Source organism: Arachis hypogaea, chromosome 3, assembly GCF_003086295.3.
Source record: "Arachis hypogaea cultivar Tifrunner chromosome 3, arahy.Tifrunner.gnm2.J5K5, whole genome shotgun sequence".
NCBI lineage: Eukaryota > Viridiplantae > Streptophyta > Magnoliopsida > Fabales > Fabaceae > Arachis > Arachis hypogaea.
The window spans coordinates 128939504-129083682 of NC_092038.1; the positions used below are offsets into that span (position 1 = coordinate 128939504).

At 32.4% G+C, this 144179-nt stretch overlaps 11 protein-coding genes, 2 long non-coding RNA genes, 1 other non-coding gene and 1 pseudogene across 23 annotated transcripts; 8 read left to right on the forward strand and 7 right to left on the reverse strand.

Annotated features, from left to right (window-relative positions):
• Positions 1-7481: 7481 nt before the first annotated feature.
• Positions 7482-11631, reverse strand: LOC112791538 (glutamate receptor 2.7-like). Its single transcript, XM_025834406.3, has 5 exons — positions 10901-11631; positions 9402-10702; positions 8811-9117; positions 8305-8702; positions 7482-8219 (listed from the first exon to the last, which is right to left on the reverse strand). Exons 1-5 carry the CDS (start codon positions 11178-11180, stop codon positions 7764-7766), a joined length of 2742 nt encoding a protein of 913 aa, XP_025690191.1. The 5' UTR covers positions 11181-11631; the 3' UTR covers positions 7482-7763.
• A 2301-nt stretch (positions 11632-13932) lies between these two features.
• TRNAI-UAU (transfer RNA isoleucine (anticodon UAU)) lies at positions 13933-14006 on the forward strand. The gene has a single exon. It is a non-coding gene; the product is annotated as a tRNA-Ile (tRNA).
• Positions 14007-14386: 380 nt separating this feature from the next.
• LOC112791539 (protein IQ-DOMAIN 9) lies at positions 14387-16715 on the forward strand. The gene is made up of 6 exons (XM_025834407.3): positions 14387-14614; positions 14744-14896; positions 15191-15349; positions 15534-15761; positions 15980-16093; positions 16189-16715. The coding sequence occupies exons 2-6, from the start codon at positions 14822-14824 to the stop codon at positions 16495-16497; spliced, it is 885 nt and encodes a 294-aa protein (XP_025690192.1). The 5' UTR covers positions 14387-14614; positions 14744-14821; the 3' UTR covers positions 16498-16715.
• A 237-nt stretch (positions 16716-16952) lies between these two features.
• Positions 16953-19299, forward strand: LOC112791540 (nudix hydrolase 15, mitochondrial). 2 transcript variants are annotated; one of them, XM_025834409.3, is made up of 5 exons: positions 16953-17539; positions 17771-17913; positions 18532-18651; positions 18734-18928; positions 19021-19299. In XM_025834409.3, exons 1-5 carry the CDS (start codon positions 17149-17151, stop codon positions 19024-19026), a joined length of 855 nt encoding a protein of 284 aa, XP_025690194.1. In that variant the 5' UTR covers positions 16953-17148; the 3' UTR covers positions 19027-19299. The 2 variants fall into 2 exon arrangements, with proteins under 2 accessions (XP_025690194.1, XP_025690193.1); XM_025834408.3 differs by having other exon boundaries at positions 18734-19299.
• A 1878-nt stretch (positions 19300-21177) lies between these two features.
• On the reverse strand, positions 21178-24165 carry LOC112791541 (magnesium-chelatase subunit ChlI, chloroplastic). Of its 5 annotated transcripts, none has more exons than XM_072233516.1 (5): positions 23903-24060; positions 23680-23766; positions 23410-23528; positions 22781-22890; positions 21178-22404 (listed from the first exon to the last, which is right to left on the reverse strand). In XM_072233516.1, exons 3-5 carry the CDS (start codon positions 23504-23506, stop codon positions 21352-21354), a joined length of 1260 nt encoding a protein of 419 aa, XP_072089617.1. In that variant the 5' UTR covers positions 23507-23528; positions 23680-23766; positions 23903-24060; the 3' UTR covers positions 21178-21351. The 5 variants fall into 5 exon arrangements, with proteins under 5 accessions (XP_072089617.1, XP_025690195.1, XP_072089616.1 ...); XM_025834410.3 differs by having other exon boundaries at positions 23644-23766; positions 23903-24003; XM_072233515.1 differs by having other exon boundaries at positions 23637-23766; positions 23903-23993.
• Positions 24166-24607: 442 nt separating this feature from the next.
• LOC112791543 (dolichol-phosphate mannosyltransferase subunit 1) lies at positions 24608-27633 on the reverse strand. Its single transcript, XM_025834415.3, has 9 exons — positions 27498-27633; positions 27014-27166; positions 26659-26758; positions 26532-26565; positions 26389-26465; positions 26161-26186; positions 25896-26060; positions 25685-25799; positions 24608-25080 (listed from the first exon to the last, which is right to left on the reverse strand). The coding sequence occupies exons 2-9, from the start codon at positions 27121-27123 to the stop codon at positions 24976-24978; spliced, it is 732 nt and encodes a 243-aa protein (XP_025690200.1). The 5' UTR covers positions 27124-27166; positions 27498-27633; the 3' UTR covers positions 24608-24975.
• Positions 27634-34382: 6749 nt separating this feature from the next.
• LOC140183598 (uncharacterized) lies at positions 34383-35252 on the forward strand. The gene has a single exon (XM_072232057.1). The coding sequence runs from the start codon at positions 34383-34385 to the stop codon at positions 35250-35252; it is 870 nt and encodes a 289-aa protein (XP_072088158.1).
• Positions 35253-46420: 11168 nt separating this feature from the next.
• On the reverse strand, positions 46421-49210 carry LOC112791544 (uncharacterized). Of its 3 annotated transcripts, none has more exons than XR_011880353.1 (4): positions 48057-49210; positions 47596-47970; positions 46984-47501; positions 46421-46827 (listed from the first exon to the last, which is right to left on the reverse strand). It is a non-coding gene; the product is annotated as an uncharacterized lncRNA (long non-coding RNA). The 3 variants fall into 3 exon arrangements; XR_011880354.1 differs by having other exon boundaries at positions 47596-47961; positions 48057-49022; XR_003197233.3 differs by having other exon boundaries at positions 47596-48060.
• A 741-nt stretch (positions 49211-49951) lies between these two features.
• Positions 49952-56931, forward strand: LOC112791545 (uncharacterized protein At4g18490). Its single transcript, XM_025834417.2, has 15 exons — positions 49952-50147; positions 51128-51209; positions 51727-51853; positions 52108-52293; positions 52426-53199; positions 53369-53557; positions 53646-53762; positions 53876-54010; positions 54539-54733; positions 54818-54998; positions 55397-55458; positions 55566-55602; positions 55756-55917; positions 56375-56485; positions 56579-56931. The coding sequence occupies exons 2-15, from the start codon at positions 51149-51151 to the stop codon at positions 56633-56635; spliced, it is 2394 nt and encodes a 797-aa protein (XP_025690202.1). The 5' UTR covers positions 49952-50147; positions 51128-51148; the 3' UTR covers positions 56636-56931.
• A 2472-nt stretch (positions 56932-59403) lies between these two features.
• Positions 59404-62181, reverse strand: LOC112791546 (uncharacterized). Its single transcript, XR_003197234.3, has 2 exons — positions 61312-62181; positions 59404-59810 (listed from the first exon to the last, which is right to left on the reverse strand). It is a non-coding gene; the product is annotated as an uncharacterized lncRNA (long non-coding RNA).
• Positions 62182-94749: 32568 nt separating this feature from the next.
• Positions 94750-98650, reverse strand: LOC112791547 (GDSL esterase/lipase At5g45920). Of its 2 annotated transcripts, none has more exons than XM_025834419.3 (5): positions 98218-98650; positions 97790-98026; positions 96005-96072; positions 95741-95905; positions 94750-95144 (listed from the first exon to the last, which is right to left on the reverse strand). In XM_025834419.3, exons 1-5 carry the CDS (start codon positions 98314-98316, stop codon positions 94988-94990), a joined length of 726 nt encoding a protein of 241 aa, XP_025690204.1. In that variant the 5' UTR covers positions 98317-98650; the 3' UTR covers positions 94750-94987. The 2 variants fall into 2 exon arrangements, with proteins under 2 accessions (XP_025690204.1, XP_025690203.1); XM_025834418.3 differs by having other exon boundaries at positions 97790-98104; positions 98218-98452.
• Positions 98651-100142: 1492 nt separating this feature from the next.
• On the reverse strand, positions 100143-100929 carry LOC112782452 (tubulin alpha-3 chain-like; annotated as a pseudogene).
• Positions 100930-112633: 11704 nt separating this feature from the next.
• LOC112791548 (protein INCREASED PETAL GROWTH ANISOTROPY 1) lies at positions 112634-116189 on the forward strand. 2 transcript variants are annotated; one of them, XM_025834420.3, is made up of 6 exons: positions 112634-114531; positions 114808-114939; positions 115021-115202; positions 115284-115395; positions 115669-115815; positions 115924-116189. In XM_025834420.3, exons 1-6 carry the CDS (start codon positions 113269-113271, stop codon positions 116047-116049), a joined length of 1962 nt encoding a protein of 653 aa, XP_025690205.1. In that variant the 5' UTR covers positions 112634-113268; the 3' UTR covers positions 116050-116189. The 2 variants fall into 2 exon arrangements, with proteins under 2 accessions (XP_025690205.1, XP_025690206.1); XM_025834421.3 differs by having other exon boundaries at positions 115681-115815.
• A 1643-nt stretch (positions 116190-117832) lies between these two features.
• On the forward strand, positions 117833-119901 carry LOC112791549 (uncharacterized). The gene is made up of 4 exons (XM_025834422.2): positions 117833-118317; positions 118431-118507; positions 119278-119389; positions 119653-119901. Exons 1-4 carry the CDS (start codon positions 118028-118030, stop codon positions 119780-119782), a joined length of 609 nt encoding a protein of 202 aa, XP_025690207.1. The 5' UTR covers positions 117833-118027; the 3' UTR covers positions 119783-119901.
• A 105-nt stretch (positions 119902-120006) lies between these two features.
• Positions 120007-121316, forward strand: LOC112791551 (uncharacterized). The gene is made up of 5 exons (XM_025834423.2): positions 120007-120333; positions 120478-120554; positions 120686-120797; positions 120868-121012; positions 121097-121316. The coding sequence occupies exons 1-4, from the start codon at positions 120266-120268 to the stop codon at positions 120983-120985; spliced, it is 375 nt and encodes a 124-aa protein (XP_025690208.1). The 5' UTR covers positions 120007-120265; the 3' UTR covers positions 120986-121012; positions 121097-121316.
• The last annotated feature ends 22863 nt before the right edge of the window (positions 121317-144179 follow it).

Here is a 144179-nt window from a genome sequence, read left to right on the forward strand (position 1 = left end):
ATCTTTTAGGAAAAGATATTATTTTTATTTTTAGATAATTAGATTTTAAATTAATTAGGATTAGTTATAAAAAGGGGAGACTTCTCTTCTATTAGGTACATTACATTGGAGGGATTCCATTAGGGAATTCTATACAAATTTACATTCTATATTTCATGAGCAACTAAACCTCCATTGTTAAGGTTAGGAGCTCTGTCTATTTGTATGGATTGATTTTATTACTTTTTCTATTTCAATTTATGTTTTGGATTTATATTTAAGAATTGTTTTCGTTCTTTATCTTATGAATTTGGGTGGAACGGAAGTATGACCCTCTTTCTATTTGAGTTCTTGTATAACTTGGAAAAGCTCTATACTTGAACAACAGCTTGAAAACATATTCTCCTGAATTCTAATTATCTGGATTTAACGGGATACGTGACATATAATCCTTTTATTATTTGGGTAATTAGAGTTTTTGTGGCATGTAAACTGGAATTTGATCATGTACCCTTTAATTGGAATTAATTGACCAAGGAATTGGCTGTTAATGAATTTTAGAGGAGACTAGGAAGGTATAAGGAATTAGGGTCTAGTCACATATATTTTGCCATAAATTAAATCCTACATAATTAAAATAGTTAGTAAGAAAAGTTAATCCGGAAAAATAGATAACTCTGAAGCCTTAACTGTTTATCCATATTTTATTCCCAATTTATTTAATTATCTATACTTTTGATATTTTGAATTCGAACTTAAACCTTTTGAACATCTCAAAATCAATTTCTGCTTGCCTAACTAAGCCAATCAATCAATCATTGTTGCTTGATCCATCAATCCTCGTAGGATCGACCCTTACTCACGTAAGGTATTACTTGGTACGACCCGGTGCACTTGCCGGTTAGTAAGTGTGGGTTATAAATTCCGCACCAGTCCGCGTTGGTTATGCGTGGGGATGGTTGTGTTTTGCGATGGCTTGATTTGTGAAGAGATTTGACTCAGCTAACTATTGCCCGGTCAAAAAGTTGGGTCTGCAAACACCTTTCTTGGAGTATGAAGACGGTCAGCTCCATCCTGGCAGGATGCATCACATGCATTTAGAATTGCACCAGTCAGCCAAACATAAGTTTCATGTGCAATAGTGTGCCAAAGAATTTCGGCACACCGAATCCGTGCCCATTTTAGATGGACTATAAGGGCTTGTTTGGGAAGTTTTAAAAGTAACTTTTTCGAGTTTTTGATTTATGAAAAGTAGTAGTATTAATGTCTGGTATAATTTTCAAAACTAAATTGCAGCTTTTTAAAAAGTTATTTATGAGTTTATAGAGAAGTTAAAAAAATGACTTTTCTCATAATACTATTTTTTTATCACATTTCTATAAAATAAGTATTTTTAGAACTAAAAATTTAAATACAAAATAATTTATTTATAAACTACTTTTAATATAACTATTTATTATTTAAGCTATTTTTTCAAAAGTAATTTAATTAAATTATTTATCTAAACTGGACCTAAATTTATAACACATACAGCTACAAGAAAATGAATATCTTCATTTTAAAAATGCTATTTGTACGTTAGAAATTAACCATTAAATCAAATATTATATAGTTGTATCTAAATAACTGATTTTTTATTTATACGTGTCATGATTTCATTTATCAGTACAATACAAGTTACAACTTGGGTATTGATATGCAAGTAAGTTAACATAATTAAATAAAGAAAAAAAATTTAAGAATTAGTATAATTTATTATTTTTTGCTAGTAATTTTAGTTATCAATCTAATTTATTTAGTTTAATAATTTAACAATATACTTTTTGATGGTTTCAGTGGCTAAAAGAAGGGGGATTGAATCTTAGCCTCTTTTTCACTTCAGAATACTTGCTAGTCTTTGAAACAATTTTTGGAGATTTTTTTTATTTTTGTCTCGTCTCTAGCCACAAGACTTTTTCTTTTTGTCTCGTCACTTGACACGAGATATTTTGCAGTTTTATCTCTTGTGCAGCAGAAATAGAAAATGGAGTAGAAGAGAAAGAAAATTATACCCAGACATATCCTGGTTCGGCTGCTAAGTGCAGTGCAGCCTACATCCAGTCTCCATCACAAGGATGATAGAATTTCACTATAATCATTCTTGATTACAAGCACTAATTCTCCTTAGGAACTACCCTTCCTATCTGGGACAAGTCCAGAATTCTACACCTAATCCTGAACTTGACTCGGTCACTGCCAAGCTTTCAACTGTAAAGTGCTAACCCAACTTACAAGGGGATTCCCACATAATCATGAAACACAACACAGATGTACAAAGGACATCTATGGCTTTTTCTTTTAATTTTGCACTCTGTGCCTTTTTTCGCTCTATGACTTTTTCATACAAACCTCACAGTTTGTCTTTTTTCATGAGACTCAAGACAGACAAAATTAAACAGAAAAATACAAAACAGAATACATTGAAGGAGAAGAAACTCTACTAGCTTCGGTAGATATGAGAACACTGTACCTTGCACTCTCACTCCTTTCTCCTTGAATCAAACTCTGACTGTTCACCCTTACTTATAGGGAGAAGCCTTCAAGGTTGAAACTAAACAAACCAAGTTAATATCCTTCTTCAAAACAGAACCGGTTCGGCCAGAGAGAGAGAAGAGATAACCCATGCAAAACCCAACATGCAATTATCTCTAGTCCTTCCTTGGTCACCAATCTTCATCAATCCAAGCCATTCATCTTTTCTTGTTCTCCAAGATGAACTCCTGGCCCTTGATGCTTTATGATGATGATAGCTTCATCTGCTCCTATCTCTGCCTCTTCCATCACGTAGCCACTGTAGCTACCTCCTGTGGTGGTTGAGCAAGATCAGAGACAAGCCATCCCTCCAAGGATCTTCTTATCTGACCGAGATCTTCTCTACCATTTTTGGTATGGAGAAGTCAAGATCTCTTCACAAAATTTTACCACAAATGAATGATAATCTTAGCCACAGCATACTTTTAGTTTTCTTTTTCTTGCCATCGTTTTGATAGTCTTGTGGCGTGCTTCTTCTTCTCTATGGTAGCTTGCTATAGCTTCCATGGTTGTTGAGTGATATGACCGAAAAAGAAGAGAGGAAAGATGAGAGAGAAGATAGTATTGGAAGAAAAAGCTATTAAATGAGATTAAACAAATTAATTGAAAAGAAATTGCTTTTACTTCCCTGAGTAGCATGTAGCATTAATGCTATCAATCATGTCAATGACAATCTCTCTCATAGTTCCCATGCATTTATTAACTTCACTTTAATGAGATTTGAATTCCATCACATGGTGAAGCATGAGATCCGTTGGAGACATAAAGTAATAAAAACATTTGCTTTTCTTTTCAATTGGTTTCGGATCATGCATGAGAGATAATTTGGGCTTATGGTAATGTTTGAATTCTGGTCCAAATAATCACAAATTGCTTCAGCCACTTGATATAGAAAACTTTCAACAAGGCTGAATGTTTATAAGCACATTGGACCTGCAATAGTGATTTGGACTGGCCCAAATAATCACAGTGATTTTAATTAGTTTGTATCAGTGTTGAATTACAATCAAATTGGGCTTACAACAATTTTTCTTTTTCGTTCGACCCAAACAAAAATAAAACCTACATAGCAAAAATTATTTTAATTAACATATATTAATCAAAATTAAATTAATAATTTTGCTGTTAATAATATTTCATCATCATCAATTTAAAATAGAATTTTCTAAACTCATCACTTTTAAATATTATTAATTAATTACTACCAAAAAAAATAAATTTATTAGTTCTCTAACATTTTTCTCGTACGAATACATTTTCACCAAAATATAGGAACTAAAACCCTCAAAGCCTCTTACTTATGAGGTTTAATTAGATGTTTGAATTATCATGAAGCAAAGGTTTCTTTTTTAAAAAATTTTACCTTTTCATAACAAATGCTAATGCTTTGTGAAAAAAAAAGTGCAGCATTTTTTAAAATTTAATTTATTATTAAAAATAAAAAATAAAAACAAAAATTAAATATTCTAAATTTTAAATTTTAAACCTAAACAATTAATATAAAATACAACAAATAAAAAATTAAATTTTATTTAATTAACAACAACAACAACAAAGCCTTATCCCACTAAGTGGGGTCGGCTACATGAATCAAACGACGCCATTGTGCTCTGTCATGTATCATGTCTACAGAGAGACCGTTTACATGTAGATCTCGTTTGACCACCTCATGGATGGTCTTCTTAGGTCTTCCTCTGCCTTTCGCCCTTTGTCCATCTTCCATCTCATCCACCCTCCTGACTGGATGTTCTATCGGTCTTCTTCTCACATGTCCAAACCACCTGAGACGCGATTCAACCATCTTTTCCACAATGGGTGCTACTCCAACTCTCTCCCTTATATCTTCATTCCTTATTTTATCCAATCGCGTGTGACCACTCATCCATCTCAACATCTTCATCTCTGCCACACTCAGCTTATGTTCGTGCTCTCCTTTAGCCGCCCAACACTCCGTACCATACAGCATAGCCGGTCTTATAGCGGTGCGATAGAATTTACCTTTAAGTTTTAAAGGCACTTTTTTGTCGCATATAAAACCAGATGCACTCCGCCATTTTGACCAACCTGCTTGGATCCTATGATTTACATCATGTTCAATCTCTCCATTATCCTGTATGATGCACCCAAGATACTTAAAACTTTTAACTTTTCGTAAGGTGTTCTCTCCAATTTTCACCTCTATATTGGAGTTTTCCCTTCTTAGACTGAACTTACATTCCATATATTCCGTCTTGCTACGGCTTATGCACAGACCATACACTTCTAGAGCTTCTCTCCATAACTCCAACTTCTTATTTAGGTCTTCCCTTGACTCTCCCATAAGGACGATATCATCGGCAAAAAGCATGCACCATGGCACAGGCTCTTGGATGTGCTCTGTGAGTACTTCCAAGACTAATGTGAAAAGGTATGGACTTAAGGATGATCCCTGGTGTAATCCTATACCAATAGGGAATTCCTCTGTCACACCACCTTGAGTCTTCACACTAGTTGTGGCCCCATCATACATGTCTTTAATTGCCCGAATATATGTGATCCTTACTCTCCTCTTTTCTAAAACCTTCCATAAGACCTCTCTTGGTACCCTATCATACGCTTTTTCCAAATCAATAAACACCATGTGTAGATCCCTTTTATTACTACGATACCTCTCCATCATCCTTCTTAATAGGTATATCGCTTCAGTGGTAGATCTGCCTGGCATAAATCCAAATTGGTTCTCTGTTACTTGTGTCTCTTTTCTCAACCTCCGTTCTATCACCCTTTCCCATAACTTCATAGTATGACTCATAAGCTTAATCCCTCTATAATTTCCGCAACTTTGTATATCCCCCTTATTCTTGTAGATAGGTACCAAGGTGCTCTTTCTCCACTCATCAGGCATCTTCTTTGACCTTAAAATCTCATTAAAAAGCTTGGTTAACCAGTTGATGCCTTTTCCTCCAAGACCCTTCCAAACCTCAATCGGGATATTATCAGGTCCTACTGCCCTGCCATTTTTCATCTGCTTTAGAGCCTCTTTTACCTCGAAGTCTCGAATCCTTCGATAGTAGTCCAAGTTTTGATCTTCTTCCCTTGTGCATAATCGACCAAGGCTCGGAAGAGTCTTCTGTCCCTCATTAAATAACTCGTAGAAGTAGCTCTTCCACCTTTCATTAATCTTCTCCTCTTGAGCCAACACCTCTCCATCCTTATCCTTTATGCACTTAACCTGATCCAAATCTCTCGTTCTTCTTTCCCGGCTCTTTGCAATTCTATATATACCTTTTTCTCCTTCTTTCGTGTCCAAAGACTGGTAGAGACCCTCATATGCTCTTGTTCTTGCTTCACTTACAGCCACTTTTGTCTCTTTCTTAGCCGCCTTATATTTTTCCCAGTTATCTGCATTGCGGCATAAAGACCACTCTTTAAAGCATTCTCTTTTTATCTTTATCTTTTCTTGTATACTCGCATTCCACCACCAGGACTCCTTGTCTCTTGGTCCTATTCCTTTAGATTCACCAAAACTTTCTTTTGCTGTTCTTCTAATAACTTCTGCCATCTCCCTCCACATCTCTTCCGCGCTTCCATTCCCATCCCACCTTGCCTCTTCTCCTACCCGTCTTAGGAAGCTTCTTTGTTCCTCACCTTTCATCCGCCACCACCTCGTCCTTGGGTTTTTCGTATGATGTCTTTTCCTCAACTTTTGCTCAACGCGAAAATCCATGACGAGCACCCTATGTTGTGTTGTTAAACTCTCTCCCGGGATAATTTTACAGTTAATGCAAAATTTCCGGTCGACTCTCCTCAACAAGAAGAAGTCGATTTGAGAGCTTGTCATGCCACTCTTATAGGTTATAAGATGTTCGTCTCTCTTTTTAAAACATGTATTTGCGATGAGAAGATCAAAAGTTGAGGAAAAGTCCAAAATAGTTTTACCCTCGGCATTGATCACCCCGAAACCATGGCCTCCGTGAATACTCCCATATCCAGTCACTTCTCTCCCAACATGGCCATTTAAATCTCCTCCTAAGAAAATCTTATCTCCCAAAGATATGCCTTGAACTAAACTCTCTAGATCCTCCCAAAACCTTATCTTGTGTTGTTCGTCCGAACCCACTTGCGGTGCATAGGCGCTAATCACATGAAAAGCACCTCCCTCCACCACAAGTTTGATAGAGATGATCCGATCTCCCACCCTCTTGACATCAACTACGTCCTTCTTCCACTGCTTATCCACAATTATTCCAACTCCATTCCTATTCTTCACCTTTCCTGTATACCAAAGTTTGAAACCAGAGGAATCCAACTCCCTAGCCTTTGCACCAACCCATTTCGTTTCTTGTAGGCACATAATGTTAATCTTCCTCCTTGTCATGGTATCCACCACCTCTATGGACTTTCCTGTTAGAGTGCCTATGTTCCATGTCCCAAATCTCAACCTTTTGTCGCTTCGACCTTTACCTTTTCCTTTGTGAACTAGCTTATTTACCCTCGTCCGTTCACGAAAACGCGAGAACCCTTGCTCATTTAACACTACATCCGGGCACCGATGCAGCGGCTCTTGCTTTGACACCGTACTCGAGCCATACGGCGCGTTACTTCCGGGTAACGACCTAGCTTTAGCGCAATAATGTCTTTGATTCATGTCATGAGGGGTTCGGCTATATTTTTACGTTGGTTGCCGAAGACCTAACACAACTCTCCTCCTTTATCCGGACTTGGGACCGGCTATGTACCGCAAGTGTAACATAGGCGGAGTTATTTTATTTAATTAACAAAAAATATAATATTTATTATTTAAGAGTATTTGAGAACGAGACTGTTTTTGTTAATGTGTTATAACTCAAATGATATAGTCTTTTTATACTCATCGTAGATTCGAATCTCCCTATTTTTTATTTAAAAAAAAAAAAAAGAGAACGAGGCTGTTTTCCGTTGAGGAGTGTCAATAACGCAAATTAAAGTGTTTATAATAAATCAAATGGCATCAAGATATTACCCCTTGCCCTCTCAGCTAAGTTACAAGTTACAGATTGATACCTACGGGAGGATCTCTTTTCAGTTCATTATGGTAAAGAAGGGGTTTCTACTTTCTACTGCTTTGAACCAAGTTTCAAGGTCATCTCTTCAAATTCCTCTATCATTGTAGATACACATTGTGTCAGCCTAACTTCATTCATAAGATACTCTAATATATATTTTTACATTTATCTACCATTGTACATATCAGGTTAGATGAGAAGATTAGGGTTAGTTGTATTGTATCTTGCATTCGTGATTCCATGATCGGGAGTTGTCATTGGTGTGTGTGATGGAGAGGAAGAAACCGTTATGATTTCTTGTAACTCAGAACTGTCAGTGTCAGTTACATCCTCACGTGCCTCATTTTCTTCGCTTTGTTTCTTGCTTTTACAAATCTGCTTAGCTAATGTAACCGCTCTTTTCCAAGGTGATGAATGCATGGTAGAAAGTAGGAAACATATGGTGGAAGTTGCACCAGAAATCACATACAGAATCCAGAAACTCCCAAGCTTCAAACTTTCTGTGTTGTTTGTGGTGACATTGCTAGCGCACTCTCCCATGGGGCTCAGCCATTTCTCTTCTAAGCTCTTTATTTCTCCCTGTTCTAAGAGCTGCAATATCGCTTTAGAAACATCTCTGGTCACCGGGGAGCCTTTCTGGAACATCTGTATCACAAAAGATTTGAATTTGATTCTATAGGTTATGGACAATACAAGTTGAACATTGAGGGAGAATTGTAGTGTGACTTACAAATCCAAGTCCTCCAAATCTGATGGCAGGGGTGGAGCCAGAGAAGCCCTTGCAGTATTTACTCATGTATACTTTTTCGTAAGGGAGTTCAAGAAAAGCAGCTGCTATGGTGCCGTTTTTGAATACATCAACATAGCTGTATTCACTGCTAACATTTATGATGTTTTCTACCTTGAACCTCTCTACTCTCTCAAGGTATGTCCTAACAAAAGAATCTCCATCACAACCAATCTTCATGTTGTTCTTCTTCAGCCACTCGATGTCTGTGACATTCGGTTGCAGTTGTTGAACTGTGAGCATCGATGAAAGACTTGCAGTGTAGCTCGAGTTAAGGATCAGAACTAGAAACAGCCAAGATACCATCACAACACGGCTTAAGTTGCTAGACAAGTTCTCCTCTGCATCATGTTACAATTAGGATTGGTTTACTCTAATGAGCATGGGTAAATATGATTGATCAATTCTGTTATTTTATTGAGGTATGTGAATGAATAATTGATACTTACTATGAGCAAAGAATAGGGAGGAGAAGGTAAACCAAAGTGCAGTGCTAAGTTGGCTCTTCCAGTTGCCATGAAACTCAGGATTCGATTCTCGCTCCAGGTACCACACTACCAACATTGTGTAGAACAAGATAGCAGCAGTTACCACCCACATTTGCCAGGTGAAAGGCTTCATGAACATCCATGCTGATTCATCTGACTTTGATGGAACTACCATTGACAATCCTGATTCTGCATATGGCACAGTGAAATCTACATATGGCATTCTGTCTGCTAGTAAGGTTATGTCCCCAACAACAGCCTCATAAGTCTTCCATGATTTCAATTCACATCACAGCCAGAAAGAAAAGATCTATGTCAGTAATGAAATTTAAACTTCAACTCTGCATATATCGAGTCAGTCAAGGTTTTGTGTCTTTTCAAATTATAACAAAACTTGGTAATATTAGGCTTTTGTTCCTTTTAATACAAAAAAACTTCTGAAAATGCACAAGAAATATGGACATATTATATGAACATTAGTGTGGACCTTTTTCAAATGCAGAACACCTTCAAATTCAAGCGAACATAAAAGCATCATGGATATGTTCTTACCTTGTTATAGACAAGTTGGACCAGGTCAGGATAGGTTCCATTGATGGGATAGTACTCATATGGCAAATCATAACCCAATAGTTCTAACACCTTATCAAAAATTTCAATGCAGAATCCACTATATATATTTGGCTTTCCATTCTCACCATAATCGACCTTGACAAACTTGGAAAATGAAGTTCTTCCTGGCACTGCAATTTTCATTGGATTTTCCTTAGTAGGCAGATTCCACCCTTTTGGAACTCTCGACAATTTCCCTGGCCAAATTACCACTCCACTTAAACCCTCTGTGTTCCTAGAAGTATCATTTCCACCTTCTCCTAATCTACTGGTAAATCCATGTTCTAGACTCCAAAAATCTAGTTCCCTATAACTCCTCCCACCAATATTAACAATCCTTAAGGTAGGGTTCTGCATGAGCTGCAATTCTTGAAATTGAATTTCTCCACTTAAACCAAGGAATTTGCTAGACAATATTCCTCTTAGTAAAGTCTTCCCACTACTGCTGCTACTACTATTGTGACTGGCTATTCTGTCGACTGCTTTTGCAACAATTTTAATGCTGTCATATGCTTGCAGACCGTAGAATCCTGGGTTGCGGTTATCTTCCTCGGTATACTTGGAGTGAAATGTTCTCCGGAACTGAGCTTCAAAATCTTTATACTCTGTGCTATTTTCAGAGTAGTAGTTCTTGATCCCTATAGCCCCTTCCATATAGGAAATAGCAGACTTATTGACAGAATCCAATAGATTAGTTATACTCTCTGGAATTATCCAGACTGATTCTCTATCCACAAGACCCATTTGTGAAGCTTCTCTGAACAAATGAATCACCATATCTAATGATGATTGAAGAACAATGAACACCCGAGATTGCGTATTTTCAATTAGCTTTAGCAGCTCGTTGCGAAGAAATTCAGCAGGATCAGGCAGATAAGAAGGTGATGGAAGTGCTAAGCGATACTCAATCATTGAACCTACATCTTGGAGTGCCTCAGATAGCATACCTACCATACCATTATCTCCACCGTAGCCATCATCTTCATAAATGGCTACTACTCTTTGCCAGCCATAAGCATAAACTATATCTGCTATGCATTTTGAATATGCAGTGCCCTTGTTATCTAGCCTCACCAAAAAAGGCCATCGATTTGCCATCAAGGGTGAGCTAACAGTAGGTGCTGCCAAGGATATGACAGGAACTTGAGCCTGGCTTCCTAGTTCAGCTACCAAAGCTGCTTCTGTCCATGTTTGCATTCCCACAATCACTTCCACGTTCTGATTTTTAATCATATCTTCAGCTGCAAGAAATCAACATAGGGTTATGCACATTAATAAAGATATTTATGTTAGCTAAACAAAAGGAATATCAAACCTATTCTTTTTTCTTAGGCTCTGTTTGGTAATGAAACAGAAACAGAAACAAGCAAAATGTGTCTGTCTTTGAATCAAGATTTCTCTATTTTTTATTTTTCTGTTTGGTACTTCTAAGTACTAACCAATGGAAGTGGCTTTTAAGGGATTCATGGTGGGGTTCTGAAAATGAAGAGCCAGTTTGTAGGTCTTTGAAGTGTTATTGTAACTTTGAGCTGCAATGTCCATGGCTACTAGCTGTTCTTTCCCAATACGCGAGTTAACATCGATGATTGCGCCTATAGATATGACTTTGTTGTCTCCATTAGCAGTAGCCTCAACTTGGAGAAGAAAGGAGATGAATAAATAGAAGTAGAGACAACAACTTCTTGCAGGTGCTTGAGAAAGATTTGAATGGAAATTCATTCTTGTGCTTCAGTGCTTGTGAATGATGCATAAGTACACGGCATATGCTATATAAAAGATAGATAGGAAATGAAAAAGAAACGATTGGATACCAATGATTCTGAAGGGTCCATGGAGAGATTTTGGACTTGGTCAAATATGGTGTATTTAATAAGAATGGTTACAAGACTTAAGAAAGAAATACAGGTATGAGAATTGAGAAGTGGGCTTAACTGCAGGTAGGAAGCACAAAAGGTCGGTTAAGGATTCCAGAGTGTTGAAAGTTTCAATCAACCAGATCTTGAAGTTCAACCCAAATGATAGAGAATTTATGCTTCATACATTTACATTATTATATATATATATCAGAGACTTTTATATGTCTGTATTTAACAAGTGGGCTTAAAGTTTTGTTTCCTATATATAATATAAGATGGATATTAAGAACTAATATGTTTCAGTATTTTTAGCTATTGATTTTAAGTTTTAGCTATGTATATATATTTTACAATTAAAATCAATAGTTAAAAATACTAAAACACTTTAATCCCTGCCATTCTTAAAATGTTTCTTATAGTATAATAAACGAAATTTAAATTAGTCTGATACTTGGTTTTTGAGTAGATAGAAGTATTGAACTTTCCTTAGTTTGGTTTTCTGCTCTGTGTTTATTTAGTTTCTTGGTTTTGGAACTTTGCAAGCTATACTTGCTGCAGTAACTCTTGAGTTTTTTCATTGATTAAAATAAATAAATAATAATAAAGAACTCATTTTCATTATTAATACAGGAGAAGATAAAATAAAAGAGTTTTAAACCTTTTTCTTATTTTGCGTTGAGTTAGCAAGTAAGCTGTTGAAACAAGGTTTTTATGTAAGACTAATTCACGTATTGAAACTAAGTTACTAGTAATATAATAAGTGAATAAATTAAGAAACTACCGTAATATGAATTGAATTGAAGAACATAGAAATTGGAAGGTGAGTGGAAATTGTTGATTGAAATTTTTAGCACTTCAACATAACATCTGCACTTTCTAAGAAAAAACACGCATGACTTATGAGACATCCACATACCTCACATATTGAAAGGCCAAACAATTATTTTCACTATGAAAAGCCTAGTCTTGTCTTGTTTATGTGTTTGTTTCAGTTTTACATCCGGTTTCTATATATAAATATAAATGATTCATCAATTCTAAAACTTTAAATTTAACTCAAATTTATGATATATCATTTACCAAAAATATCAATTTCATTTTTTATATAGCCAATTTCAATCAATCTTTTTTTAATGACCTTTTTTACTCATTCTCTTTACAACTACATTTATCGAGATCTAAATCTGATTTCAATTTCAAACACATTTACTTATCTCTCTAATGACTTTCAATAAAACCATAATATTGACCTTTGGATATTTTATTTTATTTTCAAATATTTTTATTGAAGCTTCAAATATTCTTCTGGTATGTAATTTTGGATGTTCATTTTAAATATTGTTATAAATAAAACTTAAAAAAATTGGCTGATTGACTAATAAATAATTGGTTCCCAAGTTGGATCTGAATGGAATAACTTATTGATATTTGTTTTTTCTTAATAAGAAATTGTTACTTTTGTTTCACAATAATTTCCTCTAATAAAATATTTAAAAATATTATTTGTATATTAAAATCAACTATCACGTATTTGTGCATAAATATATGTATTATTTCTCATTTTCATAATTTTATATTCTAATATGTATTTTATTCCAATAACTGATTTTGGTATAAAATTCAAACAGTAAAAAACACGCTTAACAGATAATCTCCTCTGATATACTAATTAAAAGTTTAAAACAATATCCAAATTGTATACTATATTATATATGCTATGGCCTATAAAAGTCTCCGTATATTGGTATGTATTTTGATTTTTGACTCATTCTAACAATTTTTACTTTAACATACATAATAATATAATATTCAAGTCAAGAAGGAAAATGCCATACTAATTTCCTCCCCTCCACGCTTCTAAGTTTTGCCACATTTTTTCTATATAGTAGAGGCGGTTTTGAATGAATTTAAACGCAGAAGAATAATAACAAGCAAAATAATTAAAGGTCAAATGTTAAGGTAACATAGTTGCAATATTGATACTTGATAGCATGCTGAATCAGTTACTTAGGAGTTATAGTTACCATAGACTTAGTTAATCCCTTTATTATGTAAATGAGCAACGTAGGATTTGGTTTAACTTTTAATTTAAAGCCTCACATTTTTTTCTCTATCTATTATGAGAAGAGAAGGCTGAAAATACTTATTTGTTGTTCCAACATCACCAATCAATAACTATGTATAGAAGGTGACACTCAACAACCTCAAGGCAAATTTCCAAAACACTTCAAAAATTTTCCATCGAAAACCAATGTTTCTACTTTACGAACGGAAAACCAACAAAGTTGTTAGTTGATGTGTTTTCTGCTCAGTTTCTAAGTCTATGTTTTGGGTGGATTAGGGAGCAAGCTGATGAAAGTGATCGATGTGTGTGCTTAAATCAGATTATCAAAATTAAATACTATATTGTCTTGACAATCAAATTTATTTTTCGAAAATATTCTCTATATGTTAGTGTATACAGGTTTATAAAAGATACACACACATAATTACATGAAAGTATATATATACTTGTAGGAAAAAAATCAGTAGCATATAAAAAGAGAGATCATTTTGCAAAGGAAGTTTATTTTTAATCATTTGAAATATAGAAAGTAATATTATTATACACATATGGTCCCGTAGCTCAGTTGGTTAGAACGTTGGTCTTATGAGCCGAAGGTCGCGAGTTCGAGCCTCGCCGGGACCATTAGCTTTTTTAAGCTTGGAAGATGCTATCTATTTATCTGCATTAGGACATGATCTATCACCATAGAAACAGTTAATTGCTCCAATAGATGAATACAAGAAAGCAAACAAGATATCATTCACAAAAAAGCAACCCCCGTGAGAGGTTCACTATCAAGTATCAAGGTATTTTGTTATCACAGTTTGTTGTGCAGTGCTTGTCGCTGTAACTTTGCATTCACCAAAACTTTCCAACCAACAGTGTCACACTGTCACATAACAACGTTACGTTATTCTCTTGTCTCTCAGTCTCTGAGACTAAACATGCACACCAATGGCCATCTCTTTTCTCTTGTGGGCCTTATGTTCTGCATAAATGGCTGGTTGATTCTTTGATTGAGAGAGAGAGAGTGTGCGTGTGTGCTTGTGTATGTACTGTTTGTTCTCTCTCCTTTTTGTTTGGTTTAGTTTGTATCTTTTTCTCCTTCCACATCATAATGTCAACAAATCAATGGTGGTGTAGGGGTCATGGCATCTCATATTCTACACCCACTCACCTTTTACTTCTGACCCTTCATCTCTATTTCTCTTTTCTCTTTTGAGCTTTCCTTGGATACTTCCCATTTCTTGGTAAGTCATTCTCAAGCAGATTCATCTTTGTTGGATCAACATGTATTTGGTTTCATACTTCCATTAATAAGTTCTTAATATGTATTTTTATCTTTGATCAGCAGTTTTTGTTGTTCTGTATGTTACCAGGGTTATGTCCATAGTTTCAACTAAAATTACTACCAGGGTTATGTCCATTTGAAAGAAGTTACTTACTTCACATCAAGCATGGGTTCAGGCCATTGGTTTAAGACAATCATTCGATTAAGAAAATCAAAACAAAGCAGATCAAAGAAATCAAAGGTACAGCACACTTTGTGTCAATTTTACCTTCATTAATAACTCATCTTAGTCCAGGATTTCATTGCATGAGAGTCAAAATGATTATGTAAAACTATGTAGTACCACTATGTAGAGAGATTTGAAGTTCATGTATGTCTTACTACCAACAAGGCCGATACAAATGAAGTTTTAACTTGATTAGCATCAAGTCCTTAATTACAGTGATATGAAATCTACTTCATATGAGGGTTGTTCACTTTTAAGTTCTAACAAGAAAGTTTCTATTTCCATATATCTGCTAATAATTTGATATAGGGATCTTTAGCTTCATTGAAGATAAACAATAATACAGAAAGAGAGTCTAGTGGTTCAGCAAATGGAACTAGTACTGCAAGTGAAAATCTTGTGTCCTCTGGGGTACCACTTGAAACTATTGCTGCAACAAGAATACAGATGGCATTCCGGGCATACAAGGTATGTCAAAAATTCAGAGTAACGATTTGAGATCATTGATTTAGCACCTCCCTGCCAAGCATGCTTCCCATTTCATATTTTGTTGTTCAACTCTGGATAATATGCTTGACATTTATTTACAGATCCTTCTTAAAGCCTTCTACTTTTTTTTTCGTTTTACCAAGACGACATTCGAATTCTACAGGCTAGAAAATCTTTAGGCCGATTAAAAGGATTGGCAAAACTAAAGATTCTGACAGAAGGTTACTCTGTTAGAAAACAAGCTACTACAGCCATAAATTATCTTCATTCATGGAGTAAGATACAGACAGATATTAGAGCTCGCCGAATCTGTATGGTGACAGAAGACAGGATCAGGCGGAAGAAACTGGATTCACAGCTAAAGCTTGAAGCAAAGCTCCATGATCTGGAGGTAACCTTCCCATACATTGTGGTATGCTAGCTTGTAAAGCTAGAAAGTTTTCATAAAGGAACATTTTCTCTTTTTAAAACTAATGCTTCTTTACAGTAACACTTTACAATGTGATATTACCTAGTGAAAATCTTGTTAATGTATTAATTTTATTAAAGTCAATAGATAGATGAACTTATTTGAACTCCTCTTTAGATACTCTCTTCTCTGATTCATAGGTGGATTGGTGTGGAGGCCCTGAAACCATGGAGGAAATCGTTGCAAGGCTACATCAGAGAGAAGAAGCAGCAGTTAAGAGGGAAAGAGCCATGGCTTATGCCTTTTCTCATCAGGTAGGTTAACACCTTAGAACACGAGTCTCATCTGAAGTGCATGATCTTGTTTATTTCCCCTGACACAACTGAAAGCCAATTATATATACACACAGTGGAGGGCCAACTGCAGTCAGAGTCAAGGGCTAGGCAGTTATGAACTTGGCAAAGCTAATTGGGGTTGGAGCTGGAAGGAGTGCTGGATTGCGGCTCGCCCGTGGGAAAGCCGCATCCCCAACCTAACCGTGAGTCCCAAGAAAGCTCAAAATAAGTACTCAAGCCAAGGTCGGAAGGATAAGAACACATTGACACCAAATGTAAAAGGCACTCCTCCTTCTTTAGGTAGTGCAAAAGGGTCTACAAAAGCTAGGAGATTATCTTACCCAACCACACAGAAAATGGTGGTGCATGAAGGAAAGCAATGAAATCTCATGTGGCTGGCACTCATAATATGCAGTTTTCATTTAATTCAAGCCTATTGTGTAACACTCTTTTTTTCCTTGTGTTTTTATGTTACCTTTCAGTGTTCCAAATTGATCAAATATTCACAAAATTAGAGAACCAACAGACTTGTCTTTCTAAAAAGAGTAGACATTCAAACTGTAATATCAAGCTTATTATATGGACTAATTTCCCTTAGCAACTGGGCCCCTGGTTTTCATATTATATGGCAATAATTACTTGGATTTATATGCTTTCCACCAAACATGCATTGACCACCCAACCACCTAAAAGGCCAAAAATGAGATGGCATTACTTATTGTCTTATTTTTTATTTTAATAATTTAGTTCCCATAAATTTTAACTTCCAAATTAATTCTTAATTTTTTAGACAAATCATTCCTCGCATTATATATATATTTTTTCTGAGTGTGAGGCTAATCATAATAGATTCTTCTGCCAATTCTGTTATCACTGAAGAAGAAATGGTAAACTCAACCACCATAACAATTAACATACTAATGTTCCATATCTTCAAAAATGTATCAACATAAAAGTGGGGAAAAAAGTCAAAAACCATAATTATTTGATATAGCATGTAATATAGTATAGGCAATATAGCAGCTAGCGCACACATGGTTTCCATTCTGAGAGCGTTATTATCAACGCCGTTATTATTACCCAGAGCATCTCTCTCCAAATTCATGGATTCTTCTTCTTCTTCCTGTTCTTCCAACTTCCACGAAGGAGGATCCCAGAAGCTTCGGGCTTTGGCGCAGCAGCTCCGATTCTACAAGCCACCGCCTTTTTCGGAGGAGGTTGACGAACAAAGCAATGAAGAAGAGTGTGGGAGCGGTAAGGTTGTTTCCCAAGTGGGATTTCCTGAATCGGCCACACCAGTGGCTCAGAACCCTGAAAAGTTCAGACCAAAGAGGGCTGCTGTTTTGATCTGCCTCTTTGAAGGGGATGCCGGTGATCTTAGGGTTATACTCACTAAGCGCTCTTTTAAGCTCTCCTCTCACTCCGGTAGGTCCTGTATTTTTTGGGAGTGTTGTTTGTTTGCAGATCAATTGTTTGAGAAATTGTCTCAAAGAGATTAATTTTGAATTTTTGTTATGGTGATCATATGATATGGTAGCATCATGTGTAGATATGTAATACAATATTGAATTGGATAATTGTGTATCAAAATTAAATCTTCGTGTAAATTCAGCATAATTGGTTTTGCAATTAAGGTTCTGTTAATTAAGTGTTCAGGTGAAGTGGCTTTGCCCGGTGGGAAAGCAGAGGAAGGGGATAAGGATGATGGGGACACTGCAAAGAGAGAGGCAAAGGAGGAAATTGGGTTGGACCCTGAACTTGTCAATGTTGTTACTGTTCTTGAACCATTCTTGTCTAAGGTGTGTGTTCTATTTTATTTGATACTTGGATAATTTGATAGACAGATCCCTGGCTTGCTTGTGTTTTTAAAGCAAAACTGTGTATTCTCCAGTTGTGAGTGATTAGGATTTTAGCTGTAGAATTTGGACACTTTTAAGAGAATGTTGATTTTTCGTTTCCACATGTCACTGATTGGTGAAACTCAGGGTTCTTGATTTATTTTGATTATGCAACTACATGATTTCCAGTAAAATAGTAATTGTTAATTAATGTTGATGTGATTATTGTCTTATACACTAATTGCTTCATAAGATATTGATGTCTGTGTAACTCTAATGAGTGGTCGATGGGTTGATAATGAGATACATCCCCATTGTTATGATTGAGGGGTTATGATTCAGTTCCAATTCACTCGTTATTTCTGGAAATAGAAATCTATAAATGATATGCTAGAGGATCCTCATTTCTATGCATATTTCATTTCACTAGTTAGTATAGTCACCCGCTGTTATTTAATCTGTAACAACTGATGTTAGATGATTTGGACTCCTTTTAGTTAGGCTAAATCTCATCTTCTTCAGATTATAAGTGTTTGATAGGAAATTTACCAGCAGCTCCCTATCATGCTTCTTTTGTAGCACCTCCTCAGAGTGGTTCCAGTCATTGGCATACTTCATGACAAGAAAGCATTCAAACCGGTTCTAAATCCTGCAGAAGTGGACGCAGTATTTGATGCACCTCTGGAGATGTTTCTGAAGGTGCGGTCTAGTTTCTTTCTCTGTGTCTTCTAAATTATTGACATTTATTTTACAGGTTTTCTGATGATGTTGCTTGAATCAGGATGAAAATCGGAATCAGGAGGAGAGGGAGTGGATGGGAGAGAAGTATTTGATACATTACTTCGACTATGAAACTGAGCATACAAACTACCTCATATGGGGTTTAACTGCTGGTATATTGATTAGGGCTGCGTCAGTTGTGTACAAACGGGAACCAGCTTTCATGGAGCAGAATCCTAAATTCAAAGTTCCAAAGGTTTTAACTAAGGATACTGTAATGCGTTGAGTTCAATATTTACTGTAACTTGTCATTAATATTTGTTCGTCCTACAATAATATTTTACACAGCTATAAATTTCTTGAGTCAAAGGAAGCTTTTTTATATTTACTGAAAGAAAGGAAAAGGGTATGATGAAGTTGAGGGTTTCGAGACCACTTAAGAAGGCGCGGATATCAACGAATCCTAGAAGCATTTCCTGAATATTGTTCTTTTTCCTCAGGTACCATGGTCAGTTTGTTTTGTCATCTCCAGGATTCATGGTAGTCTTACTCATGTGTTGTGTGTCTGATACTCTGATCCAGTGCCTGATTACACCATTGATAAAGATAGTAACATTTATGGGTCTAGATGTTTGGTTTTTTTTTTTTTTTTTCTGTTGAAATTGAATTTATAGGTTATAATATAATTAGGCTTAATTGTCACTTGTTATGTAAGAAAGAGCCGCATGCCATGTACCATCCTACACTGACTACGTAATGCTGGGTTAAGGTTGGAGGGCGTATAGTAGTTATTTTATGACTTTTGAGTTGAACTTTATATGTTCAACACTAAAAGTTTGTGACGACCCACTGTAAATCGTGGTAAATGCCAGATGAGTACTGGCTGATAAATGCATCGTGCAACAGAACAAGGAAAACTACCGAATAATATAGATAGAGATTATGGTGTGTGGACAATTCATTGAGTTATAAAGGTTAGAAGATGATATTTACATTTTAGCAGGAGTACTGCAAAGCACTCAACCCCCACACCCAAAACAACCCCCCCCCCCCTTTTTTTTTTTTCTCTTCTGCCGCCAAAAAAATGAAATCTATAAAACAAGGAAGCACACTCCTTTTATTGATGTAAAGTCCAAACTGAAAACACAAAAGGCCTAGGTATTAGAATTGAGATTAAGTGGACTTAATTCAACCACAAAAATTAACTCATGAAATGAGAGATGTCTTAAATGTATAAACTCTCTACGAATGAGATAATATTCAGTTTGTTCTCTAAAATTTGAAGGCAGGATTAAATTGACTCCTAAAATGTCAATTGATCCAAATCGGATTTTAATATTTGTAATTATAATTCACATTAGTCCCTAAGTTCATATTCGTATGAGGCATTGCTATTTTGGCATGTTAACTTATTAGATTCGATAAAACAAAACGTCATTTTATATTGATGCTCAATCTTTAAAAAAATGATGTCATTTTACAACGACGGAGGTTAAAACGATGTCATTTCGTTGAAGATAAAATGCCAATATAAAACGATGTCATTTTGTACTAAATTAGCATACCATTAATGGAGATAAGCATAGTGATTAATATAAATTTGAGGGTCTAATTTAGATTAATTTAAATTTTAAAATTCAATTTGGGTATTAACTCCTCTAATGACTTTATCTTTAAAGTTTTGTTTGTTTCTAGAATAATTAGACATTAAAATTAAAATTTCACTTTTAGGATACAGTTTCAATCTCCTCAGGAACTAAAGTTTATGGAGATAGATACTAAAATTTTTTATAATATTCTTTTTCCTCTTCCTTTTCAAATTTCAATTTTAAGTTTTTAACCCTCGGTGATTGATGAGAGGCTGATGACTGAGAACCAAAATTATAAGAAGAGAGGAGGGGGAAGGCACAGCACTGGCGGGTTGAATGCCTTCGTCGCCATCAACGCAAAAAGGAAGAGGAATTATGAACGAGAGAGAGGAGAATGCTGGTATAGAGAGAGGGAGAGAGAAAGAGACCGACCGTGCCGGCGAGCAGGGGAGAAGAGGAAGAAGGCGACGACGGCCCAGGAGGACGCCACCATTGCCATCGCTCAAATAGAGAGAGCTAGCCGAAGAAAACAAATAAAAAAGGAGCATTTTGAATACAAATTGAAGGAGCTTAAAAAAATGCACAAATCGAAGAGGAAGCAAAAGAAATTGATGTTTCTGAAGGGGTTGTAAAAAGCAAATGTGCAAAATATGACGAGCCTCTAGCTATTGCCGCCCGAGATTGGAGATCTTTGCAAGTTTATCAGGCTTCAAGACTCCCAAGTGGAATAATCATTGTCGAGAACGGGGAAAGGGAAAATGGATTAGGGTTTATTTTGTTTTTTTCCAATTAGGTATTTAAGTAATTTTATTTGTAGCAATCTTTATATTTATATCTTAAACTAAATAGGATACTAAAACATAAGATAATCCTGTACACCTTAAATCAAACACAATCCTAAAACAAAATTTAGTTATGTCTCTCAATCACAATTCTCCTTCTAAACGCAGAGATGTTGAACTTGTAATACCAGAATTTGTTTATACATGAATGTCCCAGGACAACAGATGAAAATGTAAATAGTAAGGTGATAATAATATCTTTAGTGAATACTATATGGCATATAATGTTTATATGTTATATTCCACAATCAGCTAAATACCTCGTAAAATTTCTCAATAACAAGTAAACCTGAGTCTATCGATTCCAAGGGATCCTTTCTAAGCCTGTGCCTCAAGCAGTTAGGGATGACAGTAGCAATATCCTCTGCGCTTACTTTGTCTCTTCCCTTCAAAGCAGCAAGAGCTTTTGCAGCCCTATTGGTTACTATGTCTCCTCTTAATCCATCCACATTCAAGTCAGCACAAACCTTGGAGATCTTCACCTTGAGATCCTGATCAATTTGAACAGATGGGAGGGCACTCCTTGCTGAGGCAATTTGTTGCTGGAGCTTATCTTGCTCAGCTTTGTAGGAATCTCGGAACTCCTTTGGATTCTTGTCGAATCTAGCCCTCTCCTCCACAATCTTCACTCTTAGCTCCGCGTCCCTCACAGTCCCAACTTGAGCATGCATTCCAAACCTGTCCAGCAGTTGAGGCCGGAGCTCACCTTCTTCCGGGTTGCCTGAACCAATGAGTATGAACCGAGCTGGATGTGAGATTGAAATTCCCTCTCTCTCCACTGTGTTCCAACCTGATGCGGCGGAATCCAATAAGACATCCACCAAGTGATCATCCAAAAGGTTAACTTCATCAACATATAGTATTCCCCTGTTGGCTTTAGCGAGCAGGCCAGGCTCAAATGCCTTCACACCCTCAGTTAGTGCTTTCTCAATGTCAATTGTCCCACACACTCTATCTTCTGTAGCACCCAATGGCAAATCAACCATGTTAATTTTGGTGTACACAACCTCGAGTTGCTCTCCTTTCAGCACCCGCTCTCTCACTTCAATGCCCATGAATTCCGGATCTTGAGGATCTGAATTGTATGGGTCACCAGCAACAACCTTGATCTCAGGAAGCAAATCAACCAGTGACCTAACTGTTGTGGATTTCCCAGTTCCCCTATCCCCCATGATCATCACACCACCAATCTTGGGATCGATCACATTTAGGAGAAGGCAAAGCTTCATCTCATCCTGTCCAACTATAGCAGAAAATGGGTACACCGGCCTCTGGCTCTCTTTAGAAGCAATTTTCTGAGCCTGAATATGATAAGATCAGAGAGTTGGAAAGCACATACAGATAAAAAAAATTAAGAACTACAAAGACCAGATTCCTTGTTTGTAATGGACTTTCAAATATATATCAAGTGTAGCCTTTACAGGAACAACAATGGGAAGCTATGGTATTATACACTATGGTATAAAAATTTAAAAAGGAAAGGATTTATACACTTTGGTATTATACACATAAGCTTCGTATCAAGTGTTATATACATATTAAGTTCGATCAATGCTTCCCCTGACTATGAATCCAAAGCCGAAAACCAGTAGTTTTAAGATTTTACAAACATTTTACTTTCCATGTATGAACAATGGAAGAAAATCTGTCATAAAAACTGGAATATCCCTTATGTACCTGTTCTACAGAGTTAACTTCAGTGGCAACACTGGCAACTGAGAATTGAGGCCTTCCCTTTATGCCATGAAATCCAATTCGTCCGTAAAACTTGCGCCCAAATACCTGCCCTGCAAAGCCAAAACCCATCCAATATCAATAACTAGTTATACAGTACCTGCAAGTGCAACAAGCACCCACCTTCCATTTCCATGTAGAAACTCCCCAAGCTGATAAAAGTTAAGAGATTTGGCACAAAAGAACAGATATGAAATGGGTTTTCCTATTAGGCTATAAACACCCAAAATAATGGGAGGACAAAAAAAAACAGAAAAACTCTTGGGGCCAACAATTTTTAATATTTTTGGCCATCCATTAACCAGCATAAATACTAAATTGTATTTAACAAATAAATTTTACTAATTTATGTATGCAAACCCTGAAAAATGTGAGTGCAAACTATATTGATTCATGTGTACAAAACTCTAATAAATATAAGTGAAAACATTATACTTCTTGTGTGCAAAACACCTGTAAATATGGGTGCAAATTATTGCTGGCCTTGGCCAAAAATGATAATATTTGCTGGCCATGTAAATTGGGATATGATATAGGTTACAAATAGTGAAGTGTCTGTTAATGAATTGTACCTGTGGTTAGAGAGAGAGCGTGGACAGAAGGGGAAGATTGGCATCTGGAACGAGAAGGAAAGAGTGCAATTGAGGAAGTGCCGAGCATGGACGCCATATTCAGTTAGTATGCAGTAGCTCTACATGGTTAAGGTTAACCAAAAAACCAAACCTGATTTCAGTTAACTAGAAATTTGATTTAGGTTAGTAAATAAAACTGGTTTTAAATGAGAAAACCGGTTATTAACCAATTACATAAGTAACAATCCAATTACGAAGTCAGCTATACACTTGAATGAGTGTGTGATGAGCACTGAAATCAGCAAAGACTTGAATCCGAACAGAGGCTGAAGAAGAAGGAATATGTTGAGCACTTCACTGAACGCGCCAAAACAAAATCAATCTCATTATCACATTCTTATTGTTATTGTAATAATTGTTAAAATCATATTAATCACAATTATTTATTGTCAAAGCATTAAAAAGAAGGGTGACTGGCGGAGTGAAGATGTACCCGAAGGAGAGAGAGGAAGCGGAAGAAATGGCGGAGCAGAAGCAGATGCGAATGGCGGAGAAGCACAGGCAAAGACAGAGCACCACCGACCACTAACGTAGTAAACACCACGGGGAACGTGAGGGGAAGGAGCTGAAGCAGCAGTGGCGGCGAGCACAGGAGGAGCGGAGGCCGGAGAGTGTCTCTGATGAAAAGTGCAAACAGGTTTGAGGGTGAGGCTACCTGAGGATAAGAAAGTGGATGATTTCGCATTTGCAATATTCGGGTCACATCTCCTTTTTCCTTTTTTATTTCAAATTTTTTTTTATAAATTTTCTCATTTGTTATTTTTTGTTTTTTAACCAACATGTATTATTTTCTCTTCTGGTCACTCGTTTAAGCAAGCATAAGAAATTTGAATTTCTATTTTATATATACCAACTCATTAATCAGTAATAAGCTCTCAAATAAAGGTTAGATTCATGATGAATTAGTATTTAATCTATAAGACTAGAAGATACCATAAACAAAAAATAAAAAAATAAGCGCAACTAATTTAAATTTAGTTAGTGATTAGCTCACTATGGTTTAAGTAAATGTCTAATATTTAAATTTTATCTTGTCCATATAACAAGTAATTAGACAGCGATAAACTATTAAACAGAATTTTAATTTGCAATGAATTAATCTTTATCGTGCTAAATTAAAGAATACCATAGAAAAAAATACACAAATCGTGATGAAGAATAAAATTTTAATAAAAATAGTATACAGATGGCTTAAATATTACCACATGGTAAATTAATTCTTTTAAGCCCGATCTGCGCTAATAGTGAGTGTGAACATTTCAAGAAAAGCTCAGTGTCATAACTTCAGCAAAAACCGAACAAGATGGTTAAAAACTTAAAATCACAAATTCCACAAAAAAATTGTATACACACGGAACCATACAAATGCTTCCTACTAAATTAGAGAAACAAATGATAACATTCTACCAAGAAGCTTATGTCATTATTTGTAAATAAATAACCCCCCCCCCCCCCCCAAAAAAAAAAAAACATACATAAAAAATGACACATGGAGGATTTATCTTTTTATGTTGTCACCAAAAGATATGCTAGGCCTTTCAGGTATTCAACAATCTCCGATCCACCAAGTTTTGAACTTCCAAATACTCTATCAACAAATGTGATTGGAACCTGTATGTATGCGAAACTAAAGTCAGCTCCAAAGTGAATTATGAACTCTTAGTCACCCAGTCCTCACTCAAGTTGCCATCATGAGAGATGTTTCATACGTAGATTCAAATGTGAAATTTTGTAGCATCATTGTTTTATCTAATCATTAAGTGCTTACTTCGCTGTATTAAACTACCGGTCATGTTTATGCCTAGTGGCAAGCAAATAATATAACTCACAAAAAGAGAAAGATCAATAGAAAAGAATAGAGCCAAGCCTGAGAAGAATTCCAATGTCCAGCCAATTCAGTGCTATTAGAAAATGTTTCTTTTGTGATTTGTTTATGTGTTCAACATCGTTCCAAATCTCATGGATACCTACTGAAGACCAAGGCCTATCTACTTTTGTATGTTAAGGTAAATTTCACAAGGTGACCGTCAAAGGCACAACTACAGTGGGAACTAGCACCGACATTGCACTAATTGTCTCAAAATAAAGCACACACTTGTATGTTGTATACAAATGATCAACGCTAATACACATCTAAATCAAGAGCTATGAACTAATGAAAGTCAACAAAACAACCAGGTTAACCTATATTATAAACATCATTATGTAAATGTACCTCTTCAATATGGTATCCTTTTCTGGATGCTCTTACTATCATCTCCATTTGAAAGACATATCCCTTACTAACACAGCAACTAATGATGTCTTCAAGAACAGACTTCCTATAAAGTCTACAAAGAACAAGAATAAATTTATTTCAAATCATGGAAACAAGGGAGAAACTTACTCTCAACAATGTATTTATTACAAATTATCAAGATCAATACCTAAATGATCCTGTCAAATCTGAGACACCGGGCCATAAAAAAGTTTGAGCAAGAACATTTGCTCCCCTGCTTGTTAGTTTGCGCATAAGATTCCATCCGTGCACACCACCACCTTTAACATAACGAGTACCAGTAACTATATCTGCTCTAGTTTCCATCTGCTTGCTGAAAAACATGAGAGATCAATAGTAACAGGTACTCATATAAAGATGGCATAGGCAGTTCAAAAGAGAGCAAGAAATGAATTATTGAAAGCTTCTCTTACCTAATGAATCTTGGCAAATATTTTGGCTGCAGAAGAACTAAACAGATCAGATAAAGAAACATAAAAAAAAAAAAAAAGAAGAGGTTAACACATTTCTCATACTAATAATTGTCTAAACTAGAATGAAGTTCACCTAATTATTCTCTCTTATTTTTCAGTATTTATTTCCAAATTTAATCACTATTAATAACCACAATCTGTCATTTACATGTATACAGCAAAACTTACATGGTGTGACAGATCAGCATCCATGATGACAACAAAATTTCCAGATGCATGCTTCATGCCATGAATATAAGCAGTTCCTGCACATGAATTGTATCAAAGGCCAATACAATCAAGATCATTTAGCAAAAGTATCAGGTACATACCTAAACCCAGCTTCTTAGGTCTCGGTCTTAAAAGCTGGAACCAAAGAAATAAGCTCGATTATCCTAAATGATAAAAACAAAGGAGGGAAAATCAAAGATAACTAGTTGTTTAACTCGTAGAGCTTACAATTCGATCTTCTCCATAAACTTTCTGCAGTTGTATTACTATATCTTGGGTACCATCAGGACTCCCATCATCCACAACGATAACTTCAAAATCAACATCCCTAAATTGGGCAACGAAAAGGAGTGTCCATAAAGATAGATAAACACGGTATCAATATGGTATATAAGATGGTTTTCTGAAATTTTCACATGAAACACAAATGCATAACAAAATGACTACTCTTTGTCAACCTTCTCCACAAAGGAGCAAGCTCAAAATACAAAATTGGTGATGCAAATTATAAATTTATACCCATAGGAATACGGTAAACTGAAGAAGCGGATTGCAAGAGCCATGAAGAGAATGGAAAACTTACTTAAGATGCTTGAAGATGAGGTAGACTATGAGACCAATGTTGAGCCGTTCATTGTACGTAGGAACAATTATACTGTACTTGTTTGCTTGATTCTTATTCAGTCCATCCATTCTCTAACGGAGACCAAAGCCACCCAATGCTGAGTTTGTCAATCTGATGAGTTATCATAGATTAAAAGGAAAACATACAATAAAACAACAATTCATTAAGGAAAGTAAAACGGTTAAGCAGAAAAATCAGCATTCAAATATTAAAATCTCAAAAGATCAGTAAGGAGACAGAATCATGACAACCAGTGGCTTCTCGAATTCAACCTAGCAACTGGAGGATATGCAAAATCACTTGTGGATCATCAAGGTGCAAAATTTGTCAGAAGGGGAAAGCTATTTTCTCGGTGACGAAAAAGCCTTGACGTGAATCAATAGATTCCATTGGGCAAATTCTATCGCAAGATTGAAGAAAATTAAGGGAGAGATGAACTAACCTTAGGATCCAAGCAGCGGCACCTAATTCAGCTGCGGGTTCCCTCCCTGGCTCCTATTAATAATATTAATAACTCGAGAAATACTAGGATGGCAATATAATCCGAACCCGCGGGTATTCACTTCGTCTTATTAGTTTGAAACGGGTAATATCCATCCGTATTCAGGTGAATTTTAGCGGAGTGGATTTTTGGGACGGGCGGGATGGGATCGGGTCTAGGTAATATTCGCTTCTACCTGTCCTGCTATATATATAATAGATATAATTTTAATATATAATATGTATCATATATATAAAATAATTAGTAAATGAATAATAATATTATATTATACTTAAATTTTTATTTTAATTTATGTTATGTATGTAATGATGATTATATAAATTTTAAAATTTAATTTTATTTATTGGATTTTAATAATTATAGAGATGGGTAGGGCGGAGCGAGGCGGGGTACCCGCAAGGGCGGGTTAGGGTTCAACGTTTTACTATCCGCGAGAAGAAGTGGGGCGGGTTTTATGCGGGTTGTTGTACGGCGGGACAGGGTCAGGTAGAGCGAAAACCTGCCCCTACCCGCCCCGTTGCCACCCCTAAATTTATGTTATGTATGTAATGATGGTTATATAAATTTTGAAATTTAATTTTATTTATTAGATTTTAATAATTATAGAGGCAGGATGGATTCAACGTTTTACTATCCGCAGGAAGAAGTAAGGCGGATTTTATGCAGGTTGTTGTACGGCGGAGCGGAGTCGGGTATAGTAAAAATCTGCCCCATTGCCACCCCTAAGAAATACTCAGATATCCATATAATTTATTGTTTTTTATTATTTAATTATTTATCTAATTTTTTTAATTTAATATGTATTTTAATTTATACTCAAAGTTTCTATGGTCTTATACACTTTATTTGGATGAAAGATAGAAAATGAGAGGAAAGAAAATAGAAGGAAAGAAAATGGAAGGAAAAGTTAATTTTTTTTTTATATTGTTTGGATGAAGAGAAAATGAATGGAAAGAAAATATGAAGAAATTTTTTTTAGTTTGAATAGAAGAAAAAGTAAAGAAAGAGAAAATCATAACCAAGTGAATTTATATTAATATCCTTTCCTATATTATATATAAATAATAATATACCAATGTATTTTTATCATTATTTATATGAAGGATAAATTTATACTTTTACTATTGTTTATACTTTTTTCTCACTTTTCATCTCATGACCCAGAAGAAAAATTTTGAATGGCTTCCGTACCATTTTTTTGTTTTCCTCCCAATTTTCTATGCTGATTCAAACAGAGGAAAAGTTAATTTTCCATCTATTTTTTATCTTTACATTTTCTTTTCATTCAATTTTCTTTAAACCAAACAATGCGTTAGTATTTTTCTTAATAACTCTCTATTTTAATACAAAATAAATATTATTAATTTAAGAGTAAAAAATAGGACAAATTACATGTATAAACCAAAGAGAAGAAAAAATTACGTATATCACCCAAATAAAAAATCGTTAAATGTATGTCCTTAGAGGACATTTTTATGTAAATCCAATCAGACAAACTTGATTTAGCATAGTTATATTTAAATCAAAATAGAGAAATTCGATTTAGTAAAATCATGTAAATCGAAATAACCTCCTTCGATTTATCCATGCAGGGCTATGTTTCCATGTAAATCGAATTTGTCTCATTCGATTTATGTATGGTTGGAATATTTTCAAGTAAATCGAAGTAACTTAATTCAATTCACCTCCTTCTAGACTAATGTGAATAAATCGAATTAGGGGAGACAGCTTTACTAAATTTCAACAACATATATAAATGGATGCTGGGTAATTCGATTTAGTAGGGTACAAATGTGTATAAATAACTGTGAAATGTGAATTCTCCATCATAGTGAGCCCCACAATGACTAGTGATGAGAGTTTACCCCATCCCTTCAGGAAATAAAAGGTAGCTACATCCACCAGACTAACTTGCCTATTACTAATATATATGCAAATTAAAATACATATTAATATCTTTCAGTAAATAATTACTTTAATTTAATTTATTTTAATTTTAATTATAAGCTCACTCATTTTTAAATTAATTATATTTTTATTTAACAGTAATTATAAACTCATTTATTATTTTTTTTCATAATTATATAATATCTATTAATATTATTTTTCAATAAATACTTATAGTATATAATAGTATAATAGATATAAATTAATTAATAAATTATTAAAATTCGAAAATAATACTTATTTTAATATAAAAACAAAATAAAAATATTTATGATAGAGTAAAATTAACAAAATACTTATTGTTTCTGTTCCATATTGTTTAGAATAACTAGATATTTTTAAAATATTAGTAAAAATATGTATTTTAAATTTTTAATTCTAAATTTTTTACTATATTTTGTTTTTTATTTACATAGGACCGGGTTAATCGGTTCAACCAGTGACCTACCGGTTGAACCAGTGTCTTAGTGACCCAATAGTCTGACCGGTTCGATCAATGGTTCGGTCCTGATAAAAATGCTATAAAGGTTCGATTAAGAAAAAAACGCGTTCCGGAATTAAGTTTACTGATAAGAATCCGCTTAGTATTTTCATGAAACCTTCGACGAGTTTCACCGAGTTTCAGGATACTATAATCCGAAAACTGGGGCTGCAAGGCGTGAAACGGGTGGAGAAGTTATTCTACAGAATTTCGATATCCATTTTGCGGGATGATGTGAAGTGTGATTTATTCGTCATAAGCAGCGATGAAGATTTGAAAGTTCTATTTCATTGTCGTCGGCAATTTCCGGAGGTGAGGACCCCTGAGCTATTGGCCAAACTTGTGGATGTGGACTCTAGTTCAAGATGTTCTAATCAAAATTCTTTGCCTTCAACCACGGCAGACGGCTCGAGTTTGAGGCCTGTTGGTGCATCTTCATCTCTGTCTGTGATTGAGCCTGAGGCAGTTTTGGTGGCCTCCCGTCTTTCGATGCTGATCTAAATCACACTTATGGCGGAGAAAGGGTTAACACTAGACCCATAGCTGATGTTGCGATTGCGATGGCCGACATTGATGATGTGGTCACAAAATCTCGACAGGGTGGAGCACCAAATGGCGTGGAAGATATATTTCAGGATGAGGATGATGATGATATGGAGCCTGCCACGATTAATTATAAAAATTAAGTACTAAACGGTTTAACATCACTAACAATCATCTAACACACTACCAACTCTAAATCGATATTCTAACTACTACTTTAAGCTTAGACATTCTAATAATTCTTATAATCAATTTCTAAGTGACTCAATATCACTAGCAACAATTTAATTCTTAAATTTTAAAAAAATTACTAATCTCGTCATGCACGCTACCAACAATATGCGCGACTCCATTCAACCGATAGATTTGATTTGGGTCATCTTCCATTTGTACACTATCAAACTTGAAGAGTAGGGTCACTTTCTTTGGATTTTTTTAGAGTTGGTGGGATATGGAGGTGTAACGTAGTTCGAATGAAACGAATTCAAACTCTATATATAACTAGAATAATGGTAAATCGAATTAGGCATTATAGATTTATGATCGACCAACCATCTGTGTAAATCGATCTGTCCTTATTCGATTTACGTTGAAATAAAAAATCATGTGCTAATTTGATGTAGCCTGTTTCGATTTAGCTTGTATCTGAAAACTATGTGCTAATTCCAAATGACCTGTTTCGATTTACTATTATGTGACACCCAAACCATGTGCTCCCCTAGTAATTCGACAAAGGCGGTTTTGATTTATATCCATAACACTAAATCGAGATGCTCAAATTTGATTTACTATTAGTTATTGTAAATCGAATATACCTCATTCGATTTATATAAATACACTGTTTAGGAACATGCACGTAATGTAATCTCATTTGAGTGATATATGTAATTTTGTTTACCTTTTGTTTATGCACGTAATTTGCCCTTAAAAAATATGTATCTATCTGTTAATAACTTAATATCTTCTTCCTTTTTTTCATTTAAAAAACAAAAGTTTCAGTACCTTTTAAATTTGTTTATTTCTAAAAATAAAAAAATTTTTTGGTCAAGAAATGTTATTTTTATTATTGGTAGGAAAAAGGGTAAAAAATATTATTATTATTATTATTTTGGTCGTGACATTTTTTTTTGATAAACGTGATATTATTATTTTAAAAAATGAGAAAATGAATATGATATTGGGCTTAAATTTCACGCCAACATATTAGTTACCACTGGGCTTTAAGTCAGATGCTTCACGTCCGAAAAAAGTTGGACGCCGACATACATACCAAGGTTTATGCCCAACTCCATTTGGGAAACAAGTTTTTGCTCTCCACAACCTCAGACATTATTTGAGGGTTCTTGACCACTTTAACACTATAGGGCAACCACCGTCCGATGAGAGGAGGCTACGTGAGGGGGGTGTCTCCCGATCCCATGACCCTAGGAAGAAACCAAAAGGAGAAGAGGATTGTAGGTCTGGGAAGAAGGTCAAGAAAACTGGGGAAACGAGAGAGTTCTCAGGAGAAGTTGGTCTTCAACCAAGGCATGAAGACTGGATGGAGGAAAATGAAGCTGGTATGGAGATGGATGCTAATGATGTGATAGTGGAGGCAAGTCAGGTCAAGATACTAAAGCAGAGTGGTATGGAAGGGGCGAAGAAGTCCTTTGCAAGTATAGTGAAGATTGGAAAGAATGACCCAGCAGCAATGGAAGTGCAGCTACCTAGAGAGGAAAATGCCTCTATTTCAATGGAAGAGGAAGAGGAAAGTGATGATGATGAGGAGATCGTGCTGCAGAAACTCCCGAATGGGCTCTACAATCTAGTCATAAGAGAGAGCATCAAAAGGAAGATACGAAAAGAATGGTGGAAGTCCCTCATTGTGAAGCTTTTGGGAAGGAAAATTTCTCTCATGCGATGAAGAGAAGATTAGAGATTTTATGGGATAAAAGAGGTAGCATTGAGGTTATTGATCTAGGGTGTGAGTTCTTTCTTGTCAGATTTTTTAACTCAAAGAATTTGGACTTTGCCCTTACGGAAGGTCCATGGAAAATTCTAGATCATTATCTCTCCGTAAGACTTTGGAAACCAGACTTTGATCCGACCACGACAACTATTGATACTGTAGCAGCCTGGGTGAAGCTTCCAGGGCTTGCTATCGAGTACTATAATAGAACCATTCTGAGAAAGATTGGTAATATTATTGGACGAACCCTGAAGATAGATTCCAACACAGCAGAAGTTTCAAGGGGAAAATTCGCAAGACTCTGTGTGGAGGTGGCTTTGATTAAACCATTGGTGGCTCAATATCAGATTAATGGAGTGAACCATTCCATAGAGTATGAGGGGTTGCATCAAGTATGTTTCTCATGTGGAAGAGTGGGGCATGAAAAAGAGAGTTGCCCTGTGAAGGAGAGAAATCAGGTTCAGAACCACCAGCTGAATGGTGCCCCTTTGGTACCACAGCAGGAGGAAGAAGATAGGGGCATTCCGGTCCAACAAAATTCAAACAAGGATAAGGAGGTCATGAAGGAAAAAGGAGAAGAGTATCGTCCGTAGATGCTAGTCCAATGACAGACACGTTGAAGAAAAGGGGTTAAAACAGGCGAAGGTACAAGTAGTGGTACAATTGGTAGAGCGAAAGCACAGGTGAATGGGACAAATTCTAGATTTGCTGTACTGCAGATAGAGGAATTGGAGAATGAGAATGTTTCTCAAATGATGGATAAGAATCTTAATAGCGAGGAAGACCTAAGAAGAAAACTGCTAAATGACAAAAAAGGAAAATCATCGATGCAGCAGATCCACAAAGGTAAAGACTCTCGACCTAATCCTGGCCCAATATCTGCTACCCAACCCTCTAGATCTTCTTCTGATCATAACAATGACCAAACCAGCAAACAGCCCAAGACCTTGTCTAAAAGCCCAACTCAGCCTACTCAGGTCCATAACCCATTAACCCCTGTAGAACCTACCCCTTCCCAACCTGTTCTAGCCCATTTTGATGAAAATTGGACTAACAAAAAACCTGAAAGTCCCCCTCTCTCATGGTATTTAGGAAACTCCTTTGGAATCCCATGACCCCAATGAACCCCCTGACCCTGGTCAACTTTATTTTGAATCTCTAGACTCCACTTTGATATCTGAAGTGATGAAAGAAATTAAAGATAAAGAAGAAGATGTCGTTGAAGTCCAAATGATGGAAGAACCTCCTATCATGGGAGAGGAGATGCAATGTAACCAGCTAGGCTTTGTTAGGGTCTGGCTTTGTGTTTTCGATTCACTTTTTGTGGTTTTTCCTAATGTCAATTCTAGCATGGAATGTATGAGGGATAGTGAACCAGGCGTCAATTCATACCCTCAAGAAAATACGTAGACAGAATAACCCAACTATCACTATGATTTTTGAACCTAGATGCAGTGGCGATAGGGCTACTCAAGTTGTTAAGTCGCTGGGATTTAGGTATAGCTACAGAGAAGAAGCCTCCGGCTACAGCGGAGGGATCTGGATATTATGGAATAATGATTCTCTGAATATTAGAATCAAGAAATCTCATTACCAGTTTGTTCATATGGCTATCGCGATAAATGACGGCAGGATTTGGGATCTCTCTGCTATTTATGCCTGTCCCTAGGAAGCAACGAGAAGAAAACTCTAGAAAAAACTTAAAATCATTTCTAGAAGTATAAATAATCTATGGTTGCTTGCTGGAGATTTCAACGAAATTGCACATGAGCAAAAAAAGAAATGAGGGGCCTCAGTAGACTCTCATGCTTGCAGACGATTCCAAAATTGGATTAACGAGTGTAAGTTATTAGATCTGGGGTATGTTGGTACTCATTTTACTTGGAAAGGAGGCCAAAGGGATGGGATGGATAGAGTTTTCAAGAGGTTAGACCGAGCTTTAGCTAATGCAGAATGGAGAAGGGAGTTCGGAGACGCAAGGGTGGAGGTGTTGCCAAGAGTAAATTATGATCATCATCCTCTTATGATCATTCTTAATCCGGAGCGAATGGATACAAGGGATAAGCCTTTCAGGTATGAAATTATGTGGAAAACACACCCTGAGTTTAATACCTTCCTTCTTTCATCCTGGAAAGGGGATCAAACTCTCCCTATTGCCTTATGCTCAATGACGACAAGTTTAAAAGAGTGGAATAAGCAAGTGTTCGGGAATTTGTTTAAAAAGAAAAGGAGAATTCTAAATAGAATCGTTGGTATCCAAAAGGTCCCATCTTATGGTGAAAATCCTTTTTTAGAGGATCTGGAAGAAAATCGGGCTAAGAAATTGGAAAGTATTCTGGATCAAGAAGAGTTGATGTGGTTGCAAAAATCCAAACAACAGTGGATAGTAGATGGAGACAGAAATACACATTACTACCATACCAAGACAGCGACTAGGAGAAGGAAGAATCGTATAGTGAAATTGAGAAAGGATAATGGCGCTTGGTGCGAGGACCCGGAGGAAATAAAAATGTTAGCTATGGAGTTCTATAGGAACCTTTACATAGAAAAAAACAATGAGAACCTCCTCTTGAAGACGTCTCTTACCTACCCTCAGATGGATGAGCAACATAAGTTAGCTCTTATTGATACTCCCTCCTGTTTGGACATCTATAAAGCAGTAGCTAGCATAGGATCTCTGAAGGCTCCTAGAGAAGATGGATTCCCAGCCATATTTTTTAAGGAAAATTGGCAAGTGGTGAAAGACTCCTTTACTAGGTTTGTTATAAGCCTATAGAATCAACCTAGTGAAATCAAAAGGATAAATCAAATGCTGCTCTCCCTTATCCCTAAAAATGACTACCCTGAGTTTATTTCACAGTTTTGACCCATTGATCTTTGTAATGTGGTCTACAAAATAATCACAAAAATTGTGGTGTCTAAACTTAAGCCTATGCTAGCTAACCAAATTTCACCAAACCAGTCAAATTTTGTGCCTGGCAAAATTATTCATGATAATGTCATTATAGCTAAAGAGCTCAGTCACAACATAAGAAGAATGAGAGGAAAAAGAAAATCCATGGCAATAAAAATTAATTTCGAAAAAGCGTACTATAGACTACGATGGAGCTTCATCGAAAAATGCCTTGAAGAATTTAGGTTAAGTGAGCATTTCAAGAATTCAATTATGGCATGCATTACAACTGTCACCTACAAACTCTTATGGAATGGCTGCAAAATAGATCAGTTCACACCTACCAGGGGGATCAGACAGGGGGACCTAATGTCACCTTACCTTTTTGATGGTTTCAGTGGCTAAGAGAATGGGGGTTGAATCTTAGCCCCTTTTTGCTTGATTACACTTTCTGATCTTGGAGGAGACTTTTTTGTTTTTGTCTCGTCCCTAGCCACGAGACTTTTTACTTTTGTCTCGTCACTTGGCACGAGATATTTTTGGTTTCAGCTCCTGTGCAGTAGAAACAGAAATGGAGTAGTAGAGAAAGAAGATTACACCCAGATATATCCTGGTTTAGCTGCTAAGTGCAATGCAGCCTACATCCAGTCTCCATCACAACTATGATGGAATTTCACTATAATCAATCTGATTATAAACTGTAAAGTGCTAACCCAACTTACAAGGAAATTCTCACAAAATCATGAAATACAACATAGATGAACAAAGGAATTCTAAGGACATCTATGGTTTTTTCTTTTAATTTTGCACTCTCTGCCTTTTTTTGCTCTATGGCTTTTTCATACAAACCTCACGTTTGCCTTTTTCCATGAGACTCGAGACATGACAAAATTAAACAGAAAAATACTAAACAGAATACATTGAAGGAGAAGAAAATCTGTAAGCTTAGGTAGCCATGAGAATCCTGTGCCTTGCACTCTCACTGCTTACTTCTAATTCCTTCAAAACAGATCCGGTTCAGCCACACAGAAAGAAGAGATAACTCATGCAAAATTCAACATGCAAATACCTCTAGTTCTTCTTTGGTCATCACTCTTCATCAATCCGAGCGCTCCATCCTTGGCTTGCTCTCCAAGATGGATTTCTGGCCCTTGATGCTTCATGATGATGATGGCTTCATCTGCTCCAATCTCTGTCTCTTCCATCACTTCGCCACTCTAGCTACTTCCTGTGGTGGTTGAGCAGAATCAGAGACAAGCCATGCCTCCAAAGATCTCTTCTTTGCTGGCCGAATCTCCTACTTTCTTTTTGGGTATGAGGAGCTCGAGATTACCTCACCAAATCTTACCATTTTTGGTGAAAATCTCAGCCACAACATACTTTTATTTTGTTATGTTTTCTTGCCATCATTATGATGGTCTTGAGACGTTCTCCATCTCCTTTTCGGTGAGTAGGTGTGGCTTCCATGGCTTCCATTGTTTTCTGGTTAATGACCGAAAAAGAGAGAGAGAGAGATGAGAGAGAAGAAAGGGCTAGAACAAAAGCAACTAAATGAATCATATTAATTGAAGTGAGATTGCTTTTACTTCCCTTGTAGAATAGCGTGAAGCAATGATGCCTTCAATCAAATCAATGTCAAATTCTCTCTCATGTTTCCAATGCATGTAATAACTTCATTTTAACAAAATTTGAATTCCACTAGAAGTGGATTCCGTTGGAAGCTAGAAGCAATACATTTGCTTTCTCTTCAACTTGGTTTCGGACCAAGTTTGGAAACATTCATCAAAAATTAAGATTGGGCTAGGTAGCAACATCTTTTAATCTGGTCGAATAATAACATTTGCTTTCCTGATGAAATTTTGGATCATGCATTGAGCAAGTAGGAAAGCATATTCAACTTGGGCTTATAATAATAATGGATCAATTTGGCCCAAATAATAAAACTTTTTCAGCCAACATTCATATAACAGGAATTACATAGGGCTGAATTTTAATTTATTGGGCTTGAGATCTCTCTTTTTATTTCGGCCCAAATAAAACCTGCAACACAAAATTATTAATTAATATATGTTAAATGAGAATCAAATTAATAATTTTGTAATTAACTATTTTAATAATGTTGTCATCATAAATATTAATTTAGAGTTTTCCAAATTCATCAATCTCCCCCTTGATGACAAACATTATTAAAAATTGAAATGGAAAGAAGTTAAAGGTTAGAGTATAGGATACTCCCTTTGAATGTTTCAAATTTCTCCCCCTTTCAAATTGTCACAAGGCTCCCCCTTAATATATGTCATTTTTACCAAGGGAAGCTTTATACCTGTAACAATTTAATCAAGCTTCAAGTAACAATGTTATTTAGCATATTCATTCCATGATGCTAAATGCTTGATTTATGAGTAGATTTGAATGATATACAAAATTTATTTGCTATCACAAATTTAATTTTCTGCTCAAACATACCATAATCAATCAAAATCTGTTTTTGGTAAAAATCTTGCTTTTCAAAAATATTTTTCAATAAATCAGAGCAATCTTGGTAGGAAAAATATTTTTCAATCATGATTTAATCTTTCCAAACACAGCAACTTTCATCATTAAGAACTGCCAAAAATAAATCCGTAAATCATTTTACCAAGGTAAGTAGTAAACACATTTTACCAAGATAAACATCAAATAATGGCAGCAATCAAGATAAACCGAATACATTCTCAATCAACATAAGCTAAATGCATTGTTTAATCATCAATAGAGGTGATCATGAATTTTCACAAAATGAAAATTTCATCCCCTATTCCAGTTTCAAATTTTTTTAACCTTATTCTCCCTCTTTTGTCATCAAAGGGGCACCTGCAATCAAAATTTTGTCATAGGAAACAAGATATGAAAGATATAACCAAACAAAATAGAGTATCACAGAGTATCTCAGAGTTATAGCAGTATCTTAACACAAAATAGAGAAACAGATTGAGCCTATTTAAGCCAATATCCTAAACTTAAACAGAAATTTAATCATCAGATAAATGCAGATCAGATTCTCCTGCATCTTCTTCATCATCAAGTCCCAAATCCTTCTCCAAGTTTTCCAGCATTAGACCCACTCTATCTTTGCATCTCATCCATGCTCTTTCAGATTCATATGCGAGTTTACGGGCAGCCTTATGAGATTGTATCATGACTTCTGACATATTTAAAAATTCTGTGAGAATTTCTTTGATAGACTTGGTAGTCTTGGAGGACTCAGGTCTGTCCTCAAACTCACTTTCTGAAGCCATGAATTTCTTGCTTTTGGGTCCTTTAACTGCTCCTCCTCCTTTAACCATTGAAACTTTGTTCTCTACAGCCTCATTCAAAATGTCAACTTTAAAGAATTTAAAGATACTCGTTAAGAACATATCATAGGGCAGATTTGCCTTTTTGGTGCTCCTGACCGAGTCCCACATATGGCGGATCATAATATAACCAAAAGAAATGGGAGTAGATATAACAAGAGCAAATAAGATGAGGGAGTCAGAATATGTTACTCTATTGTGAGACCCGCTTTGAGGAGTCAAGATGTGGGTGATGATCCTGTGAAGTAATGAGTTGGTGGAACCTAGGGCCTTGTGAGTAAGAACATTTCCATCCAAGCCTGAGAGATGCTCACATATGTGTTGAAGAACAACCTTATGGGTGACGCTGACTTGTGTGTCCCATCTGTCGGCTATGTATGCTCTCGCCCCTTCATCTTTGTATCCCAAGATAGTTCCAATGGTGGCAGTGTCAAGAGTGATGTGAACTCTTTTCACATATGAATGGAGGGTGCCATCAATAAGTCTCATGTTGGCGTAGAACTCACGAACCAGACCTGGATAAACTGGCTTCTGGATGTGAAGCAGAGGAATCCATTGAAGCAGTTCGAAGAGAGGAGAGAGATTTATTCCCTTTTTGGCAAGAATCTCAAGATTGACAAGGTAAGTCAGACAGAGATGACGCTTTTGCAAAACTTCTTTGTGGAATTCATAAGAAGTGCAAGAGTTGAATCTGGCAGGGTCATAATGGGAGTGAGTTTTGGCAAATTTATTATTAAACTCCAAAGATTCCAGATTTGCCAGTTCCATGGTGTTGTGTAGAACGAATTCTTTTGATTTCTGAGCACTCTTCCCAGGTGTGGCTTTCTTCGGTGATGGTGGTGGTGATGCAATGGGTGAGGTGCGAGATGATTCTTCCTCAACACTTGGCTCCTTGTTTTTGCCTGGGCCTGAGCTTTTGTGGGCAATTACTTTCTTTCTCATGGTGGCCGTATGTTTGGATGGTGGTGAGGGAGAAGATGAAGATGTAGAATGAATATGGATATGAGTGTGGGTCTGTGGAGAGGGGGTCTTTTGAGAAAGGCGAATGCGTTCACTCTTCCTAGAAACCATTTTTTTTTCATGATGAAGAGAAGATATGGAGTTGGAAGAAGAAGAGATGGCCGAAGAGTGTGGAGAGTGGAGAGAAGTTAGAGGTGCATTAAATGTTGATTGGAAGAGGAAGTTAATGATCATCATGGCGCGGTTATTAACCAAGGGATTTTCAGGAGTTTGAATAAGTAGTTTCCTAGAATCAAGGGATTAGATGGAGAGAGGGATTTGATTTGACAATAACCACTTCCAATAGGATTTGATATGACAACAAAAAGATTTTGATCATCATAAAATGAGAGATCAATCAAAAGGTCAAGGTGGGGTCAAAGAGATTTTGTGGGGCCCATGAGAGATAAATTCTGCGCAGCCTCCCCCTTAATTACAGCTTTTCCAACATGCTTGTATTTTTATCTCGTCCATTCCTACGAGACAAAACTGAGCAGAGTTAGAATTTCACAGATTTTCAACAGAACTTAAATCAAACATTCCCAAGCTTTTTCTTAGAGAACATAATCTGTCTTCACAGAGGGGTTTTGTAAAAATGTCAGCAAGTTGATCTTCAGATTTTACAAATTAAATATCAATAGTACCCTTTTGCACATGTTCTCTAATAAAATGATATTTGATCTCAATGTGCTTTGTTCTTGAGTGCAAAACAGGATTTTTTGAAATATTTATTGCACTCATGTTATCACAAAACAATGGTATACTATTGATCTTTAATTTGTAATCTTCCAACTGTGTTTTTAACCAAATTAATTGTGAACAACAGGCAGATGCGAATATATATTCAGCTTCAGCTGTGGATAGAGCAACTGTGGCTTGTTTCTTGCTTAACCACATGTTAAGTGAGCTTCCAAGGAAGCAACACATGCCGGAGGTGCTTCTTCTATCCACTCTATCTCCCGCATAATCTGCATCACAAAACCCTACTGCACAAAAATCATCAGATTTTGGATACCATAAGCCATAATCACAAGTTCCCTTAATGTATCTAATGATGCGCTTAACAGCTGAAAGATGAGATTCTTTTGGGTGAGATTGAAATCTTGAACATACACCCACACTTTGAACAATATCCGGTCTAGAGGAGGTAAGATACATTAATGAACCAATCATTCCCCTATACCGTGTTTCATCCACATCTTTGCCATCATCATCTTTTTCAAGTTTATTGTTTGGATGCATTGGTGTTCCCATTGGTTTAGAATTTTCTAGGCCAAACTTTTTGATAAGTTCTTTTGCATACTTTCCTTGGTGAATAAAAGTACCACTAGGAGTTTGTTTAATTTGGAGGCCAAGAAAGAAGGTTAGCTCTCCCATTAAACTCATTTCAAACTCACTAGTCATGAGTTTTCCAAACTCTTCACACAAGGACTCATTGGCCGATCCAAACACAATATCATCCACATAAACTTGAACTAAAAGTATATCATCATTAGATGCTTTAATGAATAAAGTTGTGTCTGTGGTACCCCTTGATTTTCCAATAGGAAGACACTAAGCCTTTCATACCAAGCTCTTAGAGCTTGTCTAAGACCATAAAGAGCCTTAGTTAGTTTGAAAACATGATTTGGAAAATCTTTATGTTCAAAACCGGGGGGTTGTGCCACATACACTTCTTTATCAATAAAGCCATTAAGGAAAGCACATTTAACATCCATTTGAAACATTTTGAAACCCTTATGGGTAGTATAGGCAAGAAGCAATCTAATTGCTTCCATTCTAGCTACCGAAGCAAAAGACTCATCAAAATCTATTCCCTCTTCTTGATCGTAACCTTGGGCCACTAATCTAGCCTTGTTACGAACAACTTGTCCATCCTCACCAAGTTTATTTTTAAACACCCACTTAGTACCCGTAACTTTCTTACCATCCGATGAGGTACTAATGTCCAAAACTCATTCTTGTCGAATTGAGCAAGCTCCTCTTCCATAGCCTTGACCCATGATGGGTCTTCAAGAGCTTCTTTCACATTATTGGGCTCCATTTGTGACAAAAATGCAAAGTTGCTTGGTTCGGATTGTCTTTTGGTTGAGGATCTTGTTGTCACTCCTTGGGAGGGATCACCAATGATGAAGTCATGAGGATAACCCCTCATAGACTTTCATTCTCTAGGCTTTCTTTGTGGTGTTGAGCTTTGATGAGTTTCTGTTAGTCTCACTGTTTCAGTTTCTCGTGCTGGCTCAGGAGACAAAGTGGAAATGTCTCCTCCAATCTGACGAGACAATGCTGGACTGGCAGATTCTTCAATTTGGGCAGACTTGGGATTTTCTTTGCTTGTTCCAGCTCCTTCACAATCTGAATCAATATCTATCACAGTACTGGGAATTAAGTTAGAATCACAAAAAGTAACATGTATGGATTCCTCTATGGTTCTATGTTTTTTAAGGTAAATCCTATAGGCCTTGCTAGTGGTGGAGTATCCAACAAACATTCCTTCATAAGATTTTGGATCAAACTTACCAAGATTTTCTTTGTTGTTAAGCACAAAACATTTGCATCCAAAAACATGAAAGTACTTAAGATTTGGAGGGGTTCCTTTCCATAGCTCATAAGGAGTTCTTTTCAACCCTTTTCTAATTATTGTCCTATTCAAAATATAACATGTTGTATTTACAACTTCAGCCCATAGAAATTTTGGAACCTCATTCTCACATAACATAGCCCTAGTCATTTCTTGAAGGCTTCTATTCCTTCTTTCAACAACCCCATTTTGTTGAGGTGTTCTAGGGCATGAAAAATTATGAGAAATTCCAAAGTCATCATAGAATTTTTTAAAGTCTTGGTTTTCAAATTCTTTTTCGTGATCACTTCTCAAATGAGCTACTTTTAAATCTTTTTCATTTTGAATTTTCTTGCAAAGGGTTGAGAAAGCATGGCAAGCATCATTTTTATGAGCAAGAAAAAGTACCCAACCAAATCTAGAATAATAATCTACCACTACCAAACCATAGTGTTTACCTCCTAGACTTTATGTTCTAGTTGGACCAAAAAGATCAATGTGTAACATCTCTAATGACCTTTTGGTTGAGATTCCATCTTTTGGTTTAAAAGAAGATTTGACTTGTTTGCCTAATTGACAAGCATCACAAGTAAGATCCTTATCAAATTTAATTTTAGGAATTCCTCTAACCAGATTTTTCTTCACTAGCTTAGAAATTTGGTACATGCTAGCATGACCCAACTTTCTATGCCATAGCCATTTTTCAGATTCAAGAGATGTAAAACATGTTACATTTTGTTCTTTCAAGTCCTCAAGAGTTAATCCATACACATTGTTGCATCTCTTAGCTTCAAAAAGAATATCCCCAGTTTTTTCACAAACAACTAAGCACACAAATTTTCTAAAAATTACTTCAAATCCTAAATCACACAATTGACTTACACTAAGTAAATTATGTTTCAAACCATTGACAAGAAGAACATCATTTATACAAGATGAAAAGTTTTTACCAACTTTTTCAACGGCCACTATCTTTCCTTTTCCATCATAACCGAAAGTGACAAGTCCTCCATCATATTCATCAAGCTTTATGAAGAAGGTTGTCTTTCCGGTCATATGCCTAGAGCATCCACTGTCCATGTACCACATATTTTCCTTCCTTTTGGATGCTAGGCATACCTACAAAATAAGCTCAAGTGACCTTAGGTATCCAAATCTTCTTGGATCCTTTCACGTTAAACCATCTCCTATGTTCCAAATCATTGTAATAAAAAACAACTTTGTGAACTTTATCACCAATCATTCTTTCACCAAAGAAACACTGAATAGGAAATGATCGCTTCGGTTGCATAACCTACAAAACCTTGGAGTTGCTGTTTTGTTAAAGTAGGTGGGATCTTGAAACCTTGTGTCATTGGATGAAGAAGCTTTATCTTTAAAAGAAGGTTTCCTATCAGATTTATAAAACCCCAAACCAGCTTTATCAAAGAGTGGTTTTTGACTAGACAGAATTTGATTTAGATTTTCAGAACTTTGAGTAAATTTGGCTAAGTCATTTTCAAGACTTTTAACCTTTTTCAGCAACTCTTCATTTTCCTTAAAACAGTTTACATATGCAACTACCGAGTGATCACTTTCACAACTTCTAAGTTGAGCTTTCAACTGCTTATTTTATTCCACAAGATCACAAGCAGTTTCGGCCTCCCTTAGCTTATCTTTGAGGAAATTATTTTCAGCTTTAAGAATGAAAATTTGTTGTTCAAGATCTTGATTATCAGTCAGAAAACATCTTATTTTTTTAGAAAGGTGATCTATCATAAGATGAAGGTCTTCAGTGTCTGGGTTTTGAAAAAATACCTGATCTACATGATTTGCCATGAGACAAGGCTGTGACTTGGTCTCAGATTCTTCATCACTTTCTGAGTCATTTTCCAAGTCTTCCCATGATGCCATCAGACCCTTCTTCTTCTTTCCCCCTTTTTGCTTCTCCTCTTTCCTTAACTTAGGACAATCAGATTTGAAGTGTCCCATTTCCTTGCAGTTGTAACAAGTTACTTTGCTAAGGTCTTTCTTCATTTTTCTTGAACTGCTGCCTTTGCCTTTGAACTTCACAATTTTCCTGAATTTTTTGGCAAACAACACAAATTCATTTTCAGAGGAGTTATCACTGGATTCATCATCCAGGAGGTTAGTTACAGAAGAAAAGGCAATTCCTTTCTTTTTTGACTCTCTTTTTAAATAAGTGTTTTCAAAAGCAAGAAGGTTTCCTCTCAAATCATCAAGTGTCATGGAATCAAGGTTACTGCTCTCAGAAATAATTAAAGCTTTTGTTTCCCACTCTTTAGTGAGACATCTCAGCACTCTTCTCACAAGCACAGAATCGGAATATGTTATTCCCATAGCATCCAAGCCAACAGTGATGGTGTTGAACCGTTTGAACAGTTCATCAATGGATTCTCCTTTCTTCATTGTAAACATTTCATACTCCCTGTTTAACATGTCTATCCGAGTCTTCTTTACAATGGTGGTTCCTTCATGAGTGATTTGCAATTTATCCCAGATTTCCTTTGTCGTTGTGCATCATGATACCCGTCGGTACTCCTCAAAGCTGATAGCACAGTTGAGTAGATTAACAGCCTTGGCATTTAACTCTATTTTCTTTCTGTCTTCTTCGGTCCAGCTTGCTTCAGGCTTAAGAGTGACTACTCCTTCAGCACTTGTGTTGATTGGAAATTGAGGACCCTCCAGGATAATCTTCCATAGTCTGTAGTCTACTGCTTGCACAAAGATCTTCATTCTCTCCTTCCAATAGGTGTAGTTTTTCCCATTGAAAAGAGGCGGTCTGTTGCTTGACTGTCCTTCTGTAAGGTTATAGGACACCAGATTTGAGCCACTGCTTTCTGCCATGAGGATCTTTTCTCCAAGCTGCAAAGCTTGATCTCTTTGAGACCAAGCTCTGATACCAATTGATGGTTTTAGTGGCTAAGAGAAGGGGGGGTTGAATCTTAGCCCCTTTTTGCTTGATTACACTTTCTGATCTTGGAGGAGACTTTTCTGTTTTTGTCTCGTCCCTAGCCACGAGACTTTTTACTTTTGTCTCGTCACTTGGCACGAGATATTTTTGGTTTTAGCTCCTGTTCAGTAGAAACAGAAATGGAGTAGTAGAGAAAGAATATTACACCCAGATATATCCTGGTTCAGCTGCTAAGTACAATGCAGCCTACATCCAGTCTCCATCACAACTATGATGGAATTTCACTATAATCAATCTGATTACAAACTGTAAAGTGCTAACCCAACTTACAAGGGGATTCCCACAGAATCATGAAACACAACATAGATGAACAAAGGAATTCTAAGGACATCTATGACTTTTTCTTTTAATTTTGCACTTTTTTACCTTTTTCCGCTCTATGGCTTTTCCATACAAACCTCAATGTTTGCCTTTTTCCATGAGACTCAAGACATGACAAAATTAAACAGAAAAATACTAAACAGAATACATTGAAGGAGAAGAAAATCTGTAAGCTTAGGTAGCTATGAGAATCCTGTGCCTTGCACTCTCACTGCTTACTTCTAATTCCTTCAAAACAGATCCGGTTCAGCCACACAGAGAGAAGAGATAACTCATGCAAAATCCAACATGCAAATACCTCTAGTTCTTCTTTGGTAATCACTCTTCATCAATCCGAGCGCTCCATCCTTGGCTTGCTCTCCAAGATGGATTTCTGGCCCTTGATGCTTCATGATGATGATGGCTTCATCTGCTCCAATCTCTGTCTCTTCCATCACTTCGCCACTCTAGCTACTTCCTGTGGTGGTTGAGCAGAATCAGAGACAAGCCATGCCTCCAAAGATCTCTTCTTTGCTGGCCGAATCTCCTACTTTCTTTTTGGGTATGAGGAGCTCGAGATTACCTCACCAAATCTTACCATTTTTGGTGAAAATCTCAACCACAACATACTTTTATTTTGTTATGTTTTCTTGCCATCATCGTGATGGTCTTGAGACGTTCTCCATCTCCTTTTCGGTGAATAGGTGTGGCTTCCATGGCTTCCATTGTTTTCTGGTTAATGACCGAAAGAGAGAGAGAGAGAGATGAGAGAGAAGAAAGGGCTAGAACAAAAGCAACTAAATGAATCATATTAATTGAAATGAGATTGCTTTTACTTCCCTTGTAGAATAGCGTGAAGCAATGATGCCTTCAATCAAATCAATGTCAAATTCTCTCTCATGTTTCCAATGCATGTAATAACTTCATTTTAACAAAATTTGAATTCCACTAGAAGTGGATTCCGTTGGAAGCTAGAAGCAATACATTTGCTTTCTCTTCAACTTGGTTTCGGACCAAGTTTGGAAACATTCATCAAAAATTAAGATTGGGCTAGGTAGCAACATCTTTTAATCTGGCCCAATAATAACATTTGCTTTTCTGATAAAATTTTGGATCATGCATTGAGCAAGTAGGAAAGCATATTCAACTTGGGCTTATAATAATAATGAATCAATTTGGCCCAAATAATAAAACTTTTTCAGCCAACATTCATATAACAGGAATTACATAGGGCTGAATTTTAATTTATTGGGCTTGAGATCTCTCTTTTTATTTCGGCCCAAATAAAACCTGCAACACAAAATTATTAATTAATATATGTTAAATGAGAATCAAATTAATAATTTTGTAATTAACTATTTTTATAATGTTTAGTCATCATAAATATTAATTTAGAGTTTTCCAAACTCATCACTATTTGTCATTGCAATGGAGAAATTTTCTCACCTTATTAAAGGAGAAGTTATTGCTAGGAATTGGATACCCTTAAGGGCAGGGAAGGATAGGCCCTCTATCTCCTATCTGCTCTTTGCAGATGATGTGCTTCTATTTGTTGAGGCATCCAAGAATCAATTGAACAAATTCTTTCACACCTTAGAGCAGTTCTGCCAGGCCTCAGAGTTAAAGGTTAATGCAGCGAAGACCTCAGTGATTTTTTCAAAGAATGTTCAGCAAAGCCTGAGGAAAAACATTGCAAGAATAAGTGGTTTTAAAGACATGCCCAGTCTCGAAAAATACTTAGGGGCAATGATAACCAATGGGAAGATAAAGAAAGAGAACTTCAAGGGAGCAATAGAAAGATTGAAAAATAAATTGAGTGGTTGGAAGGCAAATTGTCTTATCTTTGTAGGAAGAGTAACTTTGGCTCAATCTGTTATCTCACCCTCCTTAAATTATTGTATGATGCACTACCAGCTCCCCAAAGGTGTGTGTCGTGAGGTGGAAAAGATGCAGAGACAGTTCATCTGGGGAGAAAAACAAGGAGAACGTAAACACCATAATATAGGGTAGAGCACTTTATGTAAACCAAAAAAGTTAGGAGGATTGGGGTTTCGTAACCTGATTTTGATGAACGAAGACTTCATAGGCAAGATTTGGTGGAGACTAATCACAGAGAAGGATATATTATGGCTAAAGCTCTCTATGAAAAATATGGTAGGGGACACAATTTCATCCATTCAGTTGAATGCAAATCGATGGACTCGGGGTTCTGGAAAAGCCTCTCGAAATGCTGGAGTTTTTTTCACCCAAAATATTTCCTTTTCGATTGGGGATGGAGTGAAGATCAAATTGTGGAGAGATGAGTGGGTGGAAGGAGAGAGGGAATTGGAACAGAAAGCCTTGATCGCAATCCCTTCGCACATGAGAAATCTCACAATAGCAGAAGCTACCATGCAAGACCAGGATTGGGACTGGGTTCTTCTTCTAAAATTCCTTCCAGAGGATATTGTCAGAAAAATTAGAGCAGTACATCCCCATATGCGTGAATTAGGAGAGGATAAAATCATATGGAAACTAACCAACAGTGGAGAGTATTCAGTCGCAAGTGGTTACTATAAGCTAGCCAACATCAATGAACCCCAGGATGCGGTGTGGGCCATTATATGGGGATGAAAGGGTCCTCAGAAAATCAAGTGCTTCATGTGGATGGCAGTGCACAAGAAGTTGATGACAGTGCAAAGAAGGTCTAGAATTTTTTGGGCATCTCCTTACTGTCATAGATGCTACGGGATTGAGGAAACTCAAATTCACATTTTAAGAGATTGCCCCTCAGCTTCTAGAGTATGGTCTTCGATCATCCACCCTTCCTATCTCCAGGAATTTTTTAGAGCTCCCTTCGAGGTCTGGATCAGATGGAACATAACCTCTGAAATCGGCCGCAATAACCAAACTTCTTGGATAACCAAGTTCATAATCACTTGTTGATGGTTATGGAGATGGAGAAATCATAAAATTTTTAATAGTCGTCCCAACACACCCAATTCACCTTGGCCGGTTATTTGAATCCTAGATCAAGTTGATAGAAGAATCCTTTAAAAGAAGAAATTTGATGAGACTGGTCCCTAAGGTGACGAATGTGAGCATAGGATGGGAACCTCCTGATGCTGGTTGGCTTAAGATCAATACAGATGAGTCCTCTATCGGAAACCTGGGTCTAGCATCTTGTGGTGGGGTAATTAGAAATGAATTAGGTCGTTGGGTGGCTGGTTTTTGTGCAAACTTAGGAAATTATACAGCTTTTCAGGCGGAATTATCGGTGGTGCTCCATGGGCTTCAAACTATTTGGGAGTTAGGCTGCAGGAGAGTTATATTGGAGTCTGATTCAAAGGCAGTAATTGATAGTATTGGGAGGAAAAATGAAAAGTCTTCTCATTTCAACAGTCTCATAAGGAATATTAAGTTTTGGCTAAGCAAAGATTGGCAAGTGAGAATCCTACACGTTTTCAGGGAAGGAAACAAGGCAGCTGATTGGTTAGCCAGGAAAGATCTGGAGCAGGAGATGGGATATCACTTTATAGATCTGTCCTAAACTAGTTTAAGAATTATCTTGGATGATGATTGTAGAGGGGTTTTAGTTCCCCGTTCTATTAGAACTCTGTAGTTCTCTCTCCATAGGCTTTTTCAGCCCGGTTCTCTAACAAAAAAAAAGTTGAATGCCGACATTGTATACGTTAGGCTTAAAAAATAGGCTACCTAAAATGTTTATAAGGGCTCACATTATTCACTGTTCCAGTCATCTATTGGACTTCCACCTCCCAACAATGAAAAACCCCATCTATTTTGTTTCTTGTTGTTGGAAGTCTCCGACAGCCGGCTCCGCAGCCATGAACGCCGTCGTCGCACCCGTGAACGCCGTTGCTTTCCAAAATGCTAGCTTTTCATGTTCTCCAAGGAAAAGCTTTCTGGATTCGTGCTGACACCATTTTTCATTACGTGAGATTTCAATAAATAACATATTAAATAGTATGTGTGACTTTCTTTTACATTTATCTTTGTTTATATTAAAATAAAATGTTTAAAAATTTTAGAAATTAAAATAAAATGTTTAAAATGTTAGAGATTAAATTAAAATTTGATCTAAATATTAAAAATTAAAATAATAGTTTATCTTAATCATTTAGACAAATAAAATTTGATACTAGTTTATAATTTTAGATAGAAATTCAAGTACAATCAACTTCATATGAAATTAATAACTAAGAGCTACTAGATAAAAATTTAAAATTTAATTAAATCAATCAAATTATTTAACCATTTTTAACTATCAACTTTACAAAAAAAATAAAATTAATTACACGAGTTTTTACCACAATTTTATATATGTCATTTATTTTACCTCTTTTTCTCCCGCCTTCCCGTAGCAAAGACTTAGAAGCCGTTCATATTTAATGCTAATTCGAATGAACAGTTCAGTTTCCATGTTTTTCCTCTTCGGTCTTCACTCTTAACACTGTGAAGCTTCCCGTGTGGCCGCGTTCATTTTCTTTCGATCAAAACGCTACATTTTCTCGCATCTCTATTCTCATCACAGTAACCGAACGAATTCTCTCTTGCTGTCGATCGTCACTCTCACTCTGTTACGCAAATTGCAAATCTCTGCTTTCTCACAGGTTTCGTATCTTAACGCTTCCGTTTCCGCTTTGTCACCTAGCTTTCCTCGATCTGTCAATAACGCATATATTTTCTGCTGTGAATTGATCTCTTCGATTCTCACAAATTTCGTGTTTTCTGTTTACAATTTTCATAAATTTTGTTAGTTTTGGTGTCCGTGGAGTTATGCCAATGCCGGTAGATTCACTAGTCACAACTTCACTTGCGCTTGATTTATTGCTATTGCTAGTTCCTTTCTCTTTTTGACGAATTTTGAATTCCTTTGGTTATTTTCACTGCCTAATCAATTTGACTTTTAGTCAGAATTTTCATGGATCGCCAACGTTAATTGATTTCTCAATGTATTATTATATTTTATGCAATAGTTTATGGTATAATGGTATTTCACTACAGGATGCTAAGGAAGTGGTTTTTGGACTTTTTTGACGCCATTTACCACTTCCCTGTTAGCTTTCCATAGTACGATATCTGTAGTTAGCTTGTTCATAATATGCTTTTGACTACGACTAGGATACTTTGCAGTAATGTGAAAACTGTAAATATGAAACTATTTTCTCTATAATGTCAACTCTCAATTGTTATATCTTGTTATGTCTAATTTGGGAGGATTAACCAAAAGAGTGATGGACATCGTTCAAAGATGGTTCATATGGTGAAATGGTCAACTTTATTTTCTTTGTTTAATTCATCCTAAGTCCGTAGGATATCCTAATTTGCTGTTCTCTCTGGCCTATTATTCACTGTTAGTTGTTGGTAATGATTTGTATTTGCTTGACGAATAGCTAGTTTGTTATTCTTTGTTTTCATCATTGGAGGGCTGAAGCACTTGGTTTATTATTGGCCAGATATTTCCACCTGGATGTTTTCATTTATTTTTACATTCTTCCCATGTGAAGCATCTATGATAGCTAACGGCTTGCAGTCTGTCTTAAGGTTGTTGGATTTGACAAACACTTTTGTTACCTTTTTTGTTATTCAGAATTTTTGCCAGCCTCAAGCAATGGCAGAACAGAACAAGGAATCATCATCTGCAGATTCAAAAGATAAAGGTTCATTGCTAGGTAATATAAGTGAACTCTTCCTAGTATTTTTATATGGAAATTGAAACAATATTAGAATAAGAGGATGAAATAAATGATCTAGGAATTAATTACATTTACTTGTCATATTTACTAGTAAACTCTGTTTAAAATTAGTGTGTTTGTTGATAGTTCATAAAATTTAAGGAAGCATATCAATTCAATGAACTCAATTCTTCTAAGTATTTTTCTATTTCAAATTAAGAAAAAATATATCAGGTTTCTGCATACAAAATAGTACTGCAACAGATATCACCATTGCATTTGATCAGTTGCCAAGGATATGAAGTGAACATGGGTAGAATATACAAAGCAAGATAGAGTTCATCAGATTCAATAATAGTTCTGATGTATAGGACTTAAGTTCTTCACTGTTTCCATACGCAGCTTTTTGCACTTCATTAAGGATCTAACCTATTATATTATCAATGCAAGATTCTTAGAGATATTATGTTACATGAGTTTTCTTTTATCATTATACATTTTTCATTTCCGACAGATGATGACATTGGAAAGGAATTTCTTAGTTCATGGAAAACCATGTCAATGGCAGATGATGATACAATGGATTTTGGCTTTGACTCTATTCCTAAAGGGAAGAAAAAGACATTTGACTTTGAGAAACTGTGAGTCTTCTTGAATTTTAGAGTTTGATTTTGGCAAAGGGAACTATGAAGTCAAAGGATGCTGTTATTGGTTTCATTCTGAAACATCCTTCATTTTAAATGTTCCAGTTGACTGATAAGATGTTACACTTATACTAGAGAAAGGGTTATATGATACATTAAATTTTTTTATTTCACTAAAGGCAGGATATACATATATGCAACTGTGAATTAGTAGCACCTATTTATTTCTAAGAAATACTCTCTTGCTGTAGGGACATGAATTTTAATTTGGACGGTGATTTCGAAAACATATCATCATTTAAGATGGACATGTCTGACCTTGATTTTGCATGCACACCCAAAAAGTCTTCCCAGTCTAAGGACAAAAAAGGAGAATCTTCTGGTGGTGGAAAAGCAGGAAAACAAGATGCATTTAATTTCAGCTTTGATTTTAATGAGTAAGTAGCAAGGTACTCAAGACAATAATCATCTAATGTGGAACAATGTTATTGTTGGCTTCAGCTATGGTAGTGTGAGTGTTTTGAAGGTTCAAATGTATTATCATATTTACACGTCTTCTATTGACATAGGTTGGATAACTTCAATCTTGATCCAAGCTTAATAAAAAGAGATGCTTCTTCCAACAAGAACCTTAGGGAAAAAGTAGTTACAGCAGAAGAAAGTGACAATGCAGGTGCTAAAATGCCTAAAGCTAGCAATGATGAAAATGCTCATGCATCTACTGATAGCATGGCTATAAAACCACAGGCATCAGAGAGACTGGAAAAATTGAAAATTGAGACTTCAGTTGGTAACCTAGGGAATCTAGATTCTGGACTAGGTAGTTCTACATCCAAATTGTCATCCTTGGGTTCCATGGACGTTTCAATTGTGAACCACGCTTCAGATATAAATAAAATTGCAGAGACAGAAGAAATGGATAAAGAAAAATACTTGTGTGAGATGACAAAGTCGACAGAATCAATGCCTGTACAAGTTACCATTAAAGAGTCTTCCCAGTTAGTAGGTCAGAGTGATCCAGAGAAAGACATTATCCCAGAAGAGGTTAATGTTTCAGGTGAAAAACCAAAGGTTAATGATGAGGCAATATATATGGATTCTGATGGAGTTGACTTACATTTAGAGCATTCATCCCTGGTGCACAGCACTGGGTCAGATAATACCGTTGGAGAAAATCTAGGTAGCAGTACCCAAGGTGTAACAAATGACCCTCAACCTGAAAAGAGTGACAAAAGCCTTGAAGATACTGCTAAAAGTGATGCCCCAATGGAGACTTCATGTGACAATGACATCATAGAAAAGCAAAATTCAAGTTTGGAGTGTCAGTTGGCTCCAACAAGCAGGTCGAGATTATATCATTTTACTATCATGTCTATACCCATTCATTTCTTTTTGTGTTGTTAGCTTTGGTAAAACTCCTACTCTGTCGGACTCACAAGGACTTGGAATTAAAATGGTTATAGCTTTTATAGGTAAGCAGCATTTTTCACAATTCTTACACACTTGATACAGTAAATCCCTAGATTATAAAACCAAGCTGATGAAAGACAAAGAACTCCAAGGCACACAGTCAAATATAATCAGCAGGCCAGAGGATAAAAGCTCCATAAAACATCATGCATCAACAGCTGGGGCAAAGAGTATTACTTTTGGCTGCCAAAGAAATGGTGATATGAACCTGAGATCCATAACTCAGGCACGGTGCGTTATGCTTGCTAAAGCAATTATTTATTATCTTTTAAATGGTCAGTGTTTTTTATAGATATCTTTAAATTGGGAAGGGCTTCAGATCAAATAGCACGAGCTATGGTAGCAAATTGGCAATTGATTTACTCCCGGCTTCCAGCAAACTAATGAGACCATTGCTTGATAGCAAAGATGGTCTTAAAAGTGGTTGCAATATGAGGTGATATATATGTTCCTTGACTTATGTTATACATGTATTTACTTTCTATTTGCAAAAGTTAGGTTGCTACATGCCAGTAATGAATGTTACTGTCACTTCTGAATCATGAACAGGGAGGGAACATCGTCTGTTACGCCAAGTGCAGGCAGGTTAACTGGAAATGAGCAGTTGTTTCACCAAGAAGTAAATAAAAGCAAGGCTATATTTCCAGGAACTAGAACGTCGGCTAAGGATGTTAGTATATTGAAGTAAGGAGCTATTTTTCCTTTTGTGATATAACCGTCTTTGGTGGTAGTATACTGAAAATTCCAGAAAATATTTTGATGATAGGAGAGTATGTGCTAACCTACAGCACTGTGAATGAAACAGATCGAATTTGCCTATGCTTTTGGTTAAATATAATCAAAAGAAATGATATTTTCAAGCAAAAGAAATTAATCGAAGAATTTGGTCAATAAAGAATTAGCATATTGGAAGAGTTTGTAAATCTTCATATGATATGGAATCTTGTCTACGTGGTTCAGACTTCTGATATATATCTCCGCCTGATCTTTCACCAATGCATTAAAGAAGGGAAAAACTCTGAATATTTTATATTCAATTGTGATCTTTCTTGATAGATAATTTTCATGGTCCTCACCATGCATTTATTATCTTGATTTTCTCTATGTTAATGCTAGGGTAAATAAAGCTTAGTTAAATTCTCTACTTTGAGCTTTCAAGACATCCTGCAGAATTATTGTGCATGATCTGCTGCTATCTGTGGTGTTTTGTAGTTCTCAACTTAACCCTTCCTGCTTAGCTGAGAAGACAACTAGAAATGCTACACAGATGTCTGTAAATTCTCAAGCTGAAGTGTCAGCCAAGGAATCTTCTCAAAAATCAAGGATGAGTTCCATAGATGGAAGTAAACTTGCTTCTGTTAAAGCTTGCAAGATAACTCCACCTCTCTCTAGCTTGAAATCTTTAAGGTGTGATGCTGTGTTCTTTATTCTATCTGCTGCTCCCTTCGAAATCATGAAGGGACTTTGAGTGGGCTTTATTTGTTATCTTAGGAAAATTGAAGCTAGCAAGGTGCTACCAGCTAACATACACCAAAAAGAAGCAAACTCCAAAGTAAGCTCTGAACAAAGTTTGGAGATTCAGGGCGCTAAAGCATCAAAAGATCACCATCTTACTGATAGCGGTGGCAATCAAAAGCCTTTGACACCACTCTTGAAGAGGAAAACTATTGAGGTGGGACCCTTATTTTTCTGCTTTTTAACGGATAAAATAGGAGTTATGACTCAAATGATTTGACACCAGAAGCCCTATGTTGGATTTCTTTTTAACTTTCACATCTACGTATGCATTTTCTTACTATATTCTTTTACCTTTTTTAATTGATTTGGTATATCTTATGATTACTATTGTCTGCTACGTTTGGTGCATAGTTCTTCCCCTTGGTACTCACCCTCAATGGCATAACAAATCATTTTTTTCCCCAAAGGAAAGAAACTCAAAAGACAAATAATGTCAACTGTCAAAAGAAGTTCATGATTGCAGTACTCTAACCTTCTAAATAAGATTTTGTACCTTATGTGTTGAAGAAGTTAATCCCTTATTGAAATTCTTCGAATAATGCAATTGTGCAGGGTCTAGAAGCAGGTATGACCTCGTTGAGGTCCTTAAAGCGCCTCTCTCAGTCTCCTAGCAGGTCATAATGAACAAATTAATTGTTCTATATATTTTCTTTGTTACGGGGTAGTTCTTTTTCTTTTGTTGGTTCTTCTAGACAAGTAACACAGTTCTGAACATCTGCAGAAACTCCAAGGAATCCTTGGAAGAAGTTATTGAGCAGGTACATTTTAGGCATAATTTTATACGGCCTGTTTTCATATATTTGAGGATGAATGATATAATGTAAGGATACTTGGAGATACGTATTTAACCGTGACTGTGTAATACCAGTTTCTTTTCAGACATTACTCAGTTTTACTTTCATGGAAATTAGGTACAGAGTAAGCCGGCCAATTTAATCTGTCAGCACCCAAGCTTTGGACTTGAAAGTTCATCAGAGATTAAAGTGAAAGAAATCGAAGTAACTGATCCTATACTCATGGAAAATAACAGCAATGTTGGAAAGGCAGAAGCATGTATGAAGGAACTTGAAGATGTGAGTGATTCAAAATTCTACCATATTTTTTGTATGTCAATTTTATGGTTGCCCAGAAATTTGGTGGTTGTCTGAAAATTGAAAATGGGCTATTGTATTTCCTGAATAAAATAGCATGAAATATTTGTTAGCCATCTTAACAAAAACTGCATGTACTATATTTTACACATCAGAATTTTTGAGGAAACGTGCATCTTTTAAACAGGGCCATTCTTGTTCCTAAAGATACATTGCATGTGTTTCGGTGAGGAAATCAAATTATTCTTTGCACATAAACAAAATGATAGATTCATACACTTGCGAGTTACAACAATTCCGATCCATATCTGTCAACATATTTGATGGAAATGAATTAAACATTTCCATTCAAGCATTCATTATAATTAGAGCTTGGAATGAGGAAAAAAAATTACATTCGGTGGATTTATTCTTGAATCAGTTTTTTTTTTTTTTTCAGATTTGTAACATGCTGAGAAAGAAGCACGAGGAAGCAAAAGAATTATTAGTTAGAGCCATTGTGAACAATAATAACTTGCTGATGCTTAATCATCCCATTTATGAAGAAGAAATATCCTTTATTCTCTTCTGCCATTTGCTACTTGTCAATAAATTGATTTATTACAGTTGGTAAAACTGGATATTTTTCTTAACTTTTGTGAACATTCGGAAGGTTCAGCAATTTGCTTCCCAATTGACGTCCAAGGGGATTCAAACATGATCAGCAGCAAAATGTTGCATTTGGAGGTCAGTATTCACACGAATCTACAAAAGTTTCTTGGTTGCTGTGAATTTTCTTCTTCAATATAACACTTGTCAGATTATTAATCATCATTTGAATTTAAGGACCGAATATCTGGACTAATTTTGGGCATTCCATAGAAAGAAATTTTAAAACATTTGCGATTTTGTGGGTTGTGTAACATGTGATTAGACATAACTTTGGTCCATTTGAGATTTTGAACATTTAAAAGAAGACGATTGCTGAGCATGCCTCAAGTCCATTGTGGCCCTAAATTGTCGTCTCGAAAGATTCCTCTGTCAGATTTTGACATTTTGTCTCGAGAATTAATGATGAAGTAGAATTAACTATTCTACGTACAAAGCTAAAATGTGGGCTCCATTGCAAAAATGAAGGGTGAAATATAACATTATCGACGTTAATCTACAATATTTCTCTCTTAGCGTAGCATTGAAGCAGGGATCTGAGTTCTTAGGATAAAATAGAAAACAGTTAGGGATTATAAGATAATTTGCTTAAGAAAAAGAATATTCCAAACTACCGAGTTCTGAGAAACATGGCAAGGCTTCCTACATAATTGACCCTATTCAGTGGCCAATTTATTACCAAACTAGCTTTTACTTTTATAACTGTTATGAATATTAACGATTTGACCAAGGTTTCCTACCCAACAGTTTATCCAGTCTCTACGTTTAATTCTCCCTTCTAAATAACCAAGAAAGCAAGGATTCATGTTAGCTCCACGAATCCACGATAAATTTGCTGTATCCACCACCTCGACAATAGCTTTTGTCGCCTTTCTTTTTCTTTTCCACATACGACATAGATACACAATCATAAGGCAACAAATTGGCACTAAGGAGTTGAAGTTTTCTAGTTGACATTCGATCGAATACAACAATCTAACCTTTACGTATAAGACTCCAGGATACATCTTTTCAGCCATATATCCAATTAGCTTTCCGCATGGTTTGTATTTAACCTACAAGACAACAAAAGCTTTTGACGATTACTGGAAGTGCTCATAAAGAAACAAAAACGAATCGCACGACACACTCGGACAATTTTTTGTTGACCTTGCACTTCCCACTTGGATTCCTATAAAATACTGGCAGTATCTACGCCACCGAACCTCTATATATATGCTTCCATCTATGCTTGGAATATAGTAAGAACGTCAACAATCTCTTGAAATCTTGAAGGAGTGGAGAATGGCGAGATCTGGTTTCTGTTTCTGTTTCTGTTTCTGCATCTTGCTCCTATTGCTTTCGTTCACCATGTCTGAGGCTCGGCCTCTAAGGATTCATAGTCCCTTTTCATCTCACATCCCTGTCTTCCTCAACAGTGTCAATAAAGATGGTACCATATTGCATGAAAGTTCTAAGGTATCTTCAAAGTTTGAGTTAAGACCTCAGAATGCAACGGGAAGCCAGTACTACCATCCCCGTAGAGTAAGTCCAGGGGGGCCAGACGCACACCACCACTTGAAAACAGTTGGCATCGGAGGAAGAGAGCGGAAGTTGCTCAACTTTGTGTACTAAGTTTAGTTTCGTAGCGTCATGACTCATTAGGCGATTTATAACTTGAAAAATAAAGACCTGGCTCTGTTCAGGGTGGCGGGAGATGCCTTTGGAAGCAGTCAAATCATCAATAATAAAATTGTTAAAAAGACAGAATTTTTGGTAGGAATCATATTCCAAAATCAGTGAACTTGGATGAGAAAAAAATGTCTCACTTTTTATATTTCATCCGATTATTACCATAATTTATATAAAAAATTCTGGTTATATTATTGTGGCTTTGTAACATTACTGAATTATTTTGGAGTTTTGTTATGGAATAAAGTGTACTCGCATTTCACCAAAAAAAAAATGTACGAATTTATATCTTAAAGTTTTAAAAACTCAAAATTATATATTTTTGTTACAAAAATATTTGGTAACAAAAAAAATGTCAAAATTAATTAATATTTATTTTATTTAATATTTATTAATTATTATAATAATTAATGAAGATTAAATAAGATAAATTTTAATTTTTTATCTTCCTAGTTCCTAGCATATGATGCTATTCCTTCCTTCCTATATAGGGTATATTTGTGAGTTATGAGGAAAATGTAAGGAGAGGCATTAGAGAGGCAGGAAAGGGTAGTTAACGATAAGTTTCAGGTGTCTTTTTTTTTTTTTTTTGCAAATTTTAAATAGATAATTGAAAAATTCTCGTTAACTAACTAATGTTTTAAGACAGTTCTTTTAAAAAAGGTTTAATTATTCTGTTGGTCCCTATAATTTCGCGAAATTTTCAATTAGGTTCCTATACTTTTTTTCTTTTTAATTGGGTCCCTATATGTTAATTTTTTTTTCAATTTAGTCCCTATTAACGTTAAACGTCAAAAAAATATTAGTAAATTGTGAAATTACTTGTATATCCTTAGGGACCTAATTGAAAAGAAAAAAATATAAGGACCTAACTGAAAATTTAGTAAAACTATAAATATTCAATGAAAGATATTCCTATAATCCCTATTTACACTACAAGAAATTACCGGAATAGAGACCGATTTAGCGATTGATTTTTTTTTTTAAATCGGTCGCTATACCTTTTAGCTGCTAATTTCTGAACTAAAAATCTAAATCGGTCACTAACTCAGTCATTGTTCCTAATTTTATAATTATAGATTTTTACTAATTTCAGATTAACCCCTATTAAAACTAAATTTTCATAAATAATTATATTTCTATAAAATATAAAAGAAATTGAGCATAGATTAATTTTTCAAATAAATACCACAACATTTACAATGTCTACATAGAAATATAGAATTTAACATATTGAAAATTCCTAAATACATTAAATTTATGATCCACAATCTAGACTAAAACATGGTAAAAATAATTCATGAACATAACTATACTCTATTCAATATCTACTTAGACCAAACAATTGTATCTATCTCAACTTGTAAAGTCTGGTATAACATTCCAACTGAAAAATTGACTTAAAGATTCTTCACTATAGCAAGGTGCTTCATGCATGCTTTTGTACAAAGTTGAATCAAACTTTTAAGCCCTCATAAAGATAGAAGCTCGACTTAGATTCCATACTTATGTTCCAAAAGGACATTCTCTTCCTAAGTCTCCAGCAAAGAGAACTCCTGCAACCAACATATCACTCTCAATTAAAACATAATAGAAAAAATCTTGCAGTATGTGAAAAAGCTCAAATCTAGTTCCATTCCTTTTTCATATTTTGAAACTTATCAATCTCCAAACTTTAGACCAAATGCTGAAATCACAATGAGCCAACTTTAATATCAAATGGTGAAATTCAGTTTCTTTCTGCACAAGGCATCATTTTTCAAAAGGGGAAGCGTTATATATAACTCATAAATTTCACCAAGAACCGTGTATCCATTGATCACTGAAATTTCTGGCAATGCGTAGTTATATCACTAATATAGCTATATGCATTGTTTCAAAAACAAAGTTACCGTCTCATTTTTTCTTTAGGGATATGCAGCCTAGTATATCTAATCTAATCATGCAATTAAACATAGGTTCAGAACTTCCCTAAACAACAATAACATGAAATAAAACTAAGATTTATATAAAAACCAATAAATAATAAAACCAACCATCCATTTTTACTATTTTAGGAAGTTCAGCCAAATGTGAATCAAGAATTATACATTCTACAAACTAAGAAACTTAGGCAACTAAATTCGAGACAGCTTAAACTACAAAGTTCTTAGAGTTTTTTATGCAACCAACTAGACTTCTTAGAGTTTCAGGAAAAATTAGTTTCATTTCATTCAGAGGCCCAGATTGGTAGCAGTAAATCTAACAATTTTCGGTTTTTACTGCCTAATTCTGCAGAAACAGCTTTGGTGTATTTTATTGATTCTCAACTATCCTTAAACTTAATCTTTCATATCCTTGGTTCTCTTATCACTTTTCATCATTTAATCTCAGCCCCAAGTATTTGATTAGCATTCAATCATCACAATATAAAATCACATATTCAGAAGATCAATTAAACATTCGCCACAACATGATCAAGCACAAATTCAGAAGATCAATTAAATCACAAAGAACCTGGAAATCCATTGTTAACCATTACTAAAAATTTTGCAATTTGCATCCATATATTTCTGTTTAGCTTTGGCAGGGAATAAAATACTGCTAAAAATCAACTATCAACTATAAACTATTCCCTAATAAAATCATACTTGCATCCCTTCCCCAGTAAACAAACAATGAACTTTGATGTGTTGTATCCTCAGCAATAAACCATTAGCAAAGTAAAACTTGAAGACAAGAAAACAAGAAGTGTCAAGTATGATCAGTCTGCACGGTGAGGTCCTGCACACCCAAATCATGGTATAGACCATGCACAAATTCACAAACATTGAATAAATTAATGCAGTTAATTTCTGTTTTGCATCACTGGATTCTATACAAGCACATCGATATTTCTTCAATTTTTTTAATGATCCTATGAACAATGAAGTTGCTGAAGTGAAATATCCTATACTTTAACAGTATGCTAGAACTAGAGACCTGGTGCTATGTCTCAACTACAGAGTAGCATGATGAATGAACAGGAACAAAATTCAAAGTTAATTAAAGAATTTAAACACAAGGCAAGGCAAATACCTGGTGCTTGGTGAGCCTCTGCGAATGGCTCTGGTATTCTTACTTCTTAGGGTGGAGATCAAGAGCTTGACGTGTACTTCTTCTTCTTATAAACTTCCTTCAAGATAGCCTTCTACTTTTGATGAGTCGACTGTTTAAGGCCTTGCATTCTTGGATCACCTCCTCTTCATCAAGAAGCTCTTCCAAAGTGAAAATTTCCTTGTCTAATATTGCTTCCACCTGTACAGAACGGCAACACAAAATTCGCTTCAAGGGTTACAAAGAGTGTAATAGAACAAGAAAGTAAGCCACGCGGCATGGTGAGGCGCGGCACGGTGAGGTGAGGCGCGGCGCAGCGAGATGACGCGAGGCAAGGCACGGTGAGAGCTTCGACGGGCAAACAACGCAGAAGACCAACGCAGAACAGAGCAGCGTAGGGAGAAGGATGCGACAGACGGCCAACCACCACGATTTTGAATGAAGATGACGGACCGACAGCTATGAATGAAGATGCCGAAGCTTATGGATGAAGAAGACAGACCACTGAAAGAGAAGCGCACTTTACACGATTTTCAAAGAGAAAATTAGGGGCTGGCTAGGGTTTTGTTTTCCTTTGTGACCAAGGAGTTTTTGGGTATTTTGAAAAAATAAAAAACATGTACAATTGGAATATCTAACTCAAATAGAAGAATATTCGTTTTTTAAACAGAATATTCCGTTATCTTAAACGTTATCTTCATGACAGGGACTTAATTGAAAAAAAATTAACGTATAGGGACCAATTAAAAGGAAAAAAAGTATAAGGACCTAATTGAAAATTTTGCGAAACTATAGAGACCAACAGAATAATTAAACCTTTAAAAAAATCACTATTAGTGTATATAAAAAATTAATCATTAAATTAATTATTTATATCAAATATATATTAAAATATAAAATATATATTTTAAATAATTATAACTAAATAATATATATTTATACAGAAATATAATAATTAAATTTTGATGTACATATAATATTTTTATTTACAGATATATTATGATGCATAAATTAAAGCAGTTATTAATTAACGATGTAAGTAAAAAAGAATGCAATAGTTGTTATTTAGATGATAACTCTACTATAAACTGAAGCAGCTATCAATTATATCTTTCAAGAATGTATATTATGAGACCGAAGAGAGAACATTTAAAAAATATAATTAAATACACATATAAAATTATAAATTAAATTGTAAGGATAATGCTGACTTGCTAAGTGTCTATAAAAAATATTAAAGCAACAAATGCCAATAAGGCAAGGGATATGACGCACAATTAATTAGGATAAGGTTAGTATGAAAAATGTAATTAGGATAAGGTAAAGAGTATATAGAATGATATCTTCTCATCAAAGTGGATTTTTCTGTTGATATTCTATAAGTAATGTATGATATGTCTCTTGGTTACTCCAGGAGGATTGCATATAATATAAGTATGTATCTTGGTCTGGATCATATATACTAAATACTAAATTTTCAGACAGATTTGTAGGATCCATTCATTGAAAGATGATAACAATATAATGCATTCCTGTGGTTATGAGTTGCTTCATCAAATATATATATATATACACTCTTCATTCTCTAAGAGTAGGACGAAATTGTCGGTGTTTTATACAATGCCGACCAATATTAACAAATAATACTGCGATTTAGCACTATTGCAATGGATTTGATTTTTATTTTTGAAAAATGGATAGCATCTACAAGCTAGGGTTTATTAGGTTTTGGATGTCTCCTCGTTTATGGTGGATGCATGATCTATATAGTGCAAGGCCACAATTCTTTTATAATGTTACAAGATCAGATGATGAATAATTTGAAACTCTATTACAATTTAAAATCCCTTTCAGAAAACTACTCTGACGAACTTCAATTTTGGAAGAACGAAGAGCTTCCTTCTCCACGTTAAGTTACCACTAAAATTTGTATTAAATATGAAAGTATGAACTCAATTGTAAAGTGTGTAACTATCAAAACAGAGCAGCGTAGGATGGCAATGGCTTTCATCAGACGGATATTTTAGATATTATTAATTAAAAAAAATCTCAAAAGAATAGCACCAAATAATAAATAAATAATACTACACATCTAAATTTTTTTGTTAATCAAATCTAATGTCTAATATAACAAAAATTAATTATAACTAATATTATTCCAAGTCTTATTATTTAGTTTGGTTGGACTTAATTTATAAAAACACTTAAATGTGTAGCATTATTCATAACAAATATAACACAACATAACGACATAATTTAATTTAAATATAAAAGTTTATGATTTATTCATTAAAAAACACAATATAAAATTAAAATATAACATAAAAAATTAATTTATATCATTCCAAAGACAAACTATTTTAAACATATAAGATTATTCATGTAATCACATTTTTATGATAATATTGTCAACATTTTATAACAACAAAATCAATAATAACTAAAAATTTTAATTTTAGATTCTTTTTATAAATAAACTTTGTGATTATATTATAACTTCATGTCATGAGATTTAGCTGGTCTCTATAAAGTTAATATTCAAAATTGGCCCCTAAAATTTGACTCCGACTCAATTTAGACTCCAAGGTTTCAATTGACTCTGATTGTACCCTGAAATTTTGACTTGTGCCTCAATTTGGCCCTTCTATTGTTCTTCGTCACCGAAAAATTGACTTGGCAATTTTGGTTGACACCTGACAGCAAAGCAGTTAGATAACGTAGCAAAATATTTGAAAGCATCAATTTAACTCCTAAAAATTTCAAATAAAACCTAGCAACCCCAATTTTTCCAAATCACAAGAGTCTTTCGAAGAGTTGAGAAGGATGTTGGGGAACAGCAGTCAAGGCTCAGGTAGCTCTATTAGAGCTCGTTTGCATGGTGACTGGGTGAAGAACACACACCGTGACCGAGGTGGGAAGGTTCTCCATTGGTGCGGTTGTGGGTTGCATCCTATTTTTCGATGGTTTGGGACAGATTCCAATCCAGAGAGACCATTTTATGAATGCCTTAACTATAATGTGAGTTGGTTGAATTATTGCAACTTGATTGTGTATCTCATTTCTCAAATTCCTTTTGGTTTTGTAGTTGCTCTTTCTCTCATTTTTTTTAGATTTTTGGTGTTGTAGACTCCCAGTAAGAGATGGTGTGATTTTTTTAAATTGGCAGATGGTGAAGAAGAAGAGGCCATAGTTGAGAGAAATGAAACTTCAATTAGTGAAGATCATTGAAAAAATTTTTTGGAATGAAAAATTAGTGCAGTTGAAGCTGAAATTAGAATCTTAAAAATGTGGAATATTATGTTGTCTGTGTTTGTCATTATTTTTGGATTTGTGATTGTAGCTTTAGGATTAGGTGGGATAAAATATATGTAAATGTGATATGAATTATGTGAATGAAATATTGGTATGCATTTAATTTTTTTTTCATGGACCTGAAAGTTGATGACAAATTAGAAATGGAGTTTTATGTTCTTTTGGGTAATGATGTGTACTGTAAAAGTTGAATAAAACTGAGATTATATGAAAAAGGTATAAAATTTTACAAAATAAGTTATAAAAAAACAAAGATATTCATTTATGTAGTAACACATAGTAATTAATCATTATCATCAATGTTAAGTAGCATCAATAAAAACAGTATCTGTAGCACAACACAATACCTTACATAACAGAGTTTTAGAATATCTTTAGTCAAAACATATTATTCTATATGACAGAGTTTCAAAATATCAAAAGAATATAGTTTGATCAAATACACTCTATAAAATATATCCTGCATAACTTCCAGTCAACATTGTAAATTGTATTCTATTTTGTTGTTGGTAGTTTGAAACCCGGAATGGGGACGAATTTCATAAATTCTGCCAAACATGGAGCTGTCCCAGAGCCTATTTGTTAGTATTCTTTGTTTGTACCACCACTTTTCTTTTTAGTCTAGCAGAGGACCTGATTGCAGTAGAGGTTGATTTGGATGAAGTGGCTTTAGATTTGGATGCTGAGTTGGGGGTTGGATTGAGCTTAGGTGCTGATTTGGGTGTTGGATTGGGTTTGGATCCAGACTTGGGTGTGTACTTAGTTCTATTTGAGGTAGACTTTGGCTTAGAAACTGGTTTGGATGTGGACTTGGGCTTAGAAGCTGGTTTCGATGTTGGGTTTAGGTGCTGCTTTGGGTGTGGGTTTAGGTATCTCCTTAGATGCTAGTTTGGGCTTAGCTGTGGGCTTAGTTGTCTTCTTAGGTATGGGTTCAGGTGCTAGTTTTGGTTGGGATGTCTCCTTCAATGGGGGGTTGGGTGATTTGGGTGCTATATTGGAAGGGCCTTCAGCTGTGGAGTCAATGGGTGATTTTGGTGCTATATTGGAAGAGCTTTCAGATGTTGTAGGATTGGTTTTTTCAGAAGGAATGGTTGGCATATCATTTTTTGGGCTAGATGTGGTCCCTTTGATATCTTTGTCTACACCAGTGTAATCGGGTGTTAACGCTATCAATTCAGGTGGTTCATCTACCATGGGTTGGGAAACTCTATGTTCATAGTATATGTGCACTCTTCCATCATTATTCTTTGCATAGAAACACATCTCTATCAACTCCTTCTCATGATTTAGTGTTCGCAGTCCACTCTTCATAGGTCTACCAGGAACAAATCACCAACACTCACTCAATCATGTTATCACAATCTAGGACCTTGTAGTAATCTCTCAGTGAAAATATGTTTAGTACATCCTCATCCAGCCCAAACAACTTATCAATGTGATCATTGTCATAAACCAAACTGCCATTTGGTTTCATGACAAAACTACTTCCATAATGATACACAATGGTTATACCTTCATTCATCTATAAATAAGATTCAAAAAGACACAATAGTTAAAAATAACACTTACTTTAATATATTAAAAATAATAATTTAGATTATAGACAATTCAATTAGAGCCTAATTCTAATATATTGAATAATTTAATCATAACCAAATGTCACTGTCTACAAGAAATAGAATAACAGAATGGGCATCAAATATCTACGAGGTAAAAATTTAGGTCTCTGGTTTATACTGATATGCTAAGGGTTAGACAGTCAAATTAAAATTCAAAATGAATTTAGTGTCAGTTGAATTATGTAAAATTATAGAGACAAATTTAGAATACAAATAAAAAGTAAATAATAGATTTCGAAAACAAGTCTCAATGTATTTTCATAGATCAATGCAATTTCTCAAAGATATACAAAAGTTGTTTGGTTGTTCTATACCACATCTCATAAATTTCACCGTATAGATTATTGTATCTATTAGATTTAAAATGATCAAAAGGTAACAAAAACATATTGAATAACATACAGCATGAGTTTGCCACATTAAAATTACATAGTTTTCTAATGAAAAATCAATTAAAAAGAACAAATAAATAAACTAATCAGAACTGCGCAGCTAGATTGTCAAATTAAAAGTTAATATTTTGCAACAAATACTAGAAGCAATTCTCAATTAAAATGGGATATGAAAGAGTAAGATTGTCATTTTAAAATGGAATATGAAAAATCAATGACTGCGTTACAAAAAATTATAAGATTCAGATGATCACAGCCACATACATACAAAAAAAATTAAACCCTAACATACAAGAACTCTACCATCATCAACAACCGTAATCAACCAAAGTTCTCCACAGTTTCACTGATGAAATAGAGCGAAAAAAATGAACAAACCTCATGCAACATTTTACAAAAAGCAGAGCATCGTATATTGAGAGCAACAATTTTGTTACTAACCTGTTTTTGAAGAAATAGTGATTCCCAGGCAATTAGTTTTCACAATGGGAGGCGAAACAAGTAAGAAAAGTTTCAAACTTTAGTTACAGTGACACCCATAGTTCTTCTTTGAAAGTACGTATACGAAGGGAGGAGGAGGAAGAAGGAGGGTCAGTTGGGGGTTCCATTTTCAAGTGATTAACGTTTGGTTTTGGTATTAACCCCTTTCTCATGTCGAACCACGTCGTTTCTAAACAATTTAAGCGCTAAGAGTTAAACTATATCGTTTTAATAGTGTCAGGTATCAACCAAATTTGCCAAAAAAAGTCAAATTGAGGCGCAAGTCAAAATTTCAAGGTACAATAATTAGAGTCAATTAAAATTTTAAAAATTAAATTAAATTAGAGATCAAATTTCATGAGTCATTTTAAGTATTAATTTGGTCTCTATATGGTAGGATTTCTTTTTTCTATGTTCCATTCCTATTTATTTGTGAGACAGGTTTTTATTCCTTGAGAATTTGATGGGTCTCTTCTTTCATCACCAAGAGTAATAATTCCTGCCATCATTTTTGCTCATTTCTAAATAAGGGGTGTTTATCGTGACTCGATATTTATATTTAAAAAAAATTCATATGTATTAAAATTAAAAATTTATATTAAATCTTCGTATTGAAATTATTTATTTTATATAAGTATTATATAATATCTATTTTTAAATTTCACCTTTACTTTTCAATCTTATTATACTTTGCCATATATAATATCTAAGCTTATAATTAAATATTATAATTTTGGTCGAAATTAAAAAAAAATAGACAAGCAAAAATAGGATAAGACTTCAGTCTAGTTAAACTGTTAAAGTCATCAGTCTAGTTAAAGTCAGCCTAATTAGACTCATATCTACGACCTAATTAAATTTAAAAAGAAACAAATAAATATTTGCTCGTTTGATAAATAATAATAATAATTAAAAAAGAGCGCCCATATATATTATTTCAAAAAGTTATGCTAATTAAGTATGACCATATGGCACTTTCGCACCTTTATTATAGAATATTGCCGATTTGCCTATGAGTGTGCTCGATCGGTCATGAAAGGAAGTGACCTAAAACACTAGGTAGTACAATGCACTAAATAAAAGAGGAAAATACTCACATGATGACATCTTTATATAAAAATGATATTGTAAATTTTTAGATGATTAATTAAATATATTTAGTCAATTTTATTAACTCATTTAATGATTTATAATGCTATATTTATGTGAAGATATCATCATAGAAGCATCCACCAATAAAAGAACTAACAAACTTGTTTTAATTTCCCGCATTACGACATTAATAATTAGGTCATGGAAGATCAATTTATACTTGGCCTTCCCATGGTACATAGCAGATATTATTGGAGAATTCATGAGAAAATTGAAACCGGATCTATGAAATATTTATACACCTTTTATATGTCTGTCCAAAGTTTAAAGCATGATGACCAAGTAAATTATCATCATCTATTGGAGAGAATTTTGTGTCTTGTTAAAAACTAATTAAAAGAATGATAACCAGATGCACTGTTTCATAAAAAGTACAATAAAAACTAATAAATTAGTTCTATCTTTAATTTTACAAAGACAACTTACTAGCAAAATCTCTTTATTTTATTAACATTTTAAGTGTGATTCTGTTTTTGCTTATTATAAATATGCTTATTGCCTAAGATCATAATCATCCTCTCTATTATTGCTACAATAAGTAAGAATGTTGAGGTTCTGGTTTTGCACATTCCTGATCTTATGCTTAGTTTTAATTTCTGAGCCTCGGTCTCTGACTTCTTCTTCATCGTCGTCTGAAAGCCATAATCACTCTGGTGCATTGGATGCTTTCGTAGTGATTTCAAGGCTAAAAGTAATGGAGAATGTTCAACATAGGGTGAAGCGTCTGAGTCCAATGGGCCCCGATCCCAGGCACCATTAGTGATGAATGCATGCTGGATGCTGCAATCCTCTCTTATTTTGATATCAATCAATAATCAATAGAATATTATTACCATGCATTCATATGCACAATGTATGGTTGTGGTTGTTAACAATGTTAACTATAAATGTGCATAATCAATAAGTATTAAGTAACAAGCAAGTTCTTTTTCGTTTTTCCCCCCTTTTTTTTTAAAATAAAAATACAATTTCTGCACAAATTTGCTTTGAAGGAATTGATAAGACTAATAAGGGGAGAAAGCTCTAGAGAGGGTTTCAAAGTACGACCATAACAGAAAGGGAGAAATTAATACGCAATCAAAAGCAACAATGCGTATAACAACTTGGAGGGAAATGGGAGAACAATTTAATTGAGCAGAACCGAAACATAGGGGTGTGTGAGATTTTCTTTCTGAATATTCTCTCTTCTCTGATTGAATTTTTCTTCTGTTCCTTATTTTTGAGTGTATCTTAGCTTGAATCTGTAGGTGGAGCAATCACTTCCATACTTACAATCCTTTACATTGATTGAGATATTTATTCTTCATTTTTTTGTAATTGAGCTTCTGTACTTCATTATTTTACTCTCATTATATCCACTCCTTTGCCATCGCATCAGAAATAAAATGGTTCTAAAATAATTTATGTAATTTTGCTTATTTTTTAAGTTTAAATTATAGTTAGAGAAGACAATAACATATTGTTGATTGACTATTTATTCAATCCATACCAATCTTAAAGTTAGACCCGACGACATATTTTTTAAAATTAGATTCAATCAAAATTCGTAAGACTTTAATCAAGTTATTAACATGAACTTATAGACACTCCTAAGGACAACTAATAAAAAGAGGTGAATTTTATAGTGTTTTTTTATGGTGTTGTCTAAATTCTCTAACTTGTTTTTAAAAATAAAAAATAAAATATTTAAAATTTATTAAATATTATCTATTTGTCTTTTTAGTTGGTTAAGCACAATATAGTAGATACATAGCATTCGCCTAAAATAAATCCATGTCAAATGTTTACAAGATTAACAAGTTTGGCTTACCCTTTCGTCACCTTAACAATGACAAATTCACTACTGTTTGATGTGTTCGTTTAGTAAATAATATTCATACTTTGATCAAACTTATTTTGATTTACTCCAAACCACAAAATAAACATGCTAAGTTAGGTGCGCATCTATCTATGAGTGTATGGGTTGTGAGCAAGTGTGGCTAACCACTTGTCTTCATTTCATACCAAATATATATATATATATATATAACAATTTTAAAAATCGAAGATGAGTGGTAGAATGAGCGAAAAAGAGACTTTGAGGGTGAAACACAGTGAGGCAGCCCGATAATATTAGCGGAAGAGATAAGGGGAGAGCGGGAGAGGGCTTGCATCAGGAAAAAAATTCAGGGATAAAATTGTGGGTTCTAAGATTGTTAAAGCTTTTTCACTCGTTGAAACTTTGTTGGAAGATAACATTGTGGTAGTTTGTGGGAAGCAAGGAGATCTCTTACGACTGAGCGTCACGTTAACCCAAGAAGCTAAGAATTGTTTGGCAGAACCATATAAGGATGCTATAGTGATTAAGGTGCTAGGTAAACATTATAGCTACACTGCATTGTCTCATAAACTCCGAATGGTATGGCAGATTAAGGGAGGTTTTGATTTATTAGACATAGGGTTTGACTACTTTCTTGTGAAGTTTGATGTGGCTGAGGAGCGAGAAAAGGTTCTCTTAGGAGGCTCATGGATGATTGAGGGAAATTATGTGGCAGTGAAGCCTTGGGATCAAGAGTTTAGATCAAGTGAAAACTGTTTTGGAGCAACTTTAGTGTGGTTTAGAATTTTCCGATTACCAATTTGGTCTTACCAAGAAGATGCAATGCTTCGTGTTGCGGCTGTAGTTGGCATTCCCGTCAAGGTTGATTTGGCAAAAAAATTAGCTGAAAGAGGACGATATGCTCGAGCCTGTGTTCAGATAGATTTAGGATTGCCAGTGACTAAGAAGATTCTTGTCGAAGGTGTTGAATATGAGGTTGAATATGAAAGTCTTCACCTTATTTGTGGCTCCTGTCTCAAGTTTGGTCATGATATGAATGTGTGCAAGACTGACAGCAATGCGGGAGGAGGAACTAAGGTGGTCGGCGATGTAGCAAAGCAGCCAAAAAGTTTAAATTCAAAAAATCCAGTGCATGTGGAAAAGGCAAGTTTTAATTTTGGCAAGAATCTTGGAGATGAGACTGGAAATGTTGCTGTCCCGAATTTGGTGGAGAGTGATTTGCATGCTGCTCATGTAGAGTGTAGACCATGCACAACATGAGAATTTGGAAGGCTAGACTCAAGTGATTAGGAAAGGAAAGTATAAAATGGGTCAAAAGCCTTCTCCTAGCACCCATCAGATCCAACCAAAAGCAAAGAAGACTCCTAACAAGACCAATACTTAGACATGGCCTAATCACCAACGTACAACACATGTTACTGGATCCAAAGTAAAATTAAGCATGGGCATCAATATTGGAAAACCGGTTAGTGTGGCTTCTTCGGGGACCCGGCACAATGTTCACCATCAGCAGCAAGGTGAGACAACAAATGGCACTGTGCGAAAGCGTCCTCGCCAAAAATCTTTGCAGAATTCACCAGTAGATAAGGATGGAGCATCAACGGCGGGTGTGGAGCAAGTTTCGACGGAGAAAATTATGTTGCAACTTGAGAGTCCATTAAAGTTGGGATCGTCGAAGACAGGGACATCATGTTGAGTCTCGGGTTTGTTATTGAAGCTCCTTTTTTACTGTTTTTTATGGATAGTTTTAATATCATAGCCTGGAATGTGAGGGGTACGTCTAACAAGATGGCCCGTGTGCATTGTAAAAATTTGGTGAGAATATATAAACCATCTTTTTTCTTTCTCTTTGAAACTCATACCATGTTTAATAATTTGAAGAATTTTTGGGATAAGTTAGGTTTTTATTGTGTTGGTATTGAGGAAGCAGTAGGACACAAGGGTGGCATTTGGTTTCTATCTTCTATTGCTAATGCTTTTTGTGTGGTTATTGACAAATTGACCAATGTATCACAGTGAAAGTGAGTGTGGGTAACTTAGTTTGGCTTTGTAGTGTAGTGTATGGGAGTCCACAATTCGAAAAAAGAAGTATGCTTTGGGATCATTTGCATTCTATTAATTCAGGCCATAATGGACCGTGGATGGCTGTTGGTGATTTTAATGAGATTGTGGTGCCAGACGAGAGTACATGTGCTTATTTTTCTTCTCACAGAGCTAGTTTATTAGCTGCTACTCTAGATGACTGTGAGCTCTTTGATCTTAAAGTGACTGGCAGGAGATATACTTGGTATAGAGCAGTTCAGGCTGGCAGGAACTTGGCTAAAAAGTTAGATAGAGTTCTAGTTAATGAGGCGTGGATGACAATGTTTTCTGAGAATTATTCTGAAATTCTTAGCAGGCTTCATTCTGATCATTGTTCTATTTTAGTTCGTTGTCATGGTGGCCCCAGAGTGAAAGGTTCTCGTCCTTTTAGGTTCCAAGATACGTGGGTAACACATCCTTCTTATAAACATGTTATTAGTAAAGCTTGGAATTAAGAGTTTGGAGGTATTACTGAAAGGCTTAAGATGGTTCAACAGGCTTCTTTGGACTTCAACTCAAAGATTTTTGGAAATATTTTTGTGCGAAAAAGTAAGCTGAAATATCATATTGATCAGATTCAATGGCGTTTGAAGGTTACTGATGTGTTATCTCTAAGAATTAAAGAAGCTGAACTGAGGAAGATTACAATAGGCTTTTATTGCAAGAGGAACTTTTTTGGTACCAGAAACCTAGGGAGTAGTGGGTCAAGTATGGGGATAGAAACACTAAATTCTTTCATCTTCAGACTTTGGTGCGTAGAAACCATAATAGAGTAAATGGATTATATGTTAGAGATGGGTCTTGGTCTACTGATCCAGATATTCTCCAGGAAGAAGCCCTCTCTTTTTACAAGAATCTCTTTGGTACAACAGAAGAAGTTAAGGTTGATTATTTAGGGGATGTTCCGATGCCCACTCTAAGCACCAAGGCTTGTGCTAGGTTAATTGACCCTGTCTCTTTTGCGGAAGTTAAGTCAGAAGTATTCAATATGAGCCCTTTTAAGGCTCCTGGTCTAGATGGCTTTCAAGCTTATTTTTTAAAAAAATATTGGGAGATAGTAGGCATTGAGATTTGGAATATTGTCTGGGACACTTTTTTGGGAGAGTACTTAAATCCTAGCATCATGGAAACTCTGATTGTGCTTATTCCTAAAATTGATAATCCTACATTTATGAAGGATTTTAGGCTTATTAGCTTGTGCAATGTTGTTTATAAAATTATCACCAAGGTATTGACTAATCGACTTCGACCTTTTCTTCCAGATATTGTTAGTCCTTTGCAAGAAGGTTTTATTCCGGGTCGCGGTGCTCCTGATAATATTATTGTGGCCCAAGAAATTCTAAATTTCATGAAGCACACAAAATTCAAGAAAGATACTCTTGCTTTTAAAATTGATCTTGAAAAAGCTTATGATAGGGTGGATTGGAGGTTTTTGGAGAGTACTCTAATTGCTTTTGGTTTTTCTATCATCACTGTTAATTTGATTATGAATTGTATCCGTACGTCATCTCTTTCTATTATGTGGAATGGGAATAGATTGGATAGTTTTGCTCCTAGAAAGGAGCTTAGACAGGGCGATCCAATGTCTCCTTACTTATTTGTGTTTTGTATGGAAAGACATGCTTGCTATATATCTCATAAGGTGGTCGAGGATGTGTGGAAACTAGTTTTTGTCACTAGGGGTGGCCCAAAATTTTCTCATTTGATGTTTGCAGATGATCTCTTACTTTTCTGTCAGGCTACAAAGAGTCAAGTCCAAATGGTCATGCATTCTCTTAACATTTTCTGCAAGGCGTTTGGCATGAAAGTGAATCTTGAAAACTCTAAAGCTTTTTGTTATAAAAATATGACTGCTCGTAGAAGAGATATTTTTACTAGTGTTTCTTTAATACGTTTTGCTTTGGATTTAGGAAGATATCTTGGAGTTAACCTTAATCGTTCCTGTACCAGTAGGGCTTCTTTTCATTCGGTGATTGAAAAAGTGAGGGGAAGATTAGCTAACTGGAAAGGAAGGCTTCTAAATAAAGCAGGGAGACTTTGCCTGATCAATTATGTTGCAGCATCCATTCCTGTCTATCATATGCAGGTATCTTTTTTTCCAAATTGGGTTTGCGATAAATTGTTTCTATGATGAGACAGTTCCTTTGGAAGGGTCAAGTTGATGGTACATGTCTTTCTCTTGTTAATTGGAGGACCGTTATCACTCCAAAGAAATTTGGTGGCCTGGGTGTTAGAGATCTTGCGTGTGTTAATATATCTTTACTTGGTAAATTGGTTTGGACTTTTTTATTGTCAGAACAAGCCTTGGGTTGCACTATTGAGGGCAAAGTATCTGAGGAATGAGGGAGTTTTAGATGGCCCTGTCCCTTGCAACGCTTCTCATGTTTGGAAGAGTATCTCAAAGACTTTTGGTGCTCTTAAGGATGCCTTCTCTTGGTGCATTAGGTCACTTGATCAATCTTTTTGGTTTGACAATTGGAGTATTGAGGGTCCAATTGCTCAAGATGTCCCTTTTGTACATATATCTGACTCTGATTTAACTATTAGAGACGTTTGGAAAGATGGTCAATGGAATCTCCATGATATTTTCTCTATCATTCCAGGAGATGTCAAACAGCGTTTGAATGCTTATAATCCAGATTTGAATGCTGGAGAGAGTTTGGGTTGGTCGTGGGGTGTGGCATCTTCTAGACTCTACTCAGCTAGGAGTGTGTACAGTTGGCTAGCCAAAAGAAAGTTTGACTGGAATGAGCATGATAATTAGTTGTGGGTATGGCGACTGCATATTCCTGAGAAATACAAGTTCTTGATTTGGCTCAGTCTTCATAATGCTATTCCTACGACAGAGTTTCGTTTGGGTTGTGGCTTAGCTTTATCTAGCACCTGTCATCGGTGTCAGAATAGTTCTGAATCCATTCTTCATTGTCTTCGGGAGTGCCCTAGTGCCAAGGAGGTTTGGAACCTTTTAGGCCTGTATTCAGATAACTCGGATTTACGTGATTGACTCTACAGAGGTGCAAGGAGTATAGATGTTTTTCTTTTCTTTTCGACCATCTCGTGGATTTGGAGAAGCATGAATCATGACTTATTTAATATAGATGATTCTTGGAGTGCTAGTAAAGTGGTGAGTTTGATTCATAGTTCAGTAAGGGAGTTTTACACTATTTTTGCTATGCATCAATCTTTGTCTCCTCCTTCGCTTTGTTTGCATTGGGTTTCACCTCCACTTCATTCTGTTAAATTGAATTGTGATGCTAGTTGTTTTGCTCCTTTTGGCTATGCTGGTTTTGGTTGTATCATTCGCAATCCTGATGGATGTTGGTTGAAAGGTTGCACTGGAAAAAGTCGAAGTGTGCAGTATTATTTTTGCTGAATTGTATGCAATTTGGAGAGGTTTACTTCTTGCTTGGGAGAGTGAATTTCGTGAGGTTATTTGTGAAACAGACTGTTTAGAAACTCTTTTCTTGGTAAACCAAAGAATGTTTGGTAAAGATATTCCGAAATGGGATTTGGCAAAGCATATACAGGAGGTTATGAATTGGAATTGGAGAGTCTCTATTCTTTTAATTCAGAAGAATGCAAATAGTGTTGCAGATTGTATGGCTAAAGCAGCTGCTTCTGGCGCGGACGTTCACTCGAATTGGAGCCAACTATGGAGTGAATTTCAACATCTAATAGATTTAGATATGAATCTAGCCAATTAATTTAGCTTTATCTCTAATTTTTTTCTTTTTTTTATTTAGTCACCAAATATATATATATATATATATATATATATATATATATATATATATATATATATATATATATATATATATATATATATATATATTCCATTTCATTCTGCCTTATCCACTTAGCCAGGTTATTAGAATCCCTTTTTTACTTTAGTGTCCTTTTTTTAACATGTTTTTGTTTAAGTTACTATTGGAAATCAATATTTTATGGTAATATAAGATCTCTATTTTAAGTTTTAAAATTTCAAGAAAAAATTTATTCTTATAGCATGAAAGTTTTATTCCTACCTCAACAGAGTAGAATTTTGCATATAAAATTATTAATATTATATTTTTTATTATTATAATTTAAAAAAATATATTATAAAACACATATGTTTATAATTTATGTATAAAAATGTGAGAAAGCAATAGTCAAAACATCTATATGATATGTAACAAAATATCAGCTATCAAATGAATTACTCATATAAAATATATGTTAAAATATAAAATATATATTAAAAATTAAATAATATATATTTATATATAAATAATGACTGGTTTAAAAATTAATTTTTATGTATATATCATATTTTATTGTCTAAAATATATAATCCTAAACAAAATTTTTTTTTATCAACCACACTAAGTATATACTAAAATTAGTTATTATATTTTTATAGTATACAAATTCTAAAATAATCCACATCAAAATTCAATTTTATGGTATAATCAAACGCACGTAATAGTCAAATTAAAATTTTTTTTCGTCAGTAAATTAGACAACTTTCAATTTTAAGTACTTTAATAGATTAGACAATTCTCAATCTTAAGTACATAACACACTCATATACTCTTCATACATTTTTTCCTTCAATTATATTTTTTAGAATTTGAACTCTAGACTTTAATAATGAAAGGGGGTGAAACGCCGTCTGAGGTAAGGCTCTTCGACGTCAAACTTAAATATTGAAGAAAAAATATAGGTAAACAATGAAAATATTAAACAATATAAACAATAAATATATCGAATGTTTATTTTATTAGTGTACGGATAGTTATTTTAATATTAAAATTTAAAATATTAATTTAAAAGTATAATGTGCTTTTATTTGATTGATGGTTATTTATATTGTTCAATAAAATTATTGCCCCTAGCATTCTCCAATATTGAATTATCGAATGAATGAGAGGAGATTATTAAAGAGTGGATGTGCTGGGCCGCAGTAATAGTTGAATGGGTTGGGCGCAGCACGTAGAAGATTTGGTATGTAGTTGATTTGGATTATTCATGTATATGTATAAAAATATTATGGCTGATTTTGATGTATATTTAATATTTTATTATTTTTTTATAATATATAATTTACGAGAAATCACTTAGGATAATTAGGCAGTGCAGATGATTAGGTGAGCAAAAAGGATAACTACCAAATCACTTTGCGTCATCAGTAATCACTATGTAGATTGAGGTAAATAACACTAATGGATAGAACTATAGAAGTGCCTGTAACAAGTCACACGTAACATAAAAATAGTCGATTTGATGTTTATATATAGTTATTTCCTTTCTTGGATTAAGCTAAGCTATTTGCATATTAGAAAATCGTATTCCGTTGGGCCTGGAAAGTGAGATTGACACATCAACCACAGAGTCCAATTGGTCGATCATTACATCAGATAACATAGATATATAGAGGTTTATTAGCTTCTTTTTGTTTTGCAAATTCTTGTTGGGGCGGCACAGACACATCATCAGATCCAGACATTATTCCTTCAATTCTAATCAATCATATATATCGTGTCATCGGATACACTCAACCGCACTAGCTGCGTCCTGCGTGCTATAAATACGGTGCTGACTGCTTCATATATATATCGTTGCATTGGATACATATATAGATAGATCCATGAGGATGAGCGTGTTGTTGAGGAGAATAATTGTGGTTTGCAATTTGTGTTGTTGTGTGTTGTTGATTCTAATGATGAGTGTACGGTGCGAGGCACGGCCTCTGATACGACGTCGTTTAATCATTGGAGAAGCTGGACAGTCACAGTATCATGACAACCTCCGATTGAGCCCTGGGGGACCCGATCCCCATCATCATTAGCACTCATCATTCTTAAACTTTCATGTATTTTACTTCAAAGTTTCCACTTTATATGTACCATCATTTCGCTCAGCAATAACATTTAATTACGTGGAATATATATATGTATGTATAGCCAGCTTGAGCTAGTTCACAACAATAATCTAATTTCTAAATTTTTCATAATCTATTTTTCTTTTTTAAAATTAGGAGTGAGACTCGAATCTGCGACTTTTAAATATGTATGGAGAGATTATATTATTTGAGTTATAATTTGGTAGTTTCTTATAATCTATTTGCAATAAGTAATGTTGTGCATTTCTAATACAGTTTCAAACTTTCAATCTTATTCGTTAGATTTTGCCAAAAGAAAAAATTAAAGCACACAGAACAAATATTTAGTTAGCCAATATTAGTTTTTATGATTTTGAATTTTGGATTAAATATTTATAATTTATAATCTAGAATTTAAAATAATTTTTAAAAGATTGGTCGATGTTTGCTAAAAAAATATTAATTATTAAATATTATTCTTACCAAAATGATTTGTTGTTATTCATTCTTAATTAATGTAATATATATATATATATATATATAATTTAAAAAATATTATTTATACACTAAAATCAGTTACTAATATATTTAATTTGTTTATAAATACATGTGTAGTATAATTTATTTTTAATATATATTTATATTTTAACATATATTTTGTACTAATAACTAATTTTGATTGGCTAATTTTAGTATACACTTAACATAGCCCATACAATTTTTACCAATATTCGTACCACAACTATTTATTTTCCTTTTTCGTTTTTTTACATTAATTAGTTTTTTATTTTAAAGGCTTATATCTTTAACACTTTTTTTTTTCTTCTAAATACTTTATAAGTAATAATTTATAATTTTACTATCTTTGCTAATAAAACAAAATGACATACCTACTACATGCTTATTATGCGATAGAGAATATTTTTCTAAAAATTGGTCGGAATTCTTTAAAAATATTTAATTGTTAGAAGGGTACTCTTCCGAAGTATGCGTGCGACAAGATTGATTCTTTGATGCGTCAATTCTTATGGAAAGGTCAAGCGAATGGGAGAGGGTTACCGTTGGTCAAGTGGGACATTGCTATAATTTCTAAGAAGGCATGTGGCTTGGGTGTTAGAAATACTCTCTGTGCGAACATGGCTCTACTTGGCAAGTTGGTTTGGAATTGTTTGAATAATAAGAACAAGTTGTGGGTGCAGGTTCTAACTCACAAATACCTCCAGAACTCCAAGGACTTGGGCAGCAGTCATTGTCACAATGCCTCAACTACTTGGAGGAATATTCTAAAGACTTATGATATCTTAAAAGAAGGATTTCAATGGAATGTGGGAAATATGCAACAATCGATTTGGTATGATGAGTGGAGTCCTCTTGGCAAACTTTGTGAGCTTACGTCTTATGTTCACATATTTGAAACAAATTTTTCTCTTGCTGATTTGTGGAGCAATGGTACTTGGGAGGGGGATAAGCTTGTAACGCCAATTTCTCATGAGGTCAAACAGTTTCTTCACAGTCTTGGGCCTCCTTTAATGTCATAATCGGAGCCCGGATGGATTTGGTGGCCCGCATCACTAAAAGCCTATAGCTCTCGAGAAGGTTATCGTTGGCTCCTGACAAAGAAAGTGAATTCGATCGAAAATAGCAACTGTGGGTGGATTTGGCGCCTTAATTTGCCAGAGAAGATAAAGATGATGATGTGGTTGGGTCTACAAAATGCGCTTCCGACAAATACCTTCCGGTTCAAGCGTCATTTAACTGATTCAGACAGATGTTCGAGATGCAATGCAGATCTGGAAACAATGGAGCATTGTCTTAGGGATTGTGAGAAATCAAGATGCATTTGGCAAATGTTGGATCCTTTGCTTATTGATTCATTTGAAGGTACTCCCTTGGAATTTTGGATTCGGAAGGTCATGCCGGGCAATGAGACAATTGTAGGGGCGGGTCTTTGGTGGGTGTGGAGGCATCGTTGCAATGATATTTTCAATAATGGAGATCAGTGGTCAAATTATAAGGTTGTTGCTATGGCTCGGATTACTGCTAATGATTTAAAAAAGTCTGCCAGTACCAAGTGTATAACTTTCAAGGATCGAAGGAGGTGGAAACCTCCAACAGGTGACACTTTTAAAGTTAATTGTGATGCGAGTCTGTTTTCTGATTGGAACCTAGCAGGAATTGGTTGTGTTATTAGAGATTCTAATGGGCGTTGGATTTCGGGTTGTTCTAGTAGCTATCCTCCAGGGCTTATCGTCAGATGTGAGCTTTTTGCTGTTTGAAGGGGTTTGATTTTAGCTTGGGATTATGGCTTGAGAGATATTGTGTGCGAAACAGATTCTCTTGACATTTTGCACATTTTAAAAAATCCGGCAAATAGGCTAAATTGTGATGTGGTTGATATTCTTCAGAAGATACAGGAGCTTCTATCAAGACTTTGGGTTGTGGATTTTGAATGGATTACCCGTGATGCTAACGCTATAGCAGATTGGCTGACGAGATATGCGGTCAAGACCAATCCAACTCATGTTATTTGGTCAGAACCTTGTGATGAGTTTCAGCATCTTATGCTTGTTGATTTAGAATAATATCTTTTTTTTTCTTTGTTTCTTTTTGTTTAGTCACCAAAAAAAATTGTTAGAAGGGTACTATACTATACCATATAATCCTCAAATGTGAAAAGGCACAACGATTAGAATCGGTGTGACAGCACATTTTTCTGTTAAAAGTAGTAGTGATTAGTGAAGGTGATGACACAAATGGATTTCCTTGTGTGTAATGAAAGGTAAACGTGTTACGTGTATATATCATCATCAGCAGCGGCATAAGCATACACAATAATGTGGATTCAGCACTGAGAACCACGGTGCCTGATTAATTAATAGTGGAATATCTATATAGTATGTGACTTGAAACTCATCTTATGCATGGGGTTGTGGTTTGAATTTCTTCTGGCTATGGATTATACATTCCAACTGATCACCCGAAAGTCAAATAGTTGTTTAATAATTTAGCACCTGATGATAGTGACTACGCGATTAGTGTTCTTATCCGCATAAATTTTTAGTTTAATTTTGACATTAGTCAACGTCAATCCTGATGAAAATATATCCTCCGAATTCAATGATCAATAATTATAGTATTATACAAACAAAAAATTTTGAGAAACAATAAAAAAAATTAACTATAAATATTTCAGAATTATTTTATTTATATTCTTTTATTAAAAAATCTCAGTTGATTATGAGATGTAATTCACACTTTTTTATAAATAAAATGTTATTAAGTGTGACTTTTTTTTCCATTGTTTATAGGTTATTGTCTCCTAATAGTTATATAAAATAATACATAATACCTTTATAATACACTAATCTATCATCTGCGGTTGTTTGTCCTGTTCTAGTACATATTTTTTGAAGTAAATTGTTTGTAATTTCTAATTAAATGGCTCGCAAGTCGCAAATGTAAGTGAAAAAAAACTAGCTAGAATTAATGAGCAATGATAGAAAGAAGATAATTTAAAATTATTTTATTTAACTTAACAGAAAATCTCCACATACAAGTCTTTTTCTTATACAAGTCTTACAAGTTTTTAATATTCTTAATCCCTAAAACGCGCTTCTTTTTGGGCGTATATTTTACGCGCCTGTTTAACAGATTTTTCAATTAATCAACGCGTAAATATATAACTTCCTTTTTCAAAAGAATTTCGTTTCCTTTTTCGAATTTTTTCTGCGTTTCCTTCCCTTCTCTTTTCGATCTCTTTCGATCGTTTTTCTGTGCCTTCTCCTTCGTGTTTTACCTGCATTTCTCTCTGCCTTACGTGCTTCAGATTTTTCATTTTGTTTTGTGGTTAAAGATAGTTTGAAGATAATGGATTATTCAACTTCAGATTCTCAGCTGAACCAGAACGAAGTGGATTTTGAAACTGAATCCAATGAAGTTCCTGAGGTGTGATTTAGTTTTAGTTAGTAATTGAATCTGAATTTAAATTTGATTAGTAGTTTTTTTATTGTGTAGCTGAATAATCTGTAAACCTTGTATGTGATATTTGTTGTTTGTTCTTTCTTATTTGAATTGAATCTAATGCACTAGTTCTCCTTATAATTAAAATAATTTTGTCCATTTTATATCAAACATTCGAGTGTAGATCAGTAATAGTTGGGTGCATTAAAGGAAATTTTGGGTGTATTTACAATTTATTACAGTTTATTATTTTAGTTGAATTGTTTTAGTTTCTATTTTAATATAGTGTATTTTTTAGTTTATTTTTTCAGACCTTCTGTGCAGTTGATGACCAGTTTATCCCCAAAGTTGGGATGACTTTAAAACCCTTGACAATGCTACAAAATTCTACAAGGATTATTCAAAAGTTGTAGATTTTTCTACAAGAGTTCGGTGCACAAATAAAAAGGGAAACAAAATTAAGAATCAATTGATTACATGTACTAGAGAGGGAAAATAGAAATAAAAAATATCTCCTAGCGAGAAGACAAATCCCTCAGCTGGTTTAAATTTTCCTGCAAGAATTTATATACATGTATTGAAGGATGTTGGTATTTGGATCATTTCGAAGGTCGTATTGCATCATTCACATCCTTGCTGTCCAGATCAAGCACAGATGCTCAAACAGCACACGGAACTAAGCATGTCCGTGCGCCGTATAGTAGAGAATAACGAGGAAGCCGGTATCCGACCTAGCAAAACTTTCCAATTATTTGTTGCAGTAGCCGGGGTTCACCGCGAGTTAAATTTTATCGAAAAACATGTGAGGAATTACATCACTAGAGAAGTGCGGAATGTTTTGGAACAAGAGGATGCAAAAGAATTTGGGAAATACTTACTAAGAATAAAAGAGAAGAATTCGAATTTCTTTTTCGAGCTCGAACTCAAGGACAATCAGTCCATTAAGCTTGCTTTTTGGGAAGATGTAAGAAGCAGAGCTGCCTGTGAGTAATTCGGAGATGTTATTTCATTTGACACCACCTACAATACAAACAGGTAACATGGTGTTCTGGTTTATGATGCTGAATTTATGTTGTTTTATGAATTTGCTGCAGAAGTGTATATTGGCAATTTTTGGGTGCATAGAATCATTATTTGGGTGCATTTTATTGATTATAATTCTGTTTTGTGGTAATCTGTTTCAGGTATAATCTGGTTTGTGGTTTTTTTGCTGGGATGAATCACCACGGTCAGTCAATACTTCTTGGATGCGCTTTGATGAAAAACGAAGAAATTGAATCATTTAAATGGTTATTTCAATGTTGGCTTCGTTGCATGGGAGGAAATGCTCCGAAAGGGATTCTCACCAATCAATGTGCGTAAATGAAAAAGGCTATCGAGGCTTGTATGCCCACAACAATTCACTATTGGTGTATTTGGAACATCACGAAGAAGATTCCAAGCAAATTAAACGGGTACAAGGGACATGCAGAAATCGAATAAGAAATGAGCCAAGTTGTTTGGAACTCTCATAACAAAGATTCATTTGATAGGAATTGGAATGATTTTCTACTGAAGTATGGTATGGACAACAAGTGGCTTTCAGGTAATGTTTTTTAAAATCTACAGTAGAGGTGCAAATTGCATGTTTTTGGGTGCATTCTAGTCTGATTTGGGTGTATTTTGCAGATCTTTATGAAGACCGTCATATATGGGTTCCAATTTATCTGGATCACCACTTCTGGGCTGGGATGATAAGCACACAAAGGAGGGAGAGCATGCATTCATTTTTTAACAAGTTTATTACCCGGAACAGCTCGCTTATTCAATTTGTCAAACAATACGATAATTGCATCGGAAGCAGGGAGCAAGCAAAGAGAGAATCAGATGCTGCAGATTTTCATACGATGATATCGTGTGCAACAAAATCCTCCATTGAAGATTAGTTTCAACATGTGTACACTAACCAAAAGTTTAGGGAAGTCCAAGCACAATTCAGAGAAAAGGCGAATTGCATCACAAGATTAACAAACTCCGCTCTAGGCTATTCAGTATATGAAGTTGGAGAACAAGTTTCCAACTCAATATTCAACAAGTTTGTGGTTACTTACGACTCAGTAGCAGCCCATGTGAAATTTCAATGTTTATTATTCGAGTCAATAGGGATATTGTGTCGTCACGCACCAAGCGTGTTAAGCTTTGAACGAGTAACCCAAGTGTCACCGAGATATATATTGGAACGATGGAGCAAGACGGTAAAGAGGCGACACACACATATCAAGAGCAGCCACAACGAGCCACTATTGGAGCCAAGAAGCAAGAGATTTGATGAATTGGTGTTTCGTTCGCAAAATATTTGTGAATTTACATTAGAATTGGAGAAGTTGACTGCCTTTCTGCACTGTGCATACGATAACGTCATGGTTGAGATGGAAGAACTGAAAGCCAAAAGGAAGGGGACATGTTCGTTATCTCACGAAGATGCCAACTTGGAATCCGTTAACGAGCTTCAAAGCCCTCCAAGGGTTCGAACAAGAGGACGTCCAAAAAATAGGCTAGGTTCAAAGTTGGACAAATAGATTGCAAATGCCTCGAAGAAGAAGAAATCGAAAGCTTTAAACGAGGTAAAAGTGATGTTCTTTAAATATGTGGTGATTGAGTTTAATTTTCTTGTTAAAGCTTTAAACATTAGTGGTGCGTCCAAATTCCAGCCAATATCACAGACATGTTATGAATTATCAGTTCAGTGAACCCGCAACAGGGACAGTTTTTTGGGTGTATAGTTACAAAATATGGGTGTAAAGCTTATTTTTTGGATGTATTTCTGAATTTTCTTGTGTTTGACATTTTACATTTATATATTTTTCAGATGCTCCTATTTATGTTATAAATTATTGTTATGTTTAGTTTTATGGTTTAAGCTTTAGGGTTTTAGGGTTAGGGTTTTAGGTATTTAGGGTTTTAGGATTTAGGGTTTTAGGTTTTAGGATTTAGAGTTTTAGGATTTAGGGTTTTGGGTTTTGGGTTTTAAGTATAGGATTTTAGGTATTTATGGTATATATTTGAGTGTTTACGGGTTATATTTGGGTGCATAATTAGTGTTAGGGTTTAGGGTTTAGGGTTTAGGGTTTAGATTTTATGGTTTAGGATTTAGAGTTTAGGATTTTAGGAGTTTAGGTATTTATGGTATATATTTGGGTGTATACGGGTTATATTTGGGTGCATAATTAAAGTGATTGAGCGTATTAGTTGGTTTGGTTTTGTTTTCCTTTATTTTCTATGTACCTGTAATTTACAGCTTTTGAATACAGCACATACAGTTTATTTATTCAAACAAATTTTATAATACAAATGAATAAAATATTCACAAAATTTACAAGTGTTCAAACTATTTTAAAACTACATAAAAATGAAGTCAATCACGGTCACTTTCAATATCATAAGAATCTACTTGACAATATGGGCTCAACAAAGCTGCAGATAGCTTCGACAATCTCATTGTTTCACTTCCCTTGATTGCTGCATCTCTGTCACAATTCATGTCATGAAAAAGAATTCGCGAAGCAAAATTCAACTCTGAAGTGGTCGACCTCCGCCTACAGTTTGAAAGAATATTATTTGAATTAAATCTGTTAATTTAGAAAAGTAATAGAGAGATATATAGTTTTAAATATAATTGCCTAAGTCCAATTGTCCCACTCATACTTCCCCTTTTTAACGTTTTGAGGCTCGATTATTTCAAGCCATTTCATGACATAAATAGCACAATCATAGCTGAAAACCAAAAAAAAAAAGCCGATTATAAGAAGGAATAAGTCTAATAAATCAATACACCCAAAGGATAACAATATACACCTTACTTTGAATTAAAATGCACCCAAATTTCAAAACGCAAAAAACATAATCAACTTACAATAAATTTATTTAGCTTCATTCTGTCTTTAGAGGGACACGTCTTGTGATAGGGATCAAGAATGTAAAATTTTTTCTTTCTTACATCAGCCACCCATATCCACCAATGATTTGAATAGCAAACGGGTGCAAAAATATGAAACATCTCCACATTGAACAGTATTTTAGTTTAATTCATAGATAACCAAAGAATTGTGATAAGAAGTTTTAGAAATAAAAACTTACATATGGATGTGATTCTAATTTTTTTCGGTCCAAAAAAGGTATAAACATTGGATAGTCTTCAACATTAAATGGCTTTTTGAATTTTGGCTGTAAGAACTCTCCATTTGGATGATTTTCAATGGCCATGTTCTGCAGCATTTGTGAAACACCCAAAAAAAAATTTTAATGCACCCAAAAGGTAACAAAAGGCACCCAAAAGAAAACAAAATGCACCCAAAAGATAACAAAATACACCCAAATTTTAATATATTACACCTTACCACAATATTAGGTGGGAGACAGTAAATTTCTTCCTGGAATCTTTTAATATTCTATTGGTTGAGGATCAGGCATATGGCAGTGATAATCTTGAAAAACAAAACAGCCAAATTAATTACATCAATCAATATTGTAGTCATATGTCATAACATAATCATTAATCTTGCTCTAATCTTACGACATAATCATTAATCTTGCTCTAATCTTACGTCAACTTCAATATATGAAGTAGCTTTTAAGGATGCAAAGTGGACTCTTGACAGCACCAACGGTTGTTGGACGTTCAGTGTGCAAAATAAATCATACTCATCAGCACTATCGTCCAGATATGTCCTGATACGTGTCACCCAGAGGTAGCATTTTTCTTTCATTTCGGCCGACATTAAATTTCTCCTCACAGGAGTTTTAAATTTGTCAAAAATCTGGCCCACGGTTTGCTTTTTAGTTGGCGTAGTTTTACCTTCTGAAAAAATTTGGTGTTTTCTTTTCTCCACTCTTTGCAATCTTTTCCATCAGTACATCTAATTCTTCTATTAGTATTGTGGTTTCTGGACTTTTTACCACCTAAGCTTCTGCTTGCCCAACACCCTCTTGGGTCTGTGTTTCTTCTTGGCTTGAATCAGTCAAGCCAATGCTGAATGATGGCAACGATAATTCTTTAGGTACATAGGACACTGTCCTGGCCATCATCAATAGTGCAGCAGCAGTCGCTTCAGGGGCTGGATCCCTGCGTGTTGACATATATCGTATTATAAGAATAAGAATAAACGAATGATATCGAAAATCAATTTCTATTTTGATGGACTTACATTTTAGATGGAGCTGGTGGCATTGTTGGTGTGCTTTCATCAACTTTTTGGGGCTTTAGAGTGCTGTGGGGTTAGAGAAAATGAATCAGATTATAAAAAAATCAATTTCAGCTCAATTTTCAGGATATATATCCAAATAAGATAACAATATACCCAAACAATAAGGAAATGCACCCGAATAATTTTGCTTACCTCTCTGTTGGGGGGAATGGTTCAAATGGTGGCACAGGAGTTTCTGATGTTGCCTTGGATGAAGGCAGGCATAGTTGAATTGGAACTTTAAACAAGACAAAAATTAAATGTTAAGAAAACCCTTTTAAAATAGATTAGAGGGTTGAAATTTAGTTATAAAACTTACATATCAAGCGGTTGAGAGGATGGTCGAAAAACGATGATCTGTTATTGAGCTGGGTCACTCAATGATTCTTCTTCCCGACTGAACCTGAAATACACCCAAATAAGATAACAATGCACCCAAATAATAACCAAATGCATCCCAAAATACTTTTTTTTTTGAGAATTTATGTAGTTGCAGATTTTTATTTTTTTTCTGCCTTTTTTTCCTTGAATAAAACTTTGGTTTAATTACTCTGTTGGTTCCTATAGTTTCGTAAAATTTTTAATTAAGTCCTTATATTTTTTTCTTTTTAATTGGATCCCTGCATTAAATTTTTTTTTTCAATTAAGTCCCTCTTAGTAGTAATTGGCTTAATTTTATAGGGACCCAACTAAAAAAAAGAATTGGTATAGAGACCTAAATAAAAGAAAAAAAAGTATAAGGACCCAATTAAAAAAAATTTGGTGCAAGGACTCAATTAAAAAGAAAAAAAAAGTATAAGGACCTAATTGAAAATTTCGCCAAACTATAGGGACCAATAGAGTAATTAAACCTAAAACTTTAAAGGGCTCTTTGTTCTATATATATATATATATATATATATATATATATATATATATATATATATATATATATATATATAGAATTAGAAGAATAGGGTAAAAAAAAGAATTTAAAAAATGGTATAAGAAAAAGAAATTACATGGAATCCAAAGGTTTAATTTGTTTAGACTGTTTTGCTCCGTTTGTCCTTGAAACAAATGATCAGTCTCGATTGCTAAGCTCACCTCCGACATTCTAAGTACAGAATAAATATCATTAAGTAAATAATACTATTCAGGATATCAAAATTCTATCAATTAACAGAAGATAAATAATCAGCAACCAAAACACCTTAAAAAAGATAATATGCACCCAAATTCAGCATACCCTTGTTGATGTTGTCTTAAAAATTCTTCTATTGTTTCAGTTTGAATTTCAGTTCTGACAGTACATTCAAAAGTACATGTTAACAAAATATATTTTTTATTACAGAATTTAAGATAGGTTTAGAAAGTATCTTACCAATCGTAGGAATAATTTTCTTCTTCTGATGACGAATCCTCAATTACATGCTTTTTTTTCTGGATTGCATCCTGAAAATCAAAAAATTATGAATCAGACAAATACAACAATATTGATGATGAGATACTGTCGAAGGCAATTCATACTTTTTTGCGGCAGTGTGAATTTTTTTTGCTTGTTTTTTGTTTTTTTAATTGGCAAATATTCTTCACTCCTGAAATTAAATGAAAAACTATGTGTTAATACATTGAATTTTGATAGAAACAAAAGAAAGTGATGATAATTTCAGAATCTTACTCATCAGTAGATTCTCTTTTGCTTTTTGAACTGAAATCCTCTAAAATCTGCTTCCTCTTTCTGGATTTCACTCTGGAAAGCAAACAATTATTAGGGAAAAACATCTTAAAATTGACAAAATACACTCAAAAATATTACTTACTTTTTGGCTCCCCTTTTGGGTTGTTTCTTTGTAGGTTTCTCTGAGTCTTCTTCCGACTCAGACTCAGAGGAAACATCAACATCAGTCTCTCATGAATCATTCTCAAAGTAAGAACTTGATTTTTTTTTTCTTTTCTTCTTTCTTTTCTTTTTCTTTCATTTCTTTCAATTTCTTTTTTGTTTCTGCCATCTTGACGATGTCTTGAAACAGTAAAAATGTTAGTTTACAACTTCTACATAAATAAAACACACACAAATTAGAGAAGGTATTCTGTTTGCTTACCATATGGCCATCTATCTCTGCTCTAATTCTTACAACCAGCTGCTCTCTGTTCCAGTTGCTAACCCAGGGCACTGCAGTTTTTTTCTCTCTTTTCTTCTCATTGGTTTTTGCTAGATGAAAATAGATTATCATCAAGGTATAGAGGCACCCGTCAATTGATTTTTTCTTTTTCAGACGGTAATTCTTTATGCATTTAATGATGAAATTCAGCACATGAGCTCCCCAGTTGCCCTCTGTTATTTTCTCCATCTCAAAAATTGGAGCTATGTGCACGGGAGATACTTTGGTTATTGTACTTGGCAACAAGAACGCCATCTGAATATAGAAGATGAAAATCCTCTTAAACATCAGCCGATCTTGTTCACTTTCAACATTGATACTCATCATCTCATTGGTCAGCTGCTTTAGAGTGTTGCCCTGGAACCTTCTAAAAATGAGTTGGTTCTCTTCAGAGAGATTCTTATAACTCACTTTATCAGGAAATAGATCTCCTACAAAAAAGAAAACAATTTATTACTTAAAATGCACCCATATATGATTCATATGCACCCAAATATCACTCATGTGCACTCAAATATCACTCACATGGACCCAAATATCACTTATGTGCACTCAAATATCACTCATATGCATCTGTAATCTGTTACCTGATGCATTGAGGCCAAAGGCATCCCCTATTATTTTGGGTTTAACTTTAAAGGAACCATATCTGGTTTTCAGTGTTTTTTCCCAATTTAAAGGAGTTAGCCAACTCCTTTAAAAGTTTGTGAGGCACATTTATTGGCGGGATGTGCATGAGTCCCCCAAATTCTAATTCACGAACGATCGCTTTCTTCAGTTCGCTCATCTTTTCAAATTTTTCGCTCAGTAGTCTGGTGGCACACATCAAGTCTTTGGTTTGCTGTAAACAAAGCAAAATTAGAGTCATTTAAATAATCTATATTTGTATTAGAAAAAATTAACTTGTTTTTAGATATATATATATTCACTTACGTTGTATTTTTTTCATCTTGGTTTTTTGTTGTCATTTTTACTACAAGGAAAAAGAAATACTGTCAATAGATAAAAAATGTACCTAAATATCAGAGCCATACACCTAAAAACTAGTCACGTGCACCCAAATACTAGCCACAAACACCCAAATCCAATCCTATACACATTTTATTTTTTTCAATTAAACAAAATCAAATGAGTTCAAAATCATATTCAACTCAACCAAATAAGTAAAATCATAAATTAAACGAGTTCAGAATGATATTTTAGTTCAAAATGCCACTAGAAGCACTAGTCACATTTCAAACTGACATATACACCCAGAAATGCTCCATACACAGTTTATATGTATACAAACCTACTTAAAAGGCATCCAAACATTCACAAAATAGAGTTTATATGTATACACCCAAAGATCATTTCACTAGAACTACGTAAAATTGCGTAAACGACTTGAAGAGTTTCATTAGAACAGTAATATCAGATCTAAACTAAAAACAGTGAAACAGAGAAAAAAATACCACCGTATAGTACTTCGATTTCGAAATCAGAAACAGAAATGTTAAAATCCTAGAAGAAAAATGAAACAGTACCTTGAATGATGTTTGTTCGTTCTTTTTGGTATTTTTTATGGAGATTTGAATATTTTCTTATTGATTTCTTCTATTTTTTGCGAGGACTTGGACGATTTCTTCAGAGCTTTTTTTATTTTGAACATGGCTTGGATTTCGAGGATTTGTGTATTGATTGAGGAAGAAGAGGAAGAGTTTTTCATTATGAGAGCACTTTAAAAAAGTGAAACGGTTGAGTAACGCGCGTGATTTTCACGTTCGAGTGTGGAGAATGTGGGTGCACGTCGCCTTTTTGTTGGACTTGGACAACTTGTAAGGCAAAAAGGTTTGTATGTGTAGGCCTATTAACTTAATATGTATAATTTTATATATAATATTTAAAATTATATATTTATTATATTTAATAATAGATATTTATTTTAAAATTAATTAATAAATATAAAATAAAACAACCTTAGACCGATTTTTGTTGTCTTTCGAATATTTTTCAAAACTAATAATGAGATTAAATGTCTACTTTTTCATAATGAATATATATGAATTATTAATTTACACCTTGTTATTTACATATAATTTTCAAAAGTTGGATTCATTTGTTTGTACTAAGTGGTGGGATTTCAAATAAAAACTATTAGCATGTACCAATATATAAGACCACAAGATGACAAAAAAGGTAGACTCCTAAAAAGGTATAAAATAAAATAAAATAAAATGAAGTAAAAAATGATGGCCAACTTTAGGTAATGTATTGCACGCGTAACCAGCCAACCATCTCATCTCATGCACTTGGATATATCTGATCCTCTCTTTAATTTTACGTAGAAATTTAATTTTATAACTTAATTAAGCACTTATCATCAACTAACTTTATCATATCATGCCCAGCCACGCAATAATAATTTAAAAAATCACTTCTGAAAAAATAAAGCTTCTTTTTGTTCTAAATGGGAAATTTTTATTTATTTTAATCAAGCTTCTATATATAGTCTCAGTGGAAACTGCATTAGCATATCAAATTTAAAATTCAGCCAAATAATTAAGAACGGATTAATTAAGGTGCATGCATATATGTGCATGATATTTTGGCCTTATATGTGCGTGCATCACTACTCTTTATTTGAAGGCTTTATTTCGTACTGATTTTTGCTTTAATTATTTCCTTTTTGAGATTATATCGTGAACTATATATATATATATATATATCTGTAAACATATTAAATAACAATGTCCATGATTTGATAAGTGTATTTACTATTTACAATTTTATATAGGCCAAGATGATTCTTTGAGGTGGGTGGATCTTTGATATCTGTTATCTTTCATCTCTCTTCTAAAAGGCAGAAAGCTTTTTATAGAAAGCAGCAGATAATTAATAACAACATAAAATTTATTTATTTTGCTTTTATAGTTATGTAAAACAGGTATTTGTATTGGTAATACCACTAGTGGGAAAACATATTTTTATAAATATTTGTCTTCGCTACCTTTTTAGTTGTAGTATAAATATTGCAAGCCTACTTCCGTAAATAATAAATTAATCGCCAATGCACTAAAAATTTTTTAAAGTGTGTAACACTCTATAAAAATTAATTTATTGTTAATGTAGAAAAAAGAGAACAAAAAAAATTTAAATTTTAAATATAAATTATCAATATTAAATAAAATAAATAAATAATTAAAATTTATTTAATTATAAAAAGGTTTAGTACTTTCTACTTAATAAAAAATGATGAAGTACGAGCGGCACCAGACAAATTTAAACAATAAAAAATAAAAATAAGATTCATAAAAAAATTAATTAATAATTTAAATAACATAATTTTTTATATTTATGTAAAAATTTTAGATTTGAATTTTATTTTTAATTTTAAAAAATAACAATAAGAGGCCATTAGGCCACCATCATCACTATGACTCTAGGAGGGCAGTTTGGGAAAAAAAGAAAAACATTTAATATGAGTGGACGGATATAATATTGATTTGACATCATTATTAATAAATTGTCGATACAAAATTATAAATCTAAGAGAAATTAGCATATGTTGAAAGTAAAATTTTAAGATTATGAGACGATGAAAAAAGCTTAATTAAATTTGTAAGCATTGTTGTTATTAACATTTGTTATTTTTTACTATTATTTTTAATTATTAATTTAATTTTTTTAATATAATAATTTAATAATATATTTTTAAATATTAATAATTAATTATGATTAAAAATATAAATTCTAATAGAATTTTTTTAAATAAATTAAAAAAATATTATTTTTAAAAAGAAATTATTTTAACTCTAAATATTAGGATAGTTCTTTTTAATTTTAGGCAAATTCGCTGTATTTCCCGCGAACTCCATCCATCAGCCACATCTTCGGCCAACTTCACTTCGAATTCTCATAAATAATTGATTAACTCAAATTTTTAAGACACAGAAATAAGTGGTATTTTTTTGGAAAAATAATAATTTTTTTATTTATAATAAAAAAATCCTGGTTAAATATGACTTATTTTTGAAAACGATGATAATGATTTCTACTGATGCCAGAGATGTTGAAGAAGTCATACTAGTTATTTGTGTACTTTTGTGTACTCCTACGTACTCTTAGGCTGCGTTTGTTTTCGCGTTTGTTTTCGAGAATAGGACAAGACAAGACATTGAGAATAAGATAGGACAAGACACTGATGGACAGAGACACAAAATTTTGTGTTCTTGTATTTTGTTTGGTGATAAACTAGAACAAATTATGAAAATTCAATTTATTCTCATTTTTTCATTCAAAAAATTTGAGATGAAAAATATAATAATAAAAAATATAATTATGAAAAATTAACAAGAATAATGAAAGAAAAAATAAAAAATAAGTTGTGTCCCTTGTTAGTGTCTCTGTGTCCTTCCCGTCAGAATGGACACAAAATATACACTAATTCAGTGTCTCTGGACACATTGTCTCTGTCCATGTCTCCTCTGCCAAATACGATTTTGTGTGTATGTGTCCTGTGTCCGTAAATAAACGCAGGATGATAATAGTTTAGAAATTTAAATTTCGTTCTCAACTATGTGTTAGAGAGAATTTGGGTAAAGTTGGCTGGGATACAGCAAACTCATTCTAAAAAGGTAAAATCGCCCCAAAGAGAAAAGGTTATTTTTGACCGGGATATTTTTCGTGCAGCCTTTAAAAAGTATTCTTAACGCCCTGACAAAACTTCAGGCAAAACTCAAGAGCCAACGCTGATATGTGAAAATTTGGGTCCTCCATTGCAATCGCTGGAGCCGACCAGCGTGGCCTATTCTGTTCGACATGCTCAGCGAAATTACTGTAGATGTCGAATTTCGACGCAGTTTTTCCCAAGCACCTTTCGAATAAACGAGATCATTGCGTCGACGAAATTTGGCCAAGGCACACATGCTGTCCGTCCATACCTGGACAGGTGCCCGTGCAGGCCGGGTCTATGCCTAGCCCAGGCACCCCCGCGGCCCAGTCGCGGTCGTTGCCCGGTCTCCGTTTCACGGGCCTTGGCCTGCCTCGAAAAACCCCGGCTTTTCCTGGGGAATAGTTATGGCCTTGAGTCGAGAACTTCTTAACTTGTAAAATTTTTTAAAGGGAGGGACGAATCGAAGCGATAAGGACTGAATCTCAGTGGATCGTGGCAGCAAGGCCACTCTGCCACTTACAATACTCCATCGCATATTTAAGTCGTCTGCAAAAGATTCTACCCGCCATGCGTTCGTAAAAGTTGAAATCATTTATTTTTGAAAATAATTTTTTTTATTTATTTTGAGAAAAAAAATCCATTCTAAGGATTGTGATGATGTTCTATCATTCTTATTTTGAAATAGATGTCCTATTTTGTAATAGTGTAATGATACTCCATCTTTTGAAACCTTGTATTCAATATGAAATCAAACTCATTAACACAGAAAATTGTAATTTAATACAATTCAAGAGCAATGCAAGTATCTATCCATTATCAAAGGAAAACTTGTAACACTTCTCCACATAAGCCTAAATCATTTTACATAAACTAGCAGAAGTAGCAAAGCTATTAACATATCTTTTAACAATGGTGAACATACAACATTAACCCCAAAGAAAAGGCATATCATTCTATTACTACTGAAATGCCTTCAGAGGATCATTAGGATTGATATCAGCTATTAGAGGGAGTTCAGCTGTCATTGATTCAACACTCACGCCTTCATCTCTCAGCTTCGCCACCACTTCGTCGAAAACAACTTGATTCCCTTTTTTAGTGAGATGCAAACCGTCGCTGCATGTCAGTTATGAAAATCATGTATCCATTCCAAACTCCGGTTATTTCTCACAGGCAAAAAAATCTTAGTGTTTGCAGCATAAGCATATTAAAGTAGTTATGATCCAAAATGTGATATTTACATGAAACTTTCTCTGTTCTTCACCTTCCTATATATGGAGCTTATTAAATTTTCAGTAGTCTTCAATTTACATCTTTGACCAAAGCATACCTTTCAAATAATTATATTCTGCACAAGTTTAAAGGTTCTATACATTGCTATAATGACTGATGACTACTCCGTCAATAGCATCATCACATTCATTAGCATGCTTAAAAAGGAATAAATGATAGCTATTTCGCTATTTTAATATTGCACATTAGTGACAAGGACCAATTCTGCTAAAAAATAGTTGAGAGATAATTTGGTTTTGATGTATGGACAATTTATAAGCATCCTCACCTTATAGCCCTATACCATTTTCCTATAGAGAGTTTGACATTATGTAATACAACACCCTACAAAAAACCACTCTTTGGGCTTGAAGCACAGGGTAATGTGCATCGAGAATGAGAGCGGCATGGATCAAATTCCTCATAGGCAAAGGCTATACCTTAGATATTCTTTCTTCCAGTCGGGGCACTGCTGCATTTTGGTCCAGAGATCAATCACAGGGACTCCACATTCTGCAGCCACAGCAGTGCATGCTTTAGCATACTCGCCAGCAGCTTCGTTTGTCCTCTCAGGAAGACCCTGTGGGTTGTCTGTATATGGATATCTGCAAAAGATATTTTGCGAATCATCAACTTTAAATCTCTGTCAATATCTCCAAAATTCTATAGGTGGATAGAAGGAAAGAGGGGAAAAAAAACCATACTGAAGACGTGCAACTTCGTCAATTGGAGGAGGCGTTATGAGTAGAACAATTGCTTTTGGCCATAGCTTCTGAAATTTGAAGAAAGATTTCACGACATCTAGATAGTAAGCAATGGTGAGAAGGAAAGCAAAATCAAATTCAGGGAAAACACAAGATGAAATGGAATCTCCTCCATCATAAGGCTCATGTTACATGTAGTCCTTTCATGTTTTCCTATATTGAAAGCAGTTCCAAAGTTAAAATTGATGTGCTCAGATGGTGATTGAGCTTGTAATTTATTATTGGTTTCACGCCAAGAGCAAATAATGACTTACAAAAAGGTTTTCTTAAAATCAGAACCCAACACTGAAAACATAATAGATATATTGGTTATGCTAAATGTTACATCCTAGATAGTCCAAAAAACAAGAAGGTTAATATGGATGCATCAAATGTTATTCATAAGTATGAACTAGCACAAACTAAAATAGGGGCTGGGAAAAATAAACATTTCATCTTATTTAGAAAATTTATATGTCACAATCAACTTTTTGAGCCTTAGCCTTTTAAAGGGTGTTGGAAGAAAAACGCTACTAGCACCTACTTTTGTCTAATTCATTGCTTGTTAGATTATTTTTACTGATAAATTCATGTCCCATGATATCATAAATATAGTCCATTATCCATATTCCCGAACATAATTATATCTTCACACTAAAATGAAAGTAGCCCAACATAAGCGTCAGCATTCATTAGCACAAGTCTTAATCCTTAAGGAGCCACCACTCTTTCCACACCTAAAGTGACTTTTGGTCTCTTCCAAAATCTTATCTTGCTTCACTCCCAGCAAGGCAACAAGCAAGTATTGAAATCTATGGTCCCTTTTCTCCATGTCCCTTATTTTCCATTGGCAAAAAATTCCTTTTTCTCAGTTGCCATTTTTCAAAGATAAAAAAGAAAAGAAAATTGCCACTGTGGAATTAAGAGAACTGACAAGGGATCATACGGAAAGTGACAAATGATTTTAGTCCAACGTGGAAACAGCTAGGAAACCACATCCACATAATGTAGACAAGTTAACTCGAATAAAGGTCTTAGCACAAGGTTCATCAAGCAACATATATGCATGGGCACTGTGAAAACAACAATCCCTGAAAGCCTCCTACACTCTAGACCAAAAATGATTATCAAAAACTCCTTAAAAGTAAGAACCTTTACAAACTCCACTACCATAGAAAGCAATGCCTATCTATTTAGATTTTATTAAATTAAATTGTCAATCCCGCTCATAACTCACTTAACCCCTTTTTCAAACTTTGAATTTAACAAGGTGTATAAGTGCACCAAATTAATGTGTAAATAGAATTTTTGTGTATTTTTGCAAGTCTGTCATGGACAAGTGGGAAATAGAAACAGCGACAGCCACTGCATGTGTTTGTTGTTTGACCCTACAAGCCACAGTCATCAACAATTTTTAAAAGGGTCCCCCACAACCCATCTTTGACTAACCAGACTAAGAAACAGCCATCATTAACACTCAAACCCCACAAATGACAAATGATTAATCCTTTTTGCTGTATATGCATTGGAGTAGTGTTGGCTCCAAAGCATGCATCAAAATCAGTGGGTCAAAACTCAAAACTACTAAAAGCCTTTTCTGTCACTCAAAACACAGTGTCCTCTTTTTCTATTTTCTATTTTTTCCCCTTTTTTTCTTTTGGGTTTCAACACCGCCTAACTTTTGCTTAATCATTTGGAAGTTTGTTGCAAAAAACAAAGTCACAAACACACACAAGGCATGCCTACCTTGAAGAAGGAGACAATGGAGTGAAGGTTGTGCTTGTATTCATTGAGAGGCACGTGCTGAAAACCAGAACACCTATCTGGAAGGGTAGCATCGTTAGCACCAAAGAAAACAGTGACAGCAGCAACCGGTGCACCACCATCTCCTTGTGGTGGTGGGGCTTCAGGGAAAACCTTCTCCAACACCTTCAACGCCCACCTAGTGTTGTAGCCGCTATACCCTCTCAGCACCACATCTACCTGAAGAATACAAAACAAAACATCACCATCGTCGACAACCCCATTCTCAAAAGCTTCAAACTTTACATGTGAAAAGACCTACAAAAAGCTAAGCTTTTATATGTATATATCATGAATGGTCAACCCCATTAATAGGAAGATTCAAACTTTGATAAGCTAAGAAGAAGAAGATGAAGATGAAAGATGAATACCATGCGGCAGAAATGGTTGGCAAGAGTGGCACCCCATCCACCTTCAGTGAATGACTCCTCGGTGATTGAATCACCCAACAGATAAATCCTTGGCCTCATGTCACAAGCACGATGATCAAGTGTTTAATTACTAATAAACGAATCTGAATCTAGATTCGATACAAATCCACAAGTCTCTCTCTCACTCAGTGACTTGTTGCTGCCTAAATAATTGAGCTGGCCTTATTATTTTATTATTATTTGGTTTATTTTTGTTTTATAATTGGGTGTAGCGGAAAAGTGAAGTGCAAATGAAATGGAAGGGTGGGATCTAAAAGGGGCCAGTGAGAGAAGAAAAAGGCACACACGCATGGAGCGACACTGATTTCATGGGGACAAAATCACTTTTCGCTACTACACTACTACTAGTAGCGTGCCAACCAAAGTGCCATTTTTTTTTTTTGGTGACTATTTGCTAAACTCCAAAGTATTTTATTAGATAAATAATAATTTTTATAAATAATGTGAATAATAAATTTTATAATTGATTTAATAAAATAAAAAAAAAATATTTTTAAATTATTTTTTAAACTTTAATATTATGATAATTATTTGTATATCTAGTGAATTGAACATTTAGTTATTGTTAACTGTGCACGAGTAAATCGAATAAAAAAAATAATCATTCAATTAAAAATAATTAACATAATCATCTGTATACTTATTATTTACATTGGTTAGTATTCTCATTGTCTATCTATACTTTTTCATTCTAAAATTCACATTTAACAACAACAAATAATAAAAACAAGAAAAATGACAATGTGAACCATCAAAATTTATTATTTTTGTTATTATTTAATTATTAATTCAATTTTTCAATGTAATTTTTTAATTTAATTATTTAATAATATTTTTTATTTTATATTTTAAATATTAATAATTACTTAATAACCAAAAATAATAAATTTTGATGATACTTTAACATTTTCCTAAAAACAATAAAATACTTCGCAAAAAAATAATATTGTAAATCGTCAAAACATGCCTAATTAAATATATTAAATTATCTAATAATTTATAATATTATATTTATGTAAAGATGTCCTTATAAAAAAATTCACCTATAAAAATAATAGTTATTCTCGTAAAGATATTTTTATATAAAAATAATATTATAAATTATTAAATAATTTAATATATTTAACTAAATTATTTAATCATTTGTAGTATTATTTTCAAATAAAATGTCTTTATTAACAATTATACTATCAAAATTTATAAAATTTAGCTATTATATCTCTTAAACATACGTATTAAAATTATTATTAAGTTTAATTTTAATAGACTTACATCTAACACATTCATTTTTTAATTATTATTTATACTGTCAATATAAAAAAAAATTTTGTTAATATGGTATTATATAATTAAATATATATATATAACTATTTTTAAAATATATTTAAAACTCAACTTTATATCTTTTTGTATAAATTTTTTTTTTATATTTACCTATTAAAAGTTTTAGGTGCCAAAAAATTTAATCATCACTATTTTGAGTTAAATCTTAAAGTGGTTTCTAAAATTATACTCAAACCTCATAGTGCCCTCTCAGATTAATAGTTACCCATATTCATCCTTAAAATTGCACTATAAAATTCAGAGTCGTCCTTCAGACAATATTCATCAATTAAACACCATTAGAAAGTTGATGTAAACAGATTTCTAACATGCTGGTAAGCTTAAATGACGTAGTATTTGGTTTGGCGCTTAAATTGTGCCCGACGATGTTTCATTTGTGTAAGTACATTAACCCTTTCTTAATTCAACATTTTCTCTTCCTCCCAAAATATAAATAGAGATATTTTTTTCTCCTAATTACTCTTTAATAGCGTTGCTCTGAGATATCAAGAGCCCTCCTGCAAATACCATCATAGATGGTTTCATTGTCCAAAAAGCACAGTAACATTAATGTGCTCGAAGAGAGAATGACTAGAAAGAACACTATTGTATGGCTCTACAACAACCGTCCAAATCTGAAATTAGAAACTAGAAAGGGAAAAACAACATTGTTAATTTTAGACAAAGCAAATCCTAAAGTAGCAATTAGAGAATAGAACACGTGAGGTGAATTCTTGAACAATAAATCTTCAAGTTATACCTGACGGGAAGGGTAAATGGTGAAGTCAAGCTTGGACTTCTTGCCGTAATCGACGGAGAGGCGCTCAAGGAGGAGGGAGCTGAGGTTTGAGCCAGTACCGCTACCAGTGTTGAAAACGAGGAAGGCCTGGAGGCTGGTGCAGTTGTTGGCGGGCTTGCAAACGTGATCAAAGCAAAAGTTGACGATCTCCTTGTTGACGATATAGTGTCCCTTGGTAAAGTTGTTTGATGTGTCCTCCTTGCCAGAGATAAGCTGCTCTAGGTGAAAGAGCTGGTGGTAGGTGCCGGCTCTGACCCGTTGATGACGGTTGGTTCCAGATCGACGAAGATAGCATGAGGAATGTGCTTGCTGGGTCTTGTTTCGCTGAAGAAAGTGTTAAATGCATCATGCGCCACTTAAAAAGAAGTGTCACTGGTAGTTACAGAAATCAGATTGAAGAATTAAAAAATTGATAAATCGAAAAATGGAATTGGAATTGAAATTGAAATTGAAATTTAGTTAGTTAGTTATCTAGGCATCATTCCATCAAACTGGATACCATTGATAGAGAAAGACTTCATCATCGTCATCATTCTTTCTCCTAGTGAAGAATAGCTAAGAAGAGAAGGTCTGATGCAAATTTGGGGCTTAAGATTTTTAAAATTGGTCCACGAACTAAATTGTCATAGAAAAATTTTGTCCTCTACATCAACTAGCTGTTATCTTGCCAATGTGTCAGAAATGCTTTTATAAGGTGTAAATAAAAAAAATTTTTCGACAAAAAAATTGCAAGTTGCAAAAATATTTTTGTACTATTATTTTTTTGACAAAATTTTATTGCAAATACCAAAAAATAAATAACATCAACCGTATCACTGTAAATTCTCCGATCTCACCATAACCCTATATTTCAAAGATTCCATCCAAAAAAAATAAATAAATAAAAAGTGGATATATATATATATATATATATATATATATATATATATATATATATATATATATAAAAGTAAGTAATTAAGTGTTGAAAATTTATTTGTCTAGCTTATATATTTATATCCTACTAGAAAGGTACTTTTTAGGGAGAATACCAATGAATGCTAGAAAAGATTGTTGGGATCCGGAGGAGCATTCCACTATATATGCTGTGGAGTATCTTGTTGGAGATGAATTGATGTGTTCACTATTTTCTGATTGCTAGAAAAATCAAAAGGCACGTGAAGTCGTGAAGGACTACAAGTTCATTTTAATTTTGTTTTTCTTATTCACTACTACAGTATTTGAAATTTTGGATGGTAATATTTTTCTAATGTCTGTTACAATCGGCTGTTTTGCTAGTTATAACGTTGTTTGTTTCTGGTCAAGGCAACGCAAACAGATAGGTTGTACATGTATCGGATTGGATCGGATCGAATATAACTTATAATTATATTCTATCTGCACTATATTTATCAGATCGAATCAGATACGATATCCGAATTTTTTTTAAGTTAGATCCGATCCGATTCGATCCGCTTGGATCAAATTCAAAAAAATTGTTTTAAGATTTTTTTTAGTTCTAGAAAATCTATTTTTTCACTTATTTAAGCCTAATTACTCCTAAATTATTATCAATAAAAGTTATCTTGAATAACAAAAAAAATAATAACAGAAGATCTAAATTTAATTATTCTAAGTTAAAGTACAACGTATAAAATTAAAAACAAGATATTATAAAATTTATAAAACAACACAATAAAATTCATATCACATTAGCAGGGACGGATGCACTATATAAGTTGTGGGGGCAAGTGCCCCTACTAACATTTTGAAAAAAGTATACCAAGGTATATGTATAAATAGGGTTAACCACCGAAAACGTTTCCGAGTTAGTCAAACACTGACAAAAATACATCCAAATTTTACTATCGAGAAAAATGCCTTCAAATAATTTAAAAACACAACAATAATACCCAACAGTAAATATATATTTTTAAAAAATACTTTAGAGATTGAATTTTGATGTAATTTTTTGCAAGTATGATTATAAAATTAAGATATTATTATACATAAAAATTGGTGATTAAAAATTAAGATAATATTATACATAAAAATTGGTAATTTTTTGTTAAGTATATATTTTTTTATAATTTTTTTTTGTTAACAACTAATAATACTTTTAAAAAATCACAAAACAATATATACATAACAAAAAATTATCAAATTTTAAAAATAATAATATCTCATTTTTATAATCATTCTTACAAAAAATTACATCAAAATTCAATCTCTAATATATTTTTTGAGAAATACATATTTAATGTTAGTTTTTTTGCAAGATTATCTTACATTAAATATGTATTTCTCAAAAAATACATTAGAAATTGAATTTTAATGTAATTTTTTGCAAGCATGATTAAAAAAAAAAGATATTATTATCCTTAAAATTTGGTGATTTTTCGTTGAGTATATTTTTTTTGTAATTTTTTGTTAACAACTAATAATAATTTTAAAAATTCACAAAAAATATATACTTAGAAAAAATCACCAAATTTTAAGAATAATAATATCTTATTTTTTTAATTATACTTGCAAAAAATTACGTCAAAATTTAATCTCTAAGGTATTTTTTGAAAAAATATATTTATTGTTGGGTATTGTTGTTATATTTTTAAATTATTTAAAAGTATTTTTGTCGATAATAAAATTCGGATATATTTTTATCAACGTTTAACTAATTCGGGGACATTTCTAATGGTTAACTCGTATAAATATATATGCCCCATAAAAAAGTTATACTTGCCCCCACATTAAAAAAAAATTACCTATTAAATTTTGTGTTCAAATATTTTAAGAATTTTGTTAACCTATGCCACAAAAGCCAATTTTAAAAATACCATAAAAAATTGTTTGACAAAAAATTATTGATTTTTTTTATTTTCAATATATTAATTTTATTAAAAATTTAAAATTTTTTTATTATCATACTCTAAACATGTTTTTTGAGGGTACAAGTATAATTTTTAGAATTAAATTTTGATATATTATTAGTATAAAATAAATTTACACGTGTATCTAATTATGTAATGTCATGTCATAAAAAAATTATTTTTTACATTAATCGTGTAAATGATCATCTAAAAGAACATACATAATTAAACAACCATATAAAATATTTTATGTCGTTAGTACATCAAAATTAAACTCTAATTTTTATCTAAAGTTATAAAATAAAAATATTCATTAGATCAATTTAATAAAAATAAAACATTACTAGCTATAACATTATAAATTAAGAATTTATTTAATTGAAATTTATATCCTTGAATTTTTTTACTCAAATTTATTATTATTATTATTATTATTATTATTATTATTATTATTATTATTATTATTATTATTATTATTATTATTATTATGTAGTTAATTTATAAAAAATTGAATTAATAACTATGTTATTAGTTATTAATATATCAATATTAATAATTAATAAATAAAAAATTATTTAATTTTTTCATATTATTTATTTTTATATGTTTTAATATGTTTATACAATTTTTTTGTTATTTTTATGTGCTATATATTTGTCCCCACGACCTAAAATTTCTGGATCCGTCACTGCACATTAGGGTTTATTCTCTTAAACTATGTTATTTATATGAGACGTGCGGATATGCGGATCTGCAAATTGAATTTGCAGATATCACTACCAAATCCGCAATCCGATCTTATCATAGTGTGGATCAGATTCGATTCGATCCAATAGCTCTGCAGATCAAATAATATCCGTGAAATTCAGATCGAATGCGGATAATTACTGTAAATATACGGAAATTATCCAATCCATGTGCAACCCTACAAACACTTTATTTTCATGTATGCATAAAAAATAGGGATTATATATAAATAATTCAGTGTTGAAATGATACCGTTAATGCAACAAGAAGATTTTGTTTCTAGTGGCATTTACTATTGGTGGTATCCGCTTAAATATTGCTAATCAATGATTAAGTTTCAATAATCAATGCACCATTTTGCTATAGTCCAAAGTCCAAAATCTAGCATTCAGTTTCAATTCATTGCTATTTATTAAGAAAAATATATATATGATGCGGGTGTTTTACAGTTATGGAATTATTAGTTAGCGAGACTTAAATCTATTTGTGGAAAGTAAGGCCGTTAAAGTACTAGAAAGTTAGATACAGTTATTTTTTTTTTATCTACTCACACTTAGATAATTTATTTAATGGTTAAATCTCCTGCATTTTATTTGATATTATACTGGTAAAAGTTGAAACAGTATCGATAAATAATTAGAATAATATATAAAATGTAAGTAAATGCCTTTAAAATTTGCTTGTGATTTCATAAACTAATTTAACATTTGCTTTTATACTGAATTACTGTAGTATTATGGTTGTTTTTTTTTTTTTTTTTTGGTCGATGGATTGGACAACTTCCAAAATCCTAGGTACCCCAGTGGATTGGACAACCCCCAATCCTAGGTACACAATACACACCCACACATACCTCATATACTTACCAATTTTTCTTCTCGGTTGCAGCTGGTAGGACTCGAACCCGAGACCTTTGAGATGAGGAAGGGGCGGAATGCCGTGTGAGCTACGGCTCGTTGGCACTGTAGTATTATGGTTGTTAATGGTGAAGCTGAGAAGTTTAGGCCTTTTTTGGGCTAGTAGTTTTAACTATTAAGAACCTTATTATTGAACAGTGATTTGGCCCAGGGAATAATTGGTTCAATTACCATTCCATTTTTATGCGATTAGTGCATTATATTGTGCATTATATTGGAGTAGTTAGATGATTTGGCTGAGTTGGTGATGCTGTTCAGTGTTCATCCTTCCATCCATCATTGTGACTGCATTTTGGGATTTTGACAAAGCTGATGATTAAAAAAACTTGTCCACTTTCCATAAAATGGTCGATCCAATCAAATCTTGCTTGTATATTTAGTGTTTTTTATCCCAACACACAAAGCACAAAACAAAGTGGAAATTGTTTCGTTATGTTTGTTCAGGAATTGTCCTATATATTCGTAGCTTATAGAAAGAAATTGACTATATAAATTTAATTTTAATGCACTCTCAGTATGAAATAATTTTATACATGCATCCAATTATATAATTCTACATTGTAAATTTTTTTTATATTAATCATATGAATGGTCATCCAAAAGAACAAATGTAATTGTACGACTGTTAAAACGTTATATTATATACTATAAGTACATCAAAATTAAATTCTTTGTATATATCTCTTTTTGTATTTTTTATTATATAAAAAAATAAATTTTATCTTCTCTTGTTTTTTATCAATCACATTTAATACTAACATAAAAGATATTAAAAAATATAAATAACACATATAATATTTCTTGTGAACATATGCCAAGGATGGGTTTGGCTGCACGTAATTATCGTATATCATATGCAGTGTTCACCGTTGACATTTAATTTGTTGGCATGTGAATTGTTGCATTGATTCGATTGATCAAGGTACTCTAACATTTAAATTGGCTATTAGTTAGGACTGATTTAGATAAGTTAATTTAATAACTTTTAGTTATTTGTTTGGATCTATAGTTTAAAAAATTTAAGTGTAAACAATTTCATTGTAAATATAATACATGATATACACAATAATATTGTTTGATCTAATATAATCCACCTCCTCTAATGGTATAAAACTTTATTATTATTGTTATTGTTGTTAGTAAAGAGATTGAAGAAAACCTAGCTTAATTTCTACTTTGAAGTTTTTCTATCCCAGGATATGTTGTGTTTCTTCTCTCAAAAGAATGACCCTTAGCTTCTTGTTATAAGGTTACTAATTATGAAAAAATTTAAAATTTTTGTATTATATTACTAACCTTAACAAGCACTAATAAACTATTTGTTAATAATAAAATCCTATAAAATTTAATGAATTAACAAAAAATTGTGTACATGTGTGGAGTAAAATATTGATTTGATCTTTAAAATTTTTGTCCAAAATCAAAATTGTTTTTAATATTTTTGTATTTTTAAAATCAGCCCTAATATTACAATAAATTGCGGTGGGATGATAGTGGAGATGATGTGGTGAGGTTGATTTTGATTTTAGTTGTCTGTGTACTTAATTTGTCAATATAGATTACCCGGTTGATATGTCAAGTTAATGCAACCAAGCAAATAGGGTTGAAAGTGAAGCGAGTTGAGTCGAATTAGATTAAATTTAAGCTCGAATCACAAAAATTGAACTTGGTTCACGATTTGATTCGTTAATGAAGGTTGTAGAAGGATTAGAGAATGAGGGGTTGAATCTATGACCTTCTTTTAAGTTACTAAAATAACCCTTTTAAAACAAATTTGCAATCGGAATCTGTTTGAACTCAGTAGCGAAAAATTTATGAGACAATTTCTTTTTGTCTCATGAATATCAGAAAACAGAACATAGCAGAGAAGAGAGAAGCTAACACCATCATGTATCCTGGTTTAGTTGCCTTATGCAATGCAACCTACATCAAATCTCCACCACAACAGTACTACAATAATGATAGAATTTCCACTATAGTTAAAGTATTACATACACCAATTCCACAGGATTGACACAATCATTTCACACTCAAATTCTAACCTAACTTGATTTGGTTATGCTAATACCTAACCTTTCACTTTTAGTGCTAACCCAACTAAGAAAGGGTATCTTACATGTACAAGACATAAGACACAGACTTAACCTAAAGAAATCTGAAATAACTCTAGCCTTTTCACTCATGTGTATCTCTCTGCCTTTTTCTTCTTTTAGACTCTTTCAATGACTCTCTCATTCAGCCTTTTACCTCAAGAAATTACAGAAAGATAAACATTAAAAAGTAAATTATAATCTGTAAAACATGAAGGAGATTAATGTTTCAACAGCCCCTTTGCTATGTGATAAACCAGATTTGCTAGCCTCTGATTCAGTTCTTCATTCTGGCGGAATGCCTCTTTGACTAGGAAGCACTGTCCAAGTAGATGAACTTCTTCAAAGAGCTCTTCTCAGAACATACACCTCAAGAACACTCGGTTTCTCTCCTTGGCTTCTGAATAGTGAACCAACTTCTTTTGTATCTCCTTGCATGTTGTTGAGTTGCTCTCCCTTAGGTAAACTCTCGAGCTTTGTGCTTCACCAACTCACCAACTCACCTTTTCCAGTTATTTCTCAATTTAGGAACTTTGGTTCTGTCCTTCTCTTGTTGACCGAAAGCCACAGGACAGCAGAAATAAATATTTTTAATGGTAAACCCAGATCTTTGCCATTGAAAAACAACTTGGTCTCCAAGACACATTTATGACCCTAGATACACAGTAGTGTAGAACAAAGATTAACTTTTCCATGTAACCCAGAATGGATTGGCAGAACATTGAAGATGAAGAGAAGAAGATTTAATGCATGTATACGGAAATGAAATCACCTTTTAACTTCTGACTTTTTGATACAGTTTGATGTGGGTGATTAGATTTCAACCTTTTTGCTTAACCTTCTCTTTCTTGCTTCTTTGGTGAACAACTTAGGGATTAAGCTTTCTCTTTCTCTCTCTGAGTTCTGACTGAGACAGAAAAAAGTGAATGTTGCTATGAAAGAAGCAACTTGGAGGGATTTGCTTGCTAACGGGCTTGGATCGGATATCCATCAAGCAACCTGTTTGATTTCTTTGGCTCAGCTAGTTTTATTTGCTTTGAATCCTTTTAGGTTTTCTTTGTTTGTATAGCCCATCAGTCTTGTTTATATTTTCATCCACTTGAGCTACTGTAACAATGAATTTTGGCCTGCAATATTTAATCATAAATAATCAACATTAATTATTTACTTTGCCCAAAAATAATGTTTGTCATCATTAATTAATTTTGTTAATTTCTTAACTCAACAATTAACAACCGAGCTTATTTCTTAAGTTCAAGTTCGGCTCACCAAAAGCTCACAAGCTGGCTCAAATAATAGAAACATAATCTATAATTCTATATCAATAAATTATAACTTATATGTTGAGTTTAAAAAACTAAAAGTATAATAATGATCAAATATTATTAAAATATTAATTAAAAAATTATTAAATTGTTATATGCTTCCAATGGTTTATTTAATTTTTTTGTTCAAGTGTGCAGAAAGTTTATGATCGGGACAAAATTGATTCAAGCCCATTGTGATTAAAGTTTGTCCAGTCCTCGTGCAAAAAAATATTTCATTCTATATGTCTGAATGTTAATAAGATAATGAAACAGATTGGGCCAGGAAAATAGTACAAAGCCTAAGTTAACATTATCTTGGACCAACAAATCCTTTGGTTCGAATTGGAAGAAGAAAGAAATGGAACATGCACTTTTCGGTTATCTATTCCATTGGTTAATTGAATTCAAATTTCAAATCAATTGATTGTATGTATAGGTAACCGAAACTCAAAATTAAATTGGGTTTAATATTGCATTAAAAGTTTTGTCTCTTCTCTCTTCTCTCTTTTGTCTTTCAGTCATATCAATCAAATAGAGAAGAAGATAGAAGTCATCAGAAGAAAAAGAAGTTAAAGAAAAGCCTATGAAAAAAAGGCTATAAGGAAGGAAGATTTAAAGTAAGGCATGGCAAGATCTTTGCATTGAAGGCAAGATTTTGAAGAAGAGTTTCAAGATCCTCCATACCAAGAAAAGAAAGGATTCACCTCTGTCAGAGAAGAAGATTTTAGTTGCAAAAATTTATTTCCATTTTTATTCATCAAAGAAAGAAGATAGCCTCTGGAGCTACGTATAGGAAGAAGCATAAATGGAAGGCAAGAAGCTATCTTGGGTCAGAAGATTATCAAGGGTCCGAATCTTTTCTTGGAGCCAAAGACAAGATCAAGTGCTCAGATTGAAGGAGCTTGATGAAAAGGGATGAGAGAGGTACATGCATGTTGGTTTTTGGTTTTCCCTCTCTCTTCTCTCTGTCCGAATCGTTGCTGTTTTTTGTTGGAGAAGAAGTTGCTTGGTTAAACCGATTTCAACCTTGGAAGCTTCTCCTTCTATATAAGGGTGAACAACCAAGGGTTGAGATCAAGGAGAAAAGGTGTAAAGCATAGAGTTCTCATAGCTACCCGAGCTTCTTGAGTTCTTCTCCTTTAAAGATGTTCATTTTGTTTTCTTTTTCTTAGTATTATCTGTCTGAGTCTCATGGTACAAGGCAAATATAGTGAGGTTTGTAAGAAAAAACCAGTGAGAGAAAAAAGACAGTGATCAATATTAGGGAAAAGCCATAGATATCTCATAGTTTCTTTATACATCTTTCTGTTGTGTTTCATGCTCCTGTGGGGATTCCCTTGAAAGTTGGGTTAGCACTTTGCGGTTGAAAGTTAGGTTTTGAGTCCTAGTCAAATTCAGATTGGGTGTAAAATCTGGGTTTGTCCTTGATAGGATTGGATAGATCCTAGCGAAAGAATTGGTGTTTGTAATCTTGTAAAAGATAGTTAAATTCCATCATTGTTGTTATAGAGACTGGATGTAGGCTGCATTGTATTTAGCAGCTGAATCAGGATATTTCTTGATATGAGCTTGACTCACTTCTAACCCTATAAAAAAAAGCATAAATGCTTGTATTAGTGACATTAGTTATTAATGACGAAAAATGATTAAACAAAATCCCTAAGTTGGAACGCCCCCCCCCCCCCCCCCAAAGTCAATATACGGACTTGCAAAAATTATCCATTTGCTTGGTAATTATTGATGCTGAAAAGTTCCCCATCTCATCAGTGAGATTTTTAAACAAATATAAAAGCTAGGTTGGCTAAAATACTTGTTTATTTTTTTTGTCAACAAAAACTAAATACGTGTTTGGTTTGTATTTTTATTTTTTATTTTTAATTTTAATATTTTTTATTTTTAAAATTTTGTAAAAAAAATAAAAATAAAAGATGAAAATAAAAAATTAAATTTTATTATTTTTATTTTTTTATTTATAAAATTTAAAAAACAAAAAATACTAAAAATAAAAAAAATAAAAATACAAACTAAAACACACCCTAACCTTTTAAATTAGTACTGTTGCTTCATAAAAATTAAAAAGTTAGGAAATCTTTATATCCCATACATAGTGGCTCCATTTATATTTGTTAGGAATTGTCTGACAAGTGTTAGTAATGAATAAGACATTCACGTACTGACATCTCATGCAATTAATTGTTTTCCCTAATACTAACTTAACTTGCATGTGAGGGCATGGCCCTTACCCTCCTTCATGCTACCCAAAATAATGCCAACAACCCTAACCCCCAAATCATGGTCATCATCATCATTGCTAATAGCTTATAACTCTTTCTGTAGAGTTTTAATTAATTGGTGTCTCATTAGGAATTTTACACTTCAATTTTAATTCATGTTACAATATACACAATTATCTTGTGACTCTTGTGATTTCATTACAAATCACCGCCGCAACATTACCCGAGTAGGCCTTACTAGTTATCCAAAAATAAAATATAAATTTTGTTGATGGAACATCAGAAGAAAATTGGCATATTAAGATGTTGTTAACTACTTAGTTATATAAGACAGATTCATTCAACGTGATGAGACAATCGAAATTATTTGAGTGTGTAGAAATATCGTGTTTGAAATTAAACATAACAATCATTGTTGCTAAGTGTATATATGCCAAGAAAAATATTAAGCATTGCTTCGTTGGCCATGTTATATCTAGAAACTATAGAAATGCATAAGAGTATAAATAGCAGTTGGAGGCCCAATAACTTCATAAGTTCAAACAGCACGAGGACAGTGTACTCGATCCCAACCATGATACATTCCTTTCATGCTAGCTTTCTCCGCTACGTGAGACTTACTAAAATTTGTAAATATTAAAATCTGTTTCAAAAATTAGTTTTTATGGACAAAATGTCAAGCTGTTAATAAAGGTTTGATATTTACGTTCTTTTTTATGTGTATTTTTATCCTTAAAAAATAATCTTTAAAATATACTTTGATATTTATAAATTTTGATGCTGTATTTTTGTTTATCTTGAACTTTTTCATATGTATTTTTATTCATTTGCTCTGTTAATGCTCAATTCACGGGAGAAACTGTCTTGAAACTTTATATAAAAAATAGAAAATAATACTCTTCATTCTTAAAAGATGTTAAAATGATATTTTTATTTATTTATGAAATTTATACTCTCCTTTCCTATAAAATTTAAATAAGTTACACTTTATATTTTGATAGCAATTATAAAATAAATTAAAGTGTAGCTTACTTAAATAATCTTATAGAAAATGAGAGTGTATATTTGGTAAATATAAAAGAAGGAAATGTCATTTAGATATCTTTTAAAATAATGGAGTGCCATTTTTATTTTTAAAAAAAGTCACACCCAAAAATCCAAAATGACTTAAGAAAGCCTCTACACCAAAAATAAAAATAGAATAACACCTCAAAACACACACAAACATAATTCGATATTACCATAATGTTAAAAACATACCCTACCCTAATTTCCTTTTAACTGTCCGAAGTTTATAACTGGGTATCATATTTTCCAAATTTATCGATAACTACAAAGATAACAAAATCTGTAAAGTGAAATATCAAATAATAGCATCAGTTGCAAACATCCAAGAACGAAGGTACAACATAATAATGCTTTAAAGGTTGATCACGAAAAGTTTGTTATAATATTTTTGTTGACTGTTCAGGCTATAGAGTATAGAGAGGTGCATGCAGTGAGGATGATGCAACATTATTATTCGAGTGTGATTCCGAAGCAAGCAATGGCTTCACATGACAAATTCATAATCGTCACCTGAAAATTTGGTGGTTGAAAACAACCCCAAATTATAATAGGTTTCTATCTAGTAGCTAGGACTCTAGTCGAGGCCCTTATTATGGACCATGTAAAGTGCACAATTTTAGAAAACCTGATGAAAATTTTCCAACTACAAACTAGTGTTGCTGCAGTTGCCATATGTTTTCACCTAAAGTGTGAAACAACTTACTCTATCTCCTTTTTTTTTAATCTTTGTAGTTAACCTTAATCATCACAAGCCACCAACAATTCAGTTTTTGCTTTGTTGATATCCGAGAAGTAACTAATAATTTCGAAATAGTGTAATTAAGTAACTCAAGTACTAGAATGAACACTATTTCATTTCATATAGGTCGCAATTTAAGTTGTTTTGCTTTCTTGTCTAGCCATTACGTTGTTTTATTGTTTCGGATGAAATTACATGTATCCTTTTTCTTTCATTTCTCCCATCTTTGTAAAGAAATTGATTGCAGATCAAATCAGTTTCCCGCAATTCCCTAAATTCTATTTTTTCAATTATAAAAAAATTGTAGGGATGGGGTAATAATTAATTGTCCAGTTTGGAACGGTAACCCCCCAGCGGCAATCAGATTAACCATCCACCTCGCCCCCTTTTGCCTTTTTGACCAGCCAAAACCACGAGTAGCCTTCCCGGTATATCGTGAGAAAATAACTCTACATACAGTGCATAGTACAAAGCCACACCCCACTCCTGCGTGACTAGTTTTAAAACCGTTACTCCCTAACACAAGGTCAGAGCAACAATAAACAATTATTATATCTAGTATTTAGAAATAGCCGTTACACTCACAACACCCATGCATATCAAATGATACCACCACCACCACCATAACCCAGTACGGACATTGAATCTGGAACCTCTCCGACAGGATCCTTCATTTCGAACAATTTTTTTTATTAATTTATTTTTTCTTTTTGTTATTTCCCTTATTACACAATAAAAACAATTCTAGAGGAGTAGACCGTTCCTCGCTAGCTGTGCCCTCACTCCTCGGTTACTCGTATCTTCTCCCACTTTTACACCATTCCCCTTCTCCAATTCTCACAAGCCTATGAGATTCAAAACCATAAAACCCAAATCATAAAAGAAAAATAAAGCCTCCCAAATTATTTGCTGCCAAAAATGGTCGCCGGTAAGGTAAGGGTTGCAATGGGGTTCCAGAAGTCATCGTCGCCGTCACCGTCGCCCACCAATCAGACTCCTCCGCCGCAGAAGAAGCAACCTCCTCATCCTCCCTCGTCCACGACCACCTCCTCCGGCAAATCCTCCTCCCACAAGTCCTCATTCTCTCGCTCTTTTGGCGCCTACTTCCCACGCTCCTCCGCACAGGTCCAACCCCGCCCGCCGGATGTGGCGGAGCTTCTCCGCCTAGTGGAGTCGCTCCGGGAGAGCGAGTCTCGACTGAAGACGGAGCTTCTCGAACACAAGCTCCTGAAGGAGTCCCTTGCCATTGTCCCGGTTCTCGAGAACGAGCTCGTGGCGAGGGACACCGAGGTTGAACGGAGCAAGAAGAGAGTGCAGGAGCTAGAAGAAGAAAACGAGAAGCTCAAGAGCGAGTTGCGGGAACTGAAGCTAAGAATGGAAGAAGAAAAGAAGAAGAGCGATAAGAGAACGAAGGCGCTGGAGGATGAGATTGCGAAGCTGAAGAAAACGACGTCGTTTGATAGTGGTAGCGCTAGCTGCAGTAGCCACAGAGCGACATTGGAGAGTGACGAACACTCTTCCTCTTCGCAGAGGTTCCTTGAGGTTTCTGTAAGGCCGAACCTCTTGAAGAGCTTGAAGCGAACCACGTCGTCGGATCATGGATTCGGTATTCAGAAGCATTTTGACGGTTCAGATTTGAAAAGAGAAGTAGCAGAAATTACTGAAAGGCCACCTCACTCGCGTTGTAACTCGGAGGAACTCGCCGATTCTACTGACTCGGTTCTCGCTACGGCTGTCAGATCTCGCGAGCCTCGAGTTCCCAAACCGCCGCCCAAACCATCTTCTTCGTCGCCGGCTTCCCCGTCGGGTTCTTCCCTTGAAGATAACGGCAATGGTGAAATTGAGAAGTCGATTTCGCAACCACCACCGCCGCCTCCTCCACCACCGCCGCTAAAGATGGCACCTCCACCACCTCCCCCACCGCCAAAGATGGCGGCTACATGCAAGGCTACTGCTCCGCCGCCGCCTCCTCCTCCACCTAAAGTCGGACGTGCAGCCCCGGCGAAGGTGAGGAGAGTGCCGGAGGTGGTGGAGTTCTACCACTCTCTGATGCGAAGGGACTCGCAAGCACGGCGAGAGCCAGGCTCTGGTGGTGGCGGTGGTTCAGCGGAGGTTCCGGCGACGGCTAATGCCCGTGACATGATTGGAGAGATCGAGAACCGTTCGACTCATTTGCTGGCGGTAAGTGTGTGTGGCGTAATTACAACTTTGCCATTGGCCATTTATTTCAGTAGACAGACATGTGTGAGGCGCTTTTATTGCTTTATTTTGAAATTGATGAACTGCCTTGTTAGCAAAACAATGCACCGCAGTGTTGTAATTCGAATAAGGGTCGGAACCGTAAATATGTTCCAAACTAGTGGCATTTTTAGAGTATGATACCAAAAATTAAAAGTTTAAACACTAGTTGATGATCGATGATTTAACTTAATTTCTGGCATTTCCTTCTCATTGTAGATAAAAACAGATGTAGAAACGCAAGGAGATTTTATTAAATACTTGATCAAAGAGGTAGAGAGAGCAACATTCACAAACATTGAAGACGTGGTACCTTTCGTGAAATGGCTTGATGATGAGCTATCCTACTTGGTACTTATTATTTCTCAGTAAAGTTAAATGGATTGTAAAAATGTGCGTTTTGTATATTGATTATTGATTGATATTAATCAGGTTGATGAAAGAGCAGTGCTGAAACACTTCGAATGGCCAGAGCAGAAGGCGGATGCTCTGAGGGAGGCCGCGTTTGGCTTCTGTGATCTGAAGAAGCTGGAATCGGAGGCCTCGTCTTTCCATGACGATCCGCGCCAGCCTTGTGCTCCTGCCCTCAAGAAGATGCAGGCCCTATTCGAAAAGTATGTCGATTTCTACTGAACTCTGCTTTTTCTTGTAATATAATCATACTCAATTGTAACAGGATTCATTCGTCATTGCAGATTAGAACACGGGGTTTACAACATCTCAAGAATGAGAGAGTCCGCAACAAAGAGATACAAACACTTCCAAATACCTGTTGATTGGATGCTTGATAGTGGCTATGCCAGCCAGGTAAGATCAATTATGATTTAGGATATGAAACTTGTTTACGTATAGTGTTAAGTGTTATCATTAGATTATGATTTATTTGAGATAGTATTGTATTATTATATAACAGACGGATCATGACGCTAGTATGGATAGTGTATTGAATAATTAGGTGGCTAACTGAAAAGCCCGCATTCAAGTCAACAAGCGCAGTTACTAGCTAGTATGGTAGATTGCAAGTTTGCAACTACTAGTTTTCCTTTTTTGATTGAATGTATCTGCAATAATGTTATAAAGTTATTGTGGCAGATCAAGCTGGCATCAGTAAAATTGGCGATGAAATACATGAAGAGAGTCTCTGCTGAGCTAGAGACAGTTGGTGGTGGTCCTGAAGAAGAAGAGCTCATAGTTCAAGGAGTTAGATTTGCGTTTCGAGTACATCAGGTAAATAAATAGTACAAAATTGATGCCTATACTAAAATAGAGATGGCACGTATCCTGTCCAGCCATAATGGAGTAATGAGTCATTTGATGTAACTACTGTTTTGGCAGTTCGCTGGGGGCTTTGATGTGGAGACAATGAGGGCATTTCAGGAATTGAGGGACAAAGCGAGGTCATGCCATGTTCAATGCCATAGCCAGCAACAAAAATTCTATTGCCGGTCTACAACATGTTAAATGTTGGAGCAAACTCAGCTTCAACGGAAATTTAGTGACAGTGTTTTAATTTGTTTGTGAATAGTGTATGGCAATAGTATTAGCCATCCTCAATGTAGATCACTTCCGTAATAATTCATCCATTCATTGTTTACCAGCAACTCCCGTTACTTTGTTTTCACTGCATAATCCTGCATTATACACTGTACTCTGTATAATCCTGCATTTTACGTCGAGACTAATTGAACCTTAAATTGCGTTAGGATTTTTAGGGTTTAGACTAATTCCAGCTTATCTATTCTTCTTCTTCTTCTCCCGGAGCTTAAAAATGTTATCTCCATCATCCTTTTAATTTAATATCTGTACATAATTCTTTCTTAAAGATTATTTGCTTACAAAGTGATGAATTCCCAAAGTTTGAAACTTTGCCTGTGGGCATTGGTACGTCAAGTAGTTTGAACTTGAGTTTGGTGCAAGTTGATTTTCTAACTTGAGATTGTGGGGATTGTGCACTGCAAAGTTGAAACTTGAAAGTATAGTATACTGTAATTTAGAGTGCCAAATTGGAATTTGGATATTGTATGCTGATTTCTTTCTTTTCATTTTTTTTTTGTGTTTGTGTGTTTGTTTCAAGAGCTACCTTTGCATCAAGAGCTTCCATGGGTAGATTAGAGATATAGATGGGATTTTGGAATTAATTAAGTTAGGATTGGAGAGGTAATTTGAAAATTTTAAGAAGTTTTGTCACTTAGAATATATTTTTCATCTATACAACGAAGTTTTAATTTTTTTTTTGGGATAGATTTATTAGCATTATAAAAATTTGTAGGTATAATCAGTTTTTTATTCTTTCGATGATTTTATAAGTATCTATTAAAAAATATAAAAAATATTAATTATATTGACTTTAATAAATGTCTTATAACATTTTAGCACAAACTATATTATTAATACAATAATATTTGAAAGACAATAAAAAAAATTAGTTTAAATAGTCTAAAATTATGTTATTTAATGTTTATTAATTACGGCTAGAATAATTATATAATTTTAGATGTAATAAATATATAATTACAGATGTTATTTTATAAAATTATAGACATAAGATAATTTTAAATATTATCTCCTTAACATTACATTAATAAATGAAAATTATGCAAACTTTAAAACTTATATTTTGGTATAGCAAAATTATTTAATTCAATTATTTAATGCAATAAAATTTATAAATATCGGAAATAAATTCTCTCAATTTTTTAGTAAAATGTGATCTCTAATCATATATTTTACAAATGAGTCTAAAAAAAATATGAAAAAAAATATTAAAAGATTAAAAATTATACTTTACTCTCAATAAAAAAAATTAATAGAATTTATTCTTTCCTAATATTATATTATGATATAGAGTAAATAATAAAATTCGTCTTTAAAAAATAACATATTCTTTAAATTAGTCATCAAATTTTTTTTAATTAAATTTATCTTTTAAAAATTTTAAATTATTAGTCACGTTAATCTTTTTATTATTTTTATTATTTATAATATAAAAATTTATTAATATAATACGTCAAGTAATATTATATTAATTATAATTTATATTTAATAGTTTTAATTAAATATAATATAATAAATTTATAAAATTAAATAATATTATCTACTAAATAGAATTATGTATCATTTAATATATTATATTAATAAATTTTAATGTCATTAACCAAAAAAGTGATGAAAAGCATTATGTGATTAACTTAAAAGTTCTAACCAAGGAATTTGATTAAAAAGTTTGTTTGGACAGTAATTTGATGTTCCGGGAATATTTTAATAATGATTTTTACTATTTACTCCTATGATTTAGCTAGCTAGTAGCTACATAGTAAACACCGCCAAAAAGAGAAGAGTGTCGGGTCAGTGATGAAGTTAACCCGATTATTTCGTGACTCATCTTTAGTCGTGATTCTAATTCTTCGTTGTTTGTAAACAAGAGCATTGAAAATTTGAAATGAGTGAGTGCTGTTGTTCAATTGTAATTCCAAATCTTCAGATTCCATCATTTACCAAAAACCCTTTTCCCATAGCTGATTTCGGCCGCCGAAACCATTTTTCACGGTGTTTCCCCGCATCTCTTCCTTTCCCAAATCCGTCGTCAAAGCTGCCACCTTTTCGAGTTTCTAGAACTATCCAGGCCACGTCAGCTCACATGGAAGTTGAACGAACTCAAGGGTCTGAGTCAAACAGCGCCTCAATGAAGCTCTTGTTTGTGGAGATGGGTGTCGGATACGATCAACACGGGTATCCTCTTTTCTCTTCCCTTCTTTGGCCCTTTTCCCTTCTTTTCTTCCCAAGAAAAGTTTGATGACATGGGATTTCGAAACTGATTGCACTGCATTCACAAAAATTAACAGGCAGAATATAACGGCTGCAGCAATGAGGGCATGCAGGGATGCCATTTCTTCTAATTCAATCCCAGCTTTCCGCAGAGGTATGCCTTCTTTAATGCCCAAATTTCAATTTAATTGATATATTGACTTTGGTGATAAGGTTTGCTTAGGGTTGTTCATAGTTCGGATTCTAACATATGCGGTATTTATCCGAATTCGATCTAAAATTGTGGATATAGATCCAATCCACATACTAATAATATCCGATGGTGAATTTTATGTATGTATATGCATATTCGATCTGCGGATCCACAACAATAAATAAGTAGATTTTTTTTTATGTGTTATTTTAACTAATAATTATTATAAAGTATTTTTTATATTTGGTGGATGTATCCAATATCCCATTCAATATGCAATTATGCAGATTGGATCTAAGCTTAAAATATCCTATCCGATTTGATAATATTAGTGCGAATCAGATAAAAATTTTGGCCATATTCGATCCCAAAACCCCAAGTTTGGTTGGATTTGGGAGGTTGAGTGTGGTATATATATTACTTCTTAGTTTAGTGATGCGTTTGTGTAAGAAGAAATTGAGGTATTGTAAGAGTAATGCTAGGGGCCAGCAATTTTTGTGATTTGTAGTCATCAAATAATCATCAATGATGATTTTAATGGTGTGAGATTTCATCCAATGATTCACTTTTTTTTACTAGTTAAATACTGGTCAGAATTTAACAAAGTTGCTGGTCCCTGTACTTTTTCGTATTGTAATGGTTACAATAAGTGGTAACGATTTCGAACCTATATGCTTTGGCAAGTGATATTCACAGTTAATTATGCATTTGCGATATATAATCTTGTTTAGGTTCCATCCCTGGTGTCAATTTCGATCAGATGAAATTGCAGATCAAGCTAGGTGTTCCTAATTCTCTTCAGAGCTCTTTGGATATCGAGAAAGTCAAGTCTGTGTTTCCCTAGTGAGTACCTTGAAAACTGTTGCATTGCATTTCCAATAGCTTAACGCGTACAATTTTAACAGAAACCTCAATCTTATTCTTATACGCCTTAAAGTTATGATTGAAGCATTGAACCAAGATATAACTATGATATTCTGAGATATGGTTATTTCTCATTTAAATTTCAAAATTTGCAATACAACATTATTTGCACAAAATATAATAAGTTCTCTGTAATCATTCTCTCGTAGTCTAATCTCCGTTTCCCCCCAAAAACATTGCAGTGGAAAAATTTTGAATGTTGAAGTGGTGGATGGTGGATTGATATGCTCAAGTGGGGTGCATGTGGAAGAGATGGGTGACAAGAATGATGATTGTTACATTGTCAATGCTGCTGTATATGTAGGCTATTAATAATAAAAGCTTTATTATCCTGTTTCTGGTGAACTTCTGATTCTGATAACTTTATGTGTCTTCTCTGTATAATAATACACCCATATTTTTAGTTTATCCTGGTTTTTTAATTTCAGAAAGAATATGTTGTGTATATCACTATATTGCATTATTTATCTACGGAAAAAAGGTTTTGACGTGTCATATTTTCAAATACGTGGCATAATTAAATGAAAACGTGGCAGATAGAGAGAAGCAATGCTTAGAAGTAGAAAAAGACAAACTCAAAGTCATATAACATTTGACCATGTTCTTAGTTTATGATACACGTATCATCGTCTGAATGCTGATTTGGCAAATCAACAACCGATACACGAGAGCCTTCTCATGAGTTTCCCAAGTCTTATAAATTTCGAGTTTCAGCTATGTTCAAGAGTTAGTAACTTGCTTCTAATCAAACTCAGTCTTAACCAATTGAAGAAGGAATATATAAGCTGAGCGACAATGGAAGGTGGCCAAAAGGGAATGAACCCGTTGTTTGTGGAGATGGGGGTTGGCTATGATCTTGATGGGTACTCTTTTATTTAAATCTTCTGAATAATAAATGTTGTTATTAATAAGGTTCCGAGTAAAATTTATGATTAACAGATTAAAAAAAAACTTAAATATCATAATTTATTTGTTATATAATATAACATGTTTGACTTACATAACAGGCAGGACATAACAGCTGCTGCTATGAGGGCATGCAAAGATGCAATAGCTACTAATTCAATTCCAGCTTTCCAAAAGGGTATCTCTTTAATTGGAATTTGACTATTACATATTATTATTGTAGTCATGATTTTAAATTACTCTTCATATCCATGTACTCGGTGCAATGGATACTTTTGCAATTCGAATAGTAATTTTTGGTGTATGCAGGTAGCATCCCTGGTGTTACATCTGATAACATGAAAGTACATGTGAAACTTGGGGTGCCTCATCCTCTCCAACAAGGCTTGGATAAGGACAGAATTAAGACTGTGTTTCCATAGTGAGTAATTATATAATCAACATTTTTGTTTCTTCTAAGGAATAATGTTTCAATTTGCACAATTTTGTAGTGGACAAGTTACGGGGTTTGAAGTAGTGGATGGTGGAATGGTGTGCTCAACTGAGGAAACGGTTGACAGGAACGATGACTGTTACATTGTCAATGCTGCTGTCTATGTTGGTTATTAAGAATTTGGTTCCTCTCAGTTCCCTGTGGTTAGTTTTACTTCTGTTTCTTAAATCGCATGTTTTGTTTTTTGGGTAACTCTAAATCTTAATAATATTGTAAATGATTAACAGGTTGGAATATGGAGCTTCAGATGCATAAGTAGTAAAGCCATCATGGTGTGTATGTGGACTTTTACTATGTACTTAATTGTAAGGTGTGCTGTAATAATTGATTAGTGCTATTGTTGGTTATGGTTAAAGCTTAAAACTTTAGAAGTTGAGTGGTTGTAATAATAATGTTTAAGTAAAATAATAATAGCAATAAAATTGTTGGACATCTTGAATGGTATAATGACCGAGTTCATGAGGTGGTGAGTGCTGCATTTAGGAGGAGGTTCCAAAGTATCAGGTACTCCAGGGAGGCACCAATGGCTGCAATCTTCACCCTTGGCCCCTTATGTGGTTCTGTTTCTCCAGTGCAACTTCATTTGAAACATAAGATTAGTTGAAACTTGAAACTCTAATTGATTCATGAGAGGAGTTAATTAATTATTACTTCTTACTGGGTATGTTTAGGAGAAATGCCTTGAAAGAATACTTTGGTTTTGGAAGGGTCAAGCCCATTTGTTTAACCCCTTATGAAATGCTTCCAAACGGTCCATGTCCTTCACAAGATTTGAACCATCTCTAATATAATAATCCCATCTGCATGGTTATAATGTTGATATAAATGTACTTAATAATAGGTTGGGTGTGATATATGGTATATCATAATATATGCAAGTTACCCTTGAGAGGAAGGTCCGATGTGGGTCCACCAATGCCACGTGTTGAAGATGAAGAGGTCAGTTCCTAACCATGATTTATTACCTGCTTGAATGGAATCTAAGTTGAGGACTCGTCCAGCGCTTTCTTCAACTATGTCCACCAAATATTGCGTCCAGTAGAACTCTATGCTTACTTCATACTCCTGAACTCATTATACCATCATTATTACCACTTTCATTCACCAAAGATAAATCCTAGAAATTGGAAGGCCAAGGCATATGCATGCAAAACAAGTTGAAGTTGCAGTCACGGGTTTCATTCGTTCATTTTTATGCATAAAATATTCACGTAATATAAGCTGTCACGCTCACTTTATGAATTTAACAACACAGTCAAATCAAAATGGTTGCATGCAGTGATAAATTTGGGGTATTATTCGAGCTTGGAGCATCGAACCTTGATATCTATGTTCACGTGTTTGAATCTGAAGAATATAATATTGGAATATCCAGCTATATATATAGCTGCAAAACATGTATAAGCTTGTCCGTTTCTAAGGAATCTCGTGAACGTTTTTCAGATTATGTATTGTATTTGTATCGTAGGCAGCTACTGCTATATCAATTTACTGACAACTTGATAAGTTATCTTGAGAGCGAGATTCATTAGCAAAGCTATTGTAATGAAGAGGCAATCAGTTCTTGAATGCTTTTGGCAATCAAACTGAGCATCTAAGAAGGGGCAGCTTGAAGAGTCATAGGGTACGGTGGATATGAAGGGTCAACAACCCAACTTCCCATGAATAAGTTGCACCCATTTAATAAAGAATCATCCTTTCTTCCTCTAAAGTGATGATTATGAGAATCAGACTTTGCTGCCCTTGCTGCTGCTTGCGTTTCACAAAGCACACAGAATAGAAGCAGAGTATGACCTTGATCATACCCATTATTGCTATTTCGACAAGCTAAGTCAGAATGCTCACGTTATATACAATACTAGTATAGAGATCATCACATATATAGGTCAAATTTTATTTACTAGTATTTTTACTCATAATAATATTACGTGAATATAAATTTTGAAAACTACGGTCCATTTTGTTTTGATAGTATAGATTATGCATAACACAAAAAATTTATAAAATCAAACTATTTTTACAAAAAAAAGTTATAGATTGACAAGAGTCTCTATCTGTAGATAAAAAATCAAATAATAAGATTTTTAGTTATTATTTTTATTTGGAAAAATCTAATTTTTTGTTAATAATTAATTTTAATATTCATTATCTAAAATTTAAAATAATTTAACGTATATACTTTTATATTTAATCAGGTATTAATTGTTAAGTCTATTGCATAAATAAAAATAATTAATTTTTATACTTGCTATTTAAAAATAATATTTTTTCTCTCTATGTATATAAAAATATAATTAGAAATTAGTATAAAAAAATTATACTGATAGTTATAAAATTAACTCAAAACTAATTTTTTAAAACAATTGAATCATGATTCTAACTTTTAATCATAACATTAGTATTCTCTTTAAATTATATTATATGTAATAAATATTTGAAAGAAGAGAAATAAAAATATAGATTAAAAAGATAAACGCTAAAAATTTAAAACTAAATAAAAAACTAAAAAATTATGTATATAATAACAATAATAATAATATTTTTATTTAAATTATATTATTTTGTTAATTTTGTTTTGTGTAGAAGAGAAAGATAGAAAAAATAGAGAATAAGAAAAAAGAGAGAGAAAGATAAAGATGAAGAATGAGAGTGAGAGTGAGAGTTTGTTAATTTTGGAAGAAAAAATTTTTATTTTAATTGTAATAAAATATCGGATAACATATTTTGATTTATCAAATTACTAATATAAAATATAAATTATATATAGAGTAAAAATAATAGAGAGAAATAAAAAATTGGAGAGAGGTAGACGAGAGAATTTAAGAAAGAAATTTATTAATTTAAAAAAATATTTTTTCTCAATTTTAATAAGAGAGTGTCATGTGACACATTTGATTATTAAATTAGATATATAGTAATATATGATACATAATATAAGTATATTTCAAATTTAATTTTAATATTTTAATTTTAATTTTAATACAATTAAAAAATGTCATGTTGCACATTTTGATTGTCAAATTAGTAATTGGTCATTGATATTGATAATGATATATAAAATAGATAGAATGGTTGAAGGAATTAAAGAAATAGAGAAAGGAAGAGGGAGGAGGGGATAACTTTTTAATTTTGGAGAGAAAAATTTGATTTTAATTGCAATGAAGGAGTGACATATGACATATTTTGGTTGTAAAATTAGTAAAGAGGAGGAAAGAATTCTTTAATTTTGGAGAGAAAGATTTAATTTCAATTATAATGATAGAGTGACATGTGCCATATTTTGGTTGTAAAATTAGTAAAGAGGAGAGAAGAATTTCTTAATTTTGGAGGAAAAAATTTGATTCCAATTACAATGAGAAAGTGATATGTGGCATATTTTGGTTGTAAAATTAGAGATATATAATAGATATAATAAATATATAAATATATCAGAATTATATATAGAGTGAGAATGATAGAGAGAAATAGAAAAAGGGAGAGAGATAAATAAGAGAATTTAGGAAGGTAGTTTATTAATTTTAGAGAAAAATATTTTCTGTCAAATTTAATAAGAGTGTCATGTGACACATTTTGTTATTAAATAAATCAGATAAATATATATAATATAATATAATATATATAATATAGTTATATTTTAATTTTAATTTTAATATTTTAATTTTAATTTTAATTCTAATATAATTAAAAAATGTCATGTTGCACATTTTGATTGTCAAATTTATAACTATTTATTGATAATGATATATAAAAGAGATAGAGTAATTAAAGGGATGAGAGGAATAGATAAAAGGAGAGAGAGGAGGAGAGAATTCTTTAATTTTAGAAGAAAATATTTGATTTTAATTATAATAAGAGAGTGATATGTGACACATTTTAGTTATAAAATTAGTAGGAACGAGGATAAAACTCTTTAATTTTAGAAGAAAAATTTGATTTCAATTACAATAAAAAAATAATATGTGACACATTTTAGTTGTAAATATATATATATATATATATATATATATAAAAGATTTAATTGTGTATAGCCACGTGTCAATGCAAACTATCTTTTAAAAATAGGTTTACACTATAATGCAAACTAATTAAACATTTTACATTTTATCGGGGACGATGATAATGATGTTAAATCTTGATAAAATCTAACAAATTATTCTCATCATTCATCAGATATAATAATTGTTATCTAATGATTACATATCTATCTATTCTATTATATAAAAGAATAATTCTTCACATACAAGCATTTTTTTTATACAAATTTTTATAAGTCATTTATATAAACGTGTTTTGAACTGTTACTTTAAGTTTTTACTGCACCTTCTTCTTTTTTTTTGTTGCACGTTCTTCTTCCTCTTCTTCTTCCTTCTTCTTTTCTTTCATTTCTTATCTTCTCTTTCTTCTCCTTCATTTACGTGCTTTTCTCTTTATTTTCTTTCTTCGTTATTCTTGATTTCCATTGTTTTTTAACATCAAGCTCTTAAATTATTTTTGAAGAAGAAAAAACAGCAGAAGATGAGGAGGAGAAAGAGTAAGAGTTCCGAATTATGCATAAGGTATACTTCAATGAATTTTGGATGTATTTCTTAAATCCTTTGGGTGTAGTTTTGTAATCCTTTGGGTGTATTTCTGTAATCCTTTGGGTGAATTCCTGTAACCGTTTGGGTGTATTTTTGTAATTCTTTGGATGTATTTCTGTAATCGTTTGAGTGTATTTCTAAAGTTCCATTATCTTTAAATTTGGCAAGAAACTCATTTTCATGGAGGAAGAAGAAGAGTCGTTCATAATGCATGGTGAGTAGTGCGCTTTGGAAACAGGAAGTGGTTGAATAACGTGCATTTATTTACTCTTGAATGTGAGAGTGTAATGCGTGTGTTTTGTTGGGCTTGTGCCAACTTGTAAGACTTGTAAGCCAAAAAGACTTATATGTGTAGCAGGCCTCTATAAAAATCGGATTTCTGCACTTAATTATGGAGTTGATGTGGCATGCTTTTTAGAGTATTTTTCAATTTATTTGTTTTAACTCATTAAATACAAGTTATTAAGATAAACTAATTATATCAACTAATTAATTTGATTAGATATTAAATATCACATAATTTATTATAATTTATATTAATTTGATTTGGTAATATTTTTTAATTTATTTCTTTTAATGTTCTCTTAGTATTTTTAATTTATTAAACCAAATTTATTGTATGTACTAATGAATTAATTAGTCATTAAATAATAATTCTTTGAATAAAATAGGCAACTGAGATCTTTTTAACTAATAATTAAATCAAATCATATATATTGAGCCAAACTCAAATGTGAATTAAGGACTAAATTTAAATAAGATTGTTTCTTACTTATTCAAATTGAATGCAATAAATACAAATTAATTTTGTTAGATAAATATAGTCGTCTGGTCTACTATATATAGATGGCCATACAAAATTATAAGAATCATGATTTTATCGCAAATGCTATTTCAACTTTTCTTTGCTTTTTTTTCCTTTATGTACATTTTTTTTATGTATAAATGTACCCAAAATGAGAAAGTACGGATGATGTTTTATTGATTGTTTGTTTGATGAATATATCTTAATTTTGACATTCTACAATTGTGGATGGAAGTTGATCCGTAGTAATTCAAAGTGATCAGTATATTTTTTTATAATATTAGATAGAAGAATATTTGTTAAAATGAATATACTCTTTGTAATAATTTTTTTTCCAATTATTAGATTTTTATGTTAAATTCTTTAAAAGTACAAGATAATAAAATAAGTTGACTTTAATATCATTAGAAGCTAAATTTAATGGTTCAACTAAGCACCAGTAATTATGTTAATAAAGTAATTTTGTAATACTAATGTGATTTACATATCAATTTTTCGAATAAATTCATTTCAAAATGTAAAAATTAGACTCAATTACTCTAAAATTTTAAAGGTAATATATAATTTTATAACAAAATAAATTAACATTCATTAAGGAAATAAATTTATACAGGGCTCTTTTCTAATTATAAATAATAACAAGACTTATGAAAAATATTAATGTCAACGTTCTTATTAACTAAATCATGATATTAGGTAGTTGATAGTTTCATAGACAGAATTTATTAAGTAATTACGTTAAAACTAGCAAAGAACAAGCAATAAAGATTTATAAAAAAAATCTATTACATATTACCAATTTTATAATTAAAATATGTCACATATCATATTCTCATCTCTTCTATTTATTGTCTATTCTATTATATAATAATCATATTTTTACACTTAATGATGGAGTTGACGTGACATACTTTTTAGAGTTTTTAGCGATTCATTTTTTTTAACTCATTAAATATAATTTATTACGGTAAATTAACTATATCAACTAATTGATTTTATTAGATATTTAAGTATCACACAATTTATTATAATTTATATCAATTTGATTTAATAGTATTTTCTAATTTATTTCTTTTAATATTCTGCTAGTATTTTTAATTTATTAAACCAAATTAATTATACTAATTATCTGTATTAATTAATTAGATTAGATTAGTTTATTAATTATTAAAATAATAAATCTATAAATAAAATAGGCTTTTCAGGTATTTTTCACTAATAATTAAAGCAAATTAAATCATATATATTGAGCTAAATTCAAATCATGTGAATTAAAGAGTAAACTAAAATAAGATGATTTTTTATCTATTCAAATTAAATGTAATAAATACAAATTAATTTTGTTAGATAATCATAGTCTTATGGTCTTCTATATATAGATGGTCACACAAAATTATAAGAACCATCATTTTTATTGCTTTTGCGATTTCAACTCTTCTTTTTTCTTTTTTTTCTTTTTTTTATGTATAAATGTACTTAATTAAAATGGGAAGGTATGGATGAGTGTTTCATTGATTATTTGTTTGACAAATATTATAGTCCGAACTCAATTTAAGCATTTTACCGCTATCGATGGAAGTTGAACCTGTAATAATTCAGGGTGACCATGATATTTTTTATAGTATTACGTAGAAAAATATTTCTTATAATGAATATATCCATTGTAATTAATTTTCTTTGTCAATATGTTATCTTTTACCTAACAAACAATATCTATGTTGAATATATTATTTTTATGAGAAGACATACATAATTGATTGATAATTCTTTATATAAAAATACTCTTGTAATAACTAAATACCATATTGTTATCTCAGTAAAGTTAATTCTCCTATGATTATGTCAATGTATAGTACTATCAAATAAAAATTGATTAAATTACATTTATTTTTGATGAGGTGGGTAATTTTTTAGGCCAAATCACACGTCGGAGTTGAGAAAAGATTTGAAAAGTGTTAACAATGCAAATATTTTTTTTAATGCCCAATAATAAATATATAAATTAACACTAATATTGTTTTGTACAAAATCATAAAATATATATTATACTTAAAATATATATTTCATATTAACTATCATTGTTTTTCAATTACGTTATAACAAATCTGGTTATTAAAAAAGATTAAAACTAACTTAAACATACGCAATATTATTCCATGCCTTTTATTTTTATTTTATCATCATAAAAATTCATACATATTATAAGAGAACATCATCTTTTTACCAACGATTCTTCTATTCAATAGTTTCTATAAAGAACAGATGGATGCTTTTGTTATTTTCAGTTCTTTGATAAATATAGACGACGCATAATAATATTGTGTTTGGCAAGAATATATGAGATTTTAAAAGGTTGAAACATAAATTTAGTCCTTAACATATTCGTAGATAAAGTGCAGAGTAGATAAAAAGATAGCTAATAAAAGAATAAATTGTTAAAACTTTTTCAATGTTAATAGTCCTAGTGTATGATAGGTGTTCTATAACTTTTTTGGATTTGATTATTTTTTTATTATTATATGTTGTTCTATTTAATTTATGCTAAAAAGACAAATGATAATCATCTTATTGTAGTAGTGTAAAAGTTGTAGGTGTTATATTTATTTTGTATACTTTTAAATTTCATATCTTTGATAAATATTTGTGACTGAATAATTATTAAAATAAATTGGTTTAATATCTATTATATATTTTATTTAAATTATAATAGTGAGTAATTTTTTTTCAAAGTAAATAATGCGATTTTTTCATAAAACAACATTTGAATAATTGTAAAATTAGATTATATCATAGATAATGATAAATATCTTAGTATTAGATCTGCTATAAAATAAACTTCTAAGAATATTATGTTGTATTATATAATTTAGTTATATTTTTTTATCAATTTATATTATTTGGATTGACATACTTTTAAAAAAGGTTATTCAAATATTTTTTAAATTATTAAATCAAATCCATTACAATTAATTAATTAGGTTAATTAAATATATAGATATCTTAATTTAATTTATATAGATACATAATTTTTACAGTTTTACTATTTATTGTAATAAATTCTAGAAATAATTTTTGTAAGTTATAATTTATTTTTTCATCTGCATATTCAACTTTAAAGAATAATTTTTTAATTTTTTATTTATAAATACATTATTTTCTACTTTAATATATGAATTTTTTATGAATTTTTTATTGTATAATTCACTTTAACAAAAATAAATTAATTTATAAAAATTTAAATATAAATATATTATCTATAAAATTATATGAAAATTCAATTATATAAAATTTAATAGTTTCTTTCAAAACATACTTAAATATATTATCTATTATATATAATTATTAGGATAAACAAGAAAATATAAATTAAATATAATTTAATTTTAATTTAAAATAAAAACTAAATAAATGGTTAGAAAAATTACAACCAATTTTGTTTTTAATTTTTTTATAAGTTTATTTAAAAGTTAAAATTTTTTTATAACTACTAACATCACCGATAAAAAAATTATAAGTCATATAAAATAAAAAATATATAAGATAAATAATATATATAATTTTGTATTTTTAATTGTAAATTATGGACAAATTTAAAAAAAATCTTATGGATCAACATGTAATTTTTTTATTTTTAATTTTTTTTAATTTTTTAGACTTATCAATATTTAAGTTATTTATATATGACTTCTCAAAATATTATAATTTCACAAGTTATAATATATGATATAGTTATTGTTATATATATAAAAAAAATGTGACTTATTTACATATTGTTTGAATCAGAAGAATTTGTAGGAAAATAAAATGCTGGAGACGAAAATGAATGAAAAAAATAATTTTTCATTGTTTGGATTAACAAAGAAATTAAATGGAAAACAAAAAAGGTGTATGTGGAACTCATATAAATTTTATCTCTTCAAAATTACGAAAAACTGACGGAAAAATGTAAACATGGGTAAAAATACAGAGTTACCTTTTAAATTATAATTTATATATAATATATAAAAATATTAATATAATTTTACTCCATTATAATTTTCTCTTTTTTTACTTTTTTTTCATCTAAGTAAAAAAAATTCTTTTATTTTCTTTCCATTCATTTTTTCTTCATCTAAACAACACAAAAAATATTTTTCTTTCCTCTCATTTCTTTCTTTCTATTTTCTTTCCTCTTATTTCTATTTTATATCCAAACAATAGTTTAGTGTTTATCCATTTATCTACTATTAATATTGTTATAATAAGAATACATGTGACTTTATAAAAAGAGATATATCATATATCCTAGATTTTGATTATCTGAGAATTTTCTTAGTAGCTGAAATAGCTCCACGTTACGAGCCAACGAATGCTATCAATAGGGATGATCACAAAAATAGCGAAAACATGTATTTGCAGAAATTACTCATGATTTAGGATTAGATGAGGAACTATGAAATCCTCACGACCTACCCGCAAAAATGGATGGGGATTAGGGGTGGCAAACGGGATGAAACCCGTCGAGCCGGCCCGCGTAATCTGCCAAAAAGGGCGGGGTGGACTAAAAATTTGAGACCGTCAAATTTAAAAGTGGATTTTGGCGGGTTTCGGTGGGGCGAAGCTGGACAAGCTTCCCTGCGGGCCAAGCGTTTTTTTGTCACAGCCATTTTTTTACAAATTTCAATAATGTTATTGATTTACAAGAGGATAAAAATGATAATTGAAGATATTCTAAATTATATTTTGGATTATATTTTATGTTTGATTGATTATAAATTTGAAGATATTTAATTATATGTTTTGGACAATATTTGTTTTGCTTTGGACAATGTTAGTTTTATTATTTTGTTTTAAAAAATTTAATTTATAATTATGTTTATTATATATTTATAATTATAAAGACTTTAATGTTTATAAATTTAGAACTTATAATTTTTTTATATCTTTAAAAATTATAAATTTATTGAAATGGTTGTGAAATTATATATATTGTTTAATATTTAATAGTTTATAAAAAAAGAGATTTGGCGGACTTGGTTCGTCAACCCGCCAGCCTACCGTTAGGCGGGACGGGAGAGGAATTCAGTACCATCTCACTAGGCAAGGACGCAAGGTGGGGCGCAGTCCAATCCGCCATATGGCACGCTTTTCCGTTTGCCACCCCTAATGAAAATACGGGTATAAATACCTGTCCCATGAAACCTATTAAATACACGCGAATATAAAATTATTACTTTATCCTAATTTAAATATGTAAATAGTATAAATTGATACTTTTTAGTATAAAAGCAATAATAAGGTTATTAATTAAGTAAATTACATAATTAAAAAATTATGAATAATTTTTAAATAATTAAAAAATGAGATCATTATTTTCACATATTACAAAGTTTATAAAAAAAATTTTGGATAATAAATTAGTTCTCAATAGATTATACATTAGTCCTGTCAAAAAAAATAATAATTAATACATTAAATATTATTATTTAGGTACTAATATAATATATATTATAGATTTTTAAGTTTATAATTAATTTTTAACCCAATATTTTATAACTAAAATTTAAATTATTGAAATTATTAAATGCCAAATATTTTGCATCTAACCAATTTTATTTTGTTATTGAAATTAAAAAAGGATGAGTTGTTAATCAATTCTAAATTTAAATTTAGATTTGAATAAGAAAATAAAAATATTTTTAATTTTATCTCACTAACTATAATTAATTTTAAGATAAAAAATTATTTTGTACATCATATATATTGTAGGATAGTATGGTTATTTGCTATTTTTTAACGATAAATATTGTCAAATAAAATGGTATAAGAAATTAGAAGGAAATGTATTTACCAGTTTAAGAAATATTAATTTATTTTTCAATAGAATAAATTATATTTTGAATAACAAAAATTGTTTTTGATTTCTCTTAACACTTATTAATACTTAATGATAGTGTTTCGGTACATCATTTTACCAAAAAATATTAATCCATCTAATAACTTTTGTAATAACGTAAGTTTATAAATTTATAAATTTAAAAATTTAAAAATCATTTCATAAAATGTGAAGTTTCAACAACTAATAATATTGATCATATTATTTTGACTTCAAAAATGAATACGATATCAACAAATAAAATTGTCCCAGGTAAATTTCAACAAAGACAAAAGTCTATAAGTATTTTTATTAATGAGAAATTAATCTATTTTAAAAATAAATACAATTTTTTTTACGGATTTCCTAACTCGGCAAGTCGAGAACTAATCCATCACATATTGATGCTCTATTTATTAAGATCTGCTATTAACTAATGGATTGTTATACACACAAAATGAAATTTTAACTCTAGTCCAAATATTTGTTTAAACGGACAAATAAAATAACTATTCAACCAATATAAATTAATTAAAATAATATTAATTATTTTTAATATTTTTAAAATATAAAATATTTATAATAATTATTATATATAATTTTTATTTAATTTTTTAATAAAATTTTTTATATAATTTTATGTATCATTCCATGCCCTGCACGAGAACATACACTAGTATATATAAAGTATAGGAAAGTTTTTAAATGGTCCAAGCACTTTTTTGGAACTCTCATGGTCCATGTAAAGTGTCCATTGGATTTAATAATTAATTAAACAAAGGGTTGTGATTTTCTATTTAACATGTGTTTATAATGGAAAGCATTGTGAGGTGTGTATCAAATTTTGCGTTCCACGAGGTATGATTTATGGAAATTACATCCTGCTGCCTCTTGACACAAGCTTCTCTTGTTGGTGGCGTGGCTTGATGGCTTAGTCGTTGGTTTTTTGGATGGCTTACCTTATGTTTTCGATTTTTTTTGTCATGACCTTTTGTTTTGGTTTGACTGATTTCTTTATTGAACAGTTAATAGACCTTTTTGGTACATGATTTTTCTTATATTAATTTAAGGATAATGAATAATTTTTAAGTGCATCATTTTTGTATGATTTTTGGCTAGCATTATTTTATGAGATTACAAACTCTGAAACCATAACTATTAAATTTACAGTCTTTTTTATTTTTTTTTTGGTTTATTATTTAGGCTGAGAAATCTGACCCACAGATAACAAATGGAACTAAGTCTTATACATCTATTTAGTATTAATATAATATAGTAAAAAAACGTGTCACACTCTCTTTTCTTTATAAAGTAGTATTTTTGGTTTTTTATATTTGGAACAAATTTTAATTTAGTCTTTAACATTTTAAATACTATTTTCATTCCAAAAAATTTTAAACAGATTTAATATAGTCTTACTATTAAATTTAACACTAATAGTTAATAAAATGACTGATATAGACGTTAATAATATTACTAATTAAGTCATATCTTTTTCTATATATTAAAAAAATATATATAGTCAAAATCTTTTTATAACAATTTTCTCATTTTTTTTGGTACAAAATTTAAATCTTAATAATCAATTATGAACGCTTCAAAATTAAAAGAAAAAATTTTTATATTAGTGACCGTTGGTGGATCGATATTACTTATATACTGAAATCGAATGTTATTGGCTATTCAATATGCGAATTGCTTGTGTCAAATTTAATGGTAGGACAACATTAAACCTGCTTAAATATTTGTTGGGATTGAAATAGGAGATTTAAATTTTTTTTATTGAAGTATGACGTTTGAAACGTTAAGGACCAAATTAGAATTTGGCCAAAACATTGAGAACCAAAATAATATTTTATCCCATTAAATAAACTAAATAAGGTTCTCTTGGAGAAAATAATATTTGATCCCATTAATAACTTTTTCATGTTTATTTGTACTGAACAATTCAAAATAAATGGTTTCAAATTACAATAGAGATAAACATCAATTTTAAATTATTAGTGTACACGTAAAAAATTACTAATTTTTAAAAAAATATATGAATTTACGTAAAATTAGTGAATTAAAATTGTCCATTTAAAACCACCAACTCATTATATTTATATAAACCAACACATTTAAATTTTTAATTATATATGTTCAAATAAAATTTATTAAAATTTTTAATTTTTTATTCTTTTTTAATACTAATTTTTTTTGCTTGAATACTAATTTAAATGTGTTGGTTTTTATAAAAATAATGTGTTAATTTCAAATGAACAATTTTAAATTACATCGATTTTTTTAGAAATTAATAATTTTTTGTTCGTGTATGTTACTAATCTAAAATAATGTTTAAAATTTTAAACTTAACTAAAACAAAAAAAAATACGAAAATTTAGTGCAACTATAAATATGGAGAATCGAAGAAGGTAGAAACCGTATGTGAATAGTATAAAGTTATTGATAATTATTTAAATTATCAAATGAATAAAAAAATATGGTTATTAAAAAATGTTATATGAATCTCTCCAATCACTTCTCTAAGTAAATCGAATGACCTAGACTAGATTTAGCTCTCTATATAAATCTAATCACCTTGTTTTGATTTATGCATGTGTAAATCTAATCACTATGTTTAGATTTACTAGGATAGCATGCACGCATGCATAAATCGAAACAACCTGATTAGATTTACTAGGATAACATGCAAATATGTATAAATCGAACCAGACTGTTTTGATTTATATAGAAAGCTAAATCTAGTCTGATTCATTTAATTTACATAGAGATGTAATTAGGGTGATTCATGTTGCATTTATGTGATTATATTTCTGCAATAGTCCGACTTGTATATAATTTTAATACTTATTATGCTTTTTTTAATTTAAAAAAAATAAAAAAGTTAATATCTCTATGTGTTATATATTTATATATAATATTTTAAATAAATTATTTTTTAAAATATTTTGATAAAAAAATATATTATTGTTACGTTGGGTAACCAAAGATTGATGGGCTAGACTCACAAGGTTGGCCCAATCGGGTGAATGAGGAGGCTTTTGATCCGACTCCCGGTCAAGAGTCCTCGTCCGACTTATGTATGTGCAAGGGAACGGGGGTGGTACCTGGAAAGACACTCCGATGCCTAAGTCAGCAAGAGTCTAAGCAAGTTTAAGAGTATGGGACTTCTAATTACCTGAGGATTGTCAGTGTACTTATAATGGTAAACCCATAGCTACCGTTGGGATGGTTCCACCTTTTAAGGAGGATAACCGTCCCTTTATCTTAGGGAGGTTGAGATTTGACTTGGGGAGTGGGTTGAAAGATTTTAGAGGCAGTTACTTATTTGAATGAGTGTTATCTGCCAGTTAACACTCTTTACCGACTTCCTAGCGTTGGAACCAACCTCCTATGCGGATGTCAGTTGCGGGGGAAGGCCAACCTTACTGATGGGGCCTTCTTAAGGTGTTTGGGTCTGGGCCTGGACATTGGGTTAGGGTATGAACAATTATATAATAATATTTTTAACAAAAGTAATTAGTTAATAAATTTTGAATATAACAATCTAATTATTTGTCAAGTAATATAAAATAAATTTTTAAGAGTAAAGTATCGTTTTTGTCCCTAACGTTTCAATCGTCCTATTTAAGTTCCTAACGTTTTAAAACTGACTCAATGTTGTCCTGCCGTTAGGGATCCGTTAACAGAATTGACAGCGGGACAAGATTGAGACATTTTTGAAACGATAGGGACTTAAATATGACGAAAACGTTGGGGACAAAAATGATACATAGAAATAAATTTTAATTTTATCCTTTAATAATATCAATTTTTTACTATACATAGTATTCAATTATTTTTTAATCACATCTAAGTAAATTATACTTAATCATATTACTTTTATTTTAAATAAATTAATTTTTTTTTATAATTTTACTCTTAAAGATTTTTAGTTATCATGAAATGTTTGTAGAATGACTAGTATATAAACTTGCAGAAAAGAAAAAAATAATATATATATATATATATATAATAAAATATAAATTATACCTTTTGTCTTTAATGTATCAAAATTCTTTAAAATTATAAAAAAATTATTTAAAATGAAAGTAATGTGATTAAATGTAATTTATTTAGATGTAATTATAAAATAATTGAATACTATATACAGTAAAAAATTAATATTATTGAAAGATAAAATTTATTTTTGTATATCGTTTTTGTCCCTAACGTTTTCGTCCTATTTAAGTCCCCAACGTTTCAAAATCGTCTCAATTTTGTTCCGCCGTCAATTCTGTTAATGGATCCCTAATGGCAGGACAACATTAAGTCAATTTTGAAACGTTAGGGACTTAAATAGGACGATTGAAATGTTAGGGACAACTTTAGGACTTACTCCAAACGTTAGGGACAAAAACAATACTTTACTCAAATTTTAATTATTTTATATTTTTATGTTACAGTTTAAAATATTATTTTAATATAATTTTTTAATATTATAAAAAAATTATATAATAATTAATCTTAATGAATAAAAAATATTCATGTATTTTCTATTTATATATTTTATATTTAATTATTTAAGAATAAAAGATTTAGTTGCCATTTAAAGTATTGTGTATTAAAGTATCGTCATTTAAAGTATTTCTTTATGTACTAAGATATTCTGTATTTATTAGAGTTCATCAATACTCTTCTTTTATATTAGCCTTTGATTTTCATCTAATAAAATCTAATGGTCTATATAAATATGGCACATCTAATAAACATATAAGTGTTGTACTTATTTTAGGCATACCCTACCTTAGATTGAACAAAATTACTAATCTTAATCATAGTAAATTAGTGTTAATTAATTTATGACTGGATCGATATTTAAAAATTTTTTTATGAAACATTATTTTAGTTTTCTAATAATTTTAATTATCAAATCACTGTTTAAACTTTTATTTTGTTAAAAGAAATTAATTTTTATATTAAATTATTTATTCTATATATATATATATATTCAAATTTTTATTATTTAATAAAAAAATACTAAAAGGCTATCAGAATTTAATATTTTTTGTCATCATTTAGTCATTAATATCTAAAAGTAAAATATGTTTTTAGATTATTAGATTAAAAAGATTAAACTAAAATAATTGAGCCAATAGCTAAATAATGATAAAAAATAATAAATTTTGATAATTTTGTAACATTTTTCTAAATAATAATAAAAGTTAATTTGTCTATTTGTTACAGAATTTAAAATGAAAATTAATTTATGCAATAAATTTAGTAACTGATTTAATAATTAAAATTTGTTGAAAATTAAATTCTTCGATCAAAAAAATTTAAAAACGAATTTACTATATTATTCTCAATTTATTATTTTCTGCAGAATAGGTAAATAATTAGTTATATAACTTATGTATTCTATTGGGGTCATTATAACGTATTAGAATAATAATTAAAAAATTAAATCGTATGAGTTTATGGTATAGTATATCTTACTCTATTTATATTCCTAATATATTATATAATATATATTTAAAAATAATATGTGTAGTGAAAAAAGTGGATATTGAAAATTTTTTCTTATAAAAACTCAAAGTAACTACTAAAATAATAATTTGAATTATTAATTTAGTATGTTTGTTTTTTATAAAGTTAACCTAAAATAAATAATTAATTTATCTTTATTTATATTATTTTAATTTTATTAAGAACTTGATGATGATGCTATTTGTATTACGTTAATTTTTTTTAAGATTTTATTATTTTTAATTTTTATTTGAATTTAGTATTTTATTTTTTATTTTATTAATAATATAATATATAAGAAATATTCAATGATTGAATTTTTTAATTTTTATATTTGTTTTTAGTTTTATTTTGATTTTTTATTTACTTGAATTTTATTTTATTTTTTGTTTTAAAAATACGTTTGTAAAAGTCGATCAAGTTGAGGATCCAACAAAACAAAGTTTTCACATACTTATATAGCTGGCTCGGCTCTCCACCCACACATGCCTTGCAAAAGAACTACCCTCAACCGTCTTTATCATGTCCTTTCATGTACTTTTTTATCATTTCACATAGCAGAAAAAGACAAAAATCCTTCTGCTCACGGAATCCGTACTTGATTTACCAAAGTACCACTAAAGTGGCTGGTACAGGTGAAACTTTCCTAAAGTATATATAAAATAGGAAGCATTTTAGGTGAGAAAGGTTATTGTGCTAGAAGTTAGTGCGCCATGTTTCTAAACCATTGAAATTTAATATAAAATATATGAAAGGATGAGATAAAGAGAAAGAGGAATGATGTGATGCTAAATCAAAGTGGATGTATGGTAGTCTGATAACTCATTTATCCGTTGTGGAGTGAGGAGGTGCCTAAGATGTCCATAATGTCCAATACAGTGTGATGGTCTCATGTAGCTGGCTTAGAATGAAATGGTGAGCCAACTATATCCGACCGTGTGATATATAATGCATATATATATATATATATCCGATCGTGTGATGCTGCTGAATAAGCTCCTTGTTTTTTGTTCACACAACGGGTCCACTTCTTTACCAACTCCTCTCCTTGCGGCCTAATCTTTATCCCTCTCCGTTATATTCCGGATAATGATTCTCTCTCAATTAGCGATGGCAAAGCGGGTCGGCCTACTCCAATTCGTCCCGTTTCGCCTAGGCCCGTCCTATAAATAGGATAAACCAGTCCGCTTCGCCAACTAAAATGGATTCAAAATATTAACCCATCCGTTTTATGGCGGATTGGCAGGTTGACAAGTTAGTCCGCTTGACTCTTTTTTTTGAAAAATAAAATTCATTAAAATTAACAAAAAAATAATAATTAAAAAATAAAATACAAATAAAAAAAATCAAATTATAATATAATTTTTTTATTTTTTTTATTTTTAACTTCAATAAAATTGTTTAAAATAATATTTATTAATAAAATCATCTTTATTTTAAAAAATAAGTCACATAATTTAAGCATATATACGAAATTATAAAATAAAATAAATAAAGTTAATAACTAAAAGAAGAACAAAAATAAAAAATGAAAAAAAAGTGTTTAAAAATTCTATAATTATTAATTTTATAATAGTAACACTCTTTTATTTAATAAAAAAAAAGAAAAATAAAAAACTTCGGCGCGGCGGACCGTCCCGCCCCGTCCTGCCAAAACTCGCCAATTTGACAGTACGAGTTTAGCGAGTTTTTTTTAATTTGGCAGACTTCAAATTCTAGTCCAACCCGTCTTTTTTAGCAGATTTAGTGGATCGGTCCGGTGAACTCGACCCGTTTTGCCATCCTTACTTCCAATCCACATTACCCAAAAATACATCACACACTAAAATCGACTTGTATATATTCCCTGTAAAAATAGTTCAACTCTATTACCTTTATATTCTCCTTAGCCGTTCTTTATAATCTTTTTCTTTCTTGTCTCAAGGATATAATTGTTATTGTCAACTTGAGTGCAGACAAATCTTTTTAAACTATCATTTTATACATGGTATATCAGTACTCCAATAAAATATACTGGAATACCTAAAACGTATGCTATAAAATGTACAATATCATGCCAAAAGAAAAAAAAAGTTATAATAAGGAGTTGTAATATACTGAAAGTTAAATAGTAAACAAACAAATACTAAAAGTTAAATGCAATAAATACTAAAGCTGCAACAAGTTAAATAGATGTTATTGTTGCTTAGTTTTTGAATGTTATTCTTTTTTAATTTTTTTTTAAGTTTTGTTTTGTTAGATTTTAAAAATTTTAAAAAGATTTTGGATACCTAGTTTTTTTTTGTAAGGTTTTAAATATTTCGTTTTATTATATTTTAGATGTTTCTTTTTAAGATAAATTTAAAATAATATTTAGAGTTTTAGAATAATTTTAAAATAATTTTAGAATATTTATTATTATTTGGTTTTAGATGAATTTTTTTATTTTTAGATTTTTTCATTAGAGTTTGAATGTTTTAAAATAATAATTTGAATTGATGTTTCTTTTAAAAAAAAAATTCAAATAAAAAAGTACTAGTTGACTGTACCACTTGACGAAATTGTTATTTTACTCTAGCCATTAAATTTAAGATAAACATTGATTAAAATATGCATTTTATGCTTAGTTAAAGTGAAAATCGTATCACTACAAAAAATGGAATATTTGTATAAAATTTTTTATAATAAATTTAAAATTATTATAAAAAATTAATTTTTTATAACAAAAATTAGTAATTGTTATATAATAATAATAATATTTTGTAACAACAATACAATTCGTTACAAAACGTTTTGATATTTTATAATGATTTATTTTTTTGTTACAAATTATATTAGTTTTTGCAACGAATGTTTTGTTGTAAAATTTTATAATATTTTGTAACAAAAAATGAAGTTGTTGCAAAAGTTCAAAATATTTTGTAACAAAATATTCATTTGTTCCAAAAACTCCAATTATTTTAAAACAAAAAAGTTAATTTGTCATAAAATTTAATATTATTTGTAATAAATTATTTTGTTTGTCATAAAATATAAGAATTTTTTTAACTAAAAAAATTCTTTTAAAATGTTAAAATCTTTAAAATAATTTTATTTTGTTTCCAAAATTTAAGTTTTTAAAATATTATTTGTATTAATTAATTATTTTTTATAAAAAATTAAAGATTAAATGATTTAATTTTTAAAAATGGTATATATTATTTTATATTTTTTATAAAATTAATATATAATTTTTACTAATAATTAAGTCTTAAATATTGACTAGAAATTAATTTTTAAATTAAAAAAATTAATTATTAAATACAAATAAAAATAGTTAAAATTTAAAAATAAAAACAAATATAAAAAGTAAAAATCCTAATTTTAACCTTCACTTTTTACCTTCATTCTGTTGTTCGCCACTTTCCTCCACTCTCACTCTACGTCTCACACTCAAGATCACATTCTCATTACATAAGGTAGAACTGTCGTCGCTCTCTCGTTGGGTCACCCTCATTCTCTTATTTAAAATAAATTTATAATAAATATTATTTTTTGGATGTTTTTTTATTTTTTTATATTTTGTTTTGTTAGATTTTAAAAATTTTAAAAAGATTTTAGACATCTCGTTTTTTTAAGGTTTTGAATATTTCATTTTATTATGTTTAAAATAAATTTAAAATAAATTTAAAATAAATTTTGGAGTTTTAAAATAATTTTAAAATAATTTTAGATTTTTGTTATTATTTGGTTGTAGATGAATTTTTTTATTTTGGATTTTTTCTTTAGAGTTTGGATGTTTCAAATTAATAATTTGAATTGATGTTTCTTCTAAAAAAATTCAAATAAAAAAAAGTACTAGTTGACTGTACTACTTGTTAGTTACCTAACAAAATTATTATTTTACTCTAGCCATCAAATTTAAGATAAACATTTATTAAAATATGGAAAAGTATAAGGAACTAAAAGTTTATCAGCCAAAAATTAAATAAAATTACATTAATTTATATTAATAATTAATTAATTTTAAATTTTTTAATTTAAAATTTAAAAAATTTTAAATTAATTAAGTAAACCTAATTAAAACCTATAAAAACCTTCCTCTTTTTTCTCACATTAACCTATCCACCTCCAACAATCACAAATTCGAAAAATATATAAAAGAACATCCATTTAATATGAAAAAGAAACATTCTGATACTTAATAGAAGAAACATCCATATATATTAACTCGTAGAGATTTTAAATTTATCTAAAAATATTTGACTGGATTTTGACTGATATGCTTTTGGTTCCCTAATTTTACTCTTAAAATATACATTTTATGTTTAGCTAAGATGAGAATCGAATGGATTGACAGAGTTATTAGTTCACTATTTTGTGTAAGGAAGTGTGAGAGATTAAATTTTATCTTATATATATAATATTTTATAATTAATTACAGACCTTTAAATAAAATTTAAATTTACAGTTGATCAATCTTTAAAATTTAGATTTACAGTTGATCAATCTTTAATTTGTCAGATTAAAAAATACTATAAAAAATATATAATGTTTATGGGATACAAAAAATCATCAAGTTTTATCGAATAAGTATAAAAAATTAATTTTTAATTAGTTAATATTGGTCAATTTTTAAAAAGTTTAGGATTCGTGTTTATAATTTAAAATTAAAATTTAAAATTTAAAATTTAAAATAAAAAATAATTTGAAAATAGTTAAAATTGGCTTAAAAAATTAATTCCATAATTGAATTATTTTTACCTAATCTAAATCACAACTTCACGATTTAAACTTACAGTCTCTTTATTAGTGAATCAAGTGTAATACTTAAAAGTCATTTGAATTGATCGAATGGTTATAAGCTCAATTTTTTACTTAAAAAAATATCAAATGATCAAATTTTATCTGGATAACTATAATAAACTAACTTTTAATTAATAAACATTAGTAAATTCTTTATTTAGAATTTATCATTTTTTTATCAGAATTTAAAATTAAAACTTAGGATTTAAAATTCAAAACAAAAATAATTTTAAAAATATTTAAACTTGGTTTGAAAATAACTAATTAATTTCCTAATTAAATTATTTTTACCTAATCTAAATCACAACTATTTAAAATTTTCTGATATTGAATTAGTGACAATAATGATTACTTGTAGAGTTGTAATTGTATGGTATGTGTGATTAAAAAAAAAAAAAAATTAGTGCCGGTGGGTTCACATGCATGGAGGGCACTTAGATTTTCTTTGAGTAATGGGGGCACTGAATTGCTGTTGGATAAGTTCATTATAGTGCGTTATGGGTTTGTGATTGGTCATTGGAGAGTGTGTTTTTTCTATGGTAAAATAAAACGATAAGTAAACAATTAATTCGGTCTATTTTATATTAGGACAAAGTGATCCTTTACAAAAAAAAATCACCTACGTCGATCTTTCTTTGTGTATAAAATAATCCATTGTGCCCCTTTTTTTGTATTTCTCGTTTATAGTTAACGAAAAAATTTGATGTGATATTTATCGGCGCTAATTTGAAAACTAGTTCAGAATTAAGTATCAATGTGAATTAAAAAAAATGAATAAGAGTCGATTTGTCTTTCTGTCACTAGGAACAGATCCAAGAAGAGCGAGTGGAGGTCTCAGCCCCTTAATTTTTTTTAAAAAATTAATAATAATAAGTTATTATGTATAATTTAATTTTTTTTAAAAAATATTTAGTATTTAGTCTAATATAAATAAAAATTCAATCCAATTTAAATATTAATAATTTTTAATATCTATAAAAAGTAAATAACAATATTAAAAAATATGAAAAGATATTATTACTAATATTTTTTAATTAAATAAAAATGTTCAAATTTTATAAAGTGAATTTTTTTCTTTTTGTAATTGTCTTTTTTTATTCATTTGATATTAATTCTCTCTGTTTCAACTGCTACAATTAAGAGATTTTTTTAACTATGAATCTTGTGAAAAATAACTCAGAAACAAAATGAAAGATGAATTTCTTGCTAATTGTCTTTTAATTATATTAAAAAAATGCTAAAAAATTTGACACAAATTTTATTATCAATGAATTTTATGATACGATAGTACAAATATATTTTTTGTACTTTAAAATATATTCTCTATCGGTATATTTTTGTAATACATCTTATATTATATAATGTTTTATATCATTTTTAATATTATGTGTTATTGGCCCCCATAATAATATTTCTGGATCCGTCCCTGGCTGTCACATTTAAAAACGGCGTCGTTTTTGGGTTAAAGAGGGAGGAAACGTCATTCTCACTCATATAACCGCCCAAGCCCTAACTCGTAGCTAGTGTTGGAAGTAGCTAGTGTTGGTGCTAACAAGGCCACTAAGAAGAACTCAGAGGACGCTTGTAGCTGCGCCATTGACGGAGTCACTAACATCGTGGAGTAGACGTAGCTTTTGTTGCCGTTCAGGTTAGCGACGGATTTGACCATCTAAAAATTTAGCACTATCCAAACTCTATTCCTTGCATGTTGGTGTTGGAGTGTTCACTGGTGTTAAAATGGTTTGTCTGGTTATGCTTTTTTAAAAATTTGTTTCTGTGAATGGAATTTGAAGTTT

Excerpts from the sequence above, each read along its gene's own strand:
- LOC112791549 (XM_025834422.2), top strand. The coding sequence starts at position 118,028 with ATGAGTGAGTGCTGTTGTTCAATTGTAATTCCAAATCTTCAGATTCCA. Across the intron at positions 118,318-118,430 it reads GTCGGATACGATCAACACGG|GCAGAATATAACGGCTGCAG; the intron begins GTATCCTCTTTT and ends AAAAATTAACAG. Across the intron at positions 119,390-119,652 it reads GTCAAGTCTGTGTTTCCCTA|TGGAAAAATTTTGAATGTTG; the intron begins GTGAGTACCTTG and ends AAAACATTGCAG.
- LOC112791543 (XM_025834415.3), bottom strand. The coding sequence starts at position 27,123 with ATGGATGGACTGAATAAGAATCAAGCAAACAAGTACAGTATAATTGTT. Across the intron at positions 26,566-26,658 it reads TTTATGGAGAAGATCGAATT|CTTTTAAGACCGAGACCTAA; the intron begins GTAAGCTCTACG and ends CTTTGGTTCCAG. Across the intron at positions 25,081-25,684 it reads AAGGATACCATATTGAAGAG|GTTCCAATCACATTTGTTGA; the intron begins GTACATTTACAT and ends GCATACATACAG.
- LOC112791538 (XM_025834406.3), bottom strand. The coding sequence starts at position 11,180 with ATGAATTTCCATTCAAATCTTTCTCAAGCACCTGCAAGAAGTTGTTGT. Across the intron at positions 8,703-8,810 it reads CTCCCTATTCTTTGCTCATA|AGGAGAACTTGTCTAGCAAC; the intron begins GTAAGTATCAAT and ends AACATGATGCAG. Across the intron at positions 8,220-8,304 it reads GATTTGGAGGACTTGGATTT|ATGTTCCAGAAAGGCTCCCC; the intron begins GTAAGTCACACT and ends TTTGTGATACAG.
- LOC112791541 (XM_025834414.3), bottom strand. The coding sequence starts at position 23,506 with ATGGCGTCCATGCTCGGCACTTCCTCAATTGCACTCTTTCCTTCTCGT. Across the intron at positions 22,891-23,409 it reads CGCTCTCTCTCTAACCACAG|GGCAGGTATTTGGGCGCAAG; the intron begins GTACAATTCATT and ends TTGGCTTTGCAG. Across the intron at positions 22,405-22,780 it reads AAGTTAACTCTGTAGAACAG|GCTCAGAAAATTGCTTCTAA; the intron begins GTACATAAGGGA and ends TATCATATTCAG.
- LOC112791547 (XM_025834418.3), bottom strand. The coding sequence starts at position 98,316 with ATGAGGCCAAGGATTTATCTGTTGGGTGATTCAATCACCGAGGAGTCA. Across the intron at positions 95,906-96,004 it reads GACGAAGTTGCACGTCTTCA|ATATCCATATACAGACAACC; the intron begins GTATGGTTTTTT and ends TATCTTTTGCAG. Across the intron at positions 95,145-95,740 it reads TGGAAGAAAGAATATCTAAG|CGACGGTTTGCATCTCACTA; the intron begins GTATAGCCTTTG and ends ACTGACATGCAG.
- LOC140183598 (XM_072232057.1), top strand. The coding sequence starts at position 34,383 with ATGGATAGAGTTTTCAAGAGGTTAGACCGAGCTTTAGCTAATGCAGAA.
- LOC112791548 (XM_025834420.3), top strand. The coding sequence starts at position 113,269 with ATGGTCGCCGGTAAGGTAAGGGTTGCAATGGGGTTCCAGAAGTCATCG. Across the intron at positions 114,532-114,807 it reads GTTCGACTCATTTGCTGGCG|ATAAAAACAGATGTAGAAAC; the intron begins GTAAGTGTGTGT and ends TTCTCATTGTAG. Across the intron at positions 115,816-115,923 it reads TTGCGTTTCGAGTACATCAG|TTCGCTGGGGGCTTTGATGT; the intron begins GTAAATAAATAG and ends CTGTTTTGGCAG.
- LOC112791551 (XM_025834423.2), top strand. The coding sequence starts at position 120,266 with ATGGAAGGTGGCCAAAAGGGAATGAACCCGTTGTTTGTGGAGATGGGG. Across the intron at positions 120,555-120,685 it reads AATTCCAGCTTTCCAAAAGG|GTAGCATCCCTGGTGTTACA; the intron begins GTATCTCTTTAA and ends TGGTGTATGCAG. Across the intron at positions 120,798-120,867 it reads ATTAAGACTGTGTTTCCATA|TGGACAAGTTACGGGGTTTG; the intron begins GTGAGTAATTAT and ends ACAATTTTGTAG.
- LOC112791540 (XM_025834408.3), top strand. The coding sequence starts at position 17,149 with ATGGTTTCCATTCTGAGAGCGTTATTATCAACGCCGTTATTATTACCC. Across the intron at positions 17,540-17,770 it reads TAAGCTCTCCTCTCACTCCG|GTGAAGTGGCTTTGCCCGGT; the intron begins GTAGGTCCTGTA and ends TTAAGTGTTCAG. Across the intron at positions 17,914-18,531 it reads TTGAACCATTCTTGTCTAAG|CACCTCCTCAGAGTGGTTCC; the intron begins GTGTGTGTTCTA and ends CTTCTTTTGTAG.
- LOC112791539 (XM_025834407.3), top strand. The coding sequence starts at position 14,822 with ATGGGTTCAGGCCATTGGTTTAAGACAATCATTCGATTAAGAAAATCA. Across the intron at positions 15,762-15,979 it reads CAAAGCTCCATGATCTGGAG|GTGGATTGGTGTGGAGGCCC; the intron begins GTAACCTTCCCA and ends TCTGATTCATAG. Across the intron at positions 16,094-16,188 it reads CTTATGCCTTTTCTCATCAG|TGGAGGGCCAACTGCAGTCA; the intron begins GTAGGTTAACAC and ends ATATACACACAG.
- LOC112791545 (XM_025834417.2), top strand. The coding sequence starts at position 51,149 with ATGGCAGAACAGAACAAGGAATCATCATCTGCAGATTCAAAAGATAAA. Across the intron at positions 53,763-53,875 it reads AAAAGTGGTTGCAATATGAG|GGAGGGAACATCGTCTGTTA; the intron begins GTGATATATATG and ends AATCATGAACAG. Across the intron at positions 56,486-56,578 it reads ATCCCATTTATGAAGAAGAA|ATTCGGAAGGTTCAGCAATT; the intron begins ATATCCTTTATT and ends ACTTTTGTGAAC.